Source organism: Microcebus murinus, chromosome 13, assembly GCF_040939455.1.
Source record: "Microcebus murinus isolate Inina chromosome 13, M.murinus_Inina_mat1.0, whole genome shotgun sequence".
Lineage (NCBI taxonomy): Eukaryota > Metazoa > Chordata > Mammalia > Primates > Cheirogaleidae > Microcebus > Microcebus murinus.
Window position 1 is genome coordinate 34,356,848 of NC_134116.1, and position 144,179 is coordinate 34,501,026.

General features: G+C 36.7%; 1 protein-coding gene and 1 pseudogene across 2 annotated transcripts; both read right to left on the minus strand.

The window, feature by feature from the left end:
- Positions 1-42,024: 42,024 nt before the first annotated feature.
- Positions 42,025-105,060, minus strand: NDFIP2 (Nedd4 family interacting protein 2). Of its 2 annotated transcripts, none has more exons than XM_020290295.2 (8): positions 104,728-105,060; positions 68,423-68,588; positions 57,034-57,167; positions 55,563-55,656; positions 51,445-51,569; positions 47,190-47,256; positions 44,392-44,497; positions 42,025-42,993 (listed from the first exon to the last, which is right to left on the minus strand). In XM_020290295.2, exons 1-7 carry the CDS (start codon positions 105,043-105,045, stop codon positions 44,394-44,396), a joined length of 1,008 nt encoding a protein of 335 aa, XP_020145884.1. In that variant the 5' UTR covers positions 105,046-105,060; the 3' UTR covers positions 42,025-42,993; positions 44,392-44,393. The 2 variants fall into 2 exon arrangements, with proteins under 2 accessions (XP_020145884.1, XP_020145883.1); XM_020290294.2 differs by having other exon boundaries at positions 104,725-105,060.
- On the minus strand, positions 67,807-67,864 carry LOC142875308 (uncharacterized; annotated as a pseudogene).
- Positions 105,061-144,179: the final 39,119 nt, after the last annotated feature.

Below are 144,179 nucleotides of genomic sequence, written 5' to 3' on the forward strand. Positions count from 1 at the left end.
AGCATATGCGTGCACACACACACACACACACACACACACACACACACACCACTCTTGATCTGTTCCCTTGTCCTGGCCACCAGAGTAATAACTAAAATTAAGTCAAAATATAACCCCACTGAAGGAGTATAGGGTCTGCTAAGAAAACAAAGAGCTTATACCTTAATATTGCCACAGGACCTCAAAGGAAATCAGAAACCAGAAGGGAATATACAGGACTGGATTCTAAGAGTACAAGATAAATGGGAGCAGAACGCGCAACTAGACAAGAAAAAGTTTATGTTACAGTAGCACCCCTTTACCACACAGAACTTAGCACACCGCAAGGATCCAGGGAGACAGTGCTAACACTTTGCTAGCCTGTCTCTGGGAGGCCTGGAGAAAATCATAGCCTTCACTAAATGAAATAGAAATGCTGAAAATATCATAGCAGATGATGAGGAAGGAATCAAAAGACTCAAGAAGTGAGCACGCTAGAGTAAATACATCATAAAAAAATGAATGAATACATGAACAAATATCTTACCATACCTTGGTAAGGTACATTTACATATTGCTGCCAGAATTATCTTTCTAAAACTCAATTATGATCACATCACTCCTTTTGTTTGAGACAGAGTCTCACTGTGTTGCCTGGGCTACAGTGCCATGGCATCAGCCTAGCTCACAGCAACCTCAAACTCCTGGGCTCAAGCAATCGTTCTGCTTCAGCCTCCAGAGTAGCTGGGACTATAGGCATGAGCAACCATGCCCAGCTAATATTTTCTATATATTTTTAGTTGTCCCACTAATTTCTTTCTATTTTTATTAGAGATGGGGTCTCGCTCTTGCTCAGGCTGGTCTCAAATTCCTGATCTCGAGCAATCCTCCCTCCTTGGCCTCCCAGAGTGCTAGGATTACAGGCGTGAGCCACCACACCTGGCCCACATCACTCCTCTTATTGTCACACACCGAATAAAATTCAAGTGTTTTTGATTTCATTATATGTGCCTGCCACATAGTGGTGCTCAATAAATACTTGTTGTATAAATGAATGGACCTCTTAAGCTCTCAAGACTATGCTCCATTGACACATGCAAACACCCACTTCTTTGATAAATAATGCCATTTTATAATGCTGCTTGAACTGAGCACTTGCCTCAAAAAAAGCAAATGAGCCCTTATAATTTTATTTAATATTTTACTCTTTTACTATACTTCTATGGCTATTGGAATAATTTCTACTCATATTACTTAACATGAAAGCAGGTAATACCAAAAAAAGCATAGATATTGGATCAGCAATACAAAAGTCAGTTAACTAGTAAATATATCAAACGAGGCCAGGAATAACAATGTATCCTATAAATATTTACCCATTAAAACTTGAGATTGATTTTATTCCTGATAAAGAAAGAATGATAACTTAAGAATCTTACTGCTTTTTAAGGCTATCTCCAGTTCTACCACCTAAACTGACTGACAAGTTTTCCCTAAGGTAGATTAGCATGGAGTAGATGTGCAGATTGCAAATTCACATGGTCAGTGTTCCTCTTGATATCACTTACCTCCAGTAAGAATGGCCTTTATCAAAAAGTCCCCAAACAAATGTTGGTGTGGATGTGGAGAGATAGGAACACTCCTACACTGCTGGTGGGACTGCAAACTAGTTCAACCTCTGTGGAAAGCAATATGGAGATACCTTAAAGCGATACAAGTAGATTTACCATTTGATCCCCGCCCCCCAGTCAGAGCTTCAAGCATGACCATCCCGCAAACATTGCACTCTCACTCATTATGTTTGTATATACCCATCCCCTCCTCCCCCCTCCCACCTGCCCGACACCCAATAGATGTTATTGCTATATGTCCGCTTAGGTGTTGAACCTTTAATACCAATTTGCTGGTGAGTACATGTGGTGCTGGTTTTTCCATTCTTGAGATACTTCACTTAGTAGAATGGGTTCCAGCTCTATCCAGGAATATACAAGAGGTGCTATATCATCATTGTTTCTTAAAGCTGAATAGTACTCCATAATATATATATATATATATATATACCACATTTTATTAATCTACTCATGTATTGATGGGCACCTGGGTTGTTTCCACAACTTTGCAATTGTGAATTGTGCTGCTATAAACATTCGAGTGCAGGTGTCTTTTTTATAAAGTGTCATTTGATCTTTTCGGTAGATGCCTGGTAATGGGATTGCTGGATCAAATGGTAGATCTACTTGTATCACTTTAAGGTATCTCCATATTGCTTTCCACAGAGGTTGAACTAGTTTGCAGTCCCACCAGCAGTGTAGGAGTGTTCCTGTCTCTCCACATCCATGCCAACATTTATTGTTTGGGGACTTTTTGATAAAGGCTTATTGGAGATAAGTGATATCTCATTGCAGTATTGATTTGCATTTCCCTGATGATTAGAGATGTTGAGCATTTTTTCATATGTTTGTTGGCCATTATTCTGTCGTCTCTTGAAAAATTTCTGTTCATGTCCTTTGCCCACTTTTTGATAGGGTTGTTTGGTTTTTCTCTTGCTGATTTTCCTGAGTTCTAAATAGATTCCTGTTATCAGCCCTTTATTGGATGTTTTTTTTTTTAAATGATTCTTTCTTCTGCAGCCCCTGTTTTCCAAAGAACACATCCTAGAGGTAAACTAGGGTCATGACAAAAGTCCATCCCAGTTGAGAAAGCTCAACCCATTTCAAATCTCTAAACAAAAGTCCCCAAGCAGGGATTTCTTGGCTATAATTAAGCATCCACCATTTTCCTTCCCTCCTATTTCTGTGATAGCTCTTATTACTCCTAATGCAAAAGGCAACAGCTACATCACTGTAGCTCACAGAAGGGGTCACTGCCAGTGGTTGAGAACAACAGCAACATTAATGCTGAGACACTTCACTAACTAAGACAAAGCTGCCTCCTGTCTGATGCCATGTCTGCCTCACAGTGCTGATGTCTATGCTAGGACCACCATGTCCCATTTCTGCAGAACTACTGTCACTGAAGGTAATAAATGTTGAATCAATGGAGATTTTATTGAAAGTATTTATTTTAATTTTTATTGAGGCTGTTCTTATATTCCCCTTACTCTAGAACATGTAGACTAAGCTAGAGACTAAGATGCTATCTACAAGATTACCAACCTTCTTTAACTCTGGCCTTTTGTCTTCCTGTGAAATGAACGCATCCTGACTTCTCTTATAATAGTTCTCTCTCAAAAGGTTTCTGAACACTCATGTAAATAGATTCCCCCCAAAGAACTGTTCCATCCATCCTTTGCACTTATGGGCGTGTCTGAACCCCTGATCTCTCTCCATTTATATCTCCATGTGGATATATAATCTCCCACATAAATATTCCCACTCCCACCCCAAATTAACTGTTCCCGTAACCTTCCTCATCTCAACAAAATGGCTCCTGCATCTATCCAATCAAGCCAAAAAACGTAGACATCAACTGTAATTCCTGTTTCCCTTATGCCCTGTATCCAATCCCCGACAAGTCATATTAGCATCTTTTTTTTTTTAATTCACTTACACTACCACTTGAAGTCACATATCAGCATCGTGTCCAAACATTTATACTTCTGTGAGAGCCTTCTCTACTTGGTTTTCCTGCTTCCACTGTTGGCCCTGTGCTATTCATTTCCCACACAGCAGAGTGATCTTTCAAAATGTGATCGTATCCTTCCCTATACTGGAATGAGAATACAAACTCCTTACCACAACCTATAAACCTCAATATGATCTGGCCCTACCCACCTGGATTACTTATCTATTGCTATGTAACAAATGACTCCAAAACTCAGTGGCTTGAAACAACAACATTTATTACTTCACAGTTTTTATAGGAAAGAAATCTAAGGACAGCCCAGCTGAGTCCTCTGCTTCAGGACCACAGGGCCACAAGTCATCTCAGTTCTGGACTGGGGAGGATCCTCTCCCAAGCTCACTCCCATGGTAGCAGGTAGGATTCAGTCCATCATGGGTTGCTGGCTTGAGGGCCTGTTACTCACTGGCTATTGGCCAAAGGCCACCTCTAGTTCCTTGCCATGTGGTTCTTTCTATAGGGCAGCTCAAAACATTGCAGCTTGCTTGACCAGGAGGAGTGAGACAAAAAGAGCCAGAGAGAACACACGAGATAGAGTCACAGAGTGGCTGGCTGTTCTTGGAAGGTTGTACATTTAGTTCAACGGTTTCTTGCTAGAATATTGGGAGAACAAAGAGTCTCCCGATGCCAACTCTTACTGAAGGGGCATTCACAAAAGAGACACGGGATGTCCATACTCACCCTCTTCTGCTCTGTGGGTCCCGGTTTGCCAATTTCCTGCCTTTGCCCATCCCTTCTAGATTGCACTGCTGAAGCCATGAGAAGTCACAGTTTTTTACAACCTAATCCCAGAGGTGACATTCCATCACTTTTACTTGTTGAAAGACAGTCACCAAGTGACTGGCATGAATAGCAGGAGGTGGGAACTACTGGGAGCCGTGTCCAAAGCTGCACACCACACCCACTCTTGGCCCTCACTTCCAACCCCTCTCACCTTTGTTCTCTAAGATCCAGACCCCTGGCCTCTGTCCTGTCATCTGAATGCACTAAGCTTGACTCTACCCAAGGGCCTTTGTCTCAGCTGTTCTTCTGCCTGGAAAGCTTTTTCCCCCAGATCATGTCTATGGCTGACTCCTTCTCCTGAGTCTCTACTCAGATTTCCCTGCCTTTCCCTGAACTACAAGCTAAAGTATGATCATCCCTGGCCTCTTTCTACCCTAAAACCCTGTTTTGTTTTGAATTTGAAACCAAGTGACCAAAATGATCACTCCTTCTTTCTGATTCTTCCTAAAGGACCAAACAACAAAACAAATCAAAACAGAACAAACAACAGAAACACTTAGAGCAGGCCAAGTTAATAGGCAGGAAGTGGAATGAGTTCCCCAAAGTTGTGAAGTATCAAATAAATTAAGAGCAGCCAGTACCCCTCCCCCCTTTATGTGGGTATAAAACTCACCTTGACTTCTGTGACTTTCTGTACAGCAAGAAATAAGAAAGTAATGACAATATCTCAGGATGTTTTGCCTGAATCCAATACTTACACAAAATAAGGTTAATGTATCATTAGCCTTTAATTTTCCATTCATCCCCTAAATACAAGCAATCTTTATCTATGTTTATATAAAAAAAAATTAGAAAAAATGCTGATCTCTAGAATACAGTGTTGACCTATATATTACAAATAGGAATAATTTCAGTTAAATCTCTGATGGATAATGTATAGTGATGCCAAATTTTATCCTCTGAGAAACAGACACTCTTAAAACCTAAAGCAGTGAGGAATCAAGAAAGTTTGGTTAGCTGTGAGAGGAAGTTCTTAATTTCATAACAAGTCAGAGCATGCAGAGAAGTCAGAACTATTTTGTAAAATTCGCACAGTAGCTCCTTACAGACTGAAAGGAATATCTGGCCATAATCTGTGTACTGCTCTAAACAATGACGCTGTGATTACAGCACATGCCCAACGTTGATAAGGGTGTTTTTCTTACCCAGGGAGTTGATTTCGAAAAGACTCTGGTTTCATTTGCAGAATTTAAGACAAGATTTAAACAAGTAAATAAGTGTTCAGGTTGTCTGGTTTTTTTGTTTTGTTTTGTTTTGTTTGTTTTTTTGAGACAGAGTCTCACTCTGTTGCCCAGCCTAGAGTGCTGTGGCATCAGCCTAGAGCCTAGCTCATAGCAACTTCAACTTCTGGGCTCAAGTGATCCTCCTGCCTCAGCCTCCCAAGTAGCTGGGATTACAGGTATGGGCCACCATGCACGGCTAATTTTTTTCTATTTTAAGAAGAGACAAGGTCTTGCTCTTGCTCAGGCTGGTCTCAAACTCATGAGCTCAAACAATCCTCCCACGTCAGCCTCCCAGAGTGCTAGGATTACAGGCGTGAGCCACTGCACCGGGCCTAGGCTGCCCTTTTGAATGTTGGTGTGAGAGTGAGGTTGGTTATGAAATGTGCATGTGCTGCCACCTTGGTGATACCTGAACTGGGTGACCTCGCCATTGCTCTCGGAAGTTTTAAGGCCACAACAAGGTATGGTAATCCTTGGGAAACTGACAGCCGTAGGATACTCTAGCAGAACTTGCAATAGCACTTGAACTTGCAAAAGAACTGGAAAAAGCACATTAGTGCTGCAATTCATCTGCCCACTCAAACTTTCAGGATCAACTACTTACAAGACTTTAGGAGAGCAATCTTGCTTTTTTTTTTTTCTGTTGTAATTTCAATCACAAAACTGGTGAATGAGGTCACGGGAACATTTTGACCAAACCTAAAACCAAAAAAATTAAAAAATTAATTTCTACTTTTTCCTATTTCCTAAAGACAAATTTCCCTGATAAAGAGAATCAAGTATTCTTTAGATTAAAAACAAAAACCAGGGGGCAAAAAGAGAAACTATATATATCATGTTTTTTGATAGAAGGGCAAAATATCAACTAGGATTTTCCTTAGTTAGCTTATCAACTTAATTCTAATAATACATGTGAGATTTTTTAATTTGATAAACTAAATGAAAAAGCAAATAATTTAAAATAAAACACCAAAGATAACTATAAAATTTCTGAAATGATAATGGTGGTCAGGAGAGTCTAGCCTTCTTAGATATTAACTCAATTATAAAGCTACAGTGAGTACAAACAGTATGGTTTTGTCATATGAAATGCAGATAGGTCAACAGAACAGAATCGAAATTACAGAAATAAATGTAAAGGTGTTTAATATTTGATAAAAGTGACACTTCAAAACAGCAGAGAAAAGATAGGGTACAATGTTCCACAAAAAGATGTTTTAGTCAACAATAGACTGGGTTGGTGGTCCCATAAGATTGTAATATTAATACCATATTTTTACTGTACCTTTCTATGTTTAGATATCTAAATACACAAATAGTTACCATTGTGTTACAATTGCCTACAGTATTCAGTACAGTAATATTGCTTCTAGGTTTACAAACCTAGGAGCAATAAACTATAACCATGCAGCCTGAAGGTATATTAGGCTATGCAATCTAGGTTTCTGTAAGTATACTGTATCATATTCACACAAAAGAAATCATCTGATACATTTCTCAGAACATATCCCCATCATTAAGCAAGGCATAACTATATTCAGTAAAGATATGAACACAACTGGGTAGCCATCTAGGAGAAAAACATGACAGGAGCAATCTTCATAAAACACAAATCTGACTGTGTCACTCCCATGATCAAAACTCTTCAAACTTTTCCCTTAATTCTTAGTATAACACTTCAGAATTCTTCCCATGGCCTAAAGGGCCTTCTGTGTTCTGGCTCCCATTCCTCCTGCATACTCACCCTGTCTGTTCCTTGTGTGTACCTGGCATTGATCACACATAATCTGCCTAGAGACTTCGCTTGAGATATAACTGGTTCACTGCCATGTTCCAAGAGCAATGAACAAATGGATGATTTAAGAGATATTTGGGAAGTCAAATCAACAGTATTTGGAGGGGAGAAAGACAAGAGACATCAAGGATAAAACAAAGGTTTCTGGCTTGAGTAACTCAGTGGTTTGGGGAAGAGTTTGGAGAGGAGACAGAAAAGATGGTTCAATATGGCTCATGTTGAGTTTGAGGTGGTTGCAAGTTAGCCAAGAGGAGATGCTAAATGGGCAATTGGATGCAAGTATTTAAAACATGCCAGATTCTGTGCTAGGCACTTTCACATATATTATCTCATATAATTAACTAAAGCTAAACGTAGATAGAAACAATTAACTATATGACCTAATTTTAAAGTAGTCTCTACACTAATTATCTTAATGCAGACTGTGAATAGTCCTGCACCTATTCATCTGAGGAAATGAGCAATTTACCTGGAGGAGTTAAATACTATCTAACAATTTGAATCACTTGGTTTCCAAAGTATCCCTACAGCACAATTAGGGAAAGACTTAAAAAACAAGTATAAGTGAGTTAGTGAATAATCTCATTCCCATGGAGCAGTTTTAGCCTGTCTTAGTCTTTTGTATGAGTAATCACAGGGCCCGGCTCATTTTAAATAAGCCCAATAGGGGTAAAGGGGAAAATATCCTACAACTCCTACCTCCAGCAAGACTTGGTACTCTGTATCACTTCCTAAAGCAATTTCTTTAAGGGTTCCCTCTTCCTGCTTTCAGCAAGTTATCAAAAGCCAAATCTGTGAAGTATATCTTCTTCCTAAGTTGTTTATTTTATACATCTTTGTTCTAGGTCTAGGTGCAACAATATGCATTCAAGGATGCATTTCCACTGTATCCTTCAAACCTTCAGACTTCAAGATTCTCGGCACTAGAACTAAGTTCTTTGCTCTATAATATTTTAGAATAGTGTTTCTCAAAGTATGGTCTGTAGCCAAGCACATTGGAATCGACAGGGCTGCTTTCTTAAAACATATACTTGTGTTCTTAGCCCCAGATCTACTAAGTTAGCATTTCTCAAAACCGGAAACACAAGAATCTGCATCTTTAAACAGCTGCACAGGTAATATTTACACACACTGGAAGTTTGAAATTTTGGATAATTAAAAAACAAAAAAAGCAAGGTAGGCAATTCTCATCACACATCTTGCCAGCAGAAATATTTGTGGAATACCTTCTCACAGAGAAGTAATAAGCCAGAACAATAAATATATTAAATAAAGATTTGAATCTTCAAGTGGAAACCAGAGACCACTTGCACACTCTAAATTGGACTCCATGAAAGAAGTTTTTAAAAGATTTTACCCACCTTCTGCTGTCACTGCAATAATTGGCTAGAAAACTGAGTTACAAACATTTTACACAGAATTACTAAACACCAGGCAAGTATTCACTGATATTTAAAAAATAAGCTAATTGAAGATAAACATAACTGAAGGGGGAAAGTTGTATAATTAAGATATTAATATTTTATTGAGAGTAGGGAAGATACACATTGCAAAATGATTCCTGGGTTTTGAGGGTGTTTTTTTAGATTTTGTTGCTGATTTTGTTGGTTTGCCTTTCAGTTAGTGCCTTTCAATGAAGTTTACTAAAAGGTATGGCAGAATTAATTCACTGTTTATTAATAAACTCTCAATTATTGCCCCAAACCTGTATTCAATGTCTGTATTATTTCTCACAGAAAAAAATTGTATTTTTACATATATAAAACTTTTTAATACTCAACCCAAATAAGGGTATTGCAGTGTGGTTAAAACTCTTGTTTTCAAAGACAAATAAATACTGTTATTCACCAGAAATATGTAAAACTAGACCTCTGCTTAGGTATATAATCTGTATTTCTTACATTTGAAAAAGGGAAGACAAAAATCATTTCTGTGAACATTTTTTATTTACAGGTCTTCAGTCTTTTTTCATCAGATACTCAAAGGTTAATTTTAAGTACTTTTCTTTTTCAAAATAAGTAGAAAATTCTATTATTCATCAATTAAACCTAGGTAAGAAATAACAGACAGTGAACAGAAGAGAGATACATATTATGCATGCAAGGAAAATTAAAACTTAGGATGTTAGGGGGTGTGCTTTGATGTACAAAAGAACCATTGTTAATGTGGGACAAAACCTCCCCAGTATGGAACAGAGATAAAAAGGCGGGAGTTTCTAGCAGATCAAGGTCAACAGAGATACATGAATAACATAAATGCTATTAATCTAGTACGGAATGAATCACGGGAGTTCAGCAGGGTATGGTTATGTGGCAGAGTTCGTGGCAGGAGTGTTTCATGTCACTTTGTATTAGATAATGAGCATATTCATCAAGATTTCTAAATACCATCCAAACTGGCATAGAAGAAGCTTTAAGGAGCTTGAGAGAACAAATCAAAGAACTAGATCTGAGGCTCAGAAAGGTAATAGGGATGTTCAAACAGTGCAGCAAGCTCAGATACTTGCAGGCATCCACACAATCTCACTCTGCAGGAAATAGTGTGAGAAAGGATTTCTTAGTGAGATGGCTAGCAGCTTATTATGGATAATGTCGCCTCACTCATTATGTCTTAGTTTAATAGTTAGAAAAGATGCAGACAGTATTACCTTAAATGACTATGTGCTGGAACACATGGACGTTTTTTTCCTCTTATGACTTATTTAAAATACAAAATGAGTTGCTTCTCCTTTCTTTAGGGAAACCATAAAATCACTAAAGAAGTATCATTCTCTTTTCTCATATTCAAATCTACCTAAATGTTTGTGACTCCTTTGGTCTAAATCTTATTTAAATATATCTATTAGTAATACATAACTTATATTACCAATATTATTAATATATAACATATATATAATATTCTAGACCTTTTAAAAGCACAATAATGAGGAGTTGAGGAAAGGAAAGGAAAGGAAAGAAAAGGAAAGGAAAAGAAAGGAAAGGAAAGGAAAGGAAAGGAAAGGAAAGGAAAGGAAAGGAAAGGAAAGGAAAGGAAAGGAAAGGAAAGGAAAGGAAAGGAAGAAAGAAAAGGACAGGAAAATAAGAAAAGGAGAACTGAAAAGAAAACAGAGAACTGGTAGTTCTAGTAATAGCAGACTAATCCAACAGGAGAAAAAGGAAGAAAACAAAGATCAGAGAAATAAGAAGAGAGAAAATACAAGTAAAGAAATAATATAAATATTAGTTTTTTTAAAGGAGACTATAAAGTCACACTCTTTTCACTAGATTGCATTTTCACCAGTCCAATGAGGCAGAAAAACTCATCTAAACATACTGCAAACTTGTAAAGAGCAAATACCCTAGAAGATCGGCCCATGAATGGCATCTTAATTTGAATGCCACTGACAACATGTACAGAGTTCTTAACACTTGGGCCATATTTCAACCTTCTTCATTCATTCATTCAACAAATATTAAGTGCCTTGAATGTACTAGTCATTGAGGAGCCCATAAGGAATAAGACAGATGATCCCTGTCCTCATAAAGCTTAATGTTTTAAGATTGATGTTGGTGGTCATAGTGGGCTGAATAGTGTCCTCAAAATCTCATATCCACCCAGAAGCTCAGAATATGACCTTATTTGGGAATGAATATTGGTCTTTATAGATTTAACTAATTAAGGATCTTGATATTAAGTCATCCTGGATTTGGGTTAGGCCCTAAATCCAATGACTGGTGTCCTTATAGGAGAAGCAGACACAGAGAAACACATGGGGAATAAAGCAATGGGAAGATGGAGGCAGAGGCTGGAGTCACAATATAAGCCAAGGAATGCTGAGGACTGCAGCAGCCACTGGAGACTAAGAGAGAAGCCTGGAATGGTTTTCCCTTGGAGCCTCCAGAAGGAACAAACCTTACCAACACCCTGATTTACTTTCTGGCCTCTCAAACTGTAAGAGATTGAATTTCTGTTGTTTGAAGCCACCGAGTTTGTGGTAATTTGTTTTAGCGACCCTAGGAAACAGTAGCAAACAGAGTTAATGCAAAATGGGCAGCCAGACTGAAGTCTCTCTTGTCACAGTGCCACTGAGATGTGCATGGCCTGAGAAAACAAAGATGCAGAAGTGGTACTGTCTTTAACAAAATCCTTGATAAAGCACCAAGGAATGAGGATGGGTGCACTAACAAATGCACAGACTGTTAGGATTGGAAGGGACTTTGAGATCAACTAGAGTCATTCCTATTGCCTCATGGGTTCCTTTCTCCTTTGCCTCAGCAGAGATGCAAATGGTCTGTCCTATCTCAGGCTGGAAATCTCCATCCGGCTGACACCCCAGAGGACTCAGCTGCATTCCCAGGGAGGGGGATTTCTTACCAGTAAGATGATAAGTACAAAATTCATGTATTCAGCAGTTATTCTAGAGCACCTGCTCAGCAAGTCACAATGGGAGAAGCAAGAAATACAAACTCTTGTTCTTTAGAAACACATACACAATCCTGGTTATGAGACCTCTTATATTTAAACCATGCGTAAAGCCAAACAAGTATATCTTTGGATCCTTGGATTTAAAGACAAAGGTTCAAAACAAGGCAGATGAGAAAGAAAAATTGTCTTGGTCTTTTTTGGCTGCTATAACAGAATACCTTGGACCGGGTGGCTTCCATGCAATAGAAATTTATTTCTCACAGTTCTAGAGGCCGAGAAGTCCAAGATCAAGGTGCCAACAGATTTGGTGTGTGGTGAGGGCCCACTTCCTGGTTCATAAATGCAGTCTGTTCCCAGTGTCCTCACATGGTGAAAGGGTAGGAAGGATTTCTCTGGGTCTCTTTTACAAGGACACTAACCCCATTAAGGGGTTAGTTATGATCTCATATTAGTTATGAGTGTTCTGCTCTCGTGACCTAATCACCTCCTAAAGGCCTGCCTCCTAATAGCATCACTTTGGGAGTTAGGATTTCAACACAGGAATTTACGGAGTGTGGGACATAAACATTCAGTTCATTGTAAAGCTGTAAAACATTTCCATCTGTGGTACTTAAAATAAGGGCAGGGCTTTGCTTTCTGACTTATAGCAGACCAGTTCTTCTAGTAGTCCTAGAAAAACTAGAAAAGCAGTACAATGCACACACACACACACACAAACATATTTAATAGCATTAAAGAACTATGAAAAGTAGTCAAAAACTTGAGGGAGTTAAGATCCTTGAAAGAAAAAAATAAATAAATTGAGCCAAGGCAGAGTAGCTGGGAAGCTGAGCAAAGCTTTTAGAGGTCCCTGAGGCTAAAGAGACAGAAGACTATCAAGAGAGCCATGATGAAAGAGACCAAGATCCTAGAGAGAAGGGAAACAGGGAAATAAGCCTGATAGTTCAAGCTACTCTCCTTCTTGAGATAGTCACTCATTTGTTTGTGGCTCAGCTCAAGAGAGAAAGCGAGAAGCTTATCCAGAAAGCATTTGCAAGAGGCTGAAACAGTAAGCAGAGTTATTGGCCATCTCACTGTGCTGAAGAGATTTTTAAAAATGGAGTTTAGGGACTGCACAAGTAGAGGTGCCCAAGTAAACATTCCTCGGTTTCATTTGAGACTTCCTATGTCCTGGAAGTAAGGGCAAACCCGAAATAGTCAAATCCTTCAAATCAGCTTGTTCCCTTATTGGATTAAGGTGATCTGCTCCTATATTATTGGCCTTTCCAAAGCTAAATAACATTCTCCCTGAAGAAAGAGAATATCACCTAGACCTTCCACAATTTTTAATACAGTGTTCAGCCTTCTGTGAAAGATTATCAGGCACACACAGAGAGACAACTAAGAGAAACAAGCCATAGTAGAACTAGACCCAGTAGTGATTCAGATACTGAAATGATCAGACCCAAGCTTTAAAATGAGAGCAGATTTACACACACACACACACACACACACCCCACCACTACCACCACCACCACCACCACCACCACAGACAGTTTACAAAGCATCACGGACAAATTTGTAACCTGTAAAACTGGAAGGGAAGCTGACTAGGAATCTTAGTAACTTAAGAATGGCTGCTGTTCTGTGTGGGTTGTTCTTATTTAATAGAAGAGAACTTTGATCATTTGCCCAGAAGTTCATTTCTTTACTCCTTAATGATTGTTCATGAAGCCAAGATCTTCCAAAATTCCTGGAGTCTTGAATTGTTGAACAATACTTGAATTTTTAAATATTAAAGCTGAATTGTGTATGAGGATAGAGCCAGTGGTGAGGTGAATAGCAGTGATACTTCTCTCTCTCAGAATATCACCAGTGAGTTTCCTATGAATTACAATGGGGGTCAGACGTGGGCACAGACAATGGGAAGAAAGTAAACAGAGTGCCTACATAAATCCAATTAATGTTTCTTTATTTTTATTCATCAGAAGTTAGAGGAGGTGGAAGAGGGGGCTTTGATAATTTTAGTTTCTTGTTCTATCTTTGTCTGTCTCCACTCTAAGCCACAAATTAAAGAATTAATAAAATTGACAAGCCTCCCCATTAGCGGATTCAGTTTACTTTCTTTGGTCTTTTCTCTCTCACTTCTCTTTCCCTGGTTTCCTGCATGGACACCGCATTTCATTCTCTTCCCTTAAGACGCTCTGAAATCTATGCACACGTCGGTCTTCCCTAAAGTCCTGGCAGGGCACCGTCCCTGTGGTAACAGCTTCTGGGACAAAGACTAGCACAAAGGAAATGGAGGGACGCCCAGCTTCATCCCTGGCGGCATTCAGAACTCACAGAATGAAGGAAAAGCTCCAACCCTGGCGAGTGCCTACATAGGGAGTGACCCATTCGCTGTGCCGTAACAGAGCAGATGACAGGCCTTGCTCTGCGTATAGCATCTGTGGGATGTATTTCCAGGACGAAAACAAGAGAGGGGTTTCACCCTCTTTATCCTTTCCCACAATTACTTTTAGTGGTGAAGCAGTTAATGCAGTATTTTTCCTCTCGGCTAAAAGTTTTCATTTTTTATTGGCACTGTTTTATCCTGGAGACAATAGCAGATTGTTTCTGGTGTGCGAGGAAGGTCTTGTTCTGGCAGGCAGGACTCCCGTCAACAAGCTTAACATCCTCTGGAAAGAACGTGCATGTGCCTTGTTCGAACCTGACTTTCAAGTATCTTTTAGAAAGACAGTCATCCCAATCACAAGTATGCAATGGCATTAGGAGCTGGCACAAAGCTGAAACCAAAAATACTCTCAAGAGAGTCTAAGGCAGAAGCAAACCCAAAAGGGTAGGGAGAAGAGGCTGCTTCCAAAATCCTTGGGCCAAAATGCTTCTGACCTCAGACTCTTTCCATAGCACTTGATTAGAAAAAGCCTTTTTCCCCCTCATACCTCTGACCTGCTTAACAGCCTTCAACTGTCTATATTGGGTAACCTTAACTGCAGCAATTGCCCCAGATTAGGAGCTTTCCTGGCAGGAAGGGAAGGAATTGAAAGCAATGCAGAACTCCCTATTTGGGCCTGAGGGTCTGTCCCCAAGGCTGAAACTACCAGCCCCACCCCCTCCCCAGGCCATAATTCCTCCTCCACCTACCCCTGCTCTGTTGCCCTGATACCCCGTGGAAAAGCATTGCTGAGATGGCCTCCAAGAGGGGCTCTCTCAGGTGGGAATGAGTTCATAAGAAAAACAATTACCAAGACGTAGTCATAGTTCATAAAACACAAAGCATTTTGGCTTACTATGTATCTCAAAAACTTAAGTGAAGAAGACAGAGTTTAAAGATAAGGAAACAAACTCAAGGTTAAGGGACTTGCCAGAGGTCACATACCTGGCAAATGACAAAGCTGGTTATTTAAATCAGATTTCTGGAGGAGAAAAGACAAACCTCCCATGAAGAAAAATGTCAGATAAGTTATGGAGCGCCTGTGTTCTCAAGAAGGTAGAATGTAACTGCCCACTCCTTAAGGACGGGCTTCATATAATAACTTCCTTCCCAAGATTATGGTGGGGAAGGGGAATTAATTTCACAGTGGCAAACACCACCTGGGGTAGGTAATCAAGGTCAACTTCAAGAGTGATAATTCAGGTTGCCAGAGTGTACCCTTGATTTGATGCAATAAATAGCACTTTGCCTCTGACAGAAATAAGCTGTCTTTCCTGTGCTATGCCTGAATTCCTGATCCATAGAAATTGTAAAAGATATGATTATGTTATGTATCACTAAGTTTGGGGTAATCTGTTACACAGTAATACATAACTAATACAGGTGGTCTTCCTCCCTAAAACCCATAACCTCAAACTAATCAGGAGAAAAACATCAGACAAATTTCAGTTGAGGGATATTCTACAAAACACCCGTTCAGTATTCACCAAAACTGTCAAGGTCATCGAAGACAAGGAAAGTCCGAGAAACTATAACAGCCAAGAAGAGCCAAAGAAGACACAATGACTAAATGTAACGTGACGTCTTAGATAGAATCCTGGAACAGAAAAAGACCATTAGGTGAAAAACTAAGAAAATCTGAACAAAGTATGGACATTAGTTAATAAGTATGTATCAATATTGGTATGCTAATTGTAATAAATATCCCATACTAATGTAAGGTAATAATAGGAGAAACTGTGCACTGGGTATATGGGAATGCTCTTAATTCTCCATTTTTCTGTAAATCTAAAAATGATCTAAAATTAAAATTTATTTAACTAAAAAAACCAGGTTTTCTTCCCCCAACTCTCAAATTTTTCCATAAGATCACATGATTCTGCCTCTAATGAAACAAGAATTTTCCTGGGAAGCCTGTAATTCATACATGGCCTGCCTCGCCAACCAGACTCTAGACTCCAAGCAGGCAGGAACCATGCCTGTTTTTGCTGACCATTAGATCACTTATACCTTGCACGGGGCCTAGCATATAAGAGATACTCAATAAGTATTTGCTGAATGAATGAAACTAGGTCCAGGGTGTTTAGAACTAGTTTGTCTAAACACATTAAATTCAAACATACAATCCTAGGCCAGAAAGTATGCTAATATATTTAAAATATCAAAATAAGAAAATAAGATCCCAGAGTCCATGTCAATAAGCATTAATTCTGATGGCAGAGTTGAATATGGACATTTAAGAACAAAAGACAAACTAGAACAAGGCTAAAAACATCAGTTGGAACCTACATAACAAAGGGGAGCAATAGAAGAGTCAATGAACTGTCCTACCTTGAAGATACATAGAAACAAGGTGATGTTACATTCAAAGTCAGTGATAGCAGAGTATACCCAGAGGAGGACAACATTTGTAGGCCAGAAAGTTATCCTTTCATTCTCCTTGGCTTCTTGGATTTATTCAAAATCCTGTGGACAGTTTGAGATTCCCTATGGAAAAAAATATGAAATATTAAAATTAAAGAATAAACAATACCCTTATGAGGAAAAGTTTTGAAAGATGAGAAAGAAAGGGAAAGCTAATAAGTGACTCAATAACAATTACTTAATATAGAACAAGTTTTTCTAAGTAGGGAACTGATTACTTCTATGGCTTCATAGAAGACCAGACAAGAGACAAATGAGCTTAAATTTCAATGAGCCTTTAACAGTAGAAACTTCCTCTTTTTGTGTGTGTGTGTGTGTGTGTGTGTGTGTGTGTGTCATAGTTTATTTTTTTTATTTTTTTATTTCGGCATATTATGGGGGTACAGATTTTAAAGTTTCAATAAATGCCCTTCCCCCCCTCGAAACTTCCTCTTTTATATCCTAGAAAGCTTTAAAAATAGAATGGTCAACTGTCTGGTCTTCATGGTCTACCATGGAAGAAGAATGGCTCTCATGAAGTTCCTTGCACCCTTCTCAGTCCATCATTCCACTATTCTATTCTGTCTTGACTCTGCGCATAAATAAAATGATGGCCATTGTGTGTTTTTCTGTCACCAACCAGACCACGACTTTCATGTAGGCAGAAACCACTTCTGTTTTGTTCATGTTTTGTTCACCTCTCTCCTCAGCACCTAGCTTTAGTGCCTGGTAATGGCGCTCAAGAAATACTTGTTGAACAAGCAAATTGTTGCAAACCATGAAAAAAGATCAATTACATTCTGCTTTTTTAGACTTATGACAACATGGCGTAGAACAACAGAAACAAAAGAATGTGGCTAACATCGATTTGTACACAATCTTCTAAAAGGACTTAAATAGGTATTCCAAAGAAAAGCATAGGAAAAAGCATTAACAGTGCCTGACACTTAATTAGCAAGTTATATTTTCTAAAGCTGGTCACACTTAAAACATATCCCATCCCACATGCTCTTCTTACAAAGTGACCTTAGGGCACCCCCATCAGGGTCTACGTTTCCTTCCCTCCAACCTAGGTAGACTTTGTAACTGTCCCACCCGACAGTATGTTGCAAAAATGAAGCTGTGTGTCTTCTGAGTCTAGGTCATATGTGGCAATATGTCTTCTCCCTCTGTCTTTCTGTCTCTCTTGCTGTGTGTGTGTGTGTGTGTGTGTATGTGTGTGTGTGTGTGTGTGTGTGTGTGTCTCACTGGATGGTGGCCCTTAGAACCCAGCCACAATGTCGGGAAGAATCCCCAGACACATGGAGTGGCCACTCGTGGCAACACCAACATTAAGCACTAGGTATGTAAGTGAATGAGGCTTCAAATGACTCCAGCCCCAGCCTCTGAGTCTTATACCTGGGGCTCCAGTCATCAGGAAGCAGAAATAAGCTGTCTTTCCTGTGCTGTGCCTGAATTTTTGACCCACAGAAATGGTAAAATAAATGATTATGTTATGTATCACTAAATTTGGGGTAATTTGTTACACAGCAATATATAACTAATACAGGTACTTCTTAATAAATGTTAGTTTCATTGGTTGAATTGGCTTCAACATCCTCAGTTCAGCTGGATGAAGTTGCTGAATGCGTCTGACGCAGCGTTAGGTTCTCGAAACATACCTAATTGAGTAAGACATGACCCCCACCTATCCCTTTTCAGTAGCTTCCTGTATGGGGTAAACACAAAGTAAAAAATTAATTTCAGAAAAAGTAAAATGTTATCCCTTACTTATTATACTGGTGGCTCCCTGCTGTCTTAAATTTGGCTCCTAAACTGGGGTGAGGCTGGCAACTCCTGTGGGCACCTATTTATGTGAATTGATTGGCATGTAGGCTCCTGGCTTTTCTTGTGAGAGTGGAAATGAGAAGTGTGGCTAAAGAAAGAGGCAAAGGTTATGTTTTTGGTGGGCTGAGGCTCCTGAGAAGAGAGAGAGAGGGAGAGGGAGAGAGAGAGAGAGAGAGAGAGAGAGAGAGAGAGAGAGAGAGAGAGAGAGAGTTTCTGCTTTGCATTGCAGGCCTGACTGGGAATCTCTCTGAGAAAGTAGATTGAGAAATGGAGAGTTCAGTTCCTGAAAGATCTTGGGAGACTTAGCACAGTCAGGGCTGCTTCAGGGCCCATGGGGGAAAGAGCTTACAAGACTTCATCAAGGACATGGCTACCATGTTGGTTATTTTTCATTAAATGAATACATCCAAAGTCTGTGGTTTTTTTTTTATTGTGATAAAATATATATAACAAAACTTACCATTTTAACAATTTTAAGCATACAATTCAGTGGCATTAAATACATTCATAATGTTGGGCAATCACCACCACTGTCCATCTCTAGGACTTTTTCATCATCCCAAACTGAAAATCTGTACCCACTAAACAATAACCGCCCAATCAATCCCCCTCTTCCCAGTCTCTGGTAACCACTGTTATCTCTAAATGTGACTATCTGTCATGTAAGTGGAGACATACAATATGTGTCCTTTTGTGTCTGGCTTATTTCACTTACCATAATGTTTTCAAGGTTCATCCATATTGTAGCATATATCAGAATTTGATTCCTTTCTAAGACTGAATAACATTCCACTGTATGTATATATCACATGTTGTTTGTCCATTCATCCATCAATGGATACTTGGATTGCTTCCACTTTTTGGCTATTGTGAATAGTGCTGCTATGAACAGGAGTGTGCAAATATCTCTTCATGTCTCTCCTTTCAATTCTTTTGGGTGTATAGCCAGAAGTGGAATTGTGCTGTGTGGTTGATCATTGGATCCCTTCCTCAGAGGTTCCCTCGATTCTCTTGCATCTCCAAGCAAAACCCAATGTTGTCTTCTCAGTCCTTCCTGCAAGTGGTTGAGTTTCTGGGACAAATCTTACAACCATGCAGATTGGCTGCAGTATAAAGGTCACATGTCTGCAGCCTCAGCTGGGCTCACAGCACTGCTCATCAATTCTTCCATTATCCTAGAACACCATCGCCCATCCTGTCAATGGCTATTCCAAACCTTCACCACACTCCCCAAGCCCATACCCTCTTGGGGCTCCCTTCTCTCAACATCTCATCTCATCTCCCATGCCAAGGCTCCCCAACCTCCACCCATTCACATAACACCTTCGTGATTTTTGTCCTAATCATTTACTCTGGGACTATCATTTACTTAATCTTTTTCTTTTTTTCTTTCTCTTTTTCTTTCTCTTTTTCTTTCTCTTTTTCTTTCTCTTTTTCTTTCTCTTTTTCTTTCTCTTTTTCTTTCTCTTTTTCTTTTTCCCTTTCCCTTTCCCTTTCCCTTTCCCTTTCCCTTTCCCTTTCCCTTTCCCTTTCCTTTCCTTTCCTTTCCTTTCCTTTCCTTTCCTTTCCTGACAGAGTCTCGCTCTGTCACCCAAGCTAGAGTGCTGTAGCATCAGCCTAGCTCACAGCAACCTCAAACTCCTGGGCTCAAACAATCCTCCTGCCTCAGCTACCACACCCAGCTAATTTTTCTGTTTTTAGTAGAGACGGGGTCTCACTATTGACCAGGCTGATTTCTAACTCTTGATCTCAAGGGATCCTCCCCCCTCGGCCTCCCAGGGTGCTAGGATTACAAGCGTGAGACACCATGCCCAACCTTAATGTTTTTCTTTAAATCATTTCATTTTTAATTTGTTTCATCCAGGTCCCCATTGTTCTAGGCAAGATATTTTCTCTATAATGTAATTGTTAAAAATGTTCATCCACATACCATCATGATCACCATCAGTAAATAAACTACAACTTGGAAAACTATCTTCTGCAAATAAGAAGGTTAAAGCCATTGAACAATGGCTGTTCAGCTTCTATAAGCTCTTCTACATCCATACTCACCTTTTTTCCCTTCAATCCATGCTCAGGGAATGAGTAGGTGTTCCTCTTCCAGATCAAGCAGAATCTTACCCCCTGAACTCCTAGCTTTATCTCCCCTTGTCCTATTAGGAAACTCGATCTATCAGGATTCTCCTCTCTCCTCTCACATCTTGAGCTCCTCTAGCTCCCATCTCTCATACAAGGACTTCATCACCTGTCCCCACTTAAGTCTCCAGGCTCTTCTCCTGTTACACCTACCTCTGACTTTTTGCTTGGCAACACTACAGTGCCTGAGCTTTCAACATGCACTGCTTTGTCTCAGCTTTTTACCATTGTTTGTGATTGTAATTTCTTTTCTTTTTTCCCCATTCTAAAAAATAAAACAAATCTTTATGTACTTATCAGAAAATAAAAGGATTGACTCATATATAAATATAATATATATAAAAGTATACAATATGGCCGGGCGCTGTGGCTCACGCCTGTAATCCTAGCTCTTGGGAGGCCAAGGCGGGCGGATTGCTCAAGGTCAGGAGTTCAAAACCAGCCTGAGCAAGAGTGAGACCCCCGTCTCTACTATAAATAGAAAGAAATTAATTGGCCAACTGATATATATATATAAAATTAGCCGGGCATAGTGGCGCATGCCTGTAGTCCCAGCTACTCGGGAGGCTGAGGCAGAAGGATCACTCTAGCCCAGGAGTTTGAGGTTGCTGTGAGCTAGGCTGACGCCACGGCACTCACTCTAGCCTGGACAACAAAGTGAGACTCTGTCTCAAAAAAAAAAAAAAAAAAAAAAAGTATACAATAACATGCTAACATAGATTCTTAATGCTTAAATCAAACTACAAAATAATAACATACCTTAACAAAAGAGAAATTGATGCAAAAAAATATATATTAAGGAATGAACCGTAGCCGAATGCATCAATGTGATTGAATCTCAGAGTTAAGTGGAAAATCCATCTGCAGAAGAATGCAGATAGGATAACTGAATTTACATGAAGTTCAAAACCACACAAAACTAAAAACATATCTTGGGTATACAGTTACAGAAAATCTACAAAGAAAAGCAAGAAGATTTGCTGTGGTTTGAATGTGTCCCCTCTAAAACTCAGGTGTTGCCAATGTGCCAATGCTGCCAGCATCCCAGTGCCGTGCTCCTCAGCCACCCCAGCTGTGGCTCAAGCAGGCCCAGGTGTGCCTCAAACTGCTACTCTAGAGGGCATAAGCCAGGCATCCTCAAACTATGGCCCACGGGCCACATGCAGGTGTTTTTGCCCATTTGGTTTTTTACTTCAAAATAAGATATGTGCAGTGTGCATAGGAATTTTTTCATAGTTTTTTTTAAAAACTATAGTCCAGCCCTCCAATGGTCTGAGTGACAGTGGACTGGGGTGTTTTAAACAGGGGTGTTTAAAAAGTTTGGAGACCCCTGGGTAAGCTATAAACCTTGGTGGCATCCACATGGTGCTAAGCCTTTAAGCTCACAGAATACAAGAACTATGGAAGCATGGCTTCCTTCTCCTAGATTTCAGAGGATACCTCAGAGAGCCTCTGGACCTAGGCAAAGATATACCACAGGGGTGGAGCCACCAAAGAGAGACCCCACTAGGGCAATGCTTAGTGGAGCTATGGGAGCAGGGCCACCCCCGAGGCGCCAGATCTATAGAGCCACCAGCATGCAATGCCAGCCTGGAAGAGCCTTAGGCACCTAACTTCAGGCTGTCAGGGCTGGGGCGTGGGCTGTGCCCAGTAAAGCCATGGAGTTGGGACCCATGGAGCCTTTGGGGACCAACCCATGCCCCAATGTATCTGGAAGGTGGGAAATAGAGTCAAAAAAGATTATTCTCAAGCCTTCAGATTTAATGATGTTTGCCCTGTTGGGTTTTGGACTTACCTGGGAACTGTTACCCTTTTCTTCTTTTCTATTTCTCCCCTTTGGAATGGGAATGTCTATCCTATACCTTTCTCACCATTGTATTTTTTTTTTTTTTTTTTTTTTTAGACAGAGTCTTACTCTGTTGCCCAGGCTAGTTCACAGCAACCTCAAACTCCTGGACTCAAGTAATCCTTCTGTCTCAGCCTCCCGAGTAGCTGGGACTACAGGCATGTGCCACCATGTCTGGCTGATTTTTTCTATATATTTTTAGTTGGCCAACTGATGTCTTTCTATTTTAGTAGAGATGGGTTTTCACTCTTGCTCAGGCTGGTTTCGAACTCTTGACCTTGAGTGATCTGCCCTCCTTGGCCTCCCAGAGTCCTAGGATTACAGGTGTGAGCCACCACACCTGACCCATCTCACCATTGTATTTTGAAAGCACATAATTTGTTTCATGTCACAAGCCCACAGCTGGTGAGGAATTTACCTCAGGATGGATTGTGCCTTGAGTCTCACCCATATCTAATTTAAATAATATAGAGAGGAGACTTATAGACTTAGACTTTAAAGTTCATGCTGGAATAAGTTAAGACTGGGTCTATTGGGATAGAATGTATGTTGCTCCTGAGAAGGACATACATGATGGGGGCAGGGATAGAGTAGAATGCTATGTTTTGAATGTGTCTGAAATTCAGGTGTTGCCAATGTGATAGTGTTAGACCATGAGGGTTCCTCCCTCATAAATGGGATTCAGTGCCCATATAAAGGGGCTTGACAGAGGGAGTTGGTTCTTGCTTGCCCTTCTTCTTAGCATGAGAGGACACAGCAGAAAGGAACTCACCAGACCAAACGCCAGCACCTTGATCTTGGACTTCCCAGCCTCCAGAACTATGAGAAAGAATTTTCTGTTCTTTATAAACTACCTAGTCTGTGATATTCTGTTACAGCATCACAGACTAAGACAAGAACTAAAATCTATAAAGAAAAGCAACAAGATGATAAATACAAGCTGTGGAAGCTTCCTGGTGGTGCAGGTGGAGAGGTGGGACCAAGAAGCATCTGAGGGTCCTCAGCTACTCTCAAGTTGAGTGGTAGATGGGTGTTCATTCATTTATGTCTCTGTTGTGTTTTATGCATTACAGGCTACAAATATTCTTGGTATTTACAGTATTCAATATTTAATCAATGTTCAATATTTAATAAAAACTATTTACAAAGAAAAAGGAATAATATGAAGTGATCAATTAGATCTGAAGAATATTGGAATATTTTTATTTAGAGAACAGAGTTGCTTTGAATCTGGGAGAAGATTATGGCTTCCTACTTTTATCCAAGTTTGTATAATTAGGTTCTGGATCAAGGCAGCTCACAATTTTTGGTTGGCAGTTGGACATGATGAAGTTAATAGGTCTTTAGTGTGAGGTTTTATGTTTATCTGCCTAGGAAGCTGTCTTTACTGTTTGCCATAGTTGTAGGTGTGAGAAGCTAAAATTTTTTTCTAGTGTCCTTGTTTTTGTCTCCCCTGTTGTCTTTGGGCTTCCCAGGAGATTCATTCTTAAATAGAGTCTGAGGTTTGCAGTTCTTTCAGGTGTAATTCCCTGTTATTATACAGGCACCTCATTTGTGTGGCGATAATGTCTAGGGAGAGGGGAAGCATTCTCCTCTGATTAGGTCCCAGTCTTTTGTGAGCCCTGTGTCCCTAGACTATGACCTTCACAATCTTGCTTACCTTTTTTTCCTCTTTAGGTGAAACAAGAAGGCTAGAGAGGGTTGGAGTTATGTATTTCCCATCCCCCAGGTCAGATAGGCTCTGATGCAACCCATGACAATTAGGCTCTGGTCTGATAATTTCTCTCGAGTAAAACAGAATGCTCTGGGCATATTTCAAAAGCTTCTCCTCTTCACCCCACCAGGAACATGAGGGGATTTTTGTCTAATCTTCATTCAGAACCTGGTGGAGCTCCTGGAGGTAAAACTCACAAAAGAATTAGGGGAACCCCTAAAACTCCAAAAGTTTTAACTCAAGCTCATCCACACTGAGCCTACAATATATTTGTCAATTATTGTTCAAGTTTTCCTACCCCAATACTGGCTTCTGTTCCCAGTCAACTATGATTCTATTGGATTTTCTCTTCAATTTTGTGGGCAACCTCTTGCCCTATGACCCCAGTCCTTTGATAGATCTAAGAAGAAGTGTTAGTTTTCAGTTTGGTTAGCTTTTTCTTATTGTGAGGATAGACATGATGACTTCTAAGGTCTTTCCATGTCAGACAGGAAAACAGGCAGCTCACAATTCATTTTACAAACTTTTAAATTTTATCAGTAAAACTTTATAATTAAGATACTTGTTTTATTCCCTTCTTCCTGAGTAGTACACTTACGGTCTCTAAGGGAATAGGAAAGACAGACAAAATCAAAAGTAATAGGACTGGCTGTGATGAGGAGTTTCCTGTAATGGGCAAGGCATTGGGCCATTGGTCTGGGTGGGTCACTCCAAGGGACAGAGCAGGAAATAAAAACCAGCAACTGTGCAGGAGGATGTGCTGTGCCATTAAGGGCTCTCTGAACCCCTTTATTGTTTGTGATAACAGCTTTTAACAGAATTAGCAGGAATAAGCCGTAAAAGAGCACCTGGAATCTTAATTTCACTTTCAAGCCACCCAAATGCTTTCCTATTAGAAAACACATCTGCAGATATGAATATTCTTTAAGTCAGGTTTAAAATGCTTTCAGGAACAGTTTCACTATAAACAGGGACAAGGGCTAAGTTGTAGAGGGCTGGCTCAATAACCTTCATGAGCTGATTTCAGAAGAAATAGTTTGCATTGTATGTGTTCAGTACATATTTGGAGTAGGATGTGAAAAGTCTTACATATGTGTTCAGGGAAATAGAGGCCAGTGCCCCAGTTAAAATCTTCTGATTTCACCCAGGACACTGTAGTAGGGCCTGGTGGCCTAAAGCTATTTTTTTTTTCTTTTTATTGAGTGAAAATAGCATTGTAAGAAGAATGAGTTGGAACTGTTTCAATTTTAAGTACCAAAACCAATGTTTTGGTAGTTAAAGCAAAAATTATGGAAAGATTTTAGAGAAATTCATGAAATCCAAAGATTTTTGAAAACCAACCTTTCAAGACTCCAGTGGGAACCTTACCACATGAGTTCCCTCCTTCCTCCCCACATTGTGTCCCAACTACCAAAATTCCTAGCCTGGGTATTTTAAATTTTGAATTTCTAGAAGAGAAAAATCTCAACGGCCTAGCTTGGGTCAACTGTCCACCTTTGGGGCAATTAGCTATGGCCAGGGGGTTAGAGAAACAGCTGAAATAGCACCTCCGTGTTTAGGTGAAAGGCTCTTCTCAAAGAAATGGATACAAAGGTAGTAGTATAACAGGGCCCAGTATTTAGTATATACATTTTCCCTCAAAGGGCAAAAAAGCACAGTTCTAGCCTATTAGCTCTTCTGAATCAAGGTCCTCATTTCAGTTTAGTTTTATATTACAATATTTTTTCCTCCACAAAGGGAAACTACTGTAACAGCAGTGACATTTATTTCACAAGAACGCTGTTCAAATTAGAGCGGGAGCCCCTTCCAAATGTATTAAATCTTGATGGAACTAATCTATAAAGTGAAAACCTCCCCTACCAAAGGCTGATATTTAAACTTTTATATGTATTTTATTTGAACGTATAAGGTTCTGATATAAATTTTTGACTAGGTCCTTATGGTAATAACTACGTAGAGACATTGAATCTCATAGGCTGCATATTCAGGTGTGCAAAAAATGTTTACTTTTCCATAACTTAATTTCTTTCTTGAGCCTTAGTTCCATGAATGACATGAAATTAATGTTAGTCGAGCAGAATTTCCTCAGCCAATTCAGAATGTTTTCCCCATCCCCTTTCTATTTCTCCAAGAGTCATCTCAGATGCAAAAATGTCTATAACATATGGGCATTGGGAGTGGGGTTTGGAGGGCAGCTGGGCACTGATCTCCTCTGTCCATACTGGCATATCGTGCTGGTCCCTAGAGTGGGACATCTACCTGTGCTAACAGTCCCCAGTGACCATAGTCTCATCTGGTCTTCAGTCTAAATCCTTGGAAGGTTCCTCTGCATCACCCTGGGCTGACTCTGGGGCTCTACAGATCCAACAGCCTCCTCAGCCTGTTTCTGCACCCATCTTAGAGACAGGGCAAAGTTTTAGATGTTTTCCCTGTCACATTGCCAAGACAGGATGACCCACACCATGATGTGGGAGAGATCTGGGGCCTTGCCCCTCTTCTCCCTCCCACCCAGGAAACAAAGCAGAGTTCCAATGCACTCTTGCATCCTCAAGCATGTGTGTGGAGTCCCGCGTTCCCTCATACCATCCTCTAACCATGGCTCTCCTTTTCTGTTTTCTTCTTCTCCCAAACTGTGGCAAGTTTATCTAGTCCAGGTAAGGGGACTACCCAGATCTGCCCAATATTCTTCTATATCTCTTGTCTTTGGTATAGACTTATACTTCAGTTCTTCAGAGTTCTGATTTTTGACACCGATTTTCTTATAACTTGAAACCTTTCTCTGTTCAACTGCTAACCTCCTTGCCATGAATGTCAAATGTGTGTTTGAGAACTTGAAACTGAATCTTGACTTTTTTGCATCTTTGCAATGCTGCTATAACAAACACGCACTGAGAACTGTTGGTGCTACCCTTTCTGCACATAGTAGGGATCATAAGAAAGACCAAAGAGGGAAGCATAGCCTAAAATAGCATGTTTTAGGTTATTATCTCATTGCACTTGTTTGGGAAAAATGCAAACCATTTTCTCCTCTGCTCTCACACCACAACAATCATCAGCACAGAAGAAGACATCTGTGACCAAATATTGAGGCAGTGGGGGGTGGGGGCTCTCTCCACCACCAAACGAGCAATCAATTGTGTAGCAGACACAAGCTGGGCATCCTCCAGTTCAATACTGACATCATTAACCTGGAGATGGCATTAGGGCCCACAGGTTGAGGACTCAGTCCCCAAGACTGCCCCCACCTTCAGACACCAGTCACACTAGTCTGGGCCTCTGGGACTTCTGACCAACCAGCTTCCAGTTGCAGTTCCCATGACCCCTTCTTTTGGTTCAATTCATTTGCTGGAGGGGCTCACAGAACTCACGGAAACTCTTATATTTACCAGTTTATAAAGGATATTACAAAGGATACAAATGAAGAGATGCATAGGGAAAGAATTGGGGAAGAGGTGCAGAGGCTCCATGCCCTCCCTGGGCACCCTACCTTTCAGTAACTCGCATGTGTTCAACTATCTGGAAGCTCTCCAAACTCTATCATTTTGGGTTCTTATGAAGGCTTCATTACACTCATGATGGAATCATGGGCCATATCAAAACATGATTGGACAAAAAGGGTATGATCTAACCCCAGCAAGGCCTGTCTGTCCAGATCCTTCTTGGCCTCTCTGTGCAGCATTCCTTCCACCAGGGTATGGGACAGGACCCTCTCTAGAAGGTGAAAGGCGGGTAGGAGAAGGTCTGAGAGAGACATTTTGTTTACTGTAACAAGGGCTATGGGAGCTATGAATCAGGAACCCTAGATGAAAACCATGAAAACATATTATTTTACCACAGGACTAAAGAAAAGTTTGCCATTATTTTTGATATTTCATTTCAAAATAAGTATGGCATTAAAAGTATAAGACATTTTACTGTAACTTGCCATAAATGAGTGAAATGGTACATTTATTAATGATATATCAATGGACAGCAAGCTTCTACATGAACACTCTGATCTGTCTTTATTTGGGGGGTTTCTTTTGAGATATTTTCAAGGTTCTTAGTAAAAGGTAATGACACTAATTAAAATTTTTCTTAAACATATTTCCAGTGGGTCAACTATAATATATCCAATGGAAATTCAGAGTCCCAATATGATTTGGCAAATGTGCCCTGCCTGTAGGGACACAGATCAGAACTGCACGGACACCCTGGGAATCCATTGCAAGCTCACCTCTTTGTGTTAAAGAAACAGGTGCAGTTTGTGCCCGTCACAGGCAACTGGATTTCTGATCTATATTGGATCAGCCCCATGCAGGCTGCCAGCATCCAGCCTTTCAAAGTGGTTTAATCTAATCTCTCCTCACCTTTTCTCTTCCTGGTAGGTTACTTGCTCCTACTCTGGCTTTTAGAGCCAGGTGATCTGAGTCCACTCAGCACATTAGTCCTTTCTTACAGCAAAACCTGATGGGAATGAATGACGTTTATAATTTGTCAGCTCATCTCTGCTTGCAGCCCTGCCAACTTTGGGGTGTTGTTTCACTTATGTTTTGTTCTAAACGTCAACAAATGGTTGGGCTATCCCTGGGCCTCGTGTTTCTCCTTAGTCTTCTCACATTCTGTCTATCAAGGAAGGTTTTTTTCCTAAGAGACATAACATAGCAGGTAGCTCTGAAAGGTTACCCAACCTACTGTTAAACTCATCTTGACTATTCAAGCCCCTGGAGCTGACCAGAGACCCATGATTAGAATCTTTACTCTTTTGCCTACTGTTGAAAGCACTGATATCATAGTCCATCTAGTTTATAGGCCATGACTTACCACTATGGAACAATGATTGTATTCCTTATTTTATTTTCATAAATAACACCTCCATGAACATCTTTGTAGAATATTTTTTTCTTCTGTTGAATTTTTTCGGTGTGTTAAAAATTCCCAGAAATGTAGGCCGGGCGCTGTGGCTCACGCCTGTAATCCTAGCTCTTGGGAGGCCGAGGCGGGCGGATTGCTCAAGGTCAGGAGTTCAAAACCAGCCTGAGCAAGAGCGAGACCCCGTCTCTACTATAAATAGAAAGAAATTAATTGGCCAACTGATATATATATAAAAAATTAGCCGGGCATGGTGGCGCATGCCTGTAGTCCCAGCTACTCGGGAGGCTGAGGCAGAAGGATCACTCAAGCCCAGGAGTTTGAGGTTGCTGTGAGCTAGGCTGACGCCACGGCACTCACTCTAGCCTGGACAACAAAGCGAGACTCTGTCTCAAAAAAAAAAAAAAAAAAAAAATTCCCAGAAATGAGATTATTAAACTATTGCAAATGATAATTATGACAATTATATAAAAATAAAATTTAAGATAAAGCACCATTAGGATAAAATAGAATGCAAGTTTGCCTGAAAAATAACAATAACTGTGCATGTGGTCAAGACCTGAAAGGAATATACCAAAATGAAAATTGCATCAAGATACTGGGATCATAAATGATTTCTTTTTTCTTTTGAAAATATATAAAATAATATTACATTTTGCTGGAATTTTTTTAAAGGACCACTGAAGTTTTCAAATTATAGTAGCACATTAGTGTGCATTGAAATTGCTATTCTGTAAAGAGTATGTGAAAAAAAAATGACTTTTTTTAGAGCATTATAGATTTTTAATGACCTACATTATACTTGCATAGGTTGGAGGCTTCAATATTTGAAAAAGATTTCAAGAATAATACCAAGAACAAGAATAGGACTCTGTTTCTATTGTACTACTTTTCCTTATAAATGTGTGCATTTGGTGGTTGTAATAATGGCTGCTTTACTAATTAAACATAGATTAATAGTAATTTTTTCACAGTTTAGTTCTCATTCATTCAGATTTTCATTTACATCTTGTCTATAACTTCCAGAGAAAAGACAAAATAATAAGAATGAAATAAAATAGGGTTTAGTGGCTTTGCTTTGTGTGAACAAGTGAATATTTCCTCTATTTTTGTAAAATTATCTTAAAAGATGGCTAAGAGCCATAAATACATTCTAATTGTTTAATATTCATCAAAATACAACATACCTCAATTCTTTCTTTCATTTCCAAGTGTCATTATACGTCACTTTATCGTTATTTCAATAATTAGGTAGCATTTAATAAAGAGCTAACATTTAATAAAGAGCTTTTATTTTACATCTAAAAATTCTCACATAGGCAAAAGCAGATACTATTTAAAAAGATCATTTGCCTAGTTCATTTCACTCTGAAATCATAGTACAAAAATGGTGTAGACTGCTGCTGTAAGTGTTGTATTTTATTTTTCATTTTACTTTTTAAAGTTTTTTTGGCTGATGACTTTGTATGTGTGTGAATGTGACTCCCTCCTTTGGTAAGATTCAACAGGGGAAAATCCAAGGAAAGGGAGGTTACAAGAAAAAAAGGCAATGAATTTCTCTATCAACCTGTATTTGCCGATCTGGGAGGGAGTTTTTGCAAAAGGGAGTTTTGCAAATAGGTCACTCATTAAAAGTTTATATGGTGAATTCAGGAAGTCAGGAAGGCTGATCTCGAAGAGAACAACAGTGAAGGTTTTATAGAGCATTCTGGGTGGGCATAAGCATTGGCTGGACCCAAAGCCTACATAAACCACTTCTCTTTCAGATACTCATCTAGCCTTCAGTTATTACTTACCCTTAAGTAAACACATCTAATCTCTTTTTCTTCTTCTCAGGAATCAAGAGAAGAAAAACTTGGTGAAACAATTAAACAAGTCATTCATCCCTGCAGCCCCCTTTAAACACATGTGCTTGCTGATGAATGCCAGATCTAGGGCGTGGGGGTGTAAAATAAATTATTTAAGGAATTAGCACTACTTTTTTTTTCTTTATAAGAATGCCGTCCTTTTGCATTTTACAAAATTTTCAAAATCCACCCAAAAATCTGTGCAACAGTCAACCACAACGTACACTAGAGATAAAAATGTTTATGATTTTTAAAAGCATTTTTTAATTTTTACCAACATGGCCAACAGATAATGTATCTACTTAGAAAAATATAAAAATCTTCTCCAGTAAAAGCTAAAAATACTTCCACCTCCAAGATTCACTGCTTCATGGTTCTCTAGGTGATCTCATTCTCTTCCTTTCATTCTTCTTCTAGATAGTTCTAGAAAATTCTCCAAGTATACAGGTTCGATTAGATGTCTGGACACTTTAGTCTCATAATTGAAGATCACTGCTTCATGGTTCTCTGGGTGATCTCATTCTCTTCCTTTCATTCTTCTTCCAAGCTCTCATCACAAGGGCTGCATCCTTTATGTGTTCAGCACAGCATCAGGCTCAGAGTGTGGTAACCAGAAGGCTTGTCTTACTTCTCTCTAGTCACATTCTTAAAGACATTGAAATAAATAACTAACAAATGACTAACCACTCGTATTTTTCTCTGATATAAGTCACTTGTGTGATTAAGTACTTTAACAGTCACATGAGCATTTCTTGAATTTTTTTTTTTTCTTCTTCCTGGTTTAGATTGTTAGGAACTGCACAATTGAAATCCTTGTTGCAATGAGTGATTTTTGAATGAAACCTGATCATTTCATATGATGTTATGAGACTCTGGATGTTATTATGTAACGTTCTGTTTGAGCTGGCTTCCTCCAGCACGAGAAGGGAATTGCTGCTTCCGTGGAGGTACCACCAAGTGGAGGGTCAAGTCCCAGTCCCCAACTTTGCTGATGCTGGAGGAGAGGTTCCCTCCTTTCCACTGCTGGGGAAGAAATGGCATTCCAGCGCCCTGACACTGAGGAGGAGGTGACCTTGTTACCACCGGGCACTGGTGAACGTCCTGACTCCCCACTAGGCCTCCTTTGACTCCCAAGTGCATGTTCCCTGCTCAGCCTTCTCACCCCAGCTGTGGGTGCAGGTGCCTGTGACCACCCAGCAATTAAGTCTAGCCCCCCCCCCCTTTATCAGTGGAGGTGTGGGTGGGGCCACAGTGTTTTCTGTGTTGTTTGGCTGCAGTAGAGTGATTATTGTCTAAGAGTTTTACCTTGCTAGTCTGCCCCTCTCCTGGTCCTTTGGGTAGAGGGGTCAGAGTTTTGCTGGGGGGGCTTTTTCTGTCTGTGCCTTTTGGGGACTCTGGATTGCTGGCTTCTCCAGCTCCACATTTGAGTTATATGAGGCAAAAAGAAACTTGTGGAACTCATCGTTGTTCCTCAGATCCCAAGATCCCCAGCCAGGATGCTGCCATGTCTCTGCTTGTTGTTGTCTTCCTATGTTCATTTTATATATAATGTCCTGGTTTGTTAGTTATACTTAGTGGGAAACAGGAAAAGTATGTCTTTTCCAACTTCCTGGAAGCAGAAGTTCTCAGTTAAAAACTTTTAACCTGTCTTTATTTTATCTAGAACAAAATCTGAAGAAACTGTGTCATTATGAGAAGACCACACTTTACTCCTAATCTCCATTTATTTAACTTCGAGCCCAAATATTTTACTTTTAAATCAGTTCTAACCAAATATCTGAAAGCCCATCCTAAGTGGGGTGGTTCCTCCAGCTTGGCCATGTTTCCAGGGCACACAGTGTACTGAAGATGCCAATAATTTCTCTCCCATTTTTACACAAGAATCTGCTCCTACCAGGGCTCTAGATGAAAGTAGATGTAGGCTGGGTGAGGTAACTCATGCCTGTGATCCTAGCACTGTAGGAGGGCTGAGGCAGGAGGATTGCTTGAGGTCAGGAGTTCAAGACCAGCCTGAGCAAGAGTGAGACCCTGTCTCTACTAAAAATAGAATAATTAGCCAGGTGTGATGGTGTGCACCTATATAGTCCCAGCTATTCGGGAGGCTGAGGCAGGAGGATCACTTGAGCCCTAGAGTTTAAGGTTGCAGTGAGCTATGAGGATGCCACTGCACTCTAGCTGGGCCAACAGAGAAAGACTCTATCTCCAAAAAAAAAAAAAAGTAGATATGACCACCCCCCACACACTTGCCCAGTGCCAGATGGCACTAAGGTTGTGTTTAACTGAACCACCAAGTCAGGTGTTGCCTGGGAGAGAGGCACATCAGATTCTGTCTCCAGTAAGTTTGAGACTGCTTCCATCCAGTTCATATGGTCAGGTCCTTGAAGGGTTGAACCAGGCATTTAGAAATGGCTATGATGAGCCAGGCACAAGGGGAATAAGCTGAAGAACCCAATTTGCAGAAGGAAAAAGAATAAAGCAGGCACCCAGAGAGCACAAGAGACAAGAAACCACTGAGTTCCAGAGAGAGCTTGTGTGTTTCTAACTTGGCCTCTGACCGCTCTTCAGTTGCTAATTCCAGGTGTACGTGCATATAAGCTACATGTCTTGCCCTTGGGTTTCATGAGTCAAATACCCTAAGATCCTTCTAAGAGTTTGCTTGAGTATGTTTCTAATCTTTGCAAATCTCTCTGCGAGACTTTGTTCCCACCACTGCACCTGTGCTCATGGAGTATGTTTCTCAAGATGACAGCCAGAAAGTCACTTTACAGCTGGAATTATTGGCTCAATATGCCTTCCTTCCTACATACTTGCTTTCTTTCCTTTTTCTATCCCTTTTAGCTTTCCTTCTATCTTCCGTTGCTCACTTCCTCTACTGTTCAACATAGTTATTGAATTTTAAGAAATCTTACATAGTTTATGGGAATCCAAGATCAAAAGGACATGTAACTGGACAAGAGTTGCCAAAAGGCCATCAAAGAAGACAAGTGAAAAACACAAAGAACCATAACACATGGCAGAAAGCAAAGCATCTTATAAAAAAAAGGTCCAATTGACAGGTATGGAAGTTCAGAGGAAAGAGACACCAACTCAAACGTCCTCCTGCTTCAACTAGGCTAGGAGTCATGTTCATGCCAGCAACAAGGGCCCATTAGTGCATGTCTGGCATAAATAAGAACAGACTGAAAATAGACACTGTGGAAGATACTATTGGGCATCCTAAATCCAAATAACTATGCAGAAATTATACAACCAAGAAATTGATTGTATTGGTTCAGCTGTATTGTATTGGTTAAACTGTTGGAGGGGACAGTGGGTCATTTTTGAAAGAACAACTTCTTGATATCTTCTGAGCTATCTACATGTAAGCCAAGTGGTGTCTACTTGATGATCTTGCAACAGGAAAAATCCTCCTCTAAGAGACGTCAAAGACAATCTTACATTTGAGTCATTTCAATTGAAGGTGGCTAATAGAACATCTCAAGAGCAAATCAAATAGGATGTGTGTTGTGAGTCTCTGAGGATCCCAATACAGCACTTTTCTTTCCCACCTGAGATATGCAGAAATTGCAAAAATAAGTAATGAAACAAAGCAGTGGCACATGGAGAACAAAAATATTAACTTTATTACTGATAAAACAATATCAGAAGAAATAGCTTAGTTAAGTGAACTTCAGAATCAGGCACCCTGGTCCCCTACCCAGGCAGTCTAGCTTGTGACCCCAAGTAGGGTTAGGGTGAGCCCCTGGAGAACAGAGCACAATGGGAACTCCTGTGAACTGTTAGATCCCCAGAGGAAGAAGAGATGCTGAGCAGAACATACCCAGGTGTTTACATTTCAAATTTACCCATCAAATAAATGACTCCCCTGGGGAAGAGCTAATGAAGAGGTAGAGGAAGGCCAGGAGTTACACTCATTACATTCCCTCCACATGGAAGAAACATCAAAAGTGGGGAAGGAACATCCCCCCACACACACCATGGTCCAACAGTATATTAAATCTTAAAACAAACAAATAAACAAAACAGTCTAATTCACAGACGCATAAGATATTAGCATTAGGAGAAGCATTTCCTAGCATCCGAGGACCCAGAGATTTGCCAATGTATATGAATGGCTGAAGTTAATACACTCTTAAGTATTGTTTCTCTTCCAGATGTTTTAATATTTGGGCTTTACTGCTGACTTCTGACAATGATAAACTTGTTTACGATAGCAAGGAAATAGAGAAGAAGGAGGAGAAAAGGAAGAAAGGGCAGGAAGTAAGGGAAGTAGAAACAAAGAGGAGAAAAGGGAGAGGAAAGGGAAGAAAGAGGTATAATGACAGTTAGCAAGTAGGTGTGACAGTCCCAGGCTTTTCTGGTATATCTCCCTGCATTATACACAGAGTTGAGAGAATGGTCAATTTCAGAAATGGAACCTTAACAAGCAAGAGGCACATATCTTCGTAAGACTTCACTACATTTTCTTTAACTCTTCCATGGAAATATTATTTTTGTCTGGGGAATGAAGTTTGGGGTAAGAAAATATGTATTTCTACCTAATATTAAGGGGGAAGGTGAAGGAGCACACAAGGCCATGGTAACCATTGCAAACACATTACAGGGCATACCTGTGCAAGGCTTCCCTGGGGTGACAATCAGTGAGTTTAAGGGTCATTTATCCTGCATTATACCAGACACCGGAACTCAGGGCAAGTGGGAGTGGAGATTCAGGGTTGGTAGTGCGGGGCGTGTCTTTAAACCTATATAAGCAGCAAGGTCTTCATCCAGAACCCACCTTGGCTCATAAGAATATGACTTAGTTCCATTTTTGAAAATAAAAACCAAGATTACACATCTAGGAGCCCAATTACTATAAAAGGGAGTGCCTATATCACCCAGCCATTCTCATTTGTTGTTTTACCAACCAGAGATTTGAAAATGGCACCTGCTTCCCTTGGCAAGATTTTGTGGTCAACGTGGGCAAGTGAGATAGCTGCTGAAACTGTGGCTGCTGACATTTTCACTATGCCCATCCCTAGAAGCAATCGGGAAGCAGCAGTTTCTCTGTGAGAGTCAAGCAGATATAAACCCACTACTTTACACTGCCACTGTACAGGGGTGAAGAGTCTGGATGACCAGTAATCCCTGCGGGAAGACTTGCAACTCTTTTTCATGTTGGTGGCTTCTCACAGCCTCAGAAACTCACCTGTCAACTCCAGGGAAGGAGGGTTACTGCAAGCACCTTTAAAAAATAAAGTCCAAGATTTTGCCTGTCATTGTAAGCCACTCACTTTGCCACTGCAGATATTACTACCTTCACATATGTTCCGTGCAATCCGAACTGCGTATCAGTGCACAGTACACAGAATCCAAACCAAGTATTTGGGTCCTACTTCGGCTCCAGACAAAGAATTTGGGGAGAGGAATGAAGGGTGTGGTGGTTAATTCCATGTGTCAACTTGACTAGGTAAGAGATGCCCAGAGAGCTGGTAAAACATCATTTCTGGAAGTGTCTGTGAGGGTGGTTCCGGAAGAGATTAGCATTTGAATCAGTAAACCAGGTAAAAATCTGTCCACACCAATGTGGATTTATCTTCAAAGATAAATTCAAGGTTGACCCATGATTACAGGAGAAAGCTGGTGGAGTAATTTCTCCTAGAATTAGAAACAACCTCCCCACCAACTTACTTCCTGATCGCTCCTCAACAGGGATTTCAGCGCACTGGCTCCTTGAGCAAAAGAGATGAGTCACCAGTTATAAAGCAGTAACATCAAATCAATTCAGAGTGAAAATCTAAAGGACTGGCCTCTCGGCTCTCCAAGTTTCTGCCTGGAGGGATCTGAGCAAGCTTCCTCTCTCCTGCCAGCCAGAGTGCTTTACTGCTTGGTAAAAGGCAACTCCCTTCCCCTCTTTGCTTAATTGCATCCCTTAACCCTTTGTACTGGCTTGTTTTTTCTCGATTCCTTTATTCTACTCGGGATTTAATTTTTTAAATACCCCGGATTTTACAAAGCGTGGCAGTAGAATAAAAAACTGGAGTTTCTTTTCATACAAACTTATTTATTTGGATTTTTTTATATTTCAAATTATTGATACATTCAAAGAGTAATTTTAATCTCTATAATTTCTGCTAACCGTGTCGAGTCACACTCGACATCCAAGTGCAAAGGGTTAAAATGGAATGCCTTCTAGGCAACTTTGGCTTTAACTCCACTTTCAGCAGAGAAGATTCAAGAGCAAATATAAGGTTAACATGATCTTATTGTAATCACCCATTTTCAAAGGGGCTGGCAGATAAAATCCACATCAGGCAAGGGTTTATTTCGAGTCCTGGAGGCATCCTCTAAGACTAAGAGGCAGCCTAGTGAGGAAACACAAAGAGCAAAGATGTAATCGTGATGGCTACCTTTTTGACATAAATCTCATCTAATCCTCAGGTACATATTGTGCATCCCAATAAACAGGTGAGAAAACTGAGGCTTCAGATAGACAAACTGCCTGAATTTGTAGGACAGCTAATGTTTGAGTCCAGTTAATCTGGCTCCAAAACCCATTCTTCCTATTACAGAAAGCTGCCTCTCTCAATAATCCATAGGCTCCTTATAGACGGAGAAAGGAAGTTGCTGGAGGAAAGAAATTATATTTGTTGAGGCCAGGAAAAAATTAACTATATGATAGAGTAATCCAATTCTGCTCCCTTTACAGGATGGATTATGGAGAAAATAACTCTCATCTCAGCACAAACAGTTCCATTCTGACACCACGCTACCACACCGCCCTGGTGAGAAAGCCCTGCAAGGCCATGTTTTCTGTACAAAGGCATTAAAACCAGAAGGGCCCTCACTCAGATGTCATAAAGCAGGAAGAACTCGAGAAACGCTCATTAACTCTTTAAGAACTGATTTTATGTGCCTCTTCCTTTCCCTGCAAGAAAGGAAGGGAAGAAAGGCCTTCCTTTCTTTCATCATTGGTCCCAATATGTTCAACCTTCTATCATATCTGTATACAAGAAGCCAGATATAAAGAAGAGGACACAATGATAAGAAAGGAATTGACAGTACCACTAGACCAAAATGCCAAGACTTCATCATTGGGGTAAATTTATTGCATCGGAACTTCTGAAAATTGAAGCTTGAATGTTAATTTCCCGAAGACTTCTAGTTATGATGCATCATATTGAATAACAATCACTGCTCTGGAGAGAGGTCCTATAAGAATGATTCAATCAAGATTTCACCCCTGGAGATTCTATGGGATTAGAGAAATGTAAAACTCAGGTATCTTTTAAAAATTCATTAATCCTAATGAACTGATGCCACATGCTCCCCCTAAGGTCTAAATCTGGATTTGGGAAGCGACATTTCACACTTACTCCATCACCACTTATTATATTAGGACGAGTGGTCACCAGTGCTTCTTAGCAAGTACAAGTCTTTAGGTCATCTCTCTGAATAAGATGAAAATTAAAAATTTCACAGCTCAAATCACATAGATTCCACAGCCAAACCAAATCACTATGTGGAAATTCAGATGGCTGAAAAACTAAATTTAATGAAAAAAAAAAGAATGTATTTCCACACATGGAATTTATGTACCGTTCTTTCACTTCTGAAGAGTTCCTACTTTCCAGTAAGGTTATTTGCTATGTTCTATATTCTGAAGGCAGTGGCTGTCTTCCAGATTTCTTCTCAGGCTTGGGAAAACTTTTGTTTTACTGCTCATCTTGCTATACTTCCAGTAACGCTAAGAGAAGAAACTATATTCTAAGGAAGGACAGCCCATGCCCCTTCTCCTGTGTCACTGACAGTAAAGTGTTGATTTAATTAAAATGAATACATGCAAAAGAAGTGGGAGAGTAATAAAGTGGTTCTTTCCAAGTATGAAAAGAGAAAGAAAAAAAAAAACCTCTAAGATTCTGTAAGTGTGATTTTGGTTTCCTATAACCTCAGCTGTTAAAAGGGTAATAGCCCATCTCTTCTCTATTTAGTTACTGGATTTAAGAATTTTTTTTTTTTAATTATAGTTTTCATTGAAATCAGGTTGAGATTTTTAGAAGCAGGTAGCTGAACCTCTCAAAACAAAAACAAAAATTCTAAGCTGAAAATATCGAGTAAAACAAGCAAATATGCTGAGTTCAAAATAAATATTTTTTTAAAAATTTCTTTAAAGTATATAATGAGCTTTTCTTGTTTTTTTCCTTATTAACGTCAAGAAAATTTTTGCACTTTAGGTCTTGCGTTCCAAATAAGAATGCATGCTCATAAGCAGGTCTGACCTATAGTGACCACCGATATTTTACAAAGCAGAAATGAACATACATTACTTTCAAAAAGCTGATATTTTTGCATTTATTAAAATCAAACTGCAGTTTATGTTATAACCTACAATAACTGACAAGTTAATGATGTTACAACAATGTAATGATGTTACAACTCCAACCTAATTCCATGGCAGAGTTGTTATCATCTCAAATCTTGAAAGGTCTGTCTGCCATGTAAACATTTTAGTGAGGCCAAAGTAGTGATACTATATTGTGAATCTTAAGCTGATTTTCAAAAGGATGCATCACATTTCCACATCTATAATACAACTTTATTAACAAGAATACATGCCAGCATATTTTATATATGGCAAGGACATTCCTATATATGAATGGCACATTATCATCTAAGAGTTTTAATCCAGAATGAAGTTTTTAATAACATACTAATATTTCATATGACTGTTTTAAGAATTAAATAATAAACAATTAAAATTTAACATCGCTTAAAAATTATACAAGCCATTCATTACTATTTATCATTAGCTGGAATCATTCAAATATAACTTCTATTTTTAAAAAAGATACTATGCCTCCTTTACAGGCCAAACATTTGTAAAGTGGTTACAAAAGGCTGTGACAACAATAATCAGCTCCTGCCCTTACCCCAGTTCCTTCTCTCAAAGGGCAGTGGGGCTAAGGTAGTCACTTCTTAACACAGTGTACAATTATATACAGGGTGATCATATAATTTATTCCCCAAATTAGGACACTTTTCAGAGTGAGCATTATTTAATTAAGCTGGGAAAACAGGAATAACCAGGACTGTTCTGAGCAAATTCAGGACATATGTTACTTAAGTATCACATTCGCTATCAGTACTTCCATGCTTTTTGAAAGGGTACATACCAGTTGAAAAAAAATTGTATCAAATTAAGGAACTCCGAATTTTTCTACAATTGGATATTCTGGGTTCCACTTTTCTTATTATAAGAAGTTTTACTGGAAATATTAGTGATTATTATTATAACAGGTTAAAAGTCTATGACCAACTTCAAAGTCATGTCATGTCTAAAATGGGATATATCTTATAGACTCAAGATAATAGGTTAGAGATTAACATTTTTCTATAAGGCAGAGATTTTCATTTTAATTAAACGTAATGGGATTTGTATTTTAATTTTAAATTTCTCAAATCTCTTGAATATACAACATAGAAAAACGTATTTTTCCTTAAGTTTGTTGAATATAGAAGAATGGATTATTCTAGCTATAACTTACTCAAATATAATAGAAATAATTTAAGAAATTTTTGCAGTAACTTCCAATCCTAGTTCATGTTCATTCAAAAATGTTTACACACCCCAACAAGGGTTTTAATTTTCAATCATTAAGGCAAGAGTCCAACGGTGGTCAAGTGTCCCCATAAGACAACAGCAGCTGTTCAAGCTCACAGGAAATGAAGGGAAGTATGAAGAATTTGAAAGATCTGGAAGGGAATGTTAAGTTTTTGAAAATAATGTTTTGATTCCCTTGCTTAATGAGATTTAGGGCTACCATTAAATTATACCAATTGTAGAAGATTAAGTAACATGTATACTTGAACCTTACAGATTTGGGGGAAAAAATCAAAACAAAAAGTGAAGTTTTGATGTTAGATCAAAAGTAACATATTCATACTCAGAAACCAAGTATAAATACCACAAAAACTAAAATGAAATTTTAATAAATTGATGTTTGATGGCTGAGCTTCCTAAAATTATCATGTATCAAAGCTTAATTTCATTTAAAAATTATTGAAAGAACAAAGTATAGGTCTATAGAAAATTAATTATCCAGGCCGGGTGCAGTGGCTCACACCTGTAATCCTAGCACTCTGGGAGGCAAGACAAGAGGATTGCTTGAGCTCAGGAGTTCCAGACCAGCCTGAGCAAGAGCGAGAAACCCATCTCTACTAAAAATAGAAAAATTAGCTGAGCATGGTGGCGCACATCTGTAGCTCCAGCTATTCGAGAGGCTGAGGCAGTAGGATTACTTGAGCCCAGGAGTCTGAGGTTGCTGTGAGCTAGGCTGACACCACGGCACTCTAGCCAGGGCAACAGAGTGAAACTCTATCTCAAAAAAAAACACCACACAAAAAACAGAAAATTAATTATCCAGCATGAGTTCGAGTTTGTGTATGTTAGTAGTACATTCTAATTCTAATTAATTTCCAAATTAGGCAACTAAATTAAATACTTTGTTTTCTTTACCCCATATTATTGTTTTACTTCAAGGGGTGTCAAAGACAGGTACTTTAATTGACAATAAAAATTCTATACAAGGGTGTAAACTAAATGAGGGAAAACAAAAAAAATAGGAGGCTTAATTAGCAAAACAAAACAGTGTGTTTTATTTATCAAAGACAACGAAAAAAATTAGAAAATACAGAGAAATACAAAAGAAGTTATAAAGCATAATAAATTTTATTTTTCAGCAATGGAAAAATGTCCCTGGATAATTAAATGTACCTTTTAGTAGTAGTGTCTAATAATAAATAAGTAATCAATTTTATATATTCTATCTAGCTATATTAAATATTTTTTAGGTTTAAAAGATGATATACCATAATTTTTAATGTTGGTACTCAAAAGCAAAGATATAACTGAAAAGCAGATGAGACATAGAATGATTTGCAAGATATGAAATATAGTAGCTTATGAATGTAGATTAGATTCCAGTTGTGACAATGGTGACACACTCTCATCACACACACACACACACCCCTAGATTCCCCAGACACATTTCCATAACTTGAAAATGGGTATTTCACATATCTCAACTTAGGATATGTTTTTTACAAGTTAATCTATAATCATAAAAACCAGAAGCTATTAATAGCACAAAATTTTATTTGCTAAGCTTAACAAATTAAACATCTAAAGAACAAATTATTACAATGATATTGAAAGATACTTTTATTGGCTTTTTAAAAGACAAATGCAAATGAGAATATTTGGAAAATTAATTTTCAAAATTATCTTAAATGAAATAAATATAATATCTAATACAACCTCTTCCTGCAAGAATCTCTAAGATGGGCAATCCTAGAAAACAAGCTTCTTGTTTGAAAATCTCTAAAATTAGTACGTCCCTTAAAAATTTTTTTTCTTATAAAGGACATTTGGTATACCCTCATTTCCTTAACATTTGTCTTAAAAACAAATTCTATCTTTAACACTCAAATTTTCTATATATATATTTAGTTCACTTAATTTAAAATCAATGAGAAGATATCTAGACACAATTTCTAAGAAAACAATGCAGAAAGTACTTTATGCATGGTTATTTACAGGAAGAGTTTTCCTAAATAATAATGTAATATCATGTTCAAAAATCTGACAAATCCTTTCCAATAATCAGCACTGCAGGTTTCAATAAACTTTATATATAACAAAAGATGTTTCATATATAGAATTACCAGATGAATCTAAGACCCAGAAAGTAAAAGCATTTGACATGGTTAATAATTTCATTTTTATTACACTAAATGTCAGGTCAGAAGTCAATGGCATTTACATGCTGGAAGACTGTTTACCACTCAACTCTTTCAATTATATCAAACACTGATTAACCAAATGTGACTGGACTTTACTGGTACAACTTTAAGGTTTCTTTCAAGTATATGCAAATCTTTTAAATGGGCACATATGCACATGTGCAAAACAAATGAAATATAGATAGGTAAAGAATGAACAGAAATGGCTTTTAAGTATAAACCACCCTGCTATTCAATTTTGAAGCTCTATCTTTTCTTCACTAATTTGTCTTCTGTTATTAGTAGTCTTCTATCCTATTAAAGTTGTAGGTTTACAGATGATCTGGAAATTTCACATTGGCATAAGAAAGGAATGTCGGGCTGCTGTAGTCTAGGGACAAAGAAATAATTAGTCTTAAAATGTACTAAGTTGCACTTATCTAAAGCATAGTATAATAAAAGCCCATTTTATAGCAGTATTACATAAGTATACAATGTTCTTTTGATAAAGATAACATCAAGTAGTATATAAATCAGAATATATTCTAAAGTGTAAAGCTTTAGGATACCTGCATCTAGAACATATGTACATTATATTTTAGACTCTTCAAAATGCAAATAAGATAATCACACTACTCACAGAATAACATTCAGATTAGTAAAATTACTTTGTCTTTTATCTTTAGTGCTGGCAAACTCTCAGTGCCATTGTTTACAGATATTTTACTTGTTAAAAAGAAAATGTGACATCTTCAGGGCGAGGTATCTTAGTGGAACATTTAAAATGATGTATTAATATGATCCAGAAATACAACTATATTCACTGTACTCTTCAGTGGACATAAGTAAACAACATAAGCTTATATATAACTCATAAATAAAATTTAAACAACCAAATCACAAACCACACAATTTATTTATAAAAAAGAATACTTATAGTAACCCTGAAACACTTTGTCCTTGTATTTTAGTAGACATTTTGCTTATGAAGTTCAAATACTTTTTAAGTTTAAATTGAAGTATATGGTACATTCTTTAAAAAATAGGATAGGAAAATAAAAATAAAATATAGGATAAGGTGTAAAGATATTAAGTCTCTTTATGTACAGATTCTCCTGGCTGCACAATAAATAAATGCTATTACTATATACAATGCCTCCAGAAACTCACTTAGTAACTAGTAAGGCACACCCTACTCATTTCTTTATATTTCATTTATTCAAGTTGCAGTTTTCATTGTTGACACACACTGACACATTAAGAAAACAGTAACAGAGCTCCTATTTTCTTTACACAACTTTTATTCCTTGATCCAAATTGCTAAGATGACTGCATGACAATTTGTTTTTCAATCACAGATTTATTTTTTGTTTTTTTCACCAGATGCTTATATGGATTTCACATTGTTTTATGCAAAGTGTCAATCCCTTCTGTGTAAGTACTTTGTCATATTTGCTTTTTTTAAGCCTTCAATTTTGTGCTGGTGGTTACTTCGTATATTTCCTGTGCTCAAGCTTTAAAAAAAGTTTTAAAAGTCTGATTTAAAGTTACAGTGTATTCATTCTATATTTAAAAAATTAAAATTTATGAAATTCAATTTTAAAAATGTAAAAGTTGTCCAAAAGGTCTATAAACTTATTAAATTTCAGTAAGCTATTAGAAGTATAAAATATTAAATATGCTAACTTTGGGTAAAAATCATGAGTATTCCCTTAAGCATTTACCATGTATCTGGTAAATCTGAATGCATAAAGGGAATAAACAGAGTTAATACATTAATATTTCTTACCTCTATAACAAGAAGAAATATCTTGTTCTATGAGCAGCTGCCATACTTTCAGACATGTTTCTGACTTTAAGATAATTAACAAATCCTCTAAAGAAAAGCAGCAGGCCTGAGAAGGTTGAAATAATACAGGTATATTATGTTCTTATACAGAAATGGGTCATGATAAATTTAAAATAGACAATTATAACTAAGATCCTCTTGGCTTAAGAAAAGGAATTTAATCTGCAGGATTCCACACATTCCATAATATATTTTACACTATAATGATAACTCCGTCATGAGGAAATACAATAAAATTTTATTGCCGCCCACATTCTTTCAATTTGTTAGTCTTAGATGTATGCAAATTAAAGGGAATTCAGCTATGAAAATCCAGAATTACACAAAAATATACATTTATTAAGATTCCTTTAAAAAGCAAAATTACCTGATGCATTTAAACTGATTTAACTCTTAGAAATCCCATTTATACTGTACTAAACTTACCAATTAATATAACCACTAAGCAAACTAAGACATATATTCTTAAAGTAAGTAGAGAATATATGCATGTAGTTGCTAACAATTGTGGGAGAAAACAAATAAGCTTATCTATAATAGCAATATCAAGTACTTGTCATCTGTGAAATCTGTACTTGATATGTACATTATATACATATTTTTAATTATGAGTTCTTATTTTCAAGCAATAATAAAACACTAATTTATAATACAAATTATGATAAATGAGAAAAGAAGTAGCTTGGGGTAAAAAAAATTATGATAAGAAGAGTCAGGAAAGATTTGGGCAGGCACTCATTCTAGTGATTTCTTAGATTATTTGGAATACATCTTATATCTATCTCAGTTTTCTCCTATAAATTAGTATTTTAAAATAATAACCACCTACATCTTTAATAATTAAAAAGGCAATGCCTGTGAAATGCTTTAATGTTTCAGATGAAAAATATTAGATAAATATAAAAACATTACCATTATTAGTTTAAGCCTTTGAAATATTTAAGCATATAATTCTTAGGGAAACATTCATTAACTCCAGTAAATTTTTAACCAGGAAATGGGGGGGCACAAAAACACAAACATGTACTATATGTGTGTAATTCTTCTCACCAGGAGGAAAAAAGTCTGTGAATTTAAAATAAAGAAGTCCCAAACTAAATTTGTATTCCAACTCCAAGACAGTATTCAAAGCACTAAAAAAAGAAGCATGTTTGTAATAAATTGAAGAGGAAAGATAGAAGAGATTGACAAATGATGATTTAAACAAGTGGTATAAATTTCAACTAAATCCAATCCCATCTGCTTCCCATATCCTAACTAACTCCCTCTCTCTGAATTCCACCCTCATGCCCTTCCACCAGATGCTGTTCAAAGATAATGAATCGTTATCTAAATATAAAAATATTATCGAAAAATGTAAACTAAAATTATTTATGAGACCTTTCTTTTGTCTATGAAGCTGCTATTTCTAAGATACATTTTGTTTCTTCGCAGGCATTTTCTAAAATAAGCCAATTCATATCTAAAAACCAATCGCTTGGTGGCCTTTATTTCTTAGCATTCTACAAAGTGCTCAATATTCTTTTTAGTGTGACAGCAACATTTTTATCAGTGATTAAATTTTCACATTCCCCTAAATAAGTGCTAAACTATGGCTCTGAATGTGGAACTGGAATTGTCCTCTGCATTCTACTCTGCCCCTCACAGTGACCTTCCTAAGAGTCCTCTAATCTCTAAATAATATATATAAAAACATACTTGTTTGATATGCTTAAAAACTTGATAGACTTTATAAGTTTTTTCCATTTTAGGTAAGAAACTCAATAAAGAACACAGAATACAGTCAGTCAGAACAGAATTAACAATATAGAATTGGTTTAACCCCATATACAAGTCGGACTCCCTAATAAAGTCATAACACTAAAATAATTTCACTATAGTTATCAGAAAAATAATTTATTGACCTTAACTGACCACTAAGATTTTGTTTCCCAAAAGATTCCAAAGATCCGATAGCATGACTAAATAAAAACTCAAAGAGAAGACTGCCACCTACTGAAATGCTATTATTTTCTGGTGCAATTCTTAGAGAAATGTGGGCTTTTCAACCTAAGTAGAAACAAAATGTATTCTTCAGGTCAGTAAATATATTTGAAATGTAGATGAAAGGTATAATGTGATTTTAAGATTAACTTAATTATCACATGCCTAAAGTGAAAAACACAAGGGGAAAAAATTGCAAATCGATAAAATTCCAACAATATTAATAAAAAGACATACCTTATAAGAAGACAACTCAACAAAAGTACTGTGATCATTAGGCATGAAGCCTTTCCTTATGCCTGGCTGATTAATGATTAATGCAGGGCACATTTCAAAAGCATAAAGAATGTTTTCATGAACCAAAAATACAAGAAAGGATAGAACAACCAAACTATCCTGCTCTCAAACTTCCTAAAATCATTAAAAGAAACTATGCATGTATATTTCTAAGATCAATGCTAAAGACAATTTTTGTTAGTCATGTTAATACTTTAAAATTCTGTAGCATTCAATTATTATTCAATTTAATGACTCATTCTTTACACTGACAGCCTATAGATTTTAAATCTAAGGAATCTGGAGTGCTATATAGAATATTTGAAAAACTGAGATGATATAAGTGTTTGGATATGAGAATTTCATAGTAGAAAAATTATTTCCATATAAGTTGTAACATAATTTTACATCTTACAATTTTAGGAAATCAAAGTTAAACTAAATACAAATTAAACTGAAATGCACTAAGAATAACTTACCAAGTACAAGAAATATCCACCAAAGCCAATATTGTCCATTGAAATATCCAGTAAAATAATCAGAAAACTGTGAAATGAACATAAATATATTAACCTCATTTGCATACCAAAATTTGAAAATCACAGACTATCTTTAGTTTCAGAACTATTTACCTCAAACAATCTTTAACATTTAAAAATAGCACAAAAAGAAAAATAAAAATACTTGATGACATGTATTAACAACATACATATATATATAATTATTTGAGAAAAATCTCTTATGCAATATCAAACAAACTTATACAAAATATTTTAGAAACAAAAAACAATTTCAAACTGCTTGCAAGAAAGAAAAGTAAATGCTGTATATCTGAATTATCTGAATCACACATTTTCTCATTAAAGAATTCACATGTCAGTCCTTTTTTCATACTCTCTCAAAGCCACAACTACCATCCCAAACACGCTATGGCAACCCGCTGCTTTAGATATTAACACCAAAAGCCACATTAGTTTAATCTTATCAGATGGGGATGTTCTAGTGACCTCTAAAAAGAAGAGCTTTTGACCTTCTGTACATCCCCTACTGTTAATCACTGCCAAAAATACTAGGCACATAAAGACCCCCAACTCATTAGAGTCTTTTTATTTTCAAACTAGATGCTCTAGCATTCAGTTCCCAACAGTGAGCTGAGAACAGCTAAATGAACCTTGAAGTGGCATTTCAACAGTTTCTATTAGTGGCCATGGTAGACAGTTTTATATTCTCTGTGATGTGGGAATATGAACAGGCAGATGGAAGGCAGGGTTTGGTGATATTGGACACAGGTATCTTTTCCTTGATTAGATTCTAGACATCAAACTTCACTAACTTAAAAAGGTTTAAAAAAAAATCATTCTAATTCAGTTACTTCAGATAATTCTTCTCTATTATCCTTTACTATTTAAACAATGCCCAAATAATTATTTTTTTAAAGTGTTTAATATAACCTACTCTAAAACTACTAAAAATTAGCTTGCATTTACCTTGTTTCCACTGATCTGCAAACTGAATCTGATTTAACTGGAAATAATACAGTGTTAAATGCAGATTTGCCCTCAAATCTGAAATTAATTAAAAGTATTTCTACCTTTATAGGTAATTATTTTCAGCTACAGCTATTTGTTGTAATTTCCATAAAAGCTTAAAAATCCTATAAATTTGATAATAAAACATGTTTACAAATTGTAAATAATGTCACCATTTAAGGAAGCACATCAAATAAAGATTATCTAAACTGTTATTTAAAGCCTTTTAAGTATTTTTCTCAAGAAGTATTTTCAATGAATAAATAAGCCATGATCTAAATCAGATTATAGTTTTAGAAATTTCAGAGATTTAAAATTTCAAAGTAATATTAAAGCTGCAAATCCCACATACTCCTGCACCTTTAAAATATGTAGAATGAAGGGACAATTGGAAAAATACAGCTTATAAAGTAGGAATGTACTATATTACTTTTAAATTAAGTGATTAATAATTAGAAATAAAAGATTTTCATATAGGTTTTAGAGGCCATAAGGACAAAAAAGAATAAAAAACCAAAGCAATATTTTTAACTTTCTGTATATGATACCCATTAAAGGCAACTAGAAAACCAAGAACAGTCATTATTCACCAAAAATATTTACCATATAGCTATTTCTTATTTACTACCAAGGAAAGAATATTATTACCTTCACCTTGAAGTCAAAGAGAAAGACTCACTATGTAAAAAGGATAAAGAAATAAGCCTTTGGACTCATTACTAGGCTATCAAAAATGTTCTAAGATACTAAAACATCACAGGCTGAGCCACACTGTTGTTTTTTCAAATAAGTAAACCAATCATGTTGATTGGCCAACGCAGAAATCAAATTTTGGAAAATAAATTGACTAACATTAAGAATTTATCTGATTTTATTTTATTAATATAACACCAGTACTGTTTGTACCCTACTTTCAAAAAAAACTTGTTAGTTTTTAACATTAATAAAACACATAGGCATTTTAAAACAAACAATAAAAACATTAAACGCCTTAGAAGTTATATAAGAATCTGAGGTTCACGGCAGCGCAGAAACACAAAGAAAGCAGCAGTATGATTTACAAATTACATATTGTCTAATGAAAGGAAACACCAGGGTTTTAGGAGAAAACCTTTCTCTCAGCACTAAAAGTGCGGAATTTACTGCTTGGAGCATTATAGTAAGTCAAAGTACAGTGTCACAGAGGCAGTACAGAATCACGAGAATAGGCGCAGAATAGAGACCAAGCTCAAAAATTCTAATCCACACGAAAACTGTGGGTCCCTGAGCAAGTTTTTAGACATTATTTTAGTTTCATCACCAACAAGATGACTGGATCATCACCAGCATCAGAGATAGAGATAAGGTTAAAAAATTTGGTGTTTGTAACAAATTATGCCTAGAACACACTAAGTGTTCAATGAATGGGCAGCTATTATTATTTTATACAAAAGATTTTAAAAAATCCTTTTCATATATCAATTCTCAATATTCACTAAAGATATAACATTGTCCTTAACTCAGTAAAGGTGTTTTAAAGGGAAACTAAACAGTTCTGGTGATCAAACTTGAAGCTAGTATATACCCTACAAAACTGTGAGAAACTACAGTCTTTGAATTAAGTTCCCCATCTTATCACATTAACCCTTTTCAACCTGGGGTTCTAAGAGAGAATCAGGTTTGAATACCCTAAAGGCATAGGTTGTATATAATGCATTAACTTCTTTCTTATGGATCTAGTGATACTAGTAATTTACCAACTTTAGGAGAATTTAAAAAAAATAGTCCTCAAATTATTTTCTGTGTTCTGGGATTTACAGGAGAAATCCTATTTGAATAATAGTACTTAATTCTATTAGTATCATAACCAAGGTTGGACATATCTAGAACCAACTCTTTTGAGGATTTTCTAGTAGTAACTTCTACAAGGGCAAGGATTGTGTCTTTATGCTCCCTAACACCTAATAGGTTTATGTCATGGTAGGAACCTACTATATATCTTTGAAATAAAATTAAAACAAGAATCTGCCAGAGGACAGTTCTTACAATGTCCCAGATTTTAATCATCTTAGGAGAAACCAGTCCCCAGGTCCCAACCAAGAATCAACTGATTAATAATAAAACCTATAATCTGGTCTGAACCAAGACAGGGCCGTCTGTCTGTTAAGACTACTGAAACCCTGGGAAGCTATAAATATAAAAATAATGAAGAAAGCCAGGTACGGTGGCTCATGCCTTTAATGCTAGCACTTTGGGAGGCCGAGGCAGGAAGATTACTTAAGGCCAGGAGTTTGAGACCAGCCTGGGCAACATAGAGAGACCCCATCTCTACAAAAAATAAAAAACAAGCATTCATTCTCCTAGGGCTTATCCTAAAAACACCAGGAAGAAACATTTGTAAAGAAAAGCTAAAAGCAGACTTTGAAAGGCCAAGGTAAAGAGTTGGGGGAAGATTATGCTAACCAAACTAATGCCTATGCAATTTTGGGGACTAGAAAAGTTACTGAGATGGGGAAAAGAAAAAGATTTATCTTTGTCTCTCTACATACCATCTTGTAACTAAGAAGTAGAGAGGGTGACTTCAGGGCACAACAGGAAAAAGAGAAGAAAAGCTTAAAAGAAACACAAGGGACAAAAGATGAGTTCTGATGGTCACTTTCACAGGCCTCCACTTTACTTCTGAGCTCTCAATGTGACAAAAAAGTAAAAAGATACTTAGGTTCATGATAATTTCACTAAAATATAGAAATGTTTATGTTTTAACTGATTTTAGGCACACTGTACCATATCACAATAATAATAGTCATGATTTTACTAAGCATATATATTTATGCAGTAATTGGGCAAGGTACTTCAATTATATTATTTCTATACCAATAAAAATCCTGCAAAGCAGTTATTAATTATCAGCCTATTATGAAGAAACTAATGCTCAGAACAATGAAATTACTTAAAGTTAGAACACAGACATAAAAAAGGTAAAATTCAATCTTAAATTTTTCTGATTTCAAAGTTCTTTCCAATATATTAACAATCTCTCATATAATAAAGTTATAAAATGTTGATCCCATAGAGATTACTATCATAATTAGGTACAGAAAATAAGAATAACCTTGAAATAATTGAATTCATGTGCATAAAATGAACATTTATGAATCACACAGAAAATTTCAATCCTTTTCATTTTAGAGGTAAAAGAAATACGAGCTATCATCAAGACACTCACCCTGACAATAAGGATCCATTTGATCAGTGAAAGGCCAAATCCACAGATAGCACCATACCTTCCAGCTATGGTATTGGTGATACAGAAGGATAAACAGAATCCAAGCCAGTTGAAAATAAATGCCACTAAAAGCAACAGATACAGTTCATTTAAAAACCACAGTTTGGAAACAAATTAACACAGAAATGACATTAAATCATTAACTACATTACTCAATGGAAACGGCATTTCCTTTTCTATGCCAATTAACTTTCTTTATAGAAAGTTAGACTTTATAGACTATAGCTTATACCTTTTACAAATGTATTACATATTTACTACACTGTACATCAAGAGATGAGTAAGTTTGATTTCTTGTCAGTTTGGGCCACAGGAATCAATTTCTAAAAGCTTATCAATGGGTGAAACTAATTTTTTTTTTTTTTGAGACAGTCTCACTGTTGCCAGGGCAGGAGTGCTGACGCCATGGCCTAGCTCACAGCAACCTCAAACTTCTGGGCTCAGGCTATCGTTCTGCCTCAGTCTCCTGAGTAGCTGGGACTACAGGCATGTGCCACCATGCCCAGCTAATTTCTTCTATATATTTTAGTTGGCCAATTAGTTTCTTTCTATTTTTAGTAGAGACAGTGTCTTGCTGTTGCTCAGGCTGGTTTCAAACTCCTGACTTTGAGCGATCACCTCGGCCTCCTAGAGTGCTAGGATTATAGGCATAAGCCACCACACCCAGCCAAAACTACATTTTTAAACCAGCTAAAAACCAGGTTACAATATAGCTCTCATGTGGTCCCACCCAAGAAGTCCAGCTTAATCAATCAGCCAACAAAATTGGCTTTTTTAAAAAGGTAAAATAAAACAACCAAATTTAATACTTTACAGATATTTTATGGTTTTAAGGTATTTAGATGTTCCTTTTCTGAGTTCACTCATAATATGTAATCCTATCTAAAAGCTATATAAAAACACAGCTTTCCATGGACAGAATAATGTACTGTTTTCCAATATGTGTAGTGTCCAGATAACCCCTTTACGAACTGTAACTTTTTTGACTTGTATATGGTAGGTGCTCAACAGAATTTACTGATTAAAGATGCTCAACAGCATTAATAATAGTTAGAGAAATGCAAATTAAAACACAATGAGATACTTCCACAGTTCTTTTAAAATGTCTAAAATAAAAAAAAATTTTAAATGTTAATACCAAATACTGATGAGGATGCAGAACAACCATATTTCCCCAAAAATAAGACAGGGTCTTATATTTATTTTTCCTCAAGAAGACACCCTAGGGCTTATTTTCAGGGGATGTGTTATTTTTTTTAAGTACAGTACAACAATCTACATTTATTCAAATAGAGTTAAGTGTCTTCTGGTACATCATCATAACTCTCCAGACCGTGATCCATCCTGAATTTCTTACGACTCTATTTCCTTTAGAACCATTGGCCCCAATCTCTCATGTTGAGCAACAGAGCTCTCATTAAATGAGCAGCTCTTATCCATGTAACCTGCTTGGAGTGCAGGGTCCAATCTGCACAGTGCAGCAGAAATGATCTCTCTGGGCTCAGTAGGAGACTGCTTGCTGAAGCTTTTCCCCTACCCCCTGGTGTTTTGGGGGCTGAGAGAAGCCCACAGTGCTGAGTACAATGGCAGCCACAGCTTTCCTTCTTCCCCCTGGGGACACACAATACCTAAAGCGGAGCGTCCCGCTCCTCACTTCACTGAGGAGACTTTCCCCTCAAAGCCTCAGCTTGCAGCACGCACAGGATGGCTGGGACCTGACAGGGGGAGCAGACCTTGTTGGTGGGGCTGCCCGCACCTTTCTGGTCACCTCTGGGTTAGTAGCTGTCACGATGGGGCAGATGAGAAGGGCTGCTCATCTTCTTTACCACTCTGCAACGAAATGCATGGGTTGTGCAGATAGGCTGCGTAGCCATGCCCACCACTAGGTCTTATTTTCAGGGTAGGGGTTATATTGTGCAAATGCTTAGAAATCCTGCTAGGGCTTATTTTATGGGAGGTCTTATTTTCGGGGAAACACGGTACATTTCTCCCTTTACATTTTCTGAAAAAGAACATACAATTATCTTATCAAATTTAAGCATAAACTTTTTTTTAGAGTTATGTAAGGTAAGGTGTTGAAAACAAAGAAGGCAAGAATTAAACCAACAGAAGGTTTTAATTGAAATGTTCTTATCGATATTCACTGTAGGTTTTATTTGTACAAGTTATATAACCTGAAATGCTTAAGTTCTAAACCACATTAAACAAAATCTACTTTTTACCAACAGTAGTTCCAAGATCATTTAAGTGGCATGAAAAATACAGTAAGTTGCAATTTGAGGAACAGCCACTAGATGGTAGTAATTACAAATAAATCTATGCTTATCAAAGCAAATAAGCTCTAGTCCTACTAGAAAAAACATCAGAAAATGAAGGTAAAAAATATAAATTTACTCTTATAATATTGATGTAATGTAGAATAGAAAGCATAAAAAAATAAGTTGTAGAAAAGTTAGTAAAAGATAATTTATATTAAAATATTTATATTAACTAATATTAATATTATACTAACACTAGCTAAAGTCATCTAGTGTGTCTAAGTTACCATGAATTTACAGCACTTATATCAGTGAAATGTTTTCAAATCTAAAAAATTTAAGATTAAAAAGTGATACTGGGGTTAAGTGGAATATAGAAATGGAGAAATAAGAACTCTCTGAGTGACCTAATTAAATGGTATCAAATAACACGTTTTTATTCCTAAGAACAGATATTCATACTAAAAATAGTACAATAAATTTAGATTCTTTCTTTTATAATTAAGATTTCTTAAAAGATACAACAATGAAAGAAATTAATATATAAGCTACTCTTCTTATAAACAAAATATGTGGGAAGTTTGTTAAGAATTACCAGTTGAACTAAAATTAAGATAAAAACCAAGATCCACTAGAATAGTGCAAAACAGTACTCATCTGTAATCAAAGAGTTCATTTGCTTTTCATTGTTCCTGATATATATAACGAGAAATTATAACTAAAATTAATTTAATATTTAAATATTACATATATGTTAGCTAACTGACAATTTGAATATAATTTACTAAGTATGAAGAGAAAAATACAGCTGCCTGCCCTCCTCCCACCTCTGTTCTTCAGCAGATGAAATAAAAGAAACCATTTCAAAATGGAGGAAAAAGTGAATTTCCAGACTCAAAAGTAACAACTCATGAAGTATGTATTTTCTATTTGTTAAAGTTGAATGTGGCACTTTTAATAAGTAAACTATTTCTCAGTTTTCTCATTTAAATAAACTTTATAATTAAAATGAATTAAATCAGCATTCTATCCAAGAATGAAAGCTTAATAATTTAACCAGGTTGAGGGCAGAAATTAACCATATCACAGAATAATAAATTTACTTACATGAATACTGGATTTCTACTACTGGCTTTAGTAGTTTCAACAGTTTCTTGAGTGTCTTAATATTATTTAATGAGTTAAATATTCTGATCCCTCATGTTAGGTACAGAAATAATGAAGACTATGACACGGTCTTCCCTCAAGGAGCTTAAATCTACTTTATAAGTCAAATCTTAAATTAAGAATTTTGCAAGATGTTAAAAACTATTACTTTGGTTTCTGATCTAACTACTCACCATTCCTTTAAATAAAACTTATACTTTCATACCTTTGTGTCCCAAGTGACACTGTTCTAGTTGCCCAGAATATCCCCCCTTTTCTAACCTTTCTTCTGGCCTAAGAACACCCAAATGGAAGTCTTCTGCTCCAAAAGCAGGATTTAGTTTCATTCTATATGCCATTATAGCAGTGAATGGCACCAGTACGGCAGCATTTCTCTTACAAAATCCTAATTAGCTTAAATGTGTTTATATAATTTCATATGGTCGGCATACAGCATAATGGTTGCAATACACAATTATTCAGGAAGTGTTTAATAAATTCTAAGGTTTGTAATATAACATATGGTCACAGTATTCATTAGTTCAGTATCAGGAACAATCTATACTTCAAACAAGGTAGATACATTCTAATAATATTTGCTTTTCTTCACTATGTTACTTTAATGCAAAAAAATAGTTTGGAAAGATCACTTACTGAAAAACGCCAACATGAAAATGCCATCATTACCCACTCTGAGCTGGTCTGCATCACTGAAGTCATCTCTTGGTGGGCACTCTTCCTCCTGAATCTGTAAACATGTAACATTAGAATAGCTCACTAAAATAATCACAACTTTATCATCTTAAATAAAAGAATAAGAACTTCAACAAAATCTAGTGCTCTCAATTTGCTGTATAGACAATATGAGATAATAAGTACAATGTCTGGCACAGAATAAGTAATCAATAAACATTAGCAAGCATTACTTTTCCATGGGCACCCTTGAAAAGAGTAACTTAAAAGGTAAACACAAAAAAGATAATGTTGAATAACATCAAACACATACAAAGGGTATCAAGAAGATAAATGCAATACTGCTGCATTAATATTAAATGGGGAAACAGAAACTTTCATAATCAGTGGTGGAATATAAATTGGTATAACCTCTATGGTGGGCAATTTGGCGATATTTATCAAAATTAAAATGTACATACCCTTTGATCCAACAATTCCAGTTTTTACAACATATTATAAAAATATATACACATATCCCCACTTATAAGAAATGATGTATTAAAGATAATTTGTTGCAGCAATGTTAATAAGAACAGAAGATTAGACACAATAGTGGACTATGTTAAGAGAGAATTCTCCATGGGTTTATTATGTTTCTACATGTCTTCTAGGCAGAGGCACTGGCTGCCTTTTTGTGAGAGTTTATACAGTGGACAGCTTTGGAAGAGAGACAGCATCTCCTTTCGGAGGTGTGGGCATTCTTATTGACCATTAGAAAAGAGTTGGGTTCCCTATCCCAGGGTTCCTCTCCTATGACTCAACACACTGAGCATGTAGGTTATCAGTTAGCCCTCTTTGTGTAGCCCTGTGGGAACTGGAGGTCAGGGAACTGGCACAGAGCATGCTAATATTCTGGCTACTGCTATTGTGTGAATAATAGTCTTTTTCTCAGACCCAGCAGTCTCATGTCTTCTGCCAGCATCCAAGGAACTGTGACGACTTAGTCCATTAGCTTGCAAGTCTGTATATAACTCGTGATTCCCCCAAAACTTAACTCTTAATAGCCCACTGTTCACTAGAAGCCCTACTGATAACATAAATTATGTGTCAACCAACACATAAATAAGACTAGTATCTACATATATTTTATGCTTTCAAGATACGCCTAACTTTTTCTTAATTTTTTCAATATTTCTAGGCTATGCAGTTTGTCCACAAGTTTTTTCAAATTGCTGCAAATCTCTAAAACATTTTCCAATACATTTACTGAAAACAATCTGCACATTAGTGGACTCATGAAGTTCAAAAACCCATATTGTTCAAGGGTCAGCAATACTAAAAAAGAAATCTACATACACACTCTTATGCATAAAGACTATTTTTGATATTGCTAAATGTACACATCAATTAACAAAAAATATTATCAAAAGAAACGATAAACTGCTCTTACTCTTTGAGATGTTTCTGCTGCTGCAGCTGCCATCGCAGCAGCTTTAGCTTTCTCAGCTTCATCATATGTAGGAAGAGAGGTAGCAACACTGTAGGGAGGTGGCACAGGATAAAACTCACTGTAAACTTCTGAATCTGAAGAAAGAGGATTTAAAAGGATAACCATTAAAAACAAAACTAATATAAAATTTATAGTCATCACCAGAACTTAATAATTTACAATAGGTCACTAAAAACTATGATTGCTATTGTGGTCCTATGTTATAAGCTATAAAACATGTAAATTACTATTATCATCATAAGTCTTATTTTAGTCCAAATTTATCATGAAAAGAAAGAACTGATAAATATCATCTAAAGGCTAATACACAAAAACCTCAAGAATGAGGTTCTGAAAAGGAGTAACAGACAAGAGGTAAAAATCTCATAATATATAAGCATCCTTATGCAGTATGCACAAAGAACTTAGTTTACTTGCCTATTATCTCACAGCCAAAAACATAAAAAAATGAATAATATTTATATAGTACTAACCATTTCATAGATGACTTCTACATGCATTAATCTTAGCTACTCTGAGGTTCAGAAAAATTAAGTGATTTGCCCAATACCAAACAACCATTAAGTGGGAGACCCAGGAGTTCCTGACCCCAAATACTTTGGTCTGACAACACATACACATGTTGATTTTGGCAACTGTCCCAATCTCTTAAGCAAACTCAGGTATTTCTCTTTGCTAACAGATTAAAAATTTTTTACTCTTTTCCATTCTTATCCCTTTCTCCTCCCATTTTCCTCTTATCTACCTAGTTCTTTAGATTTTTTTTTATTATTTCTCCCTCAATTTTAAACTATTTTAAAATAAAATCTCCAGAAACATATAACAAAAGTAAGTACAGACTTCTTATTTTAAAAATAAAATTGTATCACTAATTTCCAACATAAAGCAGTGTAAGTAAAATGATAGAGGCCAACCAAATGATTAGACTAATGCTACAATCAATGACATGGTAAAAAAAAAAAGGTAGATTATAAAAATAGTATATACCATAGTGTTTGACAACACTTTTGTAATTTCCTCCATTATAACTATAGTATTATTATACAGGCATACCTGGTTTTATTATCCTTTGCTTTATTCTACTTTACAAATACTGCATTTTTTACAAATTGAAGGTTTGTGGCAATTCTGCATTGACAAGTCTATCACCACCATTTTTCCAACATCATGTATGCTCACTTTGTGTCTTTGTGTAATTTTCAAACTTTTTCAGTATTATTATATAATTTATGGTGATCTGTGACCAGTGATCTTTGATGTTACTAGTGTAATTGTTTTGGGGTATAAAGGACATAGAAAAGAGCAAACTTAGTTGATGAATGTTGTGTGTGTCCTGATGGCTCCACCAACCAGCTGTTCCTCATCTCTCTGCCACTCCTGGGGCCTTCTCTACCCGCTGAGACAGAGCAATATTGAAATTAGGCCAATTAATAACCTTACAATGGCCTCTAAGTGTTCAAGTGAAAGGATGAGTCACATGTCTCTAACTTTAATTCAAAAGCTAGAAACGATTAAGGTTAGTGAGGAAAACACTTCATTTGTGAATCCAAAGGAAAAGTTCTTGAAAGAAACTGAAAATGCTACTCCTGATTGGGCCCAGTGACTCACACCTGTAATCCCAGCACTTTGGGAGGCCGAGCAGAGGACTGCTGATGCCAGGAGTTCAAGACCAGCCTGGGTAACATAATGAGACCCCGTCCCTACAAAAAATTTTAAAAATTGGCTATTGCCTATAGCCCTAGCTACTCAGGACGCTGAGCTAACAGGATCACTTGAGCCCAGGAGTTGGAGATTGCAGTGAGCTGTGATTATGCCATTATGTTCCAGTCTTGGTGTCTTGGTGACAGAGTGAGACTGTGTCTCAAAAAAAAAAAAGGAGGGGGGCTACTCCAATGAACACATGAATACTAAGAAAGTAAAACAGCTTTATTAATGATGTGGTGAAACTTTTAATGATCCGGATGAAAAAACCTAACCAGCCACAACATTCCCTTCAACCAAAGCCTAATCCAGAGCAAGGTTCTAACTCTTCAATCTATGAAGGCTAAGAGAAGTGAGGAAACTGCAGAAGTTTGAAGCTTACAGAGGTTGGTTCATGAGGCTTAAGGAAGGAAGCTATCTCCATAACCTAAAAGTACAAGGTGAAGCAGCAAATGCTAATGGAGAAACTGCAGCAAGTTATCCAGAAGATCTAGCTAAGATCATTGATGAAGGTGGCTATACTAAACAACAGATTTTCAATGTAGACAAAACAGACTTCTGGTAGAAAATGTCATCTAAAACTTTCCCATCATGACCTAATGACCTCCCAAAAAAATAAAAAATAAAAAATAAAAAAAAAATAAAACTTTCCCAGCTAGAGAAGAGGTCAATGCCTGACTTCAAAACTTCAAAGGAGAGGCTGACTCTCCTTGTTAGGGGCTAATGTAAATAGTGACTGATTTCTCTGATGGGATCTGGACAAATTAAATTGAAGATCTTCTGAAAAGAATTCACTATTCTAAATGCCATTAAGAACATTTATGAGGCTGGCACAGTAGCTCATGCCTATAATCCTAGCACTCTGGTAGCTGAGGCAGGAAGACTGCTTGAGGCCAGGAGTTCAAGACCAGTCTGAGCAAAAAGAAAGACCACATCTCCACAAATAATAGAAAAATTAGCTGGACATAGTGGTGCATGTCTATAGCCCCAGCTATTGAGGAGGATGAGGCAGGAGGATCATCCTGAGCCCAGGAGTTTGAGGTTGCAGTGAGCTATGATCATACCACTACACTTTAGCAAGGGTGACAGAGTGAGACCCTGTCTCAAAAAAAAAAAAAAAAATTATGATTGAAGGGAGGAGGTCAAAATATCAACATTAATGGGAGTTTGGAAGAAGATGATTCCAACTCTTGTGGATGACTTGGAGGAGTTCAAGACTTCAGTGCAGAAAGTAACTATAGATGTGGAATAAACAGCAAGAGAATTAGAATTAGAAGTGGAACCTAGATATGTGACTGAACTGCTGCAATCTCATGATAATACTTGAATGAATGAGGAATTGCTTCTTATAGATGAGCAAAGAAAGTGGTTTCTTGAGATGGATTCTACTCTTGATGATTCTGTGAACACTTGAAATGACAACAAAGAAGTTAGATTACATTTAGAAATTTAGTTGATAAAGCAGCAGCAGGGTTGGAAAAGACTCCAATTTTTAAAGAAAATAAAAATTGAGTTCTACTCTGGGTAAAATGCTATCAAAGACAATCATATGCTACAGAGAAGTCTTTAGTAAAAGGAAAAGTAAATTGATGTGGCCAACTTCATTGTTGTCTTATTTTAAGAAAGTTCCATCTCAACCTTGAGCAACCACCAATCAGTCGCCATTAACATCAAGGCAAGACCCTCTACCAGCAAAAAGATAACTTGCTGAAGGCTCTGATGATCATTAGCATTTTTTAGCAATAAAGGTTTCAATTAAGGTATGTATTCTTAAAAAACATAATGCTATTATAAACCATTATAATAGACTACAGTACAGTGTAAACATAACTTTTATGTGCACTGGGAAACCAAAAAATTCACATGACTTACTTTATTATAATATTTGCTTTATTGTGGTGGTCTAAAACTGAACCAACAATACCTCTAAGGTATGCCTGTATTTTTTACATATGTTTATAATTTTCTCTCTCTATCAGCATGTCTTGCAACTTTCAACATGAAAACACATTTTACTCTAGCAATACTTATCCTATTTTATTTTCATGTACAAAGATTTTAAAATAATTTTTTTAACGCTATCAGGAACAGCTAAGGATCTGAAGTTAGGTCATTTTTAACCTAATGACAGGAAGTGGCTGTAGCAGTATAATGGATAACATTCCATCAGAAGAGACAAGAGTCAAAAATTCTTAGAGAAGATTTCTTTTCAGGATGTAAAACCACCATAAGCATTTAAGTAAATAGATTTCTTTAGTTCTAAAACTAGAATAGAAGTAAAATCTAAGTGAAAACAGTGGTTATAAAATTGAAAGCAATAATATTAAACTGGTAAATTTTAAAAAACTGAAACAAGGACACACATTATCCAAGGAGATGTGATCTTTTATATTAACAAGTATGTAAACTTGAAAAGTTTTAACACTCAAGATAGAAAAAAATACCCACCACTAATAGATAAAAGTTGGGTAGAAGCACTAAATTGTTACAACTTTAAGTTTTACTTTTTAATTTTACTCATTTTTCTTCTCTCCTTTAAGGTAGTGGTCTTCAACCAGAGGATTTAAAGTCTAGGGAGCTCCAGCTCTAAATTCTCTTCTTAGAAGTTCTGTGACCTCATGCAAATCACTTAACCACTATGAAGTCCATTTTCTCATCCATAACTGACCCAGGAGGACTGTTAGTTGCTATTATGGGATGAAGCAGAAGAGTATTCAAGAGAACTCTTTAAACTGTGAAGCATTATACAAATGTCACATATGATTATCGATGTTGCTCAGATCTACAAAAACAAGCCATAAAGTGACCTAATGAGGAATACAATCTCCACAGAAAACTAGCATGCCAAATGCTTAAAATACAATCATACATCACCTAATGACAGGGATATGTCCTGAGAAATGTGTTAGGTGATTTAGTCATTGTGGAACATCATAGAGTGGACTTATACCAACCTAGATGGCACAGCCTACTACACACCTAGGCTATTACAGCCTATTGCTCCTAGGCTACAAACCTATACAGCATGTGACTGTATTGAATAGGCAACTGTAACACAATGTATTTATATTATCTAAATATATCTAAACATAGAGAGGGTACAGTAAAAATATGGTATTAAATATAAAAAATGGTACACCTGTATAGGGCATTTACCATGAATGGAGCTTGTAGGACTGGAAGTTGCTATGGGTGAGTGAGTGGATGTGAAGGCCTAGGACTTTACACTACTATGGATTTTAGAACCCCTGTACCTACCTGGGGCTATACTAGGTTTATTAAAAAGTATTTTTTCCTTCTTCAATAAATAAATAAATTAACCTTAGCTTACTGTAAAGTTTTTACATTATTTAACTTTGTAATAACATTAGCTTAAAATACAAATACACTGTACTGCTGTACAAAAATTCTTTCTTTATATTCAATAAGCTTTTTTCTATTTTTAAAATTCTTATTTAAACTTTTTTTGTTAAAAACTAAGACAAAAACAAACTCATTAGCCAAGACCCACACAAAGTCGGGATCATTAATATCACGGTCTTCCACTTCCATATCCAGTCCTGCTGGAAGGTCTTCAGGGGTAATAATACCATGCATGGAGTTGTCATCTCCTATGATAACAAGGCCTTCTTTTGGAATAACTGCTGAAGAAACTACCTGAGGCTATTTTACAGTTAACTTTTTAAAAAACAAAGAGTACATTCTAAAATAGCAATAAAAAGCATAGTAAATACATAAAACAGTAACATAAGCCTATATTATCAAGTATTATATACTGTACATAATGTACATGCTATCATCTTATATCATTCTTATATAACTGGCAGCACAGCACAGGTTTATGTACACCAGCATCACTACAAACACTCAAGTAATGCACTGTGCCACAACAGCACAATGGAACGATGATGACCACATCACCAAGGGAGAGCAATTTTTCAGCTCCATTATAACCTTATGGGACCACCAGCATATAAGGAGTCCGTCATTGACTGAAATGTTATGTAGCAGTGACTGTACATGTTTAAAGTAAATGAAAACAATCCAATATTCCACCATCCAGAGTAAGTTATTATTTTTAACATATCTTGAAATATTCTTTACATGGAAATGTTCATGTATTTTTTTTTAACACATTGATTGCCGTGCTAGAAAAAAGTTTTTTCCTTGGGGCCACAGTATTTTATTACAAAAATAGAATAAAAACTTCTAAAACAAAATGATCCTTTCTAATTTAATGAAAAATTTATTATTTTTTATTGTTTTCTGTGCATGAGTTATATGCAACTTGAAAAATAGTTCTCACAGCTCCCAAGGTGAAGAGATATGTGAGTTACATATGCTTTACGAGGCCTCCGGCTCAAAACTAGCATGAGTTAAATACAACTCACAAGACTGTTAATGTGTTAATAATGTGGATCACATCATATATGTCATTTGATATTCTACTTTTTAAATTTGCTATTCTCAAAGTATTTAATGTGATATCAGTAAGCATTCTTCAAAAAACCTAATTTTAACGGCTATGCAATACTTACGCATACTGTCATTTAAAAGTGTATTTAATGATTCCCCTATTTTGAGCATTTGTGATGTTTCCATTTATTATTTATTAAAATCACTTGCTGTCCTCTCTTCCTCACTGTCGGTGTTCCTTTTATCCCTAGGCTTCTGTTTGTAACACTCCAAAGAAAACATTATGGCAAAGGTCCCCAATGACCTTCTAATAGCCAAAATCATAGGACTCTGCAACTATAAACAGTAACTGCAAACTTCAGAATCAGATATATCTGGATTTAACTTCTGTCTTTACCACTTAGGAGCTATGTGATCATGAACAACTTATTTAATTTTCCATGATTTTTTTCTCATCTGTAAAATAAAGCTCATTTTTACATTACCTTTGCTTATTAATGGCCCCCAAATGCAAAAGTAGTGATGTTGGCAATTTAGATATGCCCAAGAGAAGCCATGAAGTACTTCCTATAAGTGGAAAGGTAAAAATTGCCAATAAGGCGTAAAAAATTGTAAGCTGAGGTTGCTAACATTTATGGTAAGAACAAATTTATTTGTGAAATTGTGAAGAAGGATAAAGAAGATTTTGCTAGTGTTGCTCTTGTACCTCCAATTGCAAAAGTTATGGCCACAGTGCATGGTAAGTGTTTAGTTAAGATGAAAAGGACATTAAATTTGTGGGCGGAAGATATGAACAGAAACTTGTTCCAACTGATAGCAACATGTTACACTGGAAAGCACTGAGCCTATGTTAAGACTTCAGCAAGGGATCCCCTGAAACAAGTGACAACAGCTATTTACTGCAAGTAAGTGATGGTTATACAGATTCAGGATTAGGTTTGGAATGAAAAATATAAAAATTACCAAAGAGGTTACGCCTGCCGATGAGGCATCTGCTGCCAGATTTCTGGCAGAGTTGAAAAAGTTGCTTAAAGAGAAAGGATACCATCCAAAGCAAGGCTTCAATTGTGATGAAACTGGGTTCTTCTGGGTGAAAATACCCAACAGAACCTGGATTCATTAAAGTGCAAAGGAGGCATCGGGGCATAAAACATGGAAGGACAGATTATCTCTGGTACTATGTGGCGAAACTGTAGGGCATACAAGAAAGCCAGGCATGGTGTACAGAGTGAAGAACCTACGCACTTTCAAAAACAAAATAAAAAATTATCTCCCCATGTTCTGGCAACATAATCAGAAAGCGTGGGTGACAACCATCTTGTTTATGGATTGGTTCCACCAATGATTCATCCCAGAAGTGAAAAAATACTTGGAAGAAGAAGGGTTGAAATTTAAAGTCCTGTTAATAATAGACAATGCACCTGGCCACCCTGAATCTGTTTGCTATGAAAGTGAAAATGTTGAGGTTGTATTTTTAACTCCAAATACAACCCCACTGTTTGAGCCTCTTGCCCTGGGCATCATTCGATTTGTCAAGAACACAAATACCCACCTGGTATTTGATCATATTCATATAGCAATCGATACAGATCTTAACCTGGACATAATGCAGCACTCAAAATCATTCACTATTGCTGATACAATAATATTCATCAAAGCTGCAATGAATGAATTAAAACCAGAAACTATAAATGCCTACTTGAGAAACTTATGGAAGGAAGTTGTGAGTGATTTTAAAGGCTTCCTAGAGATCGATGGAGAAGTTAGGAAAATCATTCACACAGCAAGACATGTTGATGGAGAAGGATTTACCAACATGCTTGATAAAGAAGTTAAAGAACATATTGAAGGCCCTTGACAAGTGTTAAAAAACAAGGAGCTGGAAGAACTTATTGAGTCATCTGCAAAGAGGAAGTGAAGAAGAAACTGAAGCAGAATCAGCAACGTGGCCATTACTAAAATTTGCCAAAGTGTTTTGAGCTGTGCAGACATCAAAGGACAAAATTATGGAATGTGATCCCAGGATGGTACACAATATCCAAGTCACCCATATGATCACCAAAGCATTACAATCTCTTCAGCAATACTTTGATAAGTTAAAAAGAGACAACTTCAAATTACAATGTTCTTCAAAAAAATTTTGAGCAAAAAAACCTTCAACTATCGAAGATCCACAACTATCAACAGCATCATCTGTGCCTGTGATTGGAACACCAACATTATTGTGGCTAGATGATCCAGGATCATCTAAAGTAGATGATCCTCCTTCCAATGTATTGTCAGAAGATCAATAGTAGCCTAATGCTGTCACATGCATATGTCATTCACCTCACTTCATCTCATCATCTCATATCATCACCCTTCAAAAAGAAGGGTGAACATAATACAGGAAGATATTTTGAGAGGGGGGACCACATGCACATAATTTTTATTACAGTATATTATTATAATTGTTCTATTTTATTATTGTTAATCTCTCACTGTGCCTAATTTATAAATTAAACTTTATCATAGGTATGTGCGTATAGGAAAAAATATAATATAGATAGGATTCGTTATTATCCATGTTTTCAGGCATCCACTGGGGGTCTGGGAACATATCTCCCTCAGTTAAGGGAGGACTACTGTAGTTTTGTGATCAGGTACCAAAAAGACGACTTTAAGATTTCTAGCCATGGAAGCCACTTCTTGAAACTGTAGAAGGAGAAGGTTTGGTGGTAGGGGAAAGATGGAGTATGTCGTTGTGGCAGTTTTAAAAGTTAGTTTACAAGTTCTTTGAAACTCTTCTCATCAAGAAGTAGAGACTAATTCCTCTCCTCTTGAATACGGGCTAAACTTAGTGACTCACTTCTAACAAACCAAATATGGCAGAACTGGTATCATGAGAATTTTATGACAGATGAAACAGCTTCCATCTAGCTTTTCCTCAGAACACTTGTACTTAAAAGCCAGTCACCATTCAGTGAAAAAGCCTAGGCCACAAGAAGCCACATACAGGTATCCTGTCCAACAGCCCCAGCTGAGGGCTAGCTATGTGGCCAACTGCCCAGTTCCTAGCTGAAGCCAGCATCAACCACAAAACATGTGAAAAAGCCAGCCTTTGAGATGATTCTAGCCCCAGCCACCACCAGACAACAATCACATGAGATTTGGAGAAAGATCAGCATAGCTGATCCCAGTCCACTCCCAGAACGGTAAGATTTAATAGTAATAAATGATTGCTATTTTACTCCATTAAATTTGAAGATGTTTGTTACACAGCAATAGCAATGGTTGCCACAACAAAGACATCACAATTTCACTCTGAAAATATGCATCTTCCATTACTCAGACATGGACCTCATCAGGAAAACAACTCATTTTTTGTCTTCAAAGTTACCAAATTGATTTTTTTTTAAATCTAAGGTAACAAATTTATTATACAATTGTAAACTAAGATAAAATTTTAAGGCTCAATCCCCACCACTGACTAAATGGGCCCCCTCATGGCCAAAGGAATATCCTAAAATTAAATTGTCTACCAGGAGGAGAGAGGTCCGACATGCCTTATCATGCCCTGCTCCCTTCTTGGGGACATCCTTTGTAACCCATTAACAGGCCTAAGGATATGCAAGACAAACCTGCAGGTCTTCAATTTACACAACAAATCTATGTCAGTGGCTTATCTCTGTTAACAGCTCCTTATGTTAAAACATTTCAAGTCTTTAGACAAAGCTTCATGTCTTTAACTAATTACAAGCCAAAGAATCTTTAAACTCACCTATAACCTGTTACCCCACTGCTTCGAGATGTCCCACCTTTTTGGGCCAAATTAATGTATGCCTTCCACGTATTGATTTATGACTTTACCTGTAACCCGTCTCCCTGAAATGTATAAAACCAAACTGTAACCTAACCACAGCAAGTCTACTTGCTCAAGGCTTCTTGGCCATAGCTCCGGGTCATGGTCCTCAAATTTGGCTCAGGGTAAATCTCTTTAAATTATTTTACAGAGTTTGGCTTTTTTCCATTGACACTATTCTGGAAACTTGTAAAATATGGAAGAAAATTTAGCCTATATTTGAACAAGTACCAAACCAGCTGTTAAATCTTATAGCCAAAGACTTCATTGATGGATATCAATATAAAAATTGTGCATGAAACTGGGCACTGAAGTAAAGTAAGTCAAGTAAAGCAATCAAATAAACATTATATACAAATAAAAGGAGTAGGCATTTATTAGTTTAATCAGTGGAAACACCTTCAAAAAGAAGATGATTTTCAGTAAATGAAAAAAGTAAATGAATTTGGTGAAAGAAATAATGGGTCTATTTACATATTCCAAATGCAAAATGGCAACCAAAGAAAGTTGGCAGGAGTTTGAGAGAAGTAGATGACATTAATTCAGAATAAAAAATAAGGAACATGAAATATTCTAGTGAAGGTTTTTTTGTGTTAAAATGTTTTTAAATAACTGATTTTTTTAATTTTTTTAAATTTCAGCAGATTATGGGAGTACAAATGTTAATGTTACATATATTGCCCTTGTCCCCCTAAATAACTGATTTTTAAAACCAATGTTTCATAATGAGTTTATAAAATATTTAGAGAAGTTATTTAGAACTTTTTTACCCAGAAGACCTGCTAGACAAATTCTTAAAGAGCTGTTACACTATTTAGAACTTATTTAGAAGTTATTAGACTACTTAGAGAATTTATAATAGCATATAAAATCAAACAATCATACAAATCAAATAATACACAAAATAACAATATTATATAAAAGTCATCATAATGACTAATTTAGCATTGCTAGGGGAATAAAAATTGTGGCCAGAGAAACAGATTAATTCTTTAGAATGACTTGTATAAGATGAACAGTAGCAAACAGGAATTAGCGCTTTGTATTCAAGAATCATTACCATATGTTTGGGATAACACTATGTACAGTGTTCACCTCTAGTCACACAAGCCACATTCCTGCTCACACTGATCAGTAACATCTTGTTTTATGACTACATAAGTATGTACATATATACACACATATATGTATGTACATGTGTACACATGCACACATGTATTTATTTGTATATATATGCACATGTATGTACATATATACGTGTTTGAATATATGTGTGCACGTGTTTTTAAAAGCCCAGTACAGACTTGATAATTACACAAAACCATACTGTCAAAAAATTAACTATTAAAAACATTACTAGCCGTTTCATACCTGAACTTGTAGGTACTTCCACAGTAATACTACTATATGGTGGAGGAGAAGAGTCTGTTTCAAGTGCTGATGCTGAGGGAGCAGTCTGCACATCCTGTGGTGATGAGTTTGAAGTAGATGGCTGCTCTACAGCAGATGATTCTGAATTGTCCTCTTCATTGTGAAGCTAAGAGAATGAAAGAAAGAAAAATTTAATGGAATGCTACTTATTTGTCTTTTAATTTAAGCTCATTTTAAAAGATCATTTCAGGCAAAGAATCACTTTTTGGCCAAACAAAGTAAAATTGCATTTTTAAAAATGAAAAAAATTTTAAAGACCTAATCATCATTTAGCTGTTTAGAATTTTAACAGTTTTTCTATAATAAAGATGAAGTTCAGGCCGGGCACCGTGGCTCACGCCTATAATCCTAGCATTCTGGGAGGCTGAGGCGGGCGGATTGCTCGAGGTCAGGAGTTCGAAAACAGCCTGAGCAAGAACAAGAACCCGTCTCTACTATAAATAGAAAGAAATTAATTGGCCAACTAATATATATATAGAAAAAATTAGCCGGGCATGTTGGCGCGTGCCTATAGTCCCAGCTACTCGGGAGGCTGAGGCAGGATTGCTTGAGCCCAGGAGTTTGAGGTTGCTGTGAGCTAGGCTGACGCCAGAGCACTCACTCTAGCCTGGGCAACAAAGCGAGACTATGCCTCAAAAAAAAAAAAAAAAAAAAAAAAGATGAAGTTCGAATTAAGAATTTATAAAGAAAAAAAGTATGGTATAAAATATATTCAAATTTATGTAATACTATAGTAGATATCAAGAGTCTGCCAAGAGTAGCCCAAAGAAAAGCAAAAATCCTAATAACATAGTACAATACCATCCCTACCACATTTGAATCTAAAATAATTGAAAATTGAAATGGAATAACAATGTATAAGCATTCTAAAAATTTAGAATTCTAACAATGTATAAGAATTCTAAGAAATTCTAACCTATTCTTAAATAGGTTTCCCAAACACACAAAAACATTACTTATAATGCAATATGAGCCAATGTGTATGTAAAATTCTGGAAAATGTTCATCACAACAAATTCACTGAGAGCTCAGTAAGTACTAATACAATAATATGTTGAGATCTTTACTCATTTAACTCATTTAATCCTCACAACAAACCCATAGGATATAAACTGTTATTATCTCCGATGAAAAGGAAAAAAAACCGGGTCCAAGATTAAAAGGGAAAAAAAAACACAAAGAAGTACAGAGACTTAAAGTAACTTGCCAAACATCACAACAGCTAGGAAAGGTAAAGTTAGGAATTTAACCAAAGCCATGTGTGACTGCGGACCTTTTACTTCATTTACAATAACCTCTGACATGGTCATTCTTCAGGGATTGATAATAACTACATCCAGGCAAACTAACGATATGAGCCAAAGGCATCGATACTATAAAAAGTGATTCATCAGCTCATGCCTGTAATCCTAGCACTCTGGGAGGCTGAGGCAGGAGGACTGCTTAGAGACCATAAGTTAGAGACTAGACTAAAAAGAGTGAGACCCTCATCTCTACAAAAAAAAAAAAAAAAAAATTAGCCAGATGTGGTGGCACACACCCCTAGTCCCAGCTACTCTGGAAGCTGAGGCAGGAGGATCGTGTGAGGCCAGGAGTTTGAGGTTGCAGTCAAATGATGATGCCACTGCACTCTATCCCAGGTGACACAGTGAAACCATCTCAAAAAAAAAAAAAAAAGATTCATCAAGAAGGTACTATAATTGATCCTTAAATACATTTGGAAAAGGCCTTATTAAAATATTTGTAATATACTTTTAAAACTAGAATCTCAGTTTGTAAAGAATTACCAGTTTTTAATAGCATTTAATTTTCATACCTTAATTTATTCCTGTTACTTTAAGAAATTTAATGTTAAAAAGAATCATCCAGGCCAGGTGCGGTGGCTCATGCCTGTAATCCTAGCACTCTGGGAGGCCCAGGCAGGCGAATTGCTCGAGGTCAGGAGTTCGAAACCAGCCTGAGCCAAGAGCGAGACCCCGTCTCTACTATAATAGAAAGAAATTAATTGGCTAACTAATATATATAGAAAAAATGAGCCGGGCATGGTGGCACATGCCTGTAGTCCCAGCTACTCGGGAGGCTGAGGCAGGAGGATCACTTGAGCCCAGGAGTTTGAGGTTGCTGTGAGATAGGCTGACGCCATGGCACTCACTCTAGCCTGGGCAACAAAGTGAGACTCTGTCTCAAAAAAAAAAAAAAAAAAGAATCATCCAAAGAAATTTTGTCATGAAGCTACTACACATACAAATTTTAATGTGATATAGCAAAATGAACATGAATTTTGGAGTTTAGAAAGAACAGCATGTACATTTTTGCTCCACCTTTTAGGAGCTTTGATAAACTTATCTTCTCAGTGTTCACCTGTAAGTTCTGAATACAGTCAAAATCCTCACAGGGTTGCAAAATAATATTTGAAAAGCATCTAACACACAGGAGGCAATTAATAAGTACTAGTCTTCTCTTTTTATTTACTATGCTTTATTTCATAAACTCAAAACAGAAATTATGTGGTACTACCAGTTCAATAAGTAGTCATACACTTAACTCTAAAAAATAAAAAAATATATATGCAAAGTAAAACAAGAGGTCAATTTATTACAATGCTCTTTGCATGTCTTGGTAAGTGATCACACTAGCAAAACATTTTGTGAGTTAATATACATATTATACCTTAACAAAACAGTAATAAACACACCTAAAATCATTTCTCAAATTACTAAGACAACTCTTTCCACAAAACAATTCAAAGAAATTGAATATGAAGACCAAATAATAAAGTGCACTTTATGATTATAAACTTTATGAGGTTTATAATCATACTGCTATAATGTATCGATGCTGCTACACTGACTTGCAGCAGGTTTCCAAGCAGGACCTAAAAGGTTACCCTCTCAACTAGCAACACTTTGCACCCAGTAATACAATGCCTCTCCCATGCTTTCCCATTACATAGTACCAGGAGAATTCCTCATTTAATCATCTTTAACTGATCATACTTTTAAAGGCAAAAATATTAGATAAGCAAAGTAAGGCAAATAAAAGTAAAGCACAGATATTTACTTGGTACCAAGAAGAGGAAGCCCTGAAAAAAAAAAAAAAAAAAAAAAGATATTTACTTGGTAACACCAACTAAATAATTAACAGTGAAGGTGTCAAAAAGAGAAAACCACTTTTTCACATCTTCTATTAAAGCTTCAAATGTAGATACAATCAACTTTACTAAAGAAAAAATCTTACATAGCAAAACAGCTCTCCTCCAGTTCCTTATAAGAAACACTCCTTACACCACATCAAATACATAAATGTGCTCCCTAGAATGACCAAGCCATTTTTAAAATTTGTCAAAATTTACTCAAAAACTGCAGTGAAAGGAATAACTACAGACACTCATACATATGAGCTCTGAAGTAAAGCTTTGGAACTTGTAAAACATACCCTAATTTATTTCAACAGCCCTACCTAACACATACAGTTTTACTTTTACAAGATTATAATGTACAGTGAACACTGCTATGCATCAACAGTAAAATCCAATAACTGAGTCAATAACCTATACCTACGGTAGCATATAACTTCCAATTTACTTTAAATGCCACCTTTCAATTTGACATTTTGTAAGCAATAAAATTGCTTCTATAAATAAACCAACTTTGATTGCCTTTTAACTATCTCCATTACAAGGGTTCAAATCAAATCACATTTATCAAATTAGACAATGCCATTTGGGAATAATTTCCCTTAATCATGTTGTCAAATGGCTCTATTTTATATTCTTTTAATAATTACCTAAATACTCCCTCAGCCTCCACGTTCAATAAAGAAAAAAAAATTATTAAAAAAAGAAAAAAAACAATTACCTAAATAGCAAAAAAAAAAAAAAAAAAAAGGAGGGGCAGGGTGGAGGGGACCTCCTTGTATATACAGTGAGGAACTAGGCTCTGTGGCCCTACTCATATCTCACCTCAAAAAGTATCATTCCAGCTCTTCATCCTTATGAGCCTCCTGAAAAAATGTGGGCAATATAGCACATGAAAACTAAAATATGTTTTTAATATAGCAACTAGGGTGGTGAAAAGTTGCATGCCAAATAAACCACTATTTTTTTGCCTAAAGGAGAAAAGATGCCAAGAGGGCTAACTTAAAATTATCTGTAGCTACTTTTATAGATAAACATAAAGTGTTTTTAATTATAAAAAAAAACTGTAAGCACTATGATTAACTGGAAGTACAGCCTTCCAGTGTATAAAATAGTGGTTCTAGGGGTAGGTGAAGGAGGCGAGAAAAAAAAAAAATAAATAAATAAAAATAATAAAAAATAAAAAAAAATAAAAAAATAGTGGTTCTTTCACTTTCACTGGCATGTGTCCAATAGTACAGACCTTTATTCTATCTTAAGGTGATAAAATATTAATGTAATAATTGGAAGTTTTCCTTCTGAGAAGCTAGAGACCACACTGAATGTTTTCTAAAAGTACCAAGATGAGAATGTGTGGATGTGCTGCTGTCAAGTGTTACGTGGCAAGCAGTATCCTCTATCAGTGTTGGTGAGTTGGCCAGCAGTATGGCCTTTTTTTCATTTGTCTTCCCATTTCTTTTCTGTTTTAATTTGGGCATAGGTTAGAACTACAGGAGAGAACTGTAAGATTTTGCTAACAACAAAAAAATTTTAAGTTGTAAGTAAAAAAGCTATCTAAAAAGCTGATTTTTTTGTGTATTATCATATTATGACTATATTTAGTATCAGAGGACAGGACTGGGAATGAGCTAGTAGTTGCAGTGAAATAAATTTTAGCTTAATAAAAAAACGTTTTTATCATTAGAGCTACCCATGGCACTAGCCTTTTTGTGAGACAACAAATGTTTTCAAGCAGAGTCTGGATGATGAACTGGCAAGGCTATGGTATAAGTAGGGTGACCACACCTATTTTTCTCAAGACACTTTCACTTTATACCTTTTGTTCCAGAGTCCCCACCCAATTGAGCATTTTTACTACCCTGTTCACTCTCAAAAATGTTCTAGTTTGATAAATTAAATGGTCAATCTACATATAATGGAGTTCTTGTCCTCAGTAGAATATTAGAGTGGGTCACATAAAGGCACAAAGGCTCCTTCTAACTCTAAGACACTATAATGTTGCAAAAAAACATATCTATAGTAGTCTCTATTATTCTATGTCGCCTTATTTAACACTTGATTTAGAGAAGAAAAGAGATTAGAGTTGCAATAAAATCAAATGGCAGAGTCAAGCTACTCATCTCAGTCACCCAAGAAGAAAGTGAGCTACCTCATCAGTGCTCCTAGGATTAGATAATTGCAGGTGGTAACAGATTTCCACAGATAGCCCAGGTGTTCTAAACCAACAGCTCAGAAGAAATGTTCGCATTAAACAGTGCTGCTCAGTAGATTTTCTACCAATAAAACTAAATTATAGCAGTCTTTCATACACACAACCATTTAAGCAAATTAATAGAATTTTCTTAAACTTAGGATTCTTTTCCAAATATCTTCCCACTAAACCTTTGCTCTCTCTAAACTCTTTTCTGCTAGAGGGAGCTGGCATAAGATAAAGCAAAAATATGAACCATTAGGAAATAAATGTATAAGTAGCAAATGAATATTAATGAAAAAACTGCAAGTTAGCAAATCAAGTCTAATTTTCAGCTTCTTGTTTTGAACATACACTGACATTTGGTATGTTTTAATATAGGCATATTTTCTGCTACTATTAACAATTCTTGTTAGTATGACAGAACATACAAGTATAGCCATGGACCACATAACGTTTCAGTCAACAATGGACCACCTATATAATGGTGGTTCCATAAGGTTATAATACTATGTCTTTACCTTTTCTGTTTAGATAGGTTTAGATACACAAATATTTACTATTTGTTAGAACTGCCTACAGTACTCAGCACGTTAACATATCGTACAGGTTTGTGGCATAGGAGAAATAGGCTACCCCATACAACCTAGATGTAGTAGGCTATACCATCTAGATTTGTGTAAGTACACTCTATGATGTTCACAGAACAACAAAATCACCTAAGGACTCATTTCTAAGAACATAAAGTCAAGCGATGCATGACTATTTCAAGGTACTTCACAAAGAGCACCGTGCTCTCTAATCCAGATGCTCCATTTCTTTTGAAAATAACACAATCTGGAATTGTAACCAAACCAAAAAATATATATATAAATCAGAAATAGTATCTGTCTTTTTAAGAAAATGTAAAGAAAGGGATAATTGATGTGGCAATGAAGTGATTAAAGAATAAAAATTCAAATTTATGTTGTCAGACTAGATTTGTTTTTCTGAGCTCCAGACCTGTGTATCCTGTCCATTACTCCATCTCTTAAAAAGACATTAAACATAATCACATACAAAAAACAGCTCTGGGTCTGTATATATATTAAATTCTTTTCCTCCCATACCTCACTCACTGCCTAGCTAATTCTATATATTGTTCAGATTGCAGCTTAAAATCAAATTCTCAGGAAAAGCCCTTCTTGTCTCCCAGTCTACTTTTGGGAGACAAAAAGGGCTTTTCTTGAGAATTTGACTCTCTCCCAAAAACTTGACTCTGTAACATAATCTTAACCTTAACCCTGTTCTTCAGAGCACTTACCACAATAGCAATTTTATTTTACGTAATCATTCACTTACAATCTTTCTTCCCGCTAAAGTAAGAGCTCTACAAAAGTAGAAGTTGTGTCTGTCTTGTTGCACCTGAAAATAAAAGTCAGTCCTCAAAAGTATTCTGTTTTGGTTAAAATTAGAAGAAAATACAATATAGGTCACCAGTCACAATAATATAAGATAGAAAGCACTGACAGAGAATAACCTTGTTAACCCAAGTACTTTGAAATCCCTAACAGCTAATTATTACCTTCCTTAGTAAATTAAGGGAGAGGGCTTTGGAGAACATTTACATCTCAAAGACCTCTAAAGAACAAAGAAATCTAACAGGTAGGCTAAGGATCTTACATGAATTTCTATTACATGTGAATTACAACTCTGGTTAAATTCTTTTTCATATGCTAAAACTTCAACAGAAATATACTAATCCTAAAATTCTCTCCTTGCATACAACATGCTCTATATAGAACACTCATTAGTTGTGTTTACAGTCCTTTTATTAAATGATGTATGCTTCTTGAAATGTTTTAAATATCAACAAAAAGATACTCTCTTCAAAATTCTATTTAACTTCCTCAGAGCTAACCTAAGAAAATACACATTGACAAATCTGTCTACAATTATGCCTCTTTTTCAACAGATACAATCTTAACAGTTTATTAACAGCTTGCTGATTTCCTAGTCTTTACGGGGAGAAAAAAAAAGAGAAAAGGAAAAAATGACAGAAAAGAGAAAAATATTTGCGTGTGCTGGGCTGGCACCTTCTCATATTTCCTTTCCTATAAGGTTGTCTATCTTCCAGGGCACTGCTCCCTGCGGGCCTCCACTTACCTTCTCAAAGTCTCCTGATTATCCAACAATCTAGCTCGCATCATTTTAGCATGAAAAGACCATAATGTGTATATGAATGTCTATATATTTCATCGTGGGAAGGTGTTCGGTCTCACTTTTTGTGGTTTTATACCACAGTATGTGTTAGATAGAACATATTTTAAGTTTACTTTTTAAAAACAGCATTTTTTGGAGTCTGGTCACTAATTTGGGCTTGCATCTCTCCATAGTACAATATCCTGATTTCATCAATGCAAACAGCTTTTTGAGATATATTTGTTAATGATTATGTTGTAGTCTTACACAATTAAGGTAGACATGATTGTGTCCCTAAAATACTTTCCACCCCTCTTTCATTATAAATCCACAGTAATTTAGATGGAAATAAACCCAGCCCACTCCAGGACGAGGCCCTGAGTGTCTATTTAATCCAACAGTCAGGACACTCCTTTGGCACAGCAACTGGTTCTCAACCAGCATGATCCTCTCTCCAGAGCAGGATACCTGGGTCACAGGTAGGCAGGTGGTAAGATGAGCTGAGATGATCCATTTAGAGGATTCATCCAAAACTGCTGTGGATGGTTGGGAGAGAAATGACAACTAGAAAAGGAAAGTTGGGTGAGTGACGAGCTCCGCCCCTGGCCCCTTCCTCAGCACAGCTAAGGAAACATCAAGGCACTTCTTAGTCTTTGCATAAATTAACAGAGCTGACTAATTTTCAAAACAAATTTGCCTCCCATCAAATGTGTTTTATTAGAAATGATAATACAGGTGATTCTAGTTTTTAAGATTTTCGTCTTTCAGTGGCTTGGGGACCATAATTTAGAAATCCACATGGAGAAGCTATCCCAATGCATTTTTTAAAAGCTGAAGAAATTTTAAATAATGTTTAGAGTTATAAAATTATTTAAATTTTTAAGTTTTCAAAATATTCCAATGCTCTGATTTTTACAATTAACATATTAGTATTCTAACATAGGCAATGATAATATAACAATGACAATTTGTAATAAAAGGTTTTATTTCTTCTGTTTTGTTAATCAAATTAAATAAGAACATTTTGACAGATCCTCCAGTAAGTTTCTGATTTGCATGCACCAAGAATTAGTCAGTAAATGTGATAGCTGGTAAAGTTTAAAAAGTTAAACAGCATAAAGAGTATATACCTAATAATAAAGGACTGAGACATTAAAGCATAGTAAAAGTATCAAAATACAGCAATCAGAATCTGAACATTCCAGATGTTTTAAAAGCAAAACCATTTAGACACAAGAACAGGAAACAAGGGCTAGTAAATTCTAATTGCAACCATTTCCTTCTAGCTAACAATCAGTTTCAAGTTTGCACTGTTTTATGAGGCCCTAGGGGCTTAGGGACCCTGGTAATCTCTAACAAAAGGTCTGGGCATGTTTCTGCCTTCCCAATCAGATCATAAACTTCTTAAATGTAGGCAGTATTCTTTGTTCATCTTGGTATCCCTAAAACAGGTAGTGGAGTTTAGGGCACAGAGTTGGCTTCACATTGAATGCACATTCAATCTTCTAAGCCTGCAGTCCCCGACTCCTGCTTGCTACCAGTCCAGTCCATGGCCTGTTAGGGACCGGGCTGCAGACCTCTGCCCTGCCCCATTCCAATGGAAAAGTGGAAAAATTGCCTTCCATGAAACCAATCCTTGGTGCCAAAAAGGTTGGGGATTGCTGCTCCTAGACTCCCAGAGTTTTTCTCTTACCTAAATAGGAGCTTAATTAAGCAATGGATGCAATATGTGCAGAACACATCAAGATCAAGTATCACACACCTCAAAGATTTCTATGATTCCCTCAGTGCTTTACACATAGTTGAAACTTGAAATATTTAATCATTCTACTGTTGTCAAGCAATCATTATAATTTAATAAGCAAATACCTTCCCCTAAAAGTTTACTAAATTAAACTGCCTCCCAAAAAAACAAAGATAACTGAACATGTATCCTAAACAAAAATATAAACTCTAACCCCACTTTCACCCAACTCTTTAGATTAACTACTACTTTAGAGATGGCCATGCTTAGCACAGCTAGACAAGACAGGAGAAAGAAATAAAAGTATTTCACCCTAAAATACACTTCGATATATTCTGAGATGGCTGTTCAGAGGGCCAGCCAATAGAAGTAGCCCTGCAAAGCTGCCTTTTGTGGGGGAGATTTCCATCTGTAGAGAAAATCTGCATTGATGTAGCCAGGCTTTCTCTGAGGCCTTTCTGTGTAGATCTAGGAAAGATTAACTGAAGTCTGATACCTATAAAGACCCGACAGAAACATTCACCAGCTATTCTTTCAGAGGGCTGCTACAAGTGAGGTTTCATCTACATAACAAGACCCAGTTTGCTAGCCAAGCCTCTCCCTCCTCTTCTCCCAATCCCATAACCTGTTTTGCCACAATCAATCCAAGCCTGCATTCTTTGTGTAACCTTAAAATGGTATATAAACTTCTGAACCCCACTGGGGATTAGGACCAGTCACTCTGTGGTTCTCCCCTGTGTGTATGGTAATATGCCATTTGTCCTATTAATCTGCCTTTGGTCAGATGATTTTTCAGCAAACTTTCAGAGGGCAAAGGAGAAATTTTCCCTTGGCCCCTACACAGCCAATAGTAAAGAGAGTTAAAAAATATATATATATATCACAAGGAGCTCCCCCTCTCCCACCACAGAATTTAACAGGCTAAATTTACTGGATTAGGGATAAACTGCCTGACACTCTATACACTGATGGAAACAGCACAGTGTAACAAATGTTCATACACAGGACTTTTACTTATCAAAAAAAAAGTATATTGTTAAATAATATAAAGACAAAAGCCAAAAACAGATCACAAAAGGGATAATTTTTTTATGCAGGTTAGTAAAAATGCTAACTCTAGAAAAACAAATTTTGTTGGACAAAACACATGAAACAACATACAGCAGGAATATAAATTAATAAAAGTAAGAAAATATTCTTAGTAATGAAAAAAGTAAAACTGTGTATTGGAAAGGATGGAGTTAGAATTGAACTATTGCCAGTAAGAACATAAATTAGGCCAGGTGTGGTGGTTTATGCCTGTAATCTCAGAACTTTAGAAGGCCGAGGCAGAAGGATCACTTAAGGCTAGGAGTTCAAGACCAGCCTGGACAATGCAGCAAGACCCCCATCACTATCCCCCCACCCCCAAAAAAAGGAAAAATTAGCTGGGTGTGGTGGCATGCACCTATTGTCCCAGCTACTTGGGAGGCTGAGGCAGGAGGATCACTTGAGCCCAGGAGTTCAAGACTGCAGTGAGCTATGCCTGGGAGACAGAGTGGGACTCTGTGTCTTAAAAAAGGAAAGAGAGAGAGAGAGAAAGCGAAAGAGAGAGAGAGGGAAAATTAATTAATTCAACCAGCTTAAAGAGCAATTTGACAATTCCTAGTAAAGTTTAAGGTGTGCAGGACCCAATAATCCTACTTCTAGATGTTGACACTAGAAAACTCTCACAACTTAGACATAAAGAGATAGTACAAGAATGTTTAAGGCAGCAATAGTTGTAATAGTGAAAAACTGAAAACAACTGTCTGGCTAGTCTGCAATGAATAAACTATTATTCCATGATTTATATGATTAATTAGATCTATATTAATCATCATAGATAAGTGTTAAAACCATGTTAAATGAATAAAGCAAGTTCAAAAAGCATAAAACAGCAGAATACTATAACAAATATAGTATATATTGTCTAGAGACTCAAGTATATATTGTCTAGAGACACATATAAGTATTACAGGTAAAGCAGAAAAACATTCACAGAAATAATAATATCAACCTCAGGATAATGTCAAGAGGCGTAGGAAAGGGGAAGGCATGGAACGTAACATCTCTTTTTTAAAAAAAGAAAAAACAAAAAAGTTCAAGATCTGAAACAAATACAGCAAAATATGTTAACATCTATTATCTCCATGGTGCATACAGAACTATATTTTATATTGTTTTCTGTAGATTTATTTGTTTGAAATGTGTCAGTCTTAATGTTTAAATTTAAAAAAAAAAAGTTGAGCCAGCCAAGCTGTCTTCCATAGATAAAGTCAGATATTAATAAGTCAAGAGAGACATTTTCAAACATGCAAAAAAGACACAGAATACACAGCACCCCCGTGTCCTTCAACAAAACTACCCCAGGATAAAAACAAGGCAACCAAAAACTCAATCAAAATAAAAAGCACAGAAACAGAAAAACAATGGAAAAGATAAGGTAGTAAGCACTGAATCCGCTTAAATGTAGAACCAAAGCTAAATACAAAGCTAAAGACTAAACTTCTAGTAAACGGAAAGCAAACGTTAAATGCCCTGAAAGAGCAAAAATACAAACAACATAAAAATAAGAACTGGAGAAAGAAGAGATAAATGTATTATTACCAATCACCTCATTTTTCACAGCAATTTAATCTTTAATAACTAAAATTTAAACATGCAGTTTTAGAAATTACTCTAATTTGATAGGTTTTTTTATAAATTATTTTCTTAATTTTAGTGAAGTTAGTTTGTACAAAACATAAGAGTTCTGTGGTGAAGAAATCTTTACCTAGAGTTCAGTAGTTCTTTAAGATTTTTTCCCTTGTTATTTAATTTAAAAAAATCATACCTTATATTATTTTTAGTTTTAAAAGTAGTATAAATAGCATTATCCCATAATTACAAAATTATTACTATCTATACAAAGCATGAATAGGATGATGTTCACCAAGTGTTAAACATAGATTTTTTTCTGTTTGGTAAGATTTGGGTGCCTAGATTGCTTGTTTCTTTAGATTTTTATTGTCTGTATTTTAAAAAATAAGCATATATCACTACTATAAAATAAAAAGGTCATTACAAAAACACTCAACCGCTTCACCCTAATAATCCCCATTTTATGACTATATCTTAAGGAACTACTGAGAAACTTAAAATAAGACTTCTTTATAAAGCTGTTCATCATGATGCTATAATAATAAAAACTGGAAAACACCCTCTTATGCAAAACAGAACATTTAAACACATTATATCAATATAATGGAATATTATACAGCCATTTTTTTAAATGATGTTTTGGAAGAACATTTAAAAACATAAGGAAATGCTCATGATAAGATGTTAAAGAAGTAACAAAGGGGTGTGTGTGTGAATCCTATAGTCCAATTTTAAATAAGGCAAAATGTTAACAGTTTCAAAATGATTGTTAATAGACAAAATAGGTAGAATAGTTGCTTAAAAGTTGTATTTTCTTTTTTTTACTTTTCTGTATTTTTTTCTAAGTTCCCTAGAATAGGGATGAAAAGGAACATACTTTTTTTGTTTTTAATGTAGGACAGAATGTGACATGTTGAGGAGATTTCCATCTGTGCATAAAGGAATAAATTTCTACAAGTTAGAAAATCCACATTTGTAAAATTTCTCAAAGACAATAAAGAAGACCATCACAAATTCTACAACCATTCAATAACCTTTTATAATCATGATCAGCTTCATGAGAAAAGTCAGGTATATAAACCCACATATGATCATGTTTGTTATTCCCATAAATCATTTAACAGTACTAATACATATAATATTAGCATGTATCTATTTTAATATGATAATTTTCTAAAAAAAGCCAATTTAGAGATCAAAATAATTCATTAGGGCTTTTCTTCTCTTTCCTGTCAGATTTTGTTCTCATGGTACTCTCTGCCATAACTAGTTATTAACCACATTATACATTCATCTATATAATCTAAAAAAACCATTCCGTTTTCACAGTAATACTATCCATTCTTTAGAACTCTAACTGTTAAGGATGGCACACTAACACTGTGAGCAATATGTCAACAACTTCTCACTGCTTTATTCAACAATCCAACTGATAAAGGACTCTAACAAACTTTCCACAAACAACTGGTGTTGGTCAGTTTTCTTCTACTGTTGCCCTATATATAATTGTAAACAGTGTTCCTACTCAAAGTAAGCTCCATAAGGCAGATATTTTCATATTATCTAAATGCTCTATGGCAAGAAAGTGCAAAAATGATAGGGACATGGTACAAGGACACAGGAGCAGATGGACAAGGCTCTCACTGGCCAAATCTGGGATGATCTGAGCCTCAAAATAAATGATGACAGTATCAGATTATAACTCAGAGAATAAAATATGAGCCCATGAATTCATATTGAAATAAATGAATAAACAAATTGGGAGCAAGGGGAAACCATTCCTTAAAGAATTCGAATTAATAAACGTAAAAAAAATGATAGAATTAAGAAATCACCATTTGACAACCATCATAGTTTATAATTATTTCAAGCAAGAATAACCAATGAACTGTAAAACAAGTGGGAGAAAGTATAAGAAAAAACAGGACATTTGTGGGGTATCCTGCAAAATAACTAACCTGAACCTTTCCAAAACATTAATGTCGTAAAAGACAAAAATGATTAGATGACTGCTTCAAGTAAAGAGAGACTAAGAGACTTGATAACTAAATATAATGTCCAATCATAGATCAGATCCTGATTTTAAAAAGTTTTTACTTTTGTTATATAGGACATTTGTAGGGAAACTGGTGAAATATGTTTAGTATTATATAAATGTTATGGATTTTGATAAGTGCACTCTACTTATGTAAAAGAATGTCTCTGCTTTTAGGTAATACACACTGAAATATTTAGATGTAAAGGGACATCATGTCTGCCATTTACTTTCGAATGTTTCAGAAAAATACATAATATGTATATGTGCATATATATATATATCTTATATACAAAGAAAGAATATCACAAAGCAAATGTGGTACAATGTTATCATTTGGGGAAACTAGGTAAACGGTACACAGGAATTTTTTGTAGTATTTTTACCACTTTTCTGTAAGTCTAAAATTATTTTAAAATAAAATTTAAAAAACAAAATGTTATACAGTAAGAAAATAGAATATATTGTATAAAAACAAATACATTAAGTTAAAACTTTACAATTCAATTTCTAACAATTGCTACTCTATCTCTAAAAACCCTATATGATCATTACTCCTCTATACCTTCAGCCACTTTACAAAATAATCTCTTCACATTTAATTGAAATCCAACTTTTCCTAAATGGCACTACCTCCCTCAAAGCCCTCTCAAATAAGGATGTTGATCCTCCATTCCCTCTCCCTTATCTGGAAACCAGAAGAAAAATTTTCTCAGATATTGTCAATTTCAGATCAAGAGCTTCTCAAAGTTCACACCATCAATACAGCCTAGCCTGCTAGACTCTCTCTTACCCTGTTCTTATCAGTAGTATTTACAAGGATTCAAATCATTCCCAGTAAGAAGGATTTACAAGCCAGTATCCCCATCCTCATTATCATCCCCTCAACCTTAAATGCTACTGTAATACAAGACACCTAAACCATCCTAACACTTTAGCTATAAAACAAGAAGTAATGATACCTGTAGTTGAGTCATCCAGTAACTATTTCAGTTCTTTACTCCCCTGACAGACTCCCTGACCTAGTCATCAACTAGAACTGCTCCTTCTCAAAAACATTCATCTTGGTTGAATGCTGCTTCTTCTCAAAAACATTCATCTTATACAGCTTGGTTCCTGATCCCAACTTCCTGCCTTTACCTTCTAGCTCCCTTACTTTCACTCAATCTATTCTTTGCACCCTCCATTCGCTGCCACCTGGTTTCACCTTCTATCCTATGTAGTCTGGACTATAAAATGAAAAAGTTGCATGACACCAACACCCTCAATTCCCTAGTCCTCTTATCCTTGGCCAAGTCTACACCATGAAGACCCAATTTAGGATGAGGCTGTCTACTGCCTTCTGGTGAAGGAAGGAAAACAAATCACATGACTATGTAAACTGGTGCCACTACAAATTTAGTTTCCAATTCCAGCAGGGCCTTCAGAAATAGTCATCACCATGGTAGGTGTTTCAACTCTACCACTCTCCCTTCCTCACTTCCAACCATGGAACCCCCAGTCCAAATCTTTGCTTCCTCCTTCAGAGAAGAAAACAAGCTTTCAAGCAAAAACTCCAACTTCTGTATTCTGCAGTTCTAAACTTAGCAATATGGCACCCATCCTAACTTATGTTCTTTGCTCCCAAATGCCAGACAACTGTACAGAGAAGATCCTGCCTCCCAAAGGATTGATTTTTCTTTAAATCACTTCTCTTTCCTTTTCAACACCACTTCTCTCTACCCACATGTATATTCTATTCACACCATATTTTAAAAAGAAAAAAACCTACCCCAGCTAAAAATATTTTTTCTCCTGCTTTTTGAACTAGTTCTATTTCTCCCTTCTTTCCTTCAGTGACAAACATCCTATAAAGAAAAAAAAAAAAAGATATCTAACTATTCTCATTCTCTGCACTTCTAATTCCTATGTCTTCACCAAGCCATTACTATCTGACTTCACTCAAAATCTCTTGCTAACAACAATTACCTTCTAATTGTTAAATCCAAAAGCCTCTTTTCAGTCTATTTAAATTTTCAATACACTCAACACACTGGACTGTACCTCTAATTACTTTTTGTTTAGCTTCCTCAGAACTGTTCCCTTCTGGTTTTCCTTCTACCTTTGACCATTTGTTCTGCTTCTTTTGTAGCAGCCCTTACTTTCTTCTGCCAACTTTAAAGAGCCTTAGCTAAAACTGAATCCAGAGCTGTGGATATTATCTCTGACTCAATGACCAGACTGAAGCTGTACGGTATGTAACTGGTTTGGTTTAGATTCATTTGGAAGATGTTAAAGGGACTAATCCCGTGTAATATTGTTAAAGTTACTATTACAAGCATTCTTTTGTCATTTTAAAAATTAGCATGATGTACTGTCTTATTTGATTTCCCATCTTTTTAGAATGTCATCTAGTTGCTAAATGAATAAACTAAAAAAGAACATGATTTAATGCCAGGAGATCTAAATTTAAAATATCTATCACCTACTAGCTAGATAACCTTGATTGTGTTATTAATCTCTTTCAGCCTCATTTTCTTCCTGTGATTCATGCACTTTCGTTCATTCAGTCAGTCATCCATCATTCAGCCAACATTTACCAAATGCCTGGTATGTTTCAGGTACAATATTGGGTGCAGGAAATGGGTACAAATCCCATCTTGTCAATGGTAAGAACCAGGCCTGAAACATCAACTTCCTTCACAGAAAGTTTCATTCTTCCCTCAACAAATACAGGGAAGCTAAGAACAGAATCCTCAAGCAAACTAAATACAGTAACATCAATTACTTAGACATGCTGTTGTTGATGATTCATCCAGGAAGCACAGCAAATGCCAAGACACCACTACAGACAACAGTTAAAGGGCTGATCCATCAAATGTTACGTGCCAAAGCAAAACCTCTCAAAAGTTGGCTGTTAAATCTAAACACATAATCTGAATAACTTGAGACTATCAGAAGACAAACACAAATGCATATACCTACTAGCACTCACTCTGTTCCTTTCAATGTTAGCAATCATGTACCCCTATATTGATTCATCATATATTTTTAATAAATCTTATTTTATAGAGATTTAGAGTCACAGTAAAATCCAACATAAGGTACAGAGATTTCCCATATATCTCCTGCCCTGACACATGCAAAGCCTCCCCTCTTATCAACATCTCCCACCAGAGTGGTACATCTGTTACAATTGATAAACCTACACTGACACATCATTATTGCCCAAAGTCCATAGTTTACATTAGAGTTCACTCTTGGTGTTGTTTCTATGGGTTTTGACAAATGTATAACGACATGCATCCACCATTTTAGTATCACACAGAGTAGTCTCCCTGCCCTAAAAATCCTCTGTGCTCCACGTAGTCATCTCTCCCTTCCTGCTAAAGGAAAGTTCTGGCAACCACTGATCTTTTTACTGTCTCCATAGTTTTGCTTTTCTAGGATGTCATACGGTTGGAATTATACAATATAAAGCCTTTTCAGACTGGCTTCTTGCACTTAGTAATTCTGCATTTCTCCATGTCTGTTCATGGCTGGATAGCTTATTTTTTTCTAGTTCTGAATAATATTCCATTTTCTGGATATACCACAGTTTATCCATTCACCTTCTGAAGGACATCTTGGTTGCTTCACAGTTTTGGCAATTATGAATAAAGCTGCTATAAACATACGTGTTCCTGTTTCTGTGTGGACCATAAGCTTGCAACCTTGTTGAGTATTTGTTGGGTAAATACCAAGGAGCACCACTGCTATGGTAAGAGTATGTTTAGTTTTTTAAGAAACCACCAAACTACCTTGCAAAGTAGCTGTACTCTTTTGCAACCCCACCAGCAATAAACAAGAGTTCCTGTTGTTCCACATCCTCACCAGCATTTGCTGTTAGTCTTCTGGATTTGGGCCATTCTAATAGGTGTGTAGTAGAAGTAACATATTTTAACTTACATTTCAAAACGATGTAGACCATCTTTTCATATGCTTACTTGCCATCTGTGTATCTTTTTTGATCAGGTGTCTGTTAAGGCCTTTGGCTCATTTTTTAATAGGGTTGTGTTTCTTATGATTGAGTTTTAAGAGTTCTTTGTATGTTTGGGATAGCAGACCTTTATCAAATATATCTTTTGCAAATATATTCTCCCAGTCTGTGACTTGTCTTTTTATTTTCTTGACAGTATCTTTTGCAGAGCAGAACTTTTAAATTTTAATGAAATCCAGCTTATCAATTCTTTCTTTGTAAAAAGTCATCACAACATCCAACATCATCTAGATTTTTTTCCTGTTATCTTTTAGGAGTTTCATATTTTTGCCTTACACATTTAGATCTGTGGTCCATTTTGAACTAATTTCTTTGTAGGGTGTAACATCTGTTTCTAAGTTCAATTTGTTGCAATGTAAATGCCCAGTTGTCCTAGCACTATTTGTTGAAAAGCCAATGTATTACCTTTGCTCTTTTGTCAAGACCAGTTGACTATAATTATGTGAGTCTATTCCTGGATTCTCCATTCTGTCCCACTGATCTATTTGTCTATTTTCTTGCCAATACTACACTGTCTTGATTACCATAGCTTTATAATAACTCTTGATGTCGGGTGATGTCAGTCCTCCAACTTTGTTCTCCTCTAATATTGAGTTGGCTAGGCTGAATCTTTTGTGTCTCCATGTAAATTTAGAATCTGTGTGTCAATATTCACAAAATAACTTGCTGGGATTTTAGTTGGGATTTCACTGAATCTACAGATCATGTCATGAAGAACTGGCATCTTGACAATATTGAGTCTACCTATTAATGAACATGGACTATCTTTCCATTTCTATTTATTTAGTTCTTTGATTTCTTTCAGCAAAGTTTTGTAGTTTTCCTCATATAGTTCTTGTATGTATTTTGTTAGATTTATACCCAAGTATTTCTTTTTCGGGGGTGCTAATATAAGTGGTATTATGTGTTTTTAGTTTCAAATTCCATTTGTTCATTGACAGTATATACAAAAACAATAGATTTTTGTCCTTGTATCCTGCAATCTTGCTATAATTGTTTATTAGTTCCAGGAGGGTTTTGGGGGGGTTGTTGTTGGTTTTTTGCTTTTTGGTTTTTTTTATCAATTCTTTGATATTTTCATGTCTTCTGCAAACAAAGATAGTTTTATTTCTTCCCAATCTACAGAAATTTTATTTCCTTTCTTGTGCATTAGCATTAGCTAGAACTTGTAGTATGATGTTGAAAAGCAGTGGTAAGAGGGGACACCCTTGCCTTGTTCTTAGAGGGAAAAATTTGAATTCTCACTATCAAGTATGAAGTATGGTGTTTGATATAAGTTTTCAGTAGATGTTCCCTTCTATTCTTAGATTGCTGAGAGTTTTACCATAAACAGATTTTTGATTTTGTCAAATGCTTTTTCTGCATCTATTACATGATGATGTAATTTTTCTTCTTTAGCCTGCTGATGTGAACAATTTTTGAATGTCGAACCAGAATTGCATACCTGGGATAAATTGCACACAGTCACAGTGTATAATTCTTTTTATACATCGTTGGATTCTATTTGCTAATATTTTTTTGAGAAATTTTATATCTATGTCCATAAGAGCTATTGTTTTGCATATTTATATTCTTATAATGTAATATCTTATCTGGTTTTGGTATTAGGGTAATGCTGTCCTCACAGAATAAATTAGGAAGTATTCCCTTTCCTTCAATCTTCTGAAAGAGACTGTAGAGAATTGGAATGATTACTTCCTTAAATAATTGGTAGATGCTATGGTTTGAATGTGTTTCCGAAAGTTCATGTGTTGGAAACATAATCCCCAATGCAACAATGTTGAAAGGTGGGACCTCTAAGGGGTGATTCGGTCACGGATGGATTAATGTTATTATTGTAGGATTGAGCTCCTAATAAAAGGATGAATTCGGCCTCCTTCCACTTGCTCTCTCGCACACTCTTGCCCTTCTGTCTTTTACCATGGGATTATGCAGCACAAACGCCCTCACCAAATGCTGGCACGTTGACATTGAACTTCCCAGCCTCCAGAACTGTGAGAAAAAAAATTCTTATAAATTACTCAGTCTGTGGTATTCTGTTATAGCAGCACAAAACAGACTAAGGCAGCAGAATTTACCAGTGAACCCAACTGAGCCTGGTGATTTCTGTTTTAGAAGGTTCACATTTCTTTATTCCTATATAAATAATACTGATTTTCAAGTTATAATGATCACTACAACACCACATTTTTGAAGGCACTAGTCAATATGAAAACACTGTTAGACTGAGGTTTTAAAAATCTTAACTTGACTGGCATTTTCTACTAAAATTTTACATACTTGAATTTATTACTGTATTTACTTGCAATAGGAACAAAGATGCACAAGAAAAAAATAGGTAAAAACTGTGCTTTTGAAGAAACCAGAGGAAAAAATACTATCCAGAGAAAACCTGAGTAGTTGGTTCTTTGTAGTACTCAAATTCCGTTTATCCATAAACCTATCTCAGCATACATAATAAACATATTTACCAAATAGATGTGGAGAAGGAAAAACCTGGTAATTAAAATTTTTTTTTTTTTTTTTTTGAGACAGAGTCTCGCTTTGTTGTCCAGGCTAGAGTGAGTGCCGTGGCGTCAGCCTAGCTCACAGCAACCTCAAACTCCTGGGCTCAAGCAATCCTGCTGCCTCAGCCTCCCGAGTAGCTGGGACTACAGGCATGCGCCACCATGCCCGGCTAATTTTTTTTTATATATATATATCAGTTGGCCAATTAATTTCTTTCTATTTATAGTAGAGACGGGGTCTCGCTCTTGCTCAGGCTGGTTTTGAACTCCTGACCTTGAGCAATCCGCCCGCCTCGGCCTCCCAAGAGCTAGGATTACAGGCGTGAGCCACCGCGCCCGGCCTAAATTTTGAACTTTATTTTTTTAAAAGATTGAATTTTGCTTTAAAAAGAAATCCTTATTTAACATAACTAAAACACCAATGAATAAAGATTTGAAAGTATTTCTTTATATAGTAATTTTGTTTTTAATTAGGTCAATGAAAAGCACTTTGCAGGAATATATAACATACAGATAAATTCAATAACAACTTGCACAGAGTTCTGAGCCTATCCTCAATCACATACACTGGGCTAAGAATAAGCAGCACACTGGTTAAATTCACAGACTCTTGAACCAAATTTTCCAGACTCAAATCCAGGCCCAACGCTTACCAACTTTGTAACCTGTCTGGGCCTCATTTTGATCAGCTATAAAATGAGAATGACTTAGATGACTTAGATATAGTTTTTGAAGACAAAAATTAATAATTTTAAATATTCAGAATAATGCCTGACACAGTAAAGATACAATATATGTTAGTTTTTAAAAATAAAACAAAACAAAGACACATTACATATATTATATCATCTATTTTAATACCTATAATCTTCTGAGGTGGATATCATCCTCCCTTTTACAGGTAAAGAACAAACTTTAAAGAACAGAATGGACACACCTAATTAGGAGCAGAGTCAGGCTGATTCAAACCCAAGTTTTACTGTCTCTAAATTCAGTCTGTTTCTATTTCAAGATGCTTCCAATAAAAATTCACAGGTAGTAATCTACCCTGCCCTTCTCTCTCTCCACAAATAGATTTTATGAGTATTTGAATACACACACAGGCGCGCGCGCACACACACACACACACACACACACACACACACACACACTCCTCTTTGAATCCATCCATGCACTTCCCCTTCAATGCCACTACCCTAATCCAAGCCACTATTATCCCTTACCTACCACCATAGCTTACTAACAAAATTGCAGACACTGACACTGGAGAAGCCCCCAATGAAAATGCTGGCTCACCAAGAAATGACAAAACACTGAAACCCACAGATCAACAAGTCAAGAACACAGAAAGCTATAGGATATACATCAGCACAGAAAGAACACCAAAATTTAAAGAAAACTTCCAACATGAAAGAAAAATAAAAATAAAGTACTAAGAGGAAAGCTAATTCAGGGAGTAGAAAAAAAATCTCAAAAATCTATAGTTGGCTCAAGTTCTGAGTTCCAGCATGGCAGTAGCTCCCCCTAAAGGTTAATCCTCCCACTGAGAGTAACTCAGGACAAAATAAAACAACAACAAAAAACCAAAAACCCTACAACCACCTGGGCACTCTGAACATTAAAAAAAATAGGGAGGGATGTAGAGGATTGCTAAAACCTGGAGAAGCAACCTGCACCAAATAAGTTTCCCTCTCTCTCCGCAGTTTTGCTCTGAGGTAGAGCCACAAGTTGTGGACAGGAACAGAGGCATAGGCTGCTAAAATCCCAGTAGAAACCCTGCTTTTTCTAGCTAGAGAAGGCATGGAATGGAGCCCAGGCAGGCAACAAAGAGGGTAATTAACCCTCAAGCCATGTATGCGTAGGTCTGATCCAAAACAGATTAGTAAAGGCCTAAGGAATTGAGCTAAGATTTTAACAACTGCACACACAGTATGAGACACTGCTTACAATTTGAGTCTAAGTGAGTTGACTGCCTGCTAAAACAAAAATTATCAACATCCTCCAGAGGACCAAAGCAAAACATTCAGGAGACCCAGGAAAAAATCCAAAATTACTAGAAGTACTGAAAAATACAAATCATTCTTCCAGGGAAAAGGCAATCAGTAGATGCCAACCCCAAGATGACTCAGGTCATAGTTATCATACAAGGATTTTAAAGTAGCTATTATAATTGTGTTCCAAGAAGCAAAGCAAAATTACCTTGAAATCAATCAAAAGAGAATCTCAGCACATAAATAGAAAACATAAAAAAAAAAACAAATAAACATTTTAGAATGGAAAAATAAAATATACAAAATAAAAAATTCACTAGATGGGATAAAAGGCACAATGAAGGTAAGAGGAAAGAGTGAACTTAAGTTTAATGATAGAATTTATCCATTATAAAGAACAGAAAAGACTAAAAATAATTAAAAATAACAGAGCCACGGTTATTTTATACCCTTAAAATAGATAACAAAAAAAGGGTTTTTTTAAATTAAAAAAATATGAAATGTGAAACTATAAGAAAATGAGAGAGACTGGGGCAGGAAAAAAACTTGAAGAAACAGGCCAGGCACGGTGGCACACACCTCTAATCCTAGCACTCTGGGAGGCCGAGGCAGGAGGATCGTTTGAGCTCAGGAGTTCGAGACCAGCCTGAGCAAGAGCGAGACTCCATCTCTACTAAAAAATAGAAAGAAATGAATTGGCCAACTAAAAATATATAGAAAAAATTAGCTGGGCATGGTGATACATGCCTGTAGTCCCACCTACTCAGGAGCCTGAGGCAGGAGGATCACTTTAGCCCAGGAGTTTGAGGCTGCTGTGAGATAGGCTGATGCCAAGGCACTCTAGCCCGGCAACACAGTGAGATTCTGTCTCAAAAAAAAAAAAAAAAAAAAAAAGAGTGAAAAGTAAAACAAACAAACAAAAAAGACAAATATTTAAATAGAAAACAGAAAACAATATAATGGTAGACCTAAACTAACCATATCAATAAATATATTAAATGCAAACACTCCGATGAAAAGGCAGAAGCTGTTAAAAGCAAAACCCAACTATGTGCTACCAACAAAAGACACACTTAAAGGACTTAGATAAAATAAACAGATAGAAAAAGGTATGTCATGCAAAAATATATAATAAAAGGGCTGGAATAGCTATTTTAATATTATATAAAACAGAACTGAAGACAAAGATAACTACCAGAAATAAGGTGGGACATTTCATAATAATAGAACTCAAAATAAGGAAAGCAAGAAACTGAGGTGATTAAAGGAGGATACTTCCATAAACACAGGACATTTAAAAACTTCTTACTCAGCAAAAATCAGCAGAATATGAAAGCAAAATTCTGTAAAGATATGAAAGGTCAGAACAATACTATGAACTAACTTGATCTGACAGTTATAGAACACTATATCCAACACCTGAAGAATACAGTCTTTTCGAGTATAAACAGTATATCACCAAGATAGATATTCAGGCCATAAAATAAGTCTCAATAAATTTAAAAGGAATGAAATCATACTGAGTGTGTTCCCCTCCACAGAAAAATTGAATTAGAAAATAAGATATCTAAGAAAGTATCAAATAAGTAGAAATTAGACATAAAAAGCAAAGTAAACCATAAAAGGAGGAAAATAGTAAATAAGTAAGGTAAGAAGAAAAAAATTAACAATAGGTATACAGGCAACTAAAGAAAAAAATTAGGTAACTTCATGAAATATTTAAAAAGTTATACACGATATTCAATATTTTCGGTCATAAAATGTGAATGAACCTAATCGCTGATTTAAGCAAAAATTAGGTGGTTTTATACATTTAATCCTTATAATAATTCTGAGACAGGTACCCATACTATCTTTACTTACAAATGAAACTACAGCATGGAGCAGTTGGCCTAAGCGCACACTATGCTTGTAATGAATCAAGATTTGAACCCAAGATGTGGGACTACAAAGATCATGACCTGGGTAGGGAAAGCAAGGACATGTAAGAAAGCAAAGTAAAATTAATAAATAAACAAGTAGCTGAATCTGCATAGTTAAAAATATGGAGGTAATGGCCGGGCGCGGTGGCTCAAGCCTGTAATCCTAGCACTCTGGGAGGCCGAGGCGGGCGGATTGCTCGAGGTCAGGAGTTCAAAACCAGCCTGAGCAAGAGCAAGACCCCGTCTCTACTATAAATAGAAAGAAATTAATTGGCCAACTAATATATATATATAAAATTAGCCGGGCGTGGTGGCGCATGCCTGTAGTCCCAGCTACTCAGGAGGCTGAGGCAGCAGGATTGCTTGAGCCCAGGAGTTTGAGGTTGCTGTGAGCTAGGCTGACGCCACGGCACTCACTCTAGCCTGTGCAACAAAGCGAGACTCTGTCTCAAAAAAAAAAAAATATGGAGGTAAACAAAGCAGCTGAAATAAAGGTCTTTTTCTGGTTTGTTTTTGTTTTTCTTTTTATTTTGAGCAAAAAGACTTGGACATCAAAGGGTGGAAAAGGAGCCTACCATTTCTCATGATTGGTCTTTTAGCACTCAGACTTTTAAAACTATATATGTGTACTATTTGATTCTTTAAAATATGATTTTTTAAAATATGATGTATTTGACTGCAAGCTGAATCCAGCCCAATGAAAGATTACAGGGTAGTTGAGTCCTACATAATCAGCTGGATTCACTTAGTAGCTAGAGGACTACCAGATTCTTATGCTATACCATCCATGCTCCCTAGCTTCACCACGGGAGTCGAGAATTCTGCCACTGACCCACCAATGCTAAACCACCAATGCACTTCCTTAACCTGGTCTCACCATGAATAAAAGAAACTTAGCTATAATGAAAGTTTTATTTCCCAGAATCTTTGATGTATTTTAACTCAGTTGATATGCTTACAGTAATAAAATAAAATTTGTCTTCCAGATTTGTTGCATAACCTTGAACAGCACCTCTAACAGATAGTCTTCCACAAAATGACAATGTAGAAGAAAATGATCACTAAGGACTCCCCTACTTCCACAACATCTGAAAATTAGTTTTCTCCTTTCCATTGGTAGACCAAATAACCTAACCATGGTTACCATCTTGCTAATGTAAGCCACTAGCCAGAAGAGGAATTAGGCAAAAACACCACAATTCATCTAAACTGAGTCATCAGCACTATAGCAAAGTATATGCCCTAATTATGGACAACATGAACATCGTATATGCTCTGTAATACATTATTACTTTTACAGCATAGAATTCTATAAAACTATATATTAATTTATGAATATAAGATAGTATCCCAGTATTCCCATGGAATCATTCACAAAAGGTATTCATTTATTTCTTCAGTAAGTATTTATTTTGGACCTATAAAAGGTCCAGAACAATGATAGATACTGTTATAAACAAGACAGATCTAAGCCCTCCTTCCCACTGAGTTTACAATCTAGTGAGGAAATATAGACCATGAAAAATGAGGGCTATGACAGTGATAAGTGCACAGTGTGAAAAAAAAAACACACATAATTTGAAAGTGAAGAGTGGGAAATGGAAGTGGGGAGGCAAAAGGGAAGGGAAGATCTGAATACAGAATAGAAATCAGTACTGGAGGAAGGAGGGAGAAAAAGGGGATATGTTCAAAAGCTAGGAAGCAAGAGATAGCATGGTATGAGGTGGTGGTTGAGACCAGCAGGGCAAGAGAACAAGAGTATCATATAGTTCAAACCATGGCTGAGGGGTGCAATGCAATAACACGTTAGGCAACGATGAGGGAGGTAAGCAGGTGCTCCTGTTGTTCTCTAAAGGTTACAAACCAAAACTTAAAAGGTTCGCAAGTGTTACCTCAAAACCCTTCCTTTTCTGGGGAAATCATGCAAAAGGTCATCTGATATAGGTGAAAGCTCTCCCGAAGTGAGAGCAAATAGACAAATGTTCTATAAAAGCTGTCATTATTGATTTCTTCAGTCCATCATTTAACAGCTATATGTCCTAAGATTCTCAAAACTAGTAAAGAGGTTAACATTATCGTATTAAAAGATTCTTATACATAATAAACTCCAGTTTATTTCCTTATTCTCAAAGCCTCTGTCCAAACAGTGCAATTTCTTTACATTATGAGTAATTCTGGAGAAACATCATAGACAAAGTAAACCACAGCACATTCCTGAACTTTTAAAATATTAAATTGTTCATGTTCAAACAAATCTTAAAAGTAAGCAAGTCAAACCTTGAAATAATCTGATAGTAAATCTTAAACTACTGCATTTCCCAACTTGCATTTGGCATGTCTTTAACAAGAATTTTATCCACACCTTAATTCTAGCTAAGTGATCAAACTTCTGAAAGATACCATAACAATATGTCCTGCAAACACAGACATATGATGATTTACAATCACATGGTAGAGGTAGAATAGTCTTAATTACAATGATCTTGTCAGTAAATTTACATTCAATATAAGTCAACAGAATTATTCCATACCATTTCATAGCCACTTAAACTCGAGTCAAGCCTACACATAGAGAAAGTGGATATAAAATTCTAAAATAATATACTATCAACATACATACAATTGGACAATGTTTTAGAATGTAGGTCAGACATTAAAGAAAGAATGAAAGAAAATAGTTGACAAGTGAGCAATATAAAACAGATGAGGAAAATCAACGCAGTACCCACAACTCCACAGTTAATGAAGGCACTGAGCAAGGCCACTACATTACGGCTTCATGGGTTGCTTACTGAACAACTCTAGGGGACACCAGTCAGAGAGAGAGCAAAAGAGACAGGGAGACTGAGCAACAGATGTTAAGCTGGAAGGGAACGCGAAAAACCACCACCACTTTAAGGAGCCCAAGTCTAAGCAACAATGATGAAACAAATATAAAAGAAAGAATAAAATAACATAGGCAAGGTCTTGAGCACTGGTCTTGAGCTAGCACCATTTGTTCATTCATTCTTATCAAATACTTGTTGAGAGCCTACCATATACCAGGTACAGAAAGATATAGCAATGAACAAAAGAGACAAAAATCTCTCTACCCTCATGAGCCTTATGTTCAGGAAGAAAGGAGGTATGAAATTAATAAGCTAAATATTTGTAATATAAGATGGTGATAAGTACTTTGGATAAAAACTGAAACAGGGAATGAGGATAGGGAGTACCATGAAGGAGGTATAGTGATCTTAAACAGGGTAGTCAAGAATGGCATTGATGAGGTGACCACTCAAACAGAATGAAGATTCCACTAGACTTGAGAAATGTTTCTTTGCCATTATCACAGGGAGTTTTATACTCTATTCCACTACCCACTCATCTCCACCCCAATTCTAGTGACAGATTGTGCCTGCCTGATTACCAGGTACATGTAAGGGATGCAAAACAACCTTACCACATTGCTAAGGATTCATTTAAAGACAAGGGGTGAAATAAAAAATTAATTTCTCAGAAGCATCCTCAGCAGGCCCAAGCTTCAGGACTACATAAGGTACATTCCTATCGCATCACATCAAGGTGGGCAAACTGCAGCCAGCAGGCCAAATCCAACCCACTGTCTGTTTTCCCAAGTCAAGTTTTATTAGAACACAGATACATTCATGTTTTCATATTTGGTATGGATACCGCTGTGCTACAAAGGCAGGCTTCAGTAGTTGAGACAGAGACCACATTGACTGCAAAGCCTAAAATATTTACTATCTTATCTTTGATAGATAAAAGTTCAGTAACCCCTGGTCTACATCATCACCATAACCACCACCACACCTGCAGTGACACTGTTTTCAGGGACATCTTTATGAGCATATTGATCACTGTAGTCACACAGGACCCCACTCAGGAGGACCCCATGACAGGGGTTTAATACTGTGTGGTCACTGCCTTGAAATTTTATCTTTGAAAATGAGTTTTATAAATGAACTTCAACAGAACTCCAGTGAAGCATGTGTGAGGGACTTAGAACAGCTCACAAGCAGTCTGCCTCTGCAGGAAGGGTTTTCAGTCAGTTGAACCCCCTGGCTCAGCTCAACCTCTCATTCTTACCCTGTGACTGGGGGCAAGGCAAGGCGATGGCCATCCCTATCCCAGACTAGCATCATCACAGCACATTCAGTGGGCAAACCAGAAGGGCTTCTTTCCTATTGCTGATCCAGGTGATGAGCATGGCCTGGCATGGAGACTGCAATCCCCTGGGGGTCTGCAGACCTGGAGAAAGGGGGTCCTGTAGAAAAAGGAGATTGACTTCCCACCCCTGGTCCCCCCATATTTTTATTTGGCATTGGGTCTTACAAATTATGTAGCAAGACCTGACTGCTTTCAGGAAACAAAAATTATAAACTGGAGTTATAAATGAGAGTTCTAGTCTTCTATCAAATCCAGCATACAATTTATTTCCATGCTTTGTTCCATTCCACTCTAAGCCATCCCTTTCACCCAGCTGGAGTCACACAGCTTTCCTTCTATGTCTTAAATGAACAGACTCCTTTCCACTATGGGCCATTATCTCACCTGTAATATTCATCAACTAGAACTAGATCTTTACTTTTCAATCAAATCTCATGCTGACTGTCATACTCTCATAGAGGATGGAATTCCCTGACTAACCTGATCCCTATCTACCACTGATTGACTGATGTGCTGTATCATTGCAAAGATGGCCACCATCAATTACTTCCCTCCATGTATGCTCATGTGCCCCCTCCTCCTCTTCCTCCCCTTCCCCTGCATTGAGAAATGGAGTTTATTTCCTCTCCCTTTAAATCTGGGCTGGCCTTATGACTGTTCTGACCAATAGGATGCAGCAGAAATGACATTCTGAACTTCTACGCCCTGGTCTAAAGAATGGCAGCTTCCTCTTCCATCCATGCTATGAGAAGCCAAGGTTACATTCAGAGGGGACACAGAAGAGACCCGAGATGCTCCAGTCAACAGTCCCAGCTGAGCTCCCAGAAAAGAGTCAACATCAACTGCCAGCCAAGTGAGTGAGCCATCTTGGAAGTTCCAACCCAATTGGGCCCCAGAATGGCTGTGGCCCCAGCTAGCATCACATGGAGTAGAAGAACTACTCTGCTGCTCACAGTCAACCCAAGGAAACTTGAAAGATAATAAAATGCTTGCGTTTGGAGTAGTTTGTTACACTGCATTATAAACACCCAGGTCTGAATTCCAGCTCCATCACAGCTGGGCCTATTTAACTTCTTTGTGTTTCATGTTTCTCATCTGCAAAATGAGAATAATGACATTATCCTTTATACTTCAAAAAGGTATCCTAAGGATTAACCCTTTGCACTCAGATGTCGAGTGTGGATAATGTCGAGTGGATAATGAGAAAAAAGCAAGCGAGTGCAAAGGGTTAAATGTGCTAATATGTATATAGCACTTAGCATAGTTCTCAGCATTACTGACATAATGTAAGTAATTACTGTTTTGTTATTGCCATTTCACTACTGAAAAAATTTATTATTTATTCCATTAACCTGCTTTGTTTTCTTCAAAGCACTTACTACTACCTGAAATGATGCTCCCCATGTTGTATCTCACCAATCTTGGTAATATATGACACTGTACAACTATGGAAGGCTTTTTCAAGGAATGTGCATACTTACAACAGGAATTTTAAACTTCAAAAATTCAGTAAGCCCATTAGAATGATTAAAATTAAAAAGACTGACAACATAATTTTACCAAGGTTATGGAACAACCAAAACTTTCACACATTGATGGTAGAAGTGTAAAATGGTAGAACTACTTTGGAAAAAAGTCTGATAGTTCTCTATAAAATTAAACATACACCTACTCTTTTACTCAGTAATTCCACTTAAGAAAAATATAAACATATGTCCACAAAAAGATCTGCACAAGAATATTCATAACAACTTTATTAATAATAGCCAAAAACTGGAAACAATTCAAATATCCAGCAACAGAGCAATGGATACACTATAATATATTCATACAATTTATATGCTGAAAAATTATTCCACAAAAAAAGGGCTACTGATATACACAATAACATAGATCAACCTAAAAAACTTCACACTGAATGAAAGCACTTTATAGACTATAGCTATATGATTCTAGAATTGGCAAAACAAGCTAATTATAAGTGAAAAAGTCAGAATAGTCACCTGTGGGGTAGAAACTCATAAGGATAATAAAGGAACTTTCTAGGGTAATAGTAACATTCTGTACTGGGCCAGTAAAATTGATCTATAAAGGGCAATGGTAGGCTGAAAGTCTGTGTCTACCCAAAATTCATATGTTGAAACCCTAATCCCCAAAGTGATGATATTTAAAGGTGGAGCCCATTGGAGGTACTAGGCTTAGATAAGGTCTTGAGGGTAGAGTCTCCATGAGAGCAGTAGCATCTCATAAGAGGAAGAATTCTCTCTCCACCTTGTTAGGACACATTCTGGCCATCTATAAGCCAGGAAGAGAGCTCTCTCTGAAGAACCAAATTGGTCTGCATCTTGATATTGAATTTACCAGGCTTGAAATCTGAAAAATAAATTTCTGTTAAGCCACTCAGTCTATGGTACTTTGTTATAGCAGTCCAAGCTCAATAAAACAGGCAGAATAGTAAATATTTCAGGCTCTGCAGACTCTGTCTCAAATATAGTTATGTATAGATTAATGATGGGGATGCATTCTAAGAAATGCTTTGTTAGGTGATTTCATCATTGTGCAAACTTCATAGATTATACTTAACACAAACCTAGATGGTATATCTAAGCTATCTGGTATAGCCAATAGGCTACAAACTTGCACAGCATGTACTCGATACTGTAGGCAATTGTAACACAATGGTTTTTATGTATCTAAACATAGATAATCTTATGGGACCACTGTCATATATACAGCCCCTTATTGTTATGACATCCCTCCTTGAATGAAATATTGCACCATTAGGCAGCACATGACTATACTCAACTCTGCCTTTGTAAATGAATAGGTATGGCTGTGATTCAATAAAATTTTATATACAGAAAATAAAAAAATAAAATGGATTGACAGATTTACAACAGTAAAAAAATAACAAACTGTTAACAACTATAGACCCTACAATTTATAGGGTGGTTAACTGTACAATTCTTTCAACTTTTCTATATATTTGAAAATTATAATATTAAATCTTATTACATGTTAGAGGCAGACTCAATAAGAGGCCACTGAAGGTTTCTGAGCCAAAAGACAAAACAGAACTTACACAAGTTGAATATTTCTTATCCAAAGGCTTGGAATCAGAAGTGTTTTAAATTTGAGATTTACTCAGATTTTAGAATATCTGCGTATACATAATGAGATATTTTGGGAATAGCATCCAAGTCTAAACACAAAATTCATTTATATACATTTTATACATATAGCCTGAAGATAATTTGATATATTTTTAATAACTTTGTACATGAAACAAAGTTTGTGTTGGTTGAGTACTTACATGTTAAGTACTTACTTGTGGCATCATGTGACACTCAAGAAGTTTCAGATTTGAGGGCATCCTGGATTTCAGATTAGGGATACTCAACTTGTATTCCACAAATATGACCCATGTAGTGCAAATGATACAATGAAGGATGGTCGGGTGAAGGAAGGAAGTAGTAAGTAGACTAGTATAATATTCCATGCCATGGAAAGTATGAATATTTTAAGGAGTATGGATTAAGTACAAAAAGAATTCTCTAAGAGAAGAAAAGCCAGAGAAGTCAAGAGAAGCAGAAAGCTTCTTAGTATCAGGAATAAGGAAGGAGTTTCAAGGAGTTCCAAGGATTTCTATATTTACATAATAGAAATCAAGCAATATGAGAACTGAAAAATATTTATTAGCTTATGCAATTGAGTAACCATTATGCAAAAGAGGTATGGTAAGACTATAAACCAGATACAGTATACTGACAAATTCAAAAGAAACAAGATCAAAGCAACCAGGCTGGCCAAGAAAAGAAGGTGATAACTGGAGAGCAACATAAGGTAAAAAGGATGGCATGCTTCTTTAAAAGTGGAAAATAGAACAACTACCCCTAAAAATCACCATATGTTATCTCATCGAGAACATGTACTACTGGGTGAGGCAGTCGGCCACAGGCCTGAAAGTCCCTGCATATTCTTGCTGAGTGTGCCAGTTTGCAAAGCTTTCCATTTCCTGATACTGAGCTGTTTCTTGTGTAATAATAAGTTACATAGGCAACAAACAAGGTCAAGGCAACAGCAGGTGCCATCTCAGGGAGATATGAACTAGCTTGTTTATTGTTTGCTACAATATTTGCTGCTTGCTTTAAAAAAATTTTTTTAAAAAAGACACAAACTCACACTGCATGTGTTCACATGGACACCCAGCACACTGACAGGACTTGGTAGCAATGAAAACCTAAGCAAACATGCTGATGTTCATGCTGCTTGCTGTCCCATGAGTGATAATGTTATTTGTCTCCGACCTGGGGGTCTCCTGTTTTCTGCCAGCAACCATGAAACATTAACAAACTTATTAGCTTATAAAAAGAGTATTTATTTATCATGCACCAATCTCTATATGTTTTATTTATATAACATTATTTAATTCTCATAATCCTAATGAGGTTAAGTACTAACATAAGGAAACTGAGGCTTCAAGATGTGAAGTAACTAAGCCAAGATCAAACAAACTGCTAACACTACGACCTAAATAAAAGCCTACATAACTTTAAAACCTGTGGTTTTTTACCCACTAATAGTTAAGCCTCCTTTCCAGCTTATTTATCAAAGGCAACTCTAATTCTCCAAATATAAAAGCAAAGTACCTACAGTTTCACAGAATGAATGCTTCAAATTATGTTCTATGGAAAACTAATAGTTTGAAAATGTTAATATCTTAAAATTTTAAAAACAAAGAGCAAAACAAACAAAAAAACCTGTGGTCAAAAATTAGGAAAAGCTAGGTTAAACACATCCAAACTATTCTTTACTGTAGAATTGTTCTTGGTTTTAATATGTCATTAAAGTATGTTTCAATATGTTAAGATATGTTAAATCTTCCAAGAACACTTATCATCATTCTGGAATATAATTTGGGAAACTACTGCTACAATCAACACTGCCAATTTAACTTGTACACAGAATACCTTTTAAGTCTTAGTAGGCAGCTTGGTACAGGTACATTATCCTTTAAAATAGAGAACATCAAAGTTAGAATGTGGTCTAACAGCTGCAAGCCAAGACTACTACTCCATAGTTTGGCCACATCGCTCATTTCCTATCAAACAAAACTGAATTTCCCATAACACAATGAAATTATCTATCATATCTGCCTTTTTCTGAAATTAGAAGGGTAACAATCACGACTTTCGGTAGTTCTGCATTGTTATCCACTGCTTTACTTAACAAAATTTGGGCCCTTTTAACAACAGTAAAAAAGAAGAGACCACAGAAAAAGCAGTTTCTAGATAAAGCTCGTGCATTGCTTAGTGGTAGTAAGGCATTCTGATAGTCCTAGGCATCACTACTAACCAGTTATGAAGAACTGTATTTTAACTCTTTAAATAAGTGATAAATTAACATCATGTATCACACGAACCCCAAGTATACTTACCTATCTCCTGACTTAGTCATCTCTTAACAGTCAACAACTGAAGTTGTTTATTACTCCAGTTTATTCATTCCAGTTTCCCCAAAAACTGAACTAAAGGCAACCACAAAATAGTTGTGTTCAACATATGAACACAGATTGATCCCTAGCTTAAAAAGTCTACTGGAAATGTCACTTTAGCTGCTTCTCTGGCATATACCTAGATATAGTTACTAATCAGGCCATTCTCAACAAAACCAAGAGTTATGCTGTACAGATGAAATCACTGTGTTAATTACACAGTAAAAGAAATTAGAATCCAAATTTAAATTGTACTAAGATTCTCTAATGCTTTGCCTTACAAGAAAAACAATCTGTTGTCCTACCTACTTACAGTTGTATCCTGTAAAAGGACTGGTATGTCGTATCTTTAGGACTGATTTTTGCCCTCTACTCTCAAGGAATACCTCCACCCATTCAAAGTCTATGTAGGACACATCTTCAGTTTGAAAAAAGAGCAATAAAATATGTCCACTTATTTTGAAAAGAATCATAGAGAAAAAAAAATATTTGAAAACCGAGAGCAAATTTCAAAATTTCGGTAGCAGGAATTTTAAAAAATAAGTCTCAAGTAGTCATAACTATTGAAAACAAATGTGACAATATAAAATATTATTTTAAGGCACAGCTACATCAGTTAAAAATATTTTGAATAATGATGTATATAAGAACATAGTGGATTCTGATAAGCTAAACATCCAAAGGGAAAGAATTCACATCACCTTATTCGTTAAGAGAAACACATAGAAATAGGAAAGATTAGAAAAATGAAACAAGCTCCACTGCTAATATTATTCAATATTTATTTACTGCATTTTATTTTTACTAACATTTACAAAAATAAGAATGCCTTAAAAAAAAAAAATCAAACCACCAAAAGGGTGATAAATTGAAAAACGCTTTCCAGACTGGAAGCAACAACACTTTCCAAGCAATTCTGGAAAAAAAATGATACAATTTCAGAGGATTCAGAATATGGATCATTTAGAGGTTTCACAGGATATAAATCAGTTGAAAATGGAAGCATTGCGAGTTTTTATCTTAGAAAAATGCAAAATTACATACATGGGGACCTCATCTTACAGTGTCCTTCGTATTTGTCAGAATATACTTATTAATAGAAATTCCTCGTTCATAACTAAGTGTTACATCTGCAAATACATTTGAAAGGTGAAATCTGGGATTAACATACCTAAATTTGTAAAATTTTACAAACCATAAACTGCACCACTAGCACTACATATTAATGCTTTTCTCCTCTCCCTTGGTAAACAGACTTAACAAAAACACCATCAGAAAGTTTACAGAATAACATGCTACCTAGCTGCAAGAGAATAGTCTACTATTGCTGAGTCCACTTTTAAATAGGGTTTACAATAGGAATCTCCAATGACACCACCAGCATACACAAAGGAAAAAATATATCAGAAAAATTGACACTGAAAATACAGAGAAATACATGTCACTCATTTCAACTTACAGTTACCAAGGTTTATATGGTTAAAACCATGTAGTTAATGAAAAATAATTTTTCGAACAAGATTAGAATTTTTTCTAATAAAACTTCCTGTTTCCCCTCCCGCCAAAAAAGAAAAAAAAGTGAGGATGAAGGGGGAAAAAAAGAATACAATCACTTTTAATACTAACACAATGGAAAAGGACAAAAATGACAAGGTTAACTAAAGCAGACAGACAAGATAAGCATTACGGATATTCGTTCTCTTCAGTTCTACAATTCCTAACCCACATTTTCCCCCAAATAAATCCACATCCCACCCCACGTAGGGCTTACACCTCCTCCTCCCACCCACCGGCCCACCCACCCCATTTATGACGGCGATCACCTTCCAGGCAGGTGTGTGAACTCAGCCCCATTTCCAGTAGACAATCGACTAGAATGTCTCAGGAGTGACTGGGTCAGGAAATAAGAAAATGATAAAAGTGAGAAATACAGACATAAGTTTTAAGGTGTGCCGGGGGAGGGTGTCTTATACGGGGCTTCAGGAGCTTGGAGACCTGGGGCGGGAGAGAAGGGTCTCGAAGAAGTCACAGACGGAGGTCCACAGGAGAGGTGTGGGTGAAGCACCTCCAAACAACAACAACAATGATAATAATACACGTCTCCCCCACGAATAACCCGAGGAAAGGGACCCCCGGGGCCACGGCGGGAGGCAGACCCGGGTTCCGGGAGGCACAGGAGGCCGGGAACTCACCACCTGGTAGCGGCCAGTCCCGGGCTGGTGATGATCCATCCTGTCCGGCTCGGGATCCGGCTTCCGAGCGAGCGAGTCTCCTCGGCGCGCAGCTCCCTCGGCTACTCTCGTCAACGACGTCGCCGCCGCAGCGCCCCTTCCGCCTCGGGTTCTGCCGCCGCAGTGGCCCGGCGGGGCCGCTTCACTTCCTGTGGCTCCCGCAGCAGCCGCGAAGAGCTCCGCGTCCGCCGCGGCTCGGTGGAGCAGCTCCGGGGCGCCGCGCGCGCTACTGAGCATGCTCGGGGTGGCCGCGCATACTCGGTGGCTCCGCCGGCGGCCCATCGGCGCCGCGGGTGGGAGGGGGTCGCTGGGTGGGAGGAGAGGGGAAAGTAAAGCAAGTCCGGGGGAGCCCGGGTGTCAACTTGTAGGGAGCGGACGGTGGCAGAAGGAGCCGGGGAGGAGGAGTGGTAGTGACCGTGCTTGGATTGGTCTCTGGCGTGTGCACCGGTTTGGGGCAGGCACAAGCGAGTGCACAGTCACACCACTGGGACACGGATGCTGAGGAGGGAGGGGACGCACTTCCTAGGCCACCTGAGGGCAGGTCGCCTGTTCACCCAACGCTTGCTTCCTCTTATTACTCACCCAGCTTAGGACATGGCAAGGAGATTCCTTTCTAGGACATTCCTGGGAAGCTCATTCAAAATCATTAATGAGGTAAGGGATTTTTGAAAGACTTTTTAGAGCAGTTTTCAGTTCACAGCAAAAATGAGAGGAAGTTATATATGCCCTCTGCCCCAAGGCATGCGTAGCCTCCCCCATTATCAACATGGCAACTAGAGTGGTACCTTTGTCACAACTAATGAACCCACATTGACACATCATTGCTATCCAAAGTCCTTAGTTCACATTCGGGTTCACTCTTCTTGATGTTGTACTTCCTGTGGGTTTGGACAAATGTGTAATGACATGTATCCACCTTTAGAGTATCATGCACAGTATTTTCACTGCTCTAAATTTCCTCTGTGGGATAACTTTTTTTTTTTTTAAGAGGGCAGGGGCGTCTCGCTGTGTTGCCCAGGCTGGAGTGCAGTGACTATTCACAGGCCAGCCATAGGGCACTACAGCCTTGAACTCCTCAGTCTAAGCAATCCACCTGCCTTGGCCTGCCAAGTAGCCAGGACTACAGTTGCCAGCCCTGCGGATAATTTTTTTAGTTTTTATTTTTTCCCTTTTTGGCAGTAAGAAATTTAAGAATTCAATGGAGTCTTCAGACATACTCATATATCTCTCAAGAAAAGAGACTTCAGGAGTTCTCTAGGTTATTGGAAGTGTAAAAGAAAATAATCAAATGAGGTAGGACTATGTTGTGATAATGCTCAAATCAATAATTCCATAGGGTTTAACAGTAAGGAATGACTTGAGAGCATTGTAATGCTCAATGTCTGGTTAACCACACATGACCCACTGTGTGTGTGTCTTACACAGGGAACAAAGCATGTTATTCTAGCAAGTAGAGAAGAGCATGATAAGGCAGCAAAAGTGCCTTTTAACCCTGAAAACCATAATCCCACATGATCTGGCCCAGCTATCTGTTTTAAGATAGCTGATCCCTTTCTCTTAGCTGATCTTACAGTGGAGCCCCTGAACAAAAGGAAAGGGATCTAGAGCCCCATTCACTTTACTTCTCTCATGAATGTCCAGAGGAGATTCTTGGAATGAAGAAGGCCACTGGATGAGCAGTGGTTAAAATAGCAAGATGCAGTAAAGACAGAAACTCATTGAGAGATCATCAGCTAAACAATTTAAACCTTCTCTATAGTTCTTCTCAACGCAATTCATCATCAGTTCCTGTTTTTGCCTTCTCGACATGTCTAGTAGTAGAAAGCATTACTAGGCTAACAATAAGAGGTAATGATATCTCACACTTAAGTTTCTTTAACCGTGCCTTGTTTTGATCTAGCTTAATGTATTTTAGATACTGAGACAATAAACATATGCCATTATATTGGTTTTATTGGTATAAGTGCTTACTCTCACAGTTTCACCCAAATGATACTGACTCCCAATGATCAAAACAAATAGCCACTGTCAGCAAAATGAAATTAGATCCCTATATCACTGACAATCTATAAGATTCATTTAGAACTTAATTTTACATGCACATATGTTTTCATTAATCATTTATATGTTCATTTGTTTCTCAAATAGACTGCTGCTCAGAGCAGAGACCATTTTTTACACCCAGAACAGCACTGAGAATGTAATGGTGAAAACCCAAAGACCTGACCAAAAGCAGACATCCTGAATCCTGAGAAAGTAACACATTCTTTCGATTTTACCCTCATCCCAAATTCTATAAAATTTTGCTAATCTAGCAGAGCAAGTGGCAAAATTCAACAGAAAAGCATATTTTGAATAAGGAAGAGGAAGAAAAAGAGGGGAAAGAGAAGTAGAACAACAGCTTAACAAGTATGAAACCCTTCCTATGCCAGGGACCATGCATGTGTATTTTATCCTCACCACAACTCCGTAATAAAGGCACAATTGTAAATCCCAGTAACAGATGAGGAAACCAAGGCACAGAGAGGCTCAGGAACTCATCCAATGGCAAATCACTAGTGGATGGTGACAGACATCAGAACCTTCTGCATATTAAGCACTATGGTATAATATACCCTAAAAAAGAAAAGGGCCCCTGTCTCTTTACCCTTTGTAGCTACCACTGCTGTGAAACTTGTGCAGAAGACATAAAAAGATAGCGATGCATCACAAAGAGCCAATCTGACTTCCTTAAATCTGACCTTCTTGATCTATATAAAATTATAATTCTTTCTTATTATCCCCCAAAGAGCCATTCTGAGCTCCTTTTGCCCATTTTACAGCTACACCCAGGTGACCTATAATGGATGATCACAAGCAGAGGCACCAAGTTGTCCCACTAGGAGCAATTTATTTGGAATGAAATGGAGATAACAGTATTCTTTACCCTTTTAGAAGCCTTAAGCAATATCCAATAGTATTTTCAATCCCTGATCTTTTGGTGACAACTCTAGTTACCTAAGGAATCGATGATGGTGCACCACTATAAGCTACCTCAAGTAGAATTGTGGGATTTTAGTGCACTTCACTAGTGCACCTCTTGTTTTCGTCTAATTGGTTTTCACCACCAAACACATAGCCACCCACAATTTTACGAGTGCAACACTGCAGTACTGGGGAAGACCTGAAGATAAGCCATCCAGATTCCCTTTCAAGAAAGCACTCTACCCAACTGGAAAGAATGAAGCTAGCCGAAAACTTCCAGCTGTTACCTTTGTCAGGGTCCCCTGCAGCTTTCAACCTGAGGTAGTGATATTTTCAGGGTGACACCCAGCCCTTGACTGAGCAAGACAGTGGTACAAGGCTCTAGCTGTTTTTGCCAGACACTGGAGCCCTTTAAGGGGCAAACATTGCTTCAGAGCTCCCTGCTGAGCTGGCAGGGACTTTGTCAACTCTACATCATGTTGTGACAGCTGCCCCTGCCCTCCTCTTTTTCTTTTCACAGATGTTGCTCCCAATGAATCTCTTGCAACTTATAATTTTATATCAGCATCTGCTTCCTGGAAAACCCGACCCAGGCAAGTACCAAGATGTAAAGTGACAGAACACTGTTATCAAAATGGTGTTAAATAATTACAACTGTCATTTTATATGGGTCATTTTATGTTTCATCTTCAGAATAATCCTCAGTAATCTTATGTGGTTAGCCTTTTCTCATATGGATATAGTGTATCTATAGCCTTCCTGCTAAGAATAACTTTGATATTGGTCTGTAGAGTGATGCTATCACTTCATTGGGACCTTTTTGTCTGGGACATACTTTCCCATTGGGAACCCCTCCCACTTTCCCAGAAGCAGAGCAATTGCCTCCGGAAGTAAACTAGTTTCTTAACATCTACCATCCTGTCTTCTTACTTCTAATCAGGCATGTTAGATCATACATATACATATCCAAGAGTCTTTATTGACATTCTCACCAGTTAAATAGCAGTAAACAATCTGTTGTCATCAACACAGGCCTAAATCACAGATTGGCAAATGTTTCAAATTGTCCTTACTTCTTCAGTGATTTTTAGTTTTTTATCATTTGCTCTGCAACATAGAATATATAGCATAGAACTGTCCCTCAAAGGATGATAGTTAGTGTGATCTTAATAAATAATTGCATTTGGAATATGTGTGATTTTTGTATATTTATCTGGAGAATAACTGAAAAGGAGTAAGATTACATTCTCTATCTGAAAATGTCTATATCTATCTAGTAAAAATTCACTAGCCATCATTTTCTGATTGTTAAGTTCTAAAGTATATATTAGAGAATGCAAGAAACATGCTTCTCACTCTAGTTAATGAAAATAAGCACAATAATTAGTTTAATCTCTGTTGCCATGTATATGAGCCTTTTAATCAGTTTGTAGGCTTAACCTTCAGTTTAACTTTCACATAGTGTTCCTTATTTAACTGGTTCTTAGATTCTTGGCATCTGTTCAGCAATATAATTTTAGAGAGGAAGTCTAAAGTGAGCAATTTGACAATCAATTATCTGCTCCCTTTCTCTCTTTTTATTCTCGTCCAGTGTGTTGGAAGAATCTAAAATAGAGCTAATGTTTTTATCAGTCAGGATTCAACTAGAGAAACAATCAGCAGAAGATATCTGCTAAGAGATTTATTGCAAGGAATTGGCTTACTCAGTTGTTGGGGCTGGCTGGGCAAGTCCGGATTCCACAGCACAGGCTACTGGAACTCCAGGACAGGAGCCTAGGCTGCTGCCTACCGGCAGAATTTCCTCCTCCTCGGGAAAGCCTCAATTCTGCTCGTAAGTACATTTAACTGATTAAATCAGGCCCACCAGATTATACAGGGTAATCTTCTTTACTTAAAAGTCAACTGATTTCTGACTTTAATCACATCTATAAAATACCATCACACCAATGCTGAGATTAGTGTTTGATTTAATAATTGGGGCTATACCCTAACCAATTTCATACAGAGAACTGACATCTATTTATTTAAATGCTAAAAGCTAAAATGGTCTGCATATAATAAAGATAAATAGAAAGAAGAAGGAAGAGGAGAGAGAAAGGGAGGAGGTACCAGAGAGTTAGCTTAGAAATTAAAATAAATTTCCTAAATTTAAGTTTCCCTACTGGCTTTATTTTATATATATTAATATAGAGAGTTATATATGGAGGCATCACCAGGCAACAATTGGAAAAGATGTGAATTCTAATAAGCTGCATCTCAGTCCTAATAATATTTATCTTTAACATTTTAATTTTTCTTTGATAACAGGTAACAAATACAAGCAAATCAATGGCCATTTTGCCTTGGGGATTTCGTATTCGAAATTGGGCTAACTCATAAGCTATGAAAATGATCTTTGTTTTACCTTGTGTATGAAAGGCTGTTCTTTGACCATACTAAAGCAGGACTTTATATATTATTATCTCCTTTTTACTCTGCAAGCCAATCACTTTCATCACAGAAGAGTAGGGTTGGCACTGGGTATATTGCTATTATGACAGGTTTCCCTGGAGTCAAGGGCCTTGACTGACTAATGTGTGATCATTATATAAGAAGACAAAAATATATGTGTGTGTGTGTAAAATAACAGGAAAAAAAAAGAGAGAAAGATGTCTTCTATATGTCAAGATTTTCTTAACATGTTAATGAGCATTTGCTCTCTTTCTTCCATAACAGAAACTAGGCCTCTATTGTTAAAAACAGTCTGATGTCAGGACCTTACTTCACCATTAACATAGTTAATTAACAGTATATTAATAGTTAACCATTGTGTGTGTCCATATATAGAGAGAGTGAAAGAGATAAAGTTAACAGTTAACCATTATATGTGTGTGTGTATATATATATGTATTGTGTGTGTGTGTAGAGAGAAAGAGTGTGTGTGTTAACAATATAGTTAACCATTAGCAACATCAACAGTAAGCTCACCATATAATAAAGTTACCTCAGTTCAGTATTGAGGATAAAGGACATTTAATATCTGAAGGAGAAAACAGCAATGATAATCAGATGGAATGACTTACCAAATGTTGCCTTTCCAGAACTAAGAAGAAATTCATACCTATTTCCTGGCCTTAATATCCAAATAGGAAAACTAGTTGCCTGACAGAGCCAAAGCAAGCCAAGATACTAAAAGAAAAAAAAAAGAGAAGTTACATTTGTATCTGACAGGTATATCATAAAATAAATAAAGAAATAAAGTATTTATACTGTATCTCATTTTACCTGCCAATAATATGTGAAGTTCTCATGACATATCTATAAATTCTGTCAATGAAGAATGATTATTAAGAAATCTGGCATGATTTCCCCAAGAAAGGTAATGACATCCAGCTCAAATCTTCTTCTTTCTCCAGATACTGACTCTTTCAGAAAGCATAAATGTTACACACACACACACACACATAAATACAGCACATACAGTAGAAAGTCAAACTAAATTTTCTTTTTAGTTGTTTGAATGGGACAGATGATTTGGCTCACTATAGGCCCTGAAATTTCCTTAGAAGTCAGATGTCTAGAAAAGAGAGAAATACATATTTTCATAGAGCCATAAAACTTTAGCATTTATTTACCATAAAACTTTGAGATCACCCATCCCAGCACCTTCATTTTGAAGATATGAAAACTAAGGCTCAGAGAGGTAAATGCAGCCCTAAAGTGATATCTATAAAGCAACTACCACTCTACTTTCAGCTTTGTTCAAATGTAGTAACTTGTAAAACAATGCCAAATACTCCCATCACTCTTTCCACCTCATCCAACTAGAAACAGCCCTCCAAAAAAGTACTAATAAAAATTAAAAATGTAGAACTCTAACACATCATAAACTCAATGTGTCAAAAATGCTTTTGGAAGAAATATTACAGGCAAATCTATTGTCACCAAAAAGGATAAATTCTAAGGTAGTTATGAATCCTCTCAGGGGTGGCTGCTTTGGAATGAGGAAAACATCAATCTTTATTTTATTTTATTTTTTTTTTGAGATGGTATCTTCTTCCTATGTTGCTCAAACTGGTCTTAAACTCCTGGGTTCAAGTGATCTTCCTCCCTCAGACTCCCAAGTAACTGAAATTATCAGGCACATGCCACAAGTACAGTAAAATATTCTCCATAAATAGTCTTTGAAAATACAGTAGATACCTAATATTAGTTGTGTGCATTCAAGCTTAAAAACCAAAAAATCTCAACCCTATACATACATTTTTATTTATTTAAGTTTGGGATGTAAGAGAATCTAAACATAAAGTGTATGGGATTCTACCTCTCATAGCCTAGCTTCCAGCCCTTGACCATGAGACTATACCTTGAATGTCTCTTTTTTAAAAAATAAAGAGGTTTATTCTGAACCAAATTTGAAGACCGTGGCCTGGAACTTTGAGGAAGTGAACTCACTGTGGTTGGGTTATGGTTTGGTTTTATATATTCCAGGGAGACATGGATTACAGGCAAAGTCATAAATCAATACATGGAAAGCATACTACACTGGTTTGGTCCAAAAAGGTGGACCATCTCACAGCGGGGTGGGGCGGGGGGGGGGCGGAGCACGGGGGGGGGGGGGGGAGGGTATGGGGGGGGGCCTTACAGGTTATAGGTGGGTTTAAAGATTCTTTGACTTGTAATTGGTTAAAGACATGAAGCTTTGTCTAAAGGCTTGTTAAGTTTTAAGATAAGGAGGTCTGTTATTCAGGGACAAGTCACCAGACATTTGTTGTGTAAATTGAGAACCTGTGGGGTTTGTCTTGCTTAGCCCTTAGGCCTGCTAATAAGTTACAAAGGTTGTCTCCAAGAAGGGGGCAGGGCACTGTCTGATACAATAGCCCCTTGACACACATGACCATTTAAATATAAATTAAATTATATTAAAAATTCAGTTCCTCAGTCATACTGGCCACATTTCAACTGCTCACTCACCACAAGTGTCTAGTAACTACCATATTGCACAGTGCAGATATAGAACATTTGCATCATCACAGAAAGTTCCATTGGACATCATTGCTCAAGCAAATGTTCTGTTATTATTAACCTTAAAATACCCTCCTTTCTTCACTTCCTGAATTATCCAAATAATTTTGTAATGTCCCAAATCCCCCATGTATTAGCAATGTAGCTCCTGGGTAAGTCACCTAACCTGCTGAACTGGTTTGCTCATCTTTAATATCAGAATAATAATGCCTTCCCTATCTGTCTCACAGGTTGCCGAGAAGCTCAAATAAAAATGTAAACATACAAATATAAAGGATTATTGTTCTTGGAGGCCCTTTTTCTTTCTTTCATTTTCTAGTAGGTGTCAGAAATGAAAAAAAAATTTTTAACCTTAAACACTTAAAATGTGGAATAAACATTGTAATTTAGGACAGATAGAGACTACCTAATTGGACACAGAGTCTGGTTAGGTCTTCCAACTTGGCCAAATTACATTTTTTTCCAGGCTAAGTGACTGAGCTGGTACTCCACCTGATGACTCATCAAAAACAAGTAATTGATTCTAGTGTGTGTAACCATAGAAACAACTATGTCAGTAGTTGTTTATCCAGGAGTAAAACTATTACATAATATATTTGTCAATCATTATAATTATGGCAATAATAGCTAACATTTATTGAATGCTGCTGGCAATTTTGCTAAATACATCATATGTATTATCTCACTATATTTTCAAAACAAACATGGAATAAGCACTATTGTTATTACCATTTCACATATCAGAAACTGAAACTTAGAGTTTTAAGAAATTTATCAAAGGTCACAAAGCAAGTGAGAGAAAGGAGATGTGCTGGATTTTTTTTTTTTACTTTAACATTTTATTGCAACATACATACATACATACAAGAAAGTATAAACCTCATGTATACTTGTGCATAATTGTACATCTTAATGATTTTTCATAAACTGAACAAACTCTTATTAGCACTCACATTAAGAAATAGAATCTTAAAAGACCTCTTGGCTCACTTTCTGTCTCTACCCTTGTACAAAAGATAACCATTATCTTGACTTGTAACACCATAAATTAGTTTTGACTGTTTTTTGACTTTATGGACATGGAATCATGCTATATGTACTCTTCCGAGTCTGATTCTTTTGCTTAACTTTGCGTTTGTAGGATTTATTCATGTTGTTGAGAGTACTTGTAGTTTGTTCATTTTTGTTGCGTAGTATTTCAATGTGTGAATACACCATTTATTTGTTTACCTGTTGTACTGAATAAATATAGCTGGTGGGCATGTGGGTTGTTTCTAGTTTGGGCCTTATATTAGTTTCCTAGGCCTGCTGGTACAGAGTACCACAAACTGAGTGGCTCACTAATAAACACTGAGTTATTTATTCAATAAATAACAGAAATTTGTTCTTTCAGTTCTGGAGGCTAGAAGTTCAAGGTGTTGACAGGATTGCTTCCTTTGGAAGACTATAAAGAAAATTTGTTCTATGCCTTTCCCATAGTTGTTGGTGATTTGCTGGCAATCTTTGGTGTGCTTTGGCTTATAGAAGTATCATCCTGATTTCTGCCTTCATATTTACATTCTCTCTGTGTGCATGTCTGTATCCAAATTTTCTCAATTTATAAGGTCACCAGTGAATTAGGGGCATACACTACTCCTGTATGTCTTCATCTTAACTGGTAACATCGCCAACAACCCTATTTCCAAATAAGGTCACATTCTCATACTAGTACTTCAACATATAAATTTGGGGGGACAATATTCAACCCATAAGAGGGTGTTATATTCGAGATTCACAAGGCCACAGGACAGAGAGACAGGGTTACCAAGGCTGTAATTATCAATAGGAGTTTTATTGTCTAGCTCGAGCTAGGGTCTGAGCCCACAGAGTGCCAGTGCCAGTGGCCTCTTCTCCGGGCAGGGACCCTCCTTTGTGTGTTAGTCTCCTTTTTATAACTCAGTTGTTTACACCCTGGTCATGCATCCGCCCCCCACAGTGATTCTTACTTCATCCTGCCCCTGATAGGCTCTAACCTGTTCCAGGTCCTAGCTGAGAGACTCCGGTTTCCGCGTTGTCTTTTTCCTCTGCATCCCATAATGTACTCATAATGCCTTGCGGTTAGCAAACAGGCAGTAAACAGAAGCTGGAAGGTGTCCATTGTCCTTATAGCCCGGTATCTTACAAGGGCTATTATGAACAATACTGCTAAAATATTCTTGTACATATTTTGGTGAATGTATGTTCTCATCTCTGGTGAGTATGTTTCTACAAGTGGATAAGCTGGATTACAGAGTATATATATATATATATTCAGCTTTTGTAGAGTCTGTCAAAAGGCTTTCCAAAATGGTTATACCAATTTTCCCTCCTATCACCAATGTATGAGAGTATCAGTTGAGCCACAGCTTCACCAATTCTTGGTATTGTCTGCATTTTATTTTAGCCATTCTGATGGGACTAAAGTTTATCAGATGATTTTAATTTGGATTTCCCTGATGCCTAATAAAGTTGATCCCCTGGGAATTGTCTTTGCTGATTTGTTAATTTACCTATTTTTCTATTTAGTTGCCTGTTTTTTTCTTGGATTTTCATTATTTTTCTGGAAATGAGTCCCTTGTTAGATACAGAAATGGAGAGAGATAGAGATAGAGAATGAGATATTTGCATCCATTTTCATTCTTCTGGAATTTAGGCACCAGGTTTCAAGCAAGTGGACAAATGTGGTTGATTTCCCTCACTTTCTACCTCCTTCTCTATGCATGTGTTTAAAATGCCCAAAGTAAAGGAGGAACGAATCACACTATAAAATAGAAAGAAGAGGAGTAAATTGATGCAGATCTGTCAACAGATGAACTACTTGAAATTTTTGTTGTTGTGTTTTTTGGCTTTTTATCTGACCTTTAGTTTCAGAGAGTGAAAGGGTCTATGCTTATCTATATATGAGCATCAGATTATCTCTCTGCCCTGTTTTTTTTTGTTTTTGTTTTTGTTTTTTCTTTTTTTGAGACAGAGTCTCACTTTGTTGCCCAGGCTAGAGTGAATGTCATGGCATTAGCCTAGCTCACAGCAACCTCAAACTCTTGGGCTCAAGCCATCCTGCTGCCTCAGCCTGAGACTACAGGCATACGCCACCATGCCCGGCTAATTTTTTTTTTGTATATATATTTTTTTTAGTTGGTCAATTAATTTCTTTCTATTTTTAGTAGAAACGGGGTCTCGCTCAGGCTGGTTTCGAGCTCCTGACATTGAGCAATTCGCCCGCTCGGCCTCCCAGAGTGCTGCCCCAGGTTTTGATGTTCCCTTCAGAGGGCTTCAGCTATTTTGTCTGCTCACCTCTCTTCTTTACAGCTTTTTATTTGGGCTTACTTGGTCTGTCTTTCAGCTCTGGTTGCAAAGGATTGGATGTATCCACTTTTAGTACCTAACATGGGACCTGCATAGAGTAGATCATCACTATTGATTTGTTGACCATAATTAATTGAAGTTCCCATTCTGTCGCTATGTAGAAACAACCATAGGATACTGTCCTACTTTGTAAGAATTTTTAATATGAAGAAGGAAACATTCCAGAAGGTTAAAAAAGAAATGTCATACTTTGCAAATGAGGTTTAAAAAACCACTAATAATTCTCTATGAATTTTTCCCTGATTTTCTCTAAGTAGGTCTGACCACCACTTAGTGGTGAGCCCTATTGGAGGTGGTCAGACCTAGATGGAAATGATCTCCATCTCACTTTAATTCACTATTACAGATAAACTTTCTTATGATCCTCAACCATATGTTTATTCTACAATGTGCTAGAACTAAAGAATTTTTATAGGTCTTTTTTTTTATTGTGATAAAATATATATAACATAAAATTTACCATTTTTAAATGTAAAGGTCAGTGATATTAAGTACATTTACATTTTTGTACCACTACCACCACCCATCTCCAGAACATTTTCATCATCTCAAACTGAAACTCTATACACATTAAACACTAACTCCCCCTTCCCTTCTTCTCCCAGCTTCTGGCAACCACTTTTCTACTTTGTCTCTCTGTAATTTTTACTACTCCAGGTACCTCATATAAGTGGAATCATACAATAGTTGTCATTTTGTGTCTGGCTTATTTTGTTTAGCATAATGTCCTCAAGTTCACCCATGTTATAGTATGTGTCAAAATTGCATTCTTTTTTGTTTGTAGTATGTGTAAGAGTTTCATCCCACATTGTAGTATGTGTCAGAATATTATTTAGCGAAATAATATTCCATTGTTTTTTTATGCACCATACTTCCTTTGTCCATTCATCCATGGGTGGACATTGGGTTGTTTCCATCTGGGTTATGTTATTTAATCTTTACAACTACTGCCTTGGCAGACCTGAATTTTAAAGCTGGCTCTGTCATTTACATAGCAGCTGACCCTGGCCAGGTTGAATTTTCTTTTTGTATCTTCATTTCCTCGTTTGTAAAATGGAAATGGTAATATCCACCTTAATGTGCTAGAGTTAGGATTTAATAAGATAACAAGACATCTAGTATGGAGCCTGCCATATAGTAGGTATCCAACAACTGGCAGCTAGAAACATAATGATTCATCTTGATAGCAGACAATTCAGGAGTCAGTCCCATACATCTAAGGAGATGTCCAGACTAATGTATGCAATCTGTCTCTTGCTTTATCGAAAATCATCTCAGGCCCTATATATGTGGCACATCCAAAAGATATTTTTGGCTTATAAAGAACTAAATCAATGGAGGAAGACAGGAGCCATATTTTTTCTTCTGTCCACAATCTATTTGCTAACCTCAGAGAGATTAAATGTCAATTTAAAAAGTTCAGTTTTAAGTAGTAACAATTGTTTGTCTTTTGGGGGAAAAATGTTTCCATTTTTTTATCTGTAAAATAAAGAAAACCATACCTTTAAGGAAGATGGATTTAATAACATTATAAATAAAAGCGTCTTCAGACTCAGTTAAAACTAGTCTAATTCTCAGAGTGAGCATCTGGGAAAATAAATGGCCAAACTTTTCAGGAGAATTTTTTATGAACTTTTATAACAAACTAGATTTAGATTGCCTTTAATGTAAAATATTAATATAAACCATAAGTAACTTTTAAATAGCCTTTATAATTTTAGTAGTGGAAGTTTTATAGCAAACAAATTTTGAACATAAAAAAGGTAGACAAAAGATTTATTTCTGGTCTTTTTTTCTACACTCAGTGTTTTTGGGGGTGGAGAAGAGGTTAAACATAGTGAATAATTCTCTATATTTAATTTGATATATTTTTTTCACTTTACCTTATAATACAATACCCTACATAGGATTTTTCCAAAGTGGTGAGAAACTTTATGGGCACATTTCTTAAATGGTACTTATCATTCTCTCTTAATCCTTCTCTAGGCAAATTTTTTCAAGAGAGATAGTATGGCAAAGCAATTAAGAATGAATTGAGCCAAATTTCTGGGTTCAAATACTAACCCCTATCAGTTGTTAGCATAAACTTGAGCAAATAACTATTTCTCTATCTCAGTTTCTTCATTGAAAAATGGGAATCAGGTATATCAGGTATACCTACCTGATAGGTTGTTATAAGGGTTAAATATGTTAATACGTATGAAATGCTTGGAATAATGCCTCACATATGGTAAGCATTCTGTAAATGTTGCCTGCTATTATTATTAGCTGTTTAAAATCCTTGGTATGGCACTTTATATCATAAAGTCTTAAAGAAAGATAGGTGTAATAATTGTCTAATACACTTAAAATCTGTAATATTATTGTTAGGAACTGAATAGCACTCTGGGAGGCCAAGGCAGGAAGACTGCCTGAGCTCAGGAGTTCCAGATCAGCCTAAACAACAGTGAGACCTGTCTCTACAAAAAATAGAAAAAATTAGCCAGGCATGTTGGTACATACTTGTAGTCCCACCACACCCGGCCCAATATGCAGTTCTTATTTCACATTTTTCTTTTCTGCATTAAGTAAAAAACTACTCTCATCATACTTACCAATATGATTTTTTCAAATACTTAATGATTAAACAGATTTGAACACAGTGTAAAAATTTTTTTAAATGTAAAATTACAGGTTGCTCAGAAGTAGAGAGATTAGTATAAACTTCATTGATTCATCACCCCATTTCATTGATTATCAATTAATGACCAATCTTGTTTCATCTATAACTTACCTACTCTCACCTCCCCCTTTCACTGGATTGTTTTTACGCATATCTCAAATATAATATCATTTGGTTTGTAAATATTTTAATATGTATTATGGACTGAATATTTGTGTTCACCCCAAATTCATATGTTGAAATCCTAACCTTCAATGTGATGATATTAGGAGGTGGGGCCTTTGGGAGGTGATTAGGTCATGGAGCAGAGCTCTCATGGATGGGATTAGTGTCCTCATTAAAGGAACCCAGAGAGCGATCTTGCTTTCTTTCCACCATGCAGTGACACAACAAAAAGTCTGTAACCAGGAACATGCCCTCACCAGAACCTAGCCATACTGGCACCCTAATTTTGTATTTCCAGCCTTCAGAACTATGAGAAACAAATGTCTGTTGTTTAAACTACCTGGTCTATGGTTCTTTGTTATAGTAGCCTGAACTTTCTGGGTTGAGTATGTATCACTAAAAGGTAACAACTCCTTTTTAAACATAATCACAATATCTACTATCAGAGCTTAAAAAATTTTCCTAACAGCAATTCTTCATATTATCAAATATCCAGTCATTAAATATGACTTTATAAAACAAAATAAAAGCCACTTAGTTTTTCTGACTTTAACACCAAATTTCAAGGTTGGGAAGTACCTGTGATAATGTCATCAATTTAAGATCATCTGATGTTAAAACACTATATATCAATATTCAGGAAATGAAAGCAGTATAAACAAACTAAAAAATTACCAGTAGAAATAAAAGTACTTTAAGCTATCCAATTAACCAATAATATAGGCACAATAATCCTAATAATAAAAACAAGTTACCAGCTCATACCCATTGCAATAGCTACTATTAAAACAAAACAAAATAGAAAATAACAAGTGTTAGGGAAGATGTAGAGAAATTGGAACACTTGTACATTATTGGTGGAAATGTAAAATGGTACAGCCATTGTGGAAAACAATGTGACAGGTCTTCGAAAAATTAAAAATAGAATTACCATATGATCCAGCAATTTCTTTTCTGGGTACATACTTCCCCAAAACTGAAAGCAAAGTCTAGAAGAGATATTATATATTCATATTTGTAGCAGTATTATTCAAAATAGCTAAAATATAGAAATAAACCAAGTGTTCCTCATGGATGAATGGATAAGCAAAATGTGGTATAAACATACAATAGGATATTACTCAGAAGGAAATTCTGTCACATGCTACATGGATACATGTTGAGGGCATGATGCAAAGTGAAATAAGTTCATCTCAAAAAGACAAATACTGTATGATTCTAGTTAGATGAAGTACTTAGAGTAGTCAAAATCATAGAGACAGAAAGTAGAATGGTGGTTGCAGGGGCTGCAGGGTGGAGAAAATGGGAGTTATTATTTAATGGGTATAGAGTTTCAGTTTTGTAAGACGAAAAGAGCTCTGGAGATGGATGGTGATGATGGTTATAAAATAATATGAATGTACTTAATACTACTGTATTGTACACTTAAAGATAGTTAAGATGGTAAATTTTATATTATGTGTATTTTACCACAGTAACAAAAAAATTGGTAGGAAAAAAATTAACACTATCCTATTTGTAATGGAAGAAAAATCTTGTACATAAAGAGTGAAACAAGATAATATTTTGTACATTTGCAAATATAGCATACATACACAAGTGATCTCTGTATACCTTGAAGAAGAACAAGGTACTTCATTTTTTTTTTTTTTTTTTTTTTTTTTGAGACAGAGTCTCGCTTTGTTTTCCAGGCTAGAGTGAGTGCCGTGGCGTCAGCCTAGCTCACAGCAACCTCAAACTCCTGGGCTCAAGCGATCCTTCTGCCTCAGCCTCCCGAGTAGCTGGGACTACAGGCATGCGCCACCATGCCCGGCTAATTTTTTTTATATATATATCAGTTGGCCAATTAATTTCTTTCTATTTATAGTAGAGACGGGGTCTCGCTCTCGCTCAGGCTGGTTTTGAACTCCTGACCTTGAGCAATCCGCCCGCCTCGGCCTCCCAAAGTGCTAGGATTACAGGCGTGAGCCACCACGCCCGGCCGGTACTTCATTTTTGCTTGGAGAAATTTTATAATTTCTGGTTAATATGAGGAAAATGATTAATAGTAAAAATGATGTGAAAACATAAAAGGTTGATGATAAATGTCTACATAGGTAGGAGAAAATAAGCTGTTGTACTCACTTAAAACATCCTGCTCACAAGGCCAGAAGTAAGAGCTGGACAATGGATTATGAAATATTTGACCTATTTAGCACAGAGGTGAATAGACAAGAAATACTGCTATTTGAATGGAGATTACTAGGTGGAGTTACTAGATGCATTACAAATTTTGGTAACCATTGTAGGATTTTATGGGAAAGAGAAAGATAAACAAAGGATAGGCCAGAGAGCCAAGGGTACAAAACAAAACAAAATGAGAAACACCTAAATATAGACCCAGTTGGTATAATGAGGTGTATGTGTAAAACTGAGTTACATTTTATATTTTATTTTTTTTTAATCTGCAGGCATTTGTAAAATGGATTGTCTGAATTCCAAAATACTATCCACTTCTAAGTCTAACATTCTAAATTTCAGTTGCCTTTTGAGATTTTAATTCACATTCCAGCACTTCTTCCCCAGAAAATGACTTGTTTTGGCTGTTAAATATTTTTTAATTTAATTATTTAGTGGTTCATCTAGGCATTCTTTCTTTCAACGAGCACCTACAACAATCTATTATGACCTCATGGTATATAGTAAAGGCCATAAGAATGAATCAGATATTCTGTCTGCCCTCAAGGAATTCACTATTGCTAGCAAGACCAGACAGGCATACGAGTAATGCCTATATCTTAAAGGGTAAGGAATGAGGTTATGAGGTGGCTAAAGATGTTCCAAGCAGAAGGTGCTTGAAATCGTACAAGTAAAACCTGGGAAATGAGAAGGTACAGTGCCTGGAGAAATTGCAGGTGGTTAAGTATTCTCATAGGGGGAAGGTGATGAGTAATTGGACAGCATGGTTAGGAGTGGCCACATAAGTAGGAGCCCCGTTTGGCATGTTAAGGAATTTAGATTTTATCCTGAAGGCAAGGAGAAGTCATTTAAAGATTCAAATAAGGAATGCGACAAGTTAAAATATGAATTTATGACAATCAATTTGAGGATCACGTAGAAGTGTGTTGCAGGAGATTAGAGAGACAAACACAGGGCAACTGAAAGAGAGCTATAGTGTCCCTGGCAGGAGTCGTGCTTTGCCTGGTCCAAAGCAGCACCACTGGGCACTCAGAGGCAGAGACAAAGCCGAGAGAGATTAAGGAAGTAGAACTGGCTAGACATAATGAGGGTCCTATCCCAGGATTTAGTAGTTCACTGTTAGTTCACTAGTAGCAGTAGTGTCTCAAGCAGGTCTGAAGAAGGATCTTGAAACCAATAGTTAAATAAAATTTCTCAGATAAAGTGCTTTTGAAAGAGCTTGAGTGTCAAAGGACCTAGAGGATGGCAGTTAGAAAGCCAAGGGAGGGCTTTTGGTGAAACATCAAAGAGCCTTAACCTTTCACATGCCAAAGAAAAAGAACCAGCAGGGAGTGAGAAGTTGGAAACAGGACAAGACAATGTGAAGGGATGGGGCTAGACCTCTGAGGAGCTGAGGTCCTGGAATCCATGCAGGGGAAAGGCTTTCTACAGGAGGAGGACCTCAGTTCTGAGACAACAACAATGAAAGGATAAGAACACAGGCACAGACAGTTGGAGAGGGAGGGGATGGGCACATAGATTAAAAGAATTCTATGTTCTCCAAGTAGCAGCCTTGCAGTTCTCCAAGCACTCCTTTTCACAGCCTTTGTAGCAGCTGGACATGGAAATTCCAGAAAGGCTTCTTAAGAGAAAGATAGCCAGATTGCATGAAATTTTTTTTCTTCTTTTTCTCCTTTTTTTCGTTTCTTACCTGAAACAAAAACATGGTGGCCGGAGCTCCAGCAGCCATCTTGGACTATGAGAAAACCTTGAAGATAGAAGCCATGGCTACAAATTGCACAGTAGGAATATAGGAAGAGGCTGGGTCTCTGAAGACTATGGTACTACCCTCTGAGATCCAAACCACCCACCCTCAAACTTCTTTTACTTGAGAGAAAAATAGTAAAAGATTCTGTTATTTTTGTTGTTTTTTACTAGCTGCCAAATGTAAATTTCAGCTGTTACAACTGTTAATTGTGCATATAAATAAAGGTGAACATTGCTTGGTTTAGTGATAACTGTAAAATGTATCAAGGCCAGGCACGGTGGCTCACGCTTGTCATCCTAGCACTCTGAGAGGCCAAGGTGGGTGGATCGTTTGAGCTCAGGAGTTCGAGACCAGCCTGAGCAAGAGCAAGACCCCGTCTCTACTAAAACAAAAGAAAGAAATTAGCTGGACAACTAAAAATATATAGAAAAAATTAGCTGGGCATGGTGACGCATGCCTGTAGTCCCAGCTACTTGGGAGGCTGAGGCAGAAAGATTGCTTCAGCCTAGGAGTTTGAGGTTGCTGTGAGCTAGGCTGATGCCAGGGCACTCTAGCCTGGGCAACAGAGTAAGACTCTGTCTAAAATAAAATAAAATAAAATAAAATAAAATAAAATAAAATAAAATAAAATAAAATGGTATCTAGTTCTTACTATGTGCCAATCTCTGAAATACTTTCTAAGCATTATTTCATTTAATCCTCAAAATAAGTCTATGATGTAGGTATTATATATAGTTAATCTTTCACATGAGGAAACTGAGCTCAGGAATGTTAACTAACTAGCTCAAGGTTATGTAACTTGGAAGTGGTGGTGCTAGGACTCATACCCAGACAGGCTACCATGAAAGCCCTGGCTCTTCACTTCTTAGAGGTGAAAGGAATAACATTTGTAGTGACAGAAAGCCAAGGGAATTTTAAAATATTTAATAGATCAGTAATTCATTTGTGAAATTGTCATGTAGCATTTATTATAAGCCTTGATCATTAATAGAAACTGACTATGTAGAAATGAGTAAAACACATATCCCATCTTGGTAGCTCCTGCTGTAGGGAAGAAGAATGGTTAGGAAATATTTCTTATATCAATAACATCTACCAGGCTGGGCACGGTGGCTCACGCCTATAATCCTAGCCCTCTAGGAGGCTGAGGCAGGAGGATTGCTCAAGGTCAGGAGTTCGAAACCAGTCTGAGCAAGAGTGAGACCCCGTCTCTACTAAAAATAGAAAGAAATTAATTGGCCAACTAAAAATATATGTAGAAAAATTTAGCCGGCATGGTGGCGCATGCCTGTAGTCCCAGCTACTTGGGAGGCTGAGGCAGAAGGATTGCTTGAGCCTAGGAGTTTGAGGTTGCTGTGAGCTAGGCTGACGCCATGGCACTCTAGCCAGGGCAACAGAGTGAGACTTTGTCTCTGTCTCAAAAAACAAAAACAAAAACAAAAAACATCTACCAAACATTCCAATGAATCTGCTACCAATACTAAAAGATCCAGCTAATTTTCATTTTGTCCTCTCATTTTCTGGCTGCTGGATTCCCTAGGTTCAGAAATAATACATACTGCTTTGTTGGGGAGGGAAAAATGGCTTCCCCCCACTCTTCTAGGTTCTTTGGCTGAGCTACAAATTAAATTGACGTAAGACAGATCAACAGGGGAAAAACCATTTTAGTCATGGACATATGCACGGGAGTCCCACAAAACATGAGACTTGAAGAAGGGCCAAATGCCTGAAGCTTATACAGTATCCAGAGCTATAGAAAAAAATAGCAGCTTGGGGCTTTTATGGGGAGGTGACAAGTTATGGGAGGATGAGGGAAGGAAATGCATGATGAATAGATGTTGTCTTTTTGTTCAGATAAACAGTCTCATTTAAAAACATTGTCTGGAACATTCCTCTTCCTGATACAGATACTTTTACTAATTTAGATTTCCTTTATAGATATAAATTTCTTTTACAAAAGCACAGATTTTCAGAGCTACTGTGTCTGCAGTTTCTCAGAATAACCAGCTCAAAATATACCAAAGAAGTATAATTTGGGGTGGCACATTCTGGTCTTCTGCAGTCATATTTTGGGGTGAGGTTTCCTGAGCCTCAACAGCTTCATAGCGATGATAGGTATTTGCTCAGTTTTCTCCGTTTTGAGAGACAACCTGAATGCACAGTAACAATTGAGATTCACAAACCTTATCGTGCTGAAAGACCTCTCTTAGTTTCTTTTGTATTTATGACTTTTTCTTGGAATTGGGTAAACTTTGTACTCTGAAGTTCTCTTAGGGGTTTTTCTTTTTTTCTAGATCTTTCCTAAAAGAACAACAGCCAAGTAGCCAAAAACCTTTGTACCTTATTGAGCTGTCAAATTAGCCTGAGCTTAGTATCTCTCTTTCTCTCCTTTTCCCCCCAAAAAAGGATCTACCCATATCAACTTCCCCTGATGAAGTTCTAGAACAGTTTGGGCTGGGACAAACATCTCAGCCTTGGCCTTCCCTCCAGCTGATAGACCAAAACTTTTTTTATCCAGAAGGAATTGCATTCATGAGTTTCAGGAGTTGTATTCATGATCAGGAGTAACTGGAGTGTTGTTTAAGAAGAATAAGGGAGAGACAGTCCTACTCTTTCCTTTGAAGACAGTGGGGACCTTCCTGTGCTGATGGTACAAACACAGATCTCAGGCTTGTCTTTTGCAGTAGCTGAGCCACTTCCTCTCTTGCTGAAGAGTCATTGCCCTTAGTCACCGCCTTGTTGTTACAAGTGCTTGTTTGCTGAGTAGTAACACTCTCCGCCCCCACTTCCCCACATGCAGAGTTCTGGGGAATTGCCCCAATTTTCAGCTCTGCTGAGATGGTTTGTGACTAATCCTCTTTTCTCTTCAGTGACCTTTTAAAGGGACACGGATAAACCCCTATTTTTATTATTTATCTCTTTTTTTTTTGGTAGTTTCTCTTGTCAGCCTCTTTTAATTTATTTGAACACAAGCTATAATTGTTTAAAATCAATAAATTTGTTTTGCATACCATTTATATAACATTGGCTTTCTATTCTGCTTTCTAGATAAAATATTTTCTTTCCACTGGGGGAAAAAAACAGTGCAGGAGGATCTTATTTCCTATGAGACAGTCAAGATTGTATTTCCCAATAATGTTATGGGGAATTGTCCTAAATAAGGTATAGAGCTACAATCCTAGGAGTTTTACTTAGGACCTGTTTCTTCATAGCTTTATGTACAATACCATTACTGGAATGAGAAGGATTACCAGTTCAAGCAAAGTTGAACTATCCAACCCTTGCACTATTCTGCGATGGTAAGTGCTTAAAAAAAAAATCTTAATTCTAATATGTTTGTTTCTTTGTTCCATTTTATTGTTATAGTTTAAAACTGTTATCATAATTAAATATCCTCCACTTTTTAGAAAATCCCTTACCAATATTTTCTAAGTTAGAATTCTTGGCACGCTTATTAGCAATTTAGCCTCCCATAACGAGAAGAATCCATATGGATGGGTTGTAGAAGATATGTCTTTGCGAATGCACCTAATTCCTGTTATTACTCTTAAAGCCACCTGGGTTTGAGAATTATAAACAGACTAATTTTGTTGGAATATAAGGTGGGAAGGTGGGAATGGCAGGAGATGATAAAGGAGAGACAGTGTTAAAGAGCTTACGTTTTTATCATTTCGTTTTGAAACTTATATACTTAAAGTTACAAAATTTCAAAATGTTTAGGTTCAGGAAAGGTGACTCACGCCTGTAATCCTAACACACTGGGAGGCTGAGGTGGAAGGATCGCTTGAGGTCAGGAGTTTGAGACCAGCCTAAGCAAAAGCAAGACCCTGTCTCTACTAAAAAAAAAAAAAAAAAAAAAAATAGAAAAAATTAGCCAGGCAACTAAACATAGAACAAAATAGCCAGGTGTAGTGGTGTGCACCTGTAGTCCCAGCTACGGGGGAGGCTGAGGCAGGAAGATTGCTAGAACCCAGGAGTTGGAAGTTGCTGTGAGCTAGGCTGATGCCAGGGCACTCTAACATGGGCAACAGAGTGAGACTCGATCTCAAAAAAAAAAAAAAAAAGTTCAGAGGAAAAATGTATAAAAATCCTCTATAATTTAAGAGAGTTTAAAACTCCAGAAAAGCATTTATAATTATATAATTCAAATGACACTAGCAATCACAACATACTGGGTAGATGTTCTATACTAGAGTGTTATTGATTTAACATGTGTGTGAGTATGTGAGTGAATGGGAGATATCAAAAGAAACAGTGTGATTCACAGTAAACTTTTTGGTAATCTCACATTTAAAACTGTACAGTTTTATTTATTTTCTTATTATTGTTATTATTTTATGTAAAAGATATATTAGTGAAAGACTGTATAGTTTTATTACCTACACCTATACACACACATCCATGCACACATAAATATATCATGGAAATACAAAACGCATAACTAAGGAGCTACAACCCTAGGAGCCCTAGGGCACCAAAATGCCTAAAGAATGAACTGAGATTATTTTAAAAATACTATACATAAGTTGTTTGTTTATTTCCTTCTTTCCTCCCTCCCTCCCTCCCTGCTTCTTACCCTCTTTTTTCCTTTTCTGTTACATTTGACAAAAGAAAAGAAAAAGAGGAAGGAAGAAAGGAAGAAAAGAAAGCGAGAAATAAAAATAAAATCGTAAGCCCCGCCCCCCCAACCAACTGAATGGACTTCAACTTGGCCAAGGATACCCCAGAGAAACCTTAAAAACTAAGTTCCTGGCCATGATGGGGCAGGAGGTCAGGCATGCCTCGTTATACCCCCTCCCTCAATAACTGCCATTAGACTTTCTTTCCTAAGGGTTAAACAGATACTAGCCCTTTCTAAAGACTTGCTCCACTGCCGATTTCAACCAACCACCTGAAGCTGCCCCTCATTTTTGTGGTTTCAATACAAAAACTGAGCAGCATTCCTTCCTGACAAAAGACCACTGACCATGGAGTGGTTCTGGCCAGTCTATGGAGGCTGCATGCTGAGTAACCTTCTTGTCCTCTGCTTCACCTTTTTGACATATAGGGCCTAACCGTAGTACATTTAACACATTGACTGCCACACTAGAAAAAACGTTTTTTTTCCTTGGGGTTACAGTGTTTTATTACGCAAATAGAATAAAAACTTCAAAAACAAAATGATCCTTTCTAATTTAATGAAAAAAAATCGTTATTTTTTTATTGTATTTTGTGTGCGAGTTATATGCAACTTGAAAAATACTTCACGTAGCTCCCAAGGTAAAGAGATGGGTGAGTTACATATGCTTCACGAGGCCCTGGGACCAAAACTAGCATGAGTTAAATACATCTCACATAGCAGTTAATGTGTTAAATGTTAAGTCTCCACCCCAAGGTGAGCAGGAGACACATGTAACATAAATGGTTGCTTACTACAGATGCATGCCTCTTCTCCATAAATATTCACATCTCCTCCTATAACCTGTTGAATATGTATAACTAGACAATCTGTTCACAAATTTCTGTCTCATTCTATCTTTCCTTGAAGTGCTTGCTCTTGGCTTATGCCAGAGGCAATACTTCCCAGCCTGCCAGGATGGCCAGCCTGCAGTCTGCCGCCTTTATGAGAAATGAAGCTCTCCTTTCAAAATTTATAAACCTTGTGATCCTTCAGTTGAGAAGGAAGGAAGGAGAAAAGAGAAGATCAAGATCAAGAAAGAAGATCAAGTTCTAGTTCCTGAGGCTGGCAACGGCAAGTGGTTGGTCCCCGCCAGGCCTGCCATACCTCGTGCGTGTTGCCTAGTGCCAGCTAGACATGAGTGCAGTGCCAGGGTACACAGATAAGGCAGTCATTTTTATGGACCATGAGTAAGACGGTGTCTATGACCCTGTAAACAACTGTACCTATTACCTGGATGATAATCTTAATAATGTACTTTCCATAAGGCAATTTTAGTTGCCATACAAGGTAATTATCTTGGAGTATTGGGTGGACATGGCTTAAGTAACTAGAATAGTAGCAGATCCAGGTTTTGTGGTGTCTGAAACCTATTCAGTTTGTGGGTGGGCCCTACTTAACAAGAAATAAAAGGTGACAAGTTCAAAATTTCTATGGTCTCTCCCAAGGCCTCGGGAAAGGCTTGTGCAGGTGAAGGATCCTAAAGCTCAAGCTTAAACATGCCTTTGCTCCAATGGGGGACTTCCTTCGATATGACAGGATCTTATCCTGGACAACTACAAAACTATTGCCACTACTTATCTTAGTTGTTTTGGGCTGCTCTAACAAGATACCCTAGACTTGGTGGCTTCTAAAGAGCAAATATTTCTTTCTTTTCTTTCTTTTTTTTTATATTTTCTTTACACTTTTTCATTTTTTTATCTTTCTTTTTTTTTTTATGCTTTTTCAGTCACTAGACAGGTGAAGGAAGCAAATATTTATTTCTTACAGTTCTGGAGGCTGGGAAGTTCAAGAATCAAGTGCCAGCAGATTCAGTGCCTTTTAAGGACTCACTTTTGGGGTCATAGATGGTGCTTCCTCACTATGTCCTCACACAGGAGCAAGGGCAAAGCAGCTCACTGGGGCCTCTTTTATAAAGGCATTAATCACTTCCCAAAGGCCCTACTTCTAATAAATACCATCACCTTGGTGATTAGGTTTCAACATATCAATTTAGGGAGACACAAAAATTCAGACTGTAGCATCACCCAAACACATGTCCTCGGGGGGGCTCAAGAAGCCACAATCTCTTCTCATCTGAGCCACAGAACATGGGAAAATGATTTGAGTGACAATTTGCTCAATTACCCCAAAATGATTACATAACTAGTACTACTCCAGATGCATAGGAGAGAAGTTAATTATTTGCATTTAATAGATAGTTTATGCAATAGGACCTATTGCTCTCATGGAATTACTGGACAAAGACTGCTTTAGTCTCATATCTTGTTATTCCTTACTGAAAATGTATCACTGGAAGTTACCCAATAAAATCTATAAAATATATATATGTTAGAGTACTCACTTTTATTACTCTTCAAAACCAATTTCTATGAGACTAATTCATCACCCTAGACTACAGTCCCAGAAATAGGGCTTATTCAGGGTGGACACACATAGGCAGGTATGATCCTCTGGTTTGTACCAGAGGAACAACATCAATTATTAGGGCCAAGAGGCAAAGATGAAGCCATAAACAGGAAGTGAGAAAAAAACATGAGGAACCATGATGGTCAGGAAAAGAGCGTCAAGTCTATAAACAAGGAGGAAATGTTGCGCAGCTATTCTTAACAGGTGCTAGTCACATGGCACAAACATGAGCATGACAGGATGAGTGCAAAGTGACAGCAACTGGTGTGCTGATGACACGGAGAAAGAAGACTCTTCATTTCCTGCGCTATTCTTGTGCTTTCCATCAAGGAGAACAATCTTTTGATGGGCAATCATAAAATGGAGATTAGTAAACAGTAGAAACCCACAATTAAAGAAAAGGTTGCAAAGAACATGTCAATACTCTAAATGAAAGTCTGCTAACTTGAGCAAGTTCCATGGAGTTGTGGGATGTGCAGTTACATATTAGCTATGCCGATTGGGAGATGGGCATCTAGGAAGGATTCTCAGAAAAGCCAATGTTTAAATGGATCTGAGAGATAAATAGAACATTTCAGGGTGGATAAGGCAGGGTAAGGAAGGCAAAATGGTATGAACAAGAACTTGAGTGTGTATCAGCGTGCTGGAGGGGCTGTGAAAGATGGATTGCAGAGCAGGAATAAAATAATTATCTAAGATTCAAAAGAGATAAGAAGACCATCCTGCAAATTTCCCAGGAAGGATTCTAAATTGGATTATTAAAGAATACTTCAAGGTCTTCTAGTTCTCAGCATGGATTAACGAGAAAAGATCAGCACATCCTAAACTCATCTCTCAAAATCCATTCCTACCATTCACTACTGGCAGAAGAGGAGTGTGTGGATGTACTGGTGGAGGGAGTGGTAGGGAGGAGAGGAGGGGAGAGGCATTGGCTGAGGGGCTGGAACAAAAGTTAGTGTAACATCACCCTGGAGATTGAAGCAGGCAACGGAAAAGCTATGGCAATGGGAGATGTTAAGGCCGGCCAGAAGGTTGAGGAAGGAAAGAGAAAAAATTGTGCCAAGTTTCAAAAATATTAGAAAAAGAGTTTATAGGAAGGCAGAATATGGTACCAAAAATATGGATCCTAGGAAAATAATAGCACATGCAAACAGTTTGTGATCAAACAGGGGGAAAAGGAGAAAAATGGGAGGAGATAGAGAAATCTTTGCCCTAAAACATGGTTCTTAAAGTGTGACTCTTAGACAAGCATCATATGAGAATTGTCAGGAATGCAAATTATCTGGCTCTGCCTACTGAATTAGAAACTCTTAGGGTGGGATCCAGAAACCTGTGCTTTCATGAGCACACCAGGTGATTCTGGTGCACACCAAAGTTTGAGAACTGCTTCCCCAGAGTATTAGCTAAGTTTTCAGCTTGCATTAATGAAAGAAGGGAGCTCAGTCTAACCCCAAGGACCAGTTCTATCTTGCTATATGTTAATTTTTTAAGCCATCCAAAATCTTTCATTGTGTTCAGATTTCAGAGATCAACCACAAATACTTTTGTTAAAAATACCTGCTGCAGAAAAAATGCCATTTTTTCCTAACCACCAAGAGTTACAGAGATTTTTATAGTTCTGAAAATAAAAGACCTAAAAAGAGGAAACTTAGCAAACTTCCTGATGATTCATTTGTACCAACCAATAGAATTTATGAACCACCATTAATTTTTCACTCCAGCTACTGTAGTATGACTTTAGGCAATTATTGATAACAATATTTCACGAAACCTCAACAGTGATTCAAGTATAAAGTTTCCTGTTGTGTATTTCATAATAGATAAAATCAGGTTCCATAGCACATCTTCTTCCTGGGGACAGGAGCTTAGAGAGAAGAAAGTACACTGTAAAACAAAATGCAATCTGATTTAGATTCTTTATCTCTATCCTAATAAATCCAGTGGGCAAAAGGTAATTTACTTGATAAAACAAGTACATGATTTCCTTTTCACAGGGTTTATGAGTCAGGGTCCAAGTAGCAGACAGAACCACACAAGTTATTTAACAGAATAAAGCTTGATATAAAGAATTGTTAGAGGCTGGGCATGGTGGCTCACGCCTGTAATCCTAGCACTCTGGGAGGCCGAGGCGGGCGGGTTGCTCGAGGTCAGGAGTTTGAAACCAGCCTGAACAAGAGCGAGACCCCATCCCTACTATAATTAGAAAGAAATTAATTGGCCAACTAATATATTCATATAAAATATTAGCCGGGCATGGTGGCGCATCCCTGTAGTCCCAGCTACTCGGGAGGCTGAGGCAGCAGGATTGCTTGAGCCCAGGAGATTGAGGTTGCTGTGAGCTAGGCTGGTGCCACAGTACTCACTCTAGCCTGGGCAATAAACTGAGACTCTGTCTCAAAGAAAAAAAAAAAAAAGAATTGTTAGATAGTAGAGGGTGGTCATCTACCAACACAGGAAAAAGGAATCCAGAAGTATCAGGTGTGAAACAGCAGCCACTATCTCTAGGCTGTGAAAACACAGACAGTAAAGGGACTAAGCACTAGGAGAAGGCTGACTCCCAACCCTAGGCTGAGATTTGGACCTATTCAGAGAAGGAATGACTACCATAGGGACACATAGCCTGCTGGTGGTGATGAATGAAGTTGCTGGAGTATAGGTCAGCACCGCTCTGCAGAAGAGGCTCACAATTGCCAGAATGTATGGGCAGGCTAGAGCTGCTCAGAAGTGGCTTCTGGTAGGGAGAGTATGGCCTCTGCGTATGGTTAGGGCTCAACTGCACAGCTGGCTGCAGATCGCTCTAAATAATAGTATCTGAGGACTGGAATCTGGAAGGGAAATGTCTTCCTGCTGCTATCATCTGGCAGGGCCACACAAGTACACCCTACTGGTGGCAAGGTCTAGCATTCCCTGAGCAGGCAAATCAACTGTTTACAGAGTCCAGCCACAGTGTCACAGGGTGAACAATGGTGCATTTGGAGCTCAGAGACAATAAATTGATGACCGTACAGCCCACTGTTTGGCTACTCAGCTTCCACATACACCTTTCTACACACATTTAGATTTCCACTCAACAAAAAAAGCACTGAAGTTTTCTACCCAAAAGAGGGAGCTATCCCTTGTACTTGTGAAGAAGTTCTCACCCTCTTTCCAAAGTGAGGAGACACACTGTTCTAAGGGTTATTGCAATTACTGTATTGTAATTTAATCACAGTCCTACTAAATATTCTGCTATCTAAAGGCCAAATTGTAAATTAACATTCAAAAACTGTATATAAAATAACAAATGAAAGAAAGAGAAAAAATCACCAATATATACAAATAAATGCACACACATAGCAAGCAAATAGAAAATATGCCAAGCTACTATAGTTCTTGTTTCTATAAATGACCATGAGGTTGTAATTAATAACTACTTCTTTCTTCAACTCTCCTTTCCATATTTCCCTTGCTTAGGAAAATATCAGCTGGCTAGGCCTCTTTACCTGGTAGAATCACCTGAAATTTAATTCCTAGAGGGTCTGCATTCTCAGTAATCTTGTCTTTCTTTTTCCTTTTTTCTTTCTTTTTTTTTTTTTGGTTGCTGAGTTTTCCATTAAATGTAGAGTATGAAAATATTATACTTAGAGGCAGCACAGAGGATTCCAGACATAGTTCTTCTTGCCTTTATGTGTAGTAGCAACCAAATTTCCCCTTTCTAATTGTGATTAGTTATACCAGCCAGTGAAATAGTTTTTTGTTTGTTTGTTTTTTAAATTTCCTGATGATTTAGTGACATAAGAGCTTCAAATGACCAGGTGCCAATCTTACCTTCCAATTCAATAGAACCATTATCTTGTCTTCAGCTAGAAGTATTCACCTCCGGGAAATAAGGAGTAAAAATTATGTAGGTGGGTTATTAGACATAGGAGTAAAAGAAGCCATTCTTACTTCTACCCCTGGATTCCCACTACCAGATGTTATGGGGGAGAGAGTACATATAACAATCTCTTATTCAAAATGTATACTGTATTCTGTAAGATAGAACCCCATATTCAAGGTGCCATCTTCTTGAACTGGCACCACAATTGAGTTTTCCACATGTGATTTACTATTCAATTAGGCCAGCTGCTTCTAGGCCTTTGATTTCATGTATTTGCCTAAAAGAGAGGGCCTACATGTTTGTTTTAGGAGCAGAAAATGAAAACGGGTTAGATCCAGTGTGGTTTGAACCACAGTGGAATATTTGACAAGATGAATTATGACACTCTTATAGGACATTTGGAAATATGAGTTGAATGGATAGCTTGGATTAGCAAATGATTGACCACCTATTCCCAAAAGATTCACAGGTCAATTCCCTGGGAGGGAAATGTCTAGTGTATTAGTGTAGAAGAGTGTCCTTGGGCCACTAATGTACTACATCCTGACAAATGGCGTGGCTTATGATGTGATGCTGAGGGCATACTCTTCATATCTGTGGATTACACAAATGAGAATGGACATAAAACACATTGAATAAGAGTCAGGATATTAAAATATTTAGCAACTTAAATTCAGGACTTAGTAAGATTAAGTTTAACAGAGTATCAATGGAAATACTAATGAGCTATTATGGTGTTAGACAAGTTGATAATAAAGTTCATATAGAAAAACACTGGAAATGGAAAAATTTCCAAGAGAAACTAGCCCTTAAAGACATTAAAACATGATACATACACATCCTCAAAACAGTGTGGTCCTAGCACGTGAACAGACAAACAGACCAGTGGAATAGAATAGAATTGCCAGAACTAAATTCACATACTTATAGAAATTTAATGTATGATAAAGATGACATTTCAAAATACTGGATTAAAGATGGACTTTTTAATAAATGGTGCCGGGACAACTGGGTAGCCATTTGAAAAAGATAAAATTAGATTCATATCTCACATTGTACATAAAAATAAACTCCAAAAGGATTAGGAATAAGTATAAATTTACAAACCACACAAATATTAGAAGAAAATATGGGTGAATTTTCCTTTAACCTTGGTATAATGAAAGACTTCTAATCATGACTCAAAATCCAGAGGATAACAGAAAATGATAAATTTGACTACATGAAAATTAAAATTTTGCATGACAAAAAAACACCATAAACAAAATCAAGGTATACAGACAAACTGGAAGAAATACTGATGACGTGTAAAAATGACAAAGGGCCAAGAAACTTAATATACAACAAATCTTAAAATTGAGGGACTGTCACTAAAGCAGTGCTTACTGGGATATTCATAGCATTAAATATTCATATTAGAAAGGAAGAAAAGTCTCAAATCAATACTGTAAGTTTCCAATTTAGAAACTAGCAAAAGAAGAGAAAAATAAACCCAAAGCAAGAAGACTGAAGGCAATAATAAAGATTAAAGCAGAAATAAATGAAATTGAAAACAAACAATAGAGAAAAATCAATGAAACAAAAAAAGCTGGTTCTCTGAAAAAGAAATAAATGTAATTGATAAACTTCCAGCAAGACTGATAAAAAAAAGAGAGGGCTGCACAAAGTACTCATACCAGAAATGAAAGAGGGGATATCAGTACAGATCCCATAGACAATTAAAGGATGATAAGGGAATACTAGAAACAACTCCATGCACATAAATTTAATAACGCTTATGCACATAGGAAAAGGAGCAGATCTTTGAAAACCACAAACTACCAAAACTCAGTTAAGCTGAAATAACTCAAATAGTCCTTTAAATATCCCAAATATTGAATTCATAGTTTAAATTATTCTGAAAAAGAAATATCTAGGCCAAATTGTTTCACTAGAGTATTTAAAGAAGAAATAACAGAAATTTTATACAATCTCTTTGAGACACAAAAATCCTCAACAAGATATTAGCAAATAAGATCCAACAATATATAAAAAGAATACATGACAACCAAGTGGGGTTTATCCCAGGAATGTAGGGGTGGTTTAGTATTCAAAATTTAATCATTATAATTCATCATATTAACAGTCTAAAGAAGAAACACCACCTGATCATTATTAATTGATGAAGATAGAAAGTTCAACAAAATTCAACATCTATTCATGATAGAAACTCAAAAAACTAGGTAGATAGGAACTTCCTCAACCTAATAAATTAAGGCTTCTACAGAAAGCCTGTAGCTAACCTCTAAGTTGAACAGCCCCAACCCAATATCAGATATATATATTTATATGTATTAGTATATGCATGCCATGGATAAGATATTTATTTCTTATAAAGTTAATATAAAGGCTTTCTCTAATAGATGATGTGGATCACATATTTGCACACATAATACATAAAGAAGATAATCTTTCCCTTCTTTCTATTTTTCCAGAATGTTATGATATCATCTTCTGATAACCCTAATCTTTTTTGGTTAAAAAAGAAAGCCACAGTCCCTATGTAATTTGTTCTAACTTATAATCTTTTCACTAGTTACAAGGCAGAAGTGTCTCATATAAAATGAAATGACTTTGGTTATATAATTACAACAAAAGTAGTCTTGTGAAAAACACCCTCAGGTTTTTCCCCACTTGTGTCACACTCAAAGTAATTTTATAGTTTAATATTTATGCTGAAAAGGTAATATAATTATCTTATTTATGAAACATAACACATGATATATTGCAATTACAAATACCTGTTTCAAACATTGTTAATTCTCTTTATAAAAGGGAAAAATTCCAGATTTATTTTAATTACAAAGTTCATTTATAAGAAGACTTTGGGAAATGTAAGCTCAACTTATCTCATTAGCCTCATTAATGTTTGCTTCTGCCCAGATGGAATGTTAATATAGCTCTTAAAGACTACTGAATTGTAATTACTATACACAATTCTCCAAATAAATGGCTAGAAAGAGGGTGATTTTATAATTTATATCTCTTATTTAAAAATAACTTAAGTACTTATATTTTCTTTTCTTTTAGTGTACAAACTTGATAAGAGTCAAAATTATAAGATCAGTATAAAAAAGTGTTTGGGCTGAATTGTGTCTGCCCCCAAAATTCATATGATGAAGTCCTAACTCCCAGTACCTTAGAATGTAACAGTAGAAATAGGGCCTTTAAAGAGGTAACTAAGATGAAAAAAGATCATGCGAGTGGGGCCTGATCCAAAATGAATAGTGTCCTTACAAAAAGAGATTAGAGGCTAGAGATGTGGGCACGCATAGAAAAAAGACCATGCAAGGACACCGTGAGAAGAGGGCTATCTGAAAACCAAAGAGAGAGGCTGCAGAAAAAACCTACCAACCGTGTAGACACCTTGATCTTGGAATTCTAGCCTCTAGAACCGTGAGAAATAAACTTGTGTTGTTTAAGTCAACCAGTCCGTCTGTTACTTTGTTATGGCGGCCATAACAAACTAACATAAGGAATTCTCAACACTTTTCCGACTTGTGGTGAAAAATGTCTACTGTATGCTAGGCACTGTGAGGAACACAAATGTTTTAAGAAATAGTTGTTTCACTCAAATTTAGAATATTAAGACTTAATGGGGTTGAAGATAACTTCTGTAGATCTTATAGTCTCTAATAAGCAAAAGGATATATGTATATATACATACACTCATGTACTTTAATAAACAGAAGTGAAAACTGAGTTTTCTCCTCATGATAGCTAAAATAGATCTTACAGTGTTTGTTTGAACCTTTCAATAACATGTAAATGTAGTGTTTGTTTTTTAGGAGACAGTGTTTATTTTCTCACTCTGTCACCCAGGCTACAGTGCAGCCTTGAAGTTCTAGGCTCAAGCAATTCCCCTGCCTCCCAATTAGCTAGACTACAGGTAGGCAACACTATGCCCGGCTAATTTTTTAAAAAAAATTTTTTTGTAGAGATGGGGTCTCACCATGTCACCCAAGCTGGTCTCAAATTCCTGGACTCAAGCAGTCCTCCTGCCTTGGCCTCTCAAAGTGCTAGCATTACAGGTATGAGCCACTAAATGTAGTTTAAGCAAGGAAAAACTATTAATGGAAAACAATATTTTTTCAACTCAATTGCACTATCACAAGAAATACAAAAGCAAAATTAGTGAAACTTATACTACATTTAACTGAGAACATCCTAGATCTCCAAACAGGTACTCACTACCAACTGAATACCCACTGAAAAATAATTTTGGGCCACAGGACTGATAACTAGAGAAGAGAACAGGGTCCAAGCACCAATGGAGCGGTCATCCAATATGTGCTATCCAAAATTTTACCGTTATTACAAAACAGGAGTGGCTTTGGTATTTGTGATTTTTCTGAGGAGTAATTACAGAGAATTTCTCTTTAGTAAGAAGTTTTTAAAACTTGCACAACTGCCTTTTTCCACTTAAAAAAAAAACTTGGGCTATTAGTTATAAGAAGATAAGTTAATAAATGAGAGTTTTGTTTGTTCTCTGTGGCTTGGTACAAGCTGTATATTCCATTCCAACCCACTCATCCACATTACTCATCTCTATTACTGAATAATTGAAAGTTAGCCTCACATTTGGGCACTTACTTCATTGTCTTCTCATACATTCTTAATACTGTATTGCTAATAAGTTGACAATGTACCCCCTTATATTATAAATAAATAATTAATCAAAGGTGCTAGACTCTGGAAATATGAGCTGTCAGCCTTCCACTCCTTCCTAAATATTAAGTTCATTACTTTCATCACTTGGACCAGTGGTCAGGGTTAGCCCATTCTCTGTTGAATATTAAATAAGGACTTAAGGGAAGCTCCTGGAAATGAACTTATTAATTTTATCAGAAAGGGACTGAGGCAGATTTACACACATGTCATAGGACTTACTAAGAAATATTCCCAATGCTTATTTATTGCTGAAAATTTAGGCTGTGTCTACCTCCTACAATTAACATTGGACAAGGTTAACTTCATTCAGTCATTCAGTCAGTCAGTTCACAAAGATTTGCTGAATGCTTACTGTAAGATACTACCTACATCAAAGTCTCTAGAAGCAGAGCCTGAGGTGGGGATTCTTGTTTAAATGATTTGTCGAGGGAATGCTCTCACAAGTGGGGGAAGGATGCAGGATGAGGCAGAGGGAGAAAGCTTAGAAGGATGTAGTCTCATCAGGACACGAGCTTCAGTCTAGTCCCACGGGAAACTCTGGTACCACTTTGGGAGAAGGGGATCAACTTTTGTGGCTCGTGTCAGTCAATTATCGGATGGGGGCTACCCTCAAGGGTGTGGCTACTCCAGTCTCCTGTTCTGCTGAGAGGAAGAGAACAAGTCTGCTGAGATGGGGACAGCTGTAAATTGTTAACAGTAAATGCTCATCACAGCTAATGATAAAAGCAAATTAGCCAGGTCAAGGGTAGGGGGGGCGGGCACCAACAGCATTCAGGCATCCTCAAACTAGGCCCCCCCCCGCCCCCCCCCAGGGCCACATGCCACCCGCCTAGGTCATTTATCCTGCCCTCTGGGTGTCTTTGCCCCGGCTGCCTGTCCTGCTTAGCAGCTGACTTGTCCCTGGGGCCCACATTGTGCACTCTCCAGCTGTCTGAGGGACAGTGAACTGGCTCCTTGTTTAAAAAGTTTGAGGCCCCCGGGGCTAGATGTCTGTGTTAGATACAATTACAACATATTAAATTGATAGAAATAGGAAGTACCACAGAGATCGCATAAAAAATTACCACTCATTTTCCCCATATCAAAAACTGAGGCTCAGAAACACAATCCCAGAAGTAACCAACTTGGTATAACTTGAATTAAAGCACAAATCTGACTTCCAGCAGATGTCTCTTTTATTATATCCTAATGCCTATTTACTTCTAGAAACTTCTGTTGATTAGTACATAGGTAGCAGAAATCTTACATCTAATGTCTTTCTTTTTAGAGATATAAAGAACTTTATAACATTTTGGCTTATTTTTTTTTTCTTTTTTTTTCTTTTTAAGTAAAAGTCATTGACATTTTGGGACTGAGTGTTACAATAAGAAACAATTAACTGCTCAAGAAGAGATAACTGGATGACTTCTTGAAATATGTTTAAGAATTCAAATCAAAATTTAGATGCAAATGCAAAATGAAAAAAGAAAAATCCTGAACTTAAAAATAATAAAGAGATCAATTTTTTCCTGTCATAAGTGATGAGGCAAAAAAACAAACAAACAAAACCGGGGCTGAAACAAGGCCTAGAAATGAGAGAGCCGAAAGAGAAGTGGGATCACTAGTTTTGTCTTGTTTTTAACAGCACTGAGAATGTTGACCACCTTTTATGAGGCAGCATCTTGAAAGAAACAGAGTCAGGATTCTATTTTCAAATCTTTAGAATTGACATAGACAAAACCAGGAATTTTCCTTTTCTCTTAAAATGTCCTGACTTTATAAGTGCATTTATGCTGTCTTTAAGGATTCTGCAATTACACCAAATAGCCAAAATGTGAGAGACATAAATTCTGTTTAATTTATCTATCTGTTTATATCAGGAAATCTTAAGTAGGAGTCCTTGGATGTGCAAAGGGTATATAGATGGAATTCAGAGGGTCTTTGAACTTGAATGGGTAACAAAATTACATCTTTATTTTCAGTAACATTTAACTGAATTTAGAAAATCCTTCAGGTATGAATGTTGGTAAGAATCTGGTGAAGCTGTATAACCTCATAATAGAAATTTAACTCAAACAGATTTGGAGAATTTTAGTATTTGCAATGGAGTAAGTCTGTGTCCACCCAAAATTCATATGTTGAAATTCTAACCCCCATTGTGATGGTATTAGGAGTTGGGGTCTTTGGGAGGTGATTAGGTCATGAAGATATAGCCCTCACAAATAGGATTAGTGCCTTTATAAAAATACATGAGAGAGCTTTCTTCCTTTCTCTTTGCTTTCTACCACGCAAGGATACATGAAGAAGTCAGCAGTCTGCAACCTAGACAAAAACCCTCACCAGAACCTGACCATGCTGGTATCCTGATCTCGGACTTGCAGCCTCCAGAACTGTGAGAAATACTTTTCTGTTACTAAAATCACACAGTCTGTGATAATTTGCTATAGTGGCTTAGTACTGTTTAGCTAAGATAGTATTTCATGAGAAAACCTATCCATTTCTTCTTAAGCAAGCTATGGAAACTTCAATTACATGTATGGTAATATATTTTTGAGAATCTGGGTTATCAAAACTTTTAACAAAAAAACAAAAATTAGAAGTCAACTAAATGTCTCTTACACAACAGGCGCATTGCCTTGTCAAAGAAAGTTTATTGTTCTTATTCATGCTAACCAACAACAACCTGCACACTGATAAATGTTATAAAAATAAAATTTAAATTTGACTTGCCAATATTTTAAATCTATTATTTAACATATTTTAAAAGCTTTGTATTATCTTACAAAATTATTTTATAATGTTGTCAATAGAATTGATTTTCTTTGTAATTCTATATATGTTATGTTTTCCAAACCTTATTCTTAATATGGTCCTTAGGCTTTATCAGACTGCCAAAGGGGACTGATAAAAGAAGACTAAGAAACACTGGTTAGATATAAATTACTTATTTTTTTTATGTAAATCACTTCCCTTTACTTTTGTGCTCTCACTGAAATGATTCTATCATTTTCTTAATTCAAATTTTTAACACCTTTAACAAGATATGTCTTTTTTATTTTTTTATTTTTTGAGACAGAGTCTCACTCTGTTGCCCCGGCTAGAGTGCTGTGGTGTCAGCCTAGCTCACAGCAACCTCAAACTCCTGGGCTCGAGCGATCCTCCTGCCTCAGCCTCACAACAAACTGGGACTACAGGCATGCACCACCATGGCCAGCTAATTTTTTCTATATATTTTTAGTTGTCCAGCTAATTTCTTTGTATTTTTAGTAGAGATGGGGTGTCACTCTTGCTCAGGCTGGTCTCAAACTCCTGAGCTCAAACAATCCTCCTGCCTCGGCCTCCCAGAGTGCTAGGATTACAGGAGTGAGCCATTGGGCCTGGCCAAGATATATCTTATATATCATAAAATTTACCCATTTCACATGCACAATTCAATAATTTTAATAAATTTATTGAGTCATTTTTAGAACATGCCTCCCAAGTAACATCCCTATGGTCTTTTGTTCATTATTAAATGTATTGAAATTGTATTTCACCTCCCATCCAATTGAGTACAGTGTTTTTGATGTCATAAAAATTAATCCATAATAAAAATCCTGTAAGTATGCTAACACTTACCATGGCATGACATTTTAGAAATCAGTTTAATTAAAAAATACTCATTCTAGGTTAATGGGCATAAACATACAGTTAGAAGAATAAGTTCTAATGTTCCATAGCATAATAGCATGACTATAGTGAACAACAATATATAATATAAATTTAAAATAGCTAGCAGAGAGGATTTGAAATGTTACCACTACAAAGAAATGAAAAATGTTTAAGGTGACAAACATCCTAAACACCTTGATTTCGTCACATGTACCCCATAAACATGTATCAATTAAAAAATCTTAAAAATATTCATTCTAATTGATTCAGGCAAGAGTCATCCATGGATACTAAAACTAGGTTGTAAGTAAATGTTTGAGGAGTAACAGGATAGTTACATAATCTCAAAATATCTTTCCACAAGGAATTTATTAATTATAATGAGTGAAATAATGTTACAGTGGAGAAATATGACAGTTATCAATTTAGCCAAATGCTCAAGGTTAGCATCACTAATAATGGGACAAATCAACAGCCAATGCCTCCTAAGGTAGTGCATTGAGAAGAACATGACATCACTTCTGTGGTCTTCCTGCCAAAAGCACATAACTTGAATCTACTCAGTAGAAAACATCAGACAAGCCCCATTTGAGGAACACTCTATAAAATAATTGTCCTACGTGCATAAAAAATGTCAGCTTCATGAAATGCAAAGAAAGCCTCATGACTTCCATATTATAAGAAAATAAAGAGATATGACAACTAATATAATGCATGATTCCAAATTTCTTTTGCTATATTTGCCATTATTGGGACAATTAGTGAAATCTGGATAAGAGTTTTGTACTAAGTAATAGTATTATATCAGTGTTAATTTCCTAATTGTGATAATTCTGTGGTTATATAAGAAAATGTCCTTGGTTTCAGGAAATGCATACTAAAATGTGCATCAGGAAAAAGGCATATCTACAACTTACTTTTTTTAAAAAAATAGTAAATATATTTGAGATTTATGACATGATGTTATGGGAAACATACAGATAATAACATGGTTATTATGGTGAAGCTGATTAATATTAATATACCTATCATCTCACACAATTACTTTTTTGTGATATGAGAAGCTAAAATCTACTTTTTAAACAAAAATTCCTAATACAATTTTATTAACATTAATGCTCATGTTGTACATTAGATTTCTAGACTTGCTCATTATATATATATCTGCTATTTTGTGTATTTTGACCTACATCTTTCCATTTTCTCCTCCTTTTCACCCATGTTAACCACTGCTTTATTATCTCTGTGTATTTGAGATCTTTTTTTTTTTTTCATTCTACAAATAAGTCATGCAATACTTTTCTTTCTGTGCCTGGCTTATCTCACTTACCATAATGTCCTCCAAGTTCTTCCATGTTGTGGCAAATGACAGGCTCTCCTTTTTTCAAAGCTGAATGATATTCATTGTGTATATACGCCACATTTTCTTTATCCATTTGTCTGTTGACAGACACTTAGGTTGTTTTCATATCTTGGCTATTGTGAATAATGTTGCAATGAACATGAGAGTGCAGATATCTTTACAAGGTGGTAATTTCATCTCCTATAGGTAGATACCAAGGAGAGGAATTCCTGGGTCATATAGTAGTTCCATTTTTAAATTTATTTAGGAATATATGTACTATTTTTTGTGATGGCTGTACCAATATACATTCCAACCAATAGGGTAACTAGGGTTCCCTTTTCCCCACACCCTCACCAACATTTTTTATCTCTTGTTTTTTTTGGTAATAGCCATCCTTATAGATGTGAGGTGATAAGTCACAGTGGTTTTAAATTGCATTTCCCTTATGATTAGTGATGTTGAGTACCTTTTCTTTCGTGTACCCATTGGCCATTTTTATGGCTTTTTTGGAGAAATATCTGTCTACAACTTACTTTTAAATGGTTCAGAAAATGTGTGTGCATGCGTGTGTGTGTGTGTGTGTGTGTGTGTGTGTGTGTGAATAGAGAGAAAGAAAGAAGAAAATGACAGAATGTGAAATAAAAGTTAACATTTGGGGAATCTTAGTAGAGATTATTCTGGAATTTTTTGAACAGTTATTGA

Bases quoted from the DNA above. Each gene is read 5' to 3' on its own strand.
- NDFIP2 (XM_020290294.2), bottom strand. From the start codon at position 105,045: ATGGGCCGCCGGCGGAGCCACCGAGTATGCGCGGCCACCCCGAGCATG. The intron at 55,657-57,033 runs GTAAGAGCAGTT...ACATGTTTACAG, and splicing joins CAGCAGAAACATCTCAAAGA to ATTCAGGAGGAAGAGTGCCC. The intron at 51,570-55,562 runs GTAAGTGATCTT...TGTTGCTTTTAG, and splicing joins TTTCATGTTGGCGTTTTTCA to TGGCATTTATTTTCAACTGG.